Below are 144179 nucleotides of genomic sequence, written 5' to 3'. Positions count from 1 at the left end.
ATACGTAATTCCTGTGATATTTAGTAATACTAACATTTAATTAAACATAGTTATGATTATAAAATCACTTAAGTTGTACAACAGATTCTGATGGTAAAAATCATAGTTTAATACTGATAAAAATAATTTTCACACAGTAACAAGGAAAAGACAAGCAATTCATTAGAAAGTTAGAAAAATATGAATAAAAAAAACATAGAAGAGCAAATCAAAACTTCCAGCAAACATATGAAGAAATATTCAAATAGATTAGTAACCAAAGAAATACAAATTAGAGTTACAAACACATATCGTTTTATGTTTTATATATGGCTGTAAAAATTTAAGAAATGCTATAACATCTTTGATCTTAGGGATTTAGGAAAAATACTTCTAAATGTTGTTGATGGACATGGACTGTTAGAAATTTTCTAGAAATTAAAGGAAATATATGTACAGTTAAAAATACATATACATAGTATGGCCTTCCTGTTTCTAATCATTGCTAAGTAGCTTTTATCAGAAAAATCCTCTTGCTAATGCCAATTAACTTTTTAAAGTTAACTTTAAAGTTAACTTTTTAACTCTAGAGTGTACAAATCAGGCTGAACTGGAGGATATAAGACCCTAGAGAAAAGGGAAACCCACTGGATAATGTCTAGGTTTAACTGACTTTTCCCTAAGGGTACTCCCTCGTCTGCTTAACACACAGAACATACTGCTAAGTAGAAGTTAATAGTCTTACTGGGTAGAAATATCATAGGTCAGAGTTTGTGACTACTATAATAGCTGGAAATTGAAGAAAAGGAAAAAAAATATACATGAAGGCCAAGTCCTAAATTCTGAATATATACACCCTCCAATCATTCACTGGCTCATATTTTGGGCATACTTGGGGCAGACCACAGGATCCTAGGGGAAAGCAATCTCTGAAAGGTTGAAAGGACTGAGCTAAGATTTCAGCAGTTTGTGGAGAGAGTCAGGTTCTGTCAATTTAGAAAAATTTTGTAATCAATTTGAGCTTTTCATGGAAACCATAGAGAGGTCATGCCTTAGGAAAAAAACACTTTGGGTTGAGGCGTGGGTCCTTGGACCCAAGGCAAACTGCACTGTACTTCCACTTGCAGCCCAGAGAGGATCAACATCATCAGCTAGTAATTTGCTTGCTGCTTTAATAAAATCATACATGTCACCAAGGAAGATAAAAATCCAGATCTATACAACACAACAATGGCAATGGCCAATGTAAGTATAAATTATGAGACATAATGAAATAGAAAAATGTGACCCATAATCCAGAAAACGAAAATGTAAATACACTCCAGTTTCCTTACCGTTACATTTAGCAGTCAGTGAAAGCCAGAATAGGCACATAGATTTAAATGACTGAACTGAATTATATGACAAAAATAGCGTAAATGACAGGAGCAGATTAACAGAATTAGATCACCAAAAGTTTCTTACACTATGCACGAAATGTAAATGATTTCTAAAGCAAAACTCCCCTGATAGACAAAGAATGCAAGAAGTAGCCAGAGACAAAGGAAAAAACAAACAAACAAAACAACAACAACAACAACAAAAAAAGTAGTGATTACCAGTTATCAGAAACCAATCTCTAAAACAGGAATCATGCATGTGCAGCTTTGAATTCAAGGAGTAATGTGGAAAACAGTAACTGGAAGCCTGAATGAACTGAACAGAGGTCTCTGCTGCTGCCTATCTCAGGGGAGACACAAGAATTTTAATACTAAACCTTTAAAGAGGCTTCACAAAAACTTTGGGCCTTCAATACACCCTGCCCTAACAAAGCAATAAATAACCTCACACAAATTCAGTGTTATTAGTTAGTCTTTAAATTGCATGATAGAATAAAAGGAAGTTCAAATATCCTTAAAAGTAAACTTACAAACTTAAACAATGATACTGGAAGAGAAGCAAATTAGCTATCTAAGTACTTTAAAAATGACTCAGTATACGATGTTATATTCATGCAAATAAATAATTGTATAAAATTATTTTATGTTCAGTTTAATGACAGCAATATGAGTAAATATATATATGTAATGATTTACCAGATTATATATAACATACACATAATTAGTGAATATGAACAGGTCACATATTATATAAATATAAATCATAACTTTAAGTATGGAAATAATTAATAGAAATTATATTGGGAGACCACTGAAAAAGTATTAATTCTGCCTAGTGAGTTATATCATTTTATTGTTGTCTCAAACATTTTTTTTTCTATTTCCAAATGTTCCACAAATTTGATGTGTAAATTTAAAGTGCAATTCAATAAAAAATAAGCTTTTAAATCTCTTTTTTATTCTGCTTTTCAGAAGTTTTATTTATTTCATAAATTACTGTAGATCTGTACGCTCTTCTTGTGGTTAGATATAGGTTCTCCCATTTCTGACCTATGTGTCTAGATGAGCATACTAGTTTGAATAACTCCGTATGCAACATAGATTAAAGTTTATTCTTAAATTCGTTGACAGTTAGACTAACACATAACTGCTTCAGTACTATGTGTAAATATTAAGTTCATCTAGGAAAGTTGAGATAAATGTAACATAATCAGTCTCTAATGAAATATCCAGAGACAGATAATACCATATATATATATATATATATATATATATACATACATACATATAACACTTCATAAGAAAATATGACAATATAATGTAAAATAAAGCACAGCAGTTTTGAGTTTTCAAGTAAATATTTGTTCCTGAGTATTTTCTGTTTGCAAAATGTTAATTTTGTACAATGGAAGATAAATTTCATACATTTAATACATTACAAGTGGTCACTTTAGTGCAATTGCTTATTTAAAAATGTGTTATAAATGTTTTTGAAAATCATCCAGTTTTGGAGTTGTTCAAAGTTTCATGCAAAAAATGTTTTTTATTCATAATGTATTACATTACAGCCTGAGAATTGACAGACTTCAGTTTCATAGGCAACATGATTACATCTTGCAGCTTTTTGATACTACATTTAAGTAAGCCTTTGAAAGAATAAATAGCTGCATTTTATGGTGACAATTTTATTAAATTACACATTTAGATTTTATTATTCATTTACTAAAACCAATACTGACATCTGCTGCAATTTATTTATTTTTCTCTTTAGTTTTCCTGGTTACAGGCAAAAATTACATTGTAATAATGTTTTTGATTCATTTCCTGGTGTATTGTTTTCCAGGTAATTGGGAGAGTAAACCAAGATACATAGGTTTAAAACATCCACACAAATATAGGAGAATGTCCCTCATAATTCTGTCAGTGTATTTACCTTTTAATATAAATTATACTTTTGATGTGAAAAGGGTTCATATGATTAGAAAAAAACGATTAAACATAGTATCTAAACAATTTTAACAGAATGCTCATTTTCAAGTGTGTGAGATAAATGTATTACACATTCTTTCTGTCCCCACATCAAATTTATAGGAAATAGCATAAAAACCTTATCAAAAATAAAAATTACAAAAATATATTTAGTTCTAAAATATAAGACATGTAACTCATATTTCCTGAGGGCCTAAGGATTGTCTATAAACCTCAGAAGGCAACCAGAACTGCAGAGATTTGGCAAAACAGATTAAATATTCATGTTCTGGACCTACAGTTAGTGGAAGTTAGGAATTAGAGAAAGGACATCAACAGAAAACACGATGCTTATTTGGGGCACTGCCATGGAAGGAAAAGGTGCTTCAAAGTCTTGTCTTCCTCAGATAAGCAACAGCAACTCTAGTGTCATCTTCCAGTTGGAACAAGAGAGTTTAAGAATTTGCTATGAAGATTCATATCATGGCTGCCATTACCTACTAGGAATTGGGAAGATTCACCCAAGATGATTATATAAAGGACACATATTGAGAACTTGCAGATTTAAAAAAAACATACAATTATTGGTATCAATAATATTTGGATTGAATAGTAACATGAAAACAACTGAAGAGTAAATTAATAAATGGAAATTGAACTAAGAATTCTTCCAGAATGCAGCATGAAAGAAAAGTTCAAACATTTTAGAATAAATTTATAAGTTCCAAAATCCATCCAAGACACAGTAAAGAAATTAAAAAAATAACAAAACATAAAGACCTAATGGGGGGAAAGAAGAGAAGCATTACTTGAAGGAAAAATAGTCCAATATTTCCCATAACAAAGATTCAAAGATTTAAAAACATTATTCAGAATAAAAGACTAACAGCTGCCAAGCAGGATACTTTTTTTGAAAGCATACATCTAAACACACAGTAGTAAATACTCCAACATTTTGTTTAAAGAGCCAATTTGAAAGATCATCCAAAAAATATCAATTTTCTCAGAAAGAAATAAAAATCAGATTAGTATCAGATGCTTCCTAGCACCAAAAATTTCAGAAAATAATTGAGAAATGTCTTTAAGAACAAATATTTGACTGAGATTTCTAGAGGTACATTCAGAAGTTTTCAAAGATACAAGGACACGAAAATTTTATCAGTCACATAGCATCTTTAAACGAATAACTTGAGGCTGTAGTAAAGCAAGAAGGTGATCTTAGAGGATATAACAAAATGTGAAAATCAGTGGATAATAAAGCCACATATTTTTGTGTATTAAAATTAAGAAAAAATAAACTGAAGGTAAATAAAAGTTTGGAAACAACTGACCACAATTTAAAAACACATGTTCAAGAAGAAATAGAGGTCTATTACCTTTTTACTGTAAATAAGTGCAATAAGTAGATATGCTTTATCAGATTCAGCAAATTTGAACAATCCTGTCAAGTATTTCCTTGGATATTTTATCTGAATATGCTATGCTATCATTTTAAATTGGTAATTAAAGTCTAATTTTGATCTTCCACTTTTTATAAAATAAAAAATAAAATGACTTATTTGATAATAGTTAATGCCAAATTGCTCTTTTGGAGATTTAGGCATTCCATTCCTGACTTTTTTTAGGCTTAGTAAGATGCATTTTGTCATTACTGCCTCTTACTAATTATTCTCAGATTCAAAGACTCCATTTTATTGTGTGTTGGATATTTTAAATTATTATTTGACCCCTAAGTTTCTTCTGATTCCTGAGTGATACTGAAAAAGTTGCTAAGTGTTCCATGGGTACAAAAATACAAGCTAAGAGGTCAACCTTATATGTTTTCAAAAGCTTACCAGACAAAATAAAGAAAAATACATCAAAAGCAAACAGAATATTATTTGAGGTCCATCTAAAACACAAGAGTGAAATATATTACTTATATATTTTCTGCATCTTCTTATATAGCTTTCTGCATTTTCATTGTAGACAAAATGAAATGTATAAAATTAACATATTTATAATTTACTTAAAACAATGAAGGATAAAAGGCCTAAAATTTCAAAACCAAGAAAAGAGATTGAAATATAAGATATTAGGTGCTGATTAAAATTGTAGTATATTAGATAATTTGGATTAAATGGGGAGGCAAATTTGCAAATTCTTAGTTTTTATTGATCAAGTCACTAAACTTCTTTTTACTCATTTTTCTAATCTGTAAAATAGAAATTTTATTCCTTGGCAATTATGATTGAGCCTGCATTGCCTCCTTCCCCAATTTCCTTGATTTTATAAAACAAAATCAAAACAGAAAATTAAAACAAAACAAAACAACAACAACAACAAAACAATGGTTCTCAGAGACAGCCTAGCAGGGGAGGGGTGGAAAATAGGGTGATTTATGAGGGATCCTAAATTCCAGGCACCTGCATTTGAATTCAGTCACTGATCCTCAAAGGAGGGAGTCACTGTTGGGATTGCCCTTTCCATGAAGCAGATGAGACAAAGAAGCCAACTGCTACATCAATATCAAATGTTTGCAAGTAAAATTTGGAGTAAGAGGAAGACCAGACTCTTAGACTGAGGGTGACTTATAAAAAGGCATGAAATTTTAAAAGAAAATAGCTAAGAAATTACAGGTTATAGGAGGAAAATCTAGAAATTAGTTAATTACATTGTAATGAATGGGTTGGGTGATTAAAGATCAATATTACAGTTACTATAAATATAATTATCTGGTTTTATGAAGATAAAATTAATAGATTTCAAATTAGTTAATTCATGTAGCATATATATTTTTACCGTACTTATTGACACACCACCTAAAATCTCCTATTAGAAAAAAAATCTGAGATTCATTGTTAATGTAGAAATAAAATATTTTTTTTAAATCATAAGATATATCCCTTTTAATTTCCTATGTCATCTGTGTATATGTTCATCTAAAATTATTTTAATTATTTTTACTTCTTAATATAAATTGAGCTGCCAATAAGCATTTACTGTAAAATGGAATCGATGCTGCCCTCCCTACTTTTGTTTTCTCTTTTAATTCCCTAACTGTTTATTTGAAACTTTGCTTCATTTCTAATATAAGCAATACTATAAATTTCCCTCAAGCTGTGTCCCATAAATTTTGACATGTTGTTATGTTTACTTAACTTAGTTAAATATATTTTTAATATCTATTTTATTTTATCCATTGGTTCAGTGCTTATTTATTTTCAAATATTTGGGGATTTTTCAAATATCTTTCAGTTATTGATTTATAATTTAATTTCATATTTGGTAAGAAACTATATAATTTCAATTCACTTAAATATATTTAGACTTGTTCCAAAATATCATCGGCATGACAAATGTTTTATGTGTGTTAAAAAAAATATATGGATTCTGCTTTTTTTTTTTTTTTTTTTTTTTGTGGTACGTGGGCCTCTCACTGTTGTGGCCTCTCCCATTGTGGAACACAGGCTCCAGACGTGCAGGCTCAGTGGCCATGGCTCACGGGCCTAGCCGCTCCGTGGTATGTGGGATCTTCCTGGACTCAGGCGTGAATCCATGTCCCCTGCAATGGCAGGCAGCCTCTCAACCACTGAGCCACCAGGGAAGCCCGAGATTCTGCTTTTTGAGGGGAGGAGTGTTCCATAAATGTCAATTAAGTCAAGTTGTTCTATAGTGTTATTCATGTCTTTTTTATCCTTACTGATTTTTTGTCTACATGTCCTAATATGTACTAAAGGAGGAATATTAAAATCTCCAGTAATAATTGTAATCTTATCAACTTTCCTTTTATTTAAATCATCTTCTTCTTCATACATTTTTTTTAATCAAAATGTATGGAGGCTTATTTGTTTTAAAATGTTTCCACATTTAGTGTTGTCATGTCCTCTTGATACCCTTTTAATACATTTTTTTATTATAAAATAGATTTCTTCATCTCCAGTAATATCTCTCTCCCTAAAAGTATAATGTGTTTATTATCAATATGGCTTCCCAATCATCCTTTTAATTAGTTTTTGCCTGGTATATCTCTTTTCATCCTTTTCACTTTTAAGCTCTCTGTGATTATATATATAAAGAGTTGTTTTCAAAAAGTTTGGTCTTACATTTTTATATCCTCTGACAATTACACATACATAATAATATATAACATAGACATTATATATATGTAATTGATATATTTAAACCATTTATGCCAAAAAAATAGTTTTTCCTAAAATTTAGAATCCTCTGGGTCTCTTTCTATTTTTGTTTTCTCTGTTTATTTTGTCATGCTATTTTATTTCCTTGTGTACATAGTTATCTTAGATACTTTGCGAGGCATTATGCTTGAACAATTCTTGGTAGAAATCATTTGAGGCTTATTATGCTATAATCCATCTCCAAAAAGGATTTTTATTTGATTCAGCCAGGTGCTTCGAGGGAACTACTAGTTGGATAATCTTAACTTATATTTAGAGCCTTGAAACTTCTCTTTCTACTTTCTCTGATTTGGACAAGAATGCTCAGTGCTTTTGCAATCAAGGAAAGAAGACTCCATGTGAAATCCAAAAAGGGTAAATTGGAGGAAAACAGTCAAACATATAAACTTCCAGGTATAAGATAAATAAGTACTAGGAATGTAATGTACACCATGATGACTATGGTTAACGCTGCTGTATGGTATATAGGAAAGATGTAAAGAGAGTAGGTCACAAGAAGAAATTCTTTTTTTCTTTTCTTTTTATTACATCTATGTGAGATGATTGATGTTGATTAAACCTCCTGTGGTAATCATAATGTATGTAAATCAAACCATCATGCTGTACAGCTTAAACTTATACAGTGATGTATGTCAATTTATTTCTCAGTGAAACTGGATAACAATATCCAAGAGGAGAGAGAATTTTATTCTGATAGTCCACCATAGTCATTGCTGTCTCTGCAACATATGAGCATTGCCATACAACACAGACTGTTCCTGGGCAGTTTATTAGATGAAACTTGTCTATTAGTCTTGAGATTCTTTTGCAAGTTTAAGTTGTTGTCCAAGAGACAGCAATGCTCCTTACTGGGAGTAAGTTATAGTTTGTTTAGTTCATACTCTGACACTTAATCATTGTTCCTCAAAGCATAATTACTATATCAGTGTGGCAGAGTCCAAAGCCAACATTTAGCATCAGCCATAACAGTTAAGGCCAATAAGTTGTACCCTATGTGTTAAAGATGACCACCAGCACAAAATATCTTTTATTCAAAATATTTGTTTCTGATTTTTTTTTTCTCTTTCTTGTTGTAACGCCATGGTTTTGTCAGATTAACTAGTGCCTGAGATATATGTTTAAGTTAAGATTTAATGAAATTTTACTACTGTTGACATAATTTTGTGCCTCCACTTAATGAAAATTTTGAAGACCTAATATTAGGTGCTTAATTATCAACCTCAATTTATATAAACATATTATAATTTTTAAGATCATTTTCATTTACATTCTGCAAAAATAAAATACTCATGATAATGTTTTTACTGAAGTGTAAAATCTAGGTTTTTGCTGAATACTTTGAAATTTATGAGAATTTTATATGAATTCAATATTAACTGCAAGTTCAGTTGTCTGAAAATTAACTTATTTTATAGCTATTTGGTATAAATATTGGCAGCGTTTTTAAATAATAAATAGTTATTTACTTTCTAATGAGTCTTTACTCAATATGGAATGATAAAGATGTAGAAAATAATCAGTAAATACAAAAAAATCAAACCATAATGTACAAATTGTAACTTACAACAATACAATAGTGCTATGAATAGTAAACAGGATATTATGCCAATAATAACACTTGTTTTACATTATTGGTAAGATAATTAAAAAGGCTATGTAAAAGCACAAAATAGTACTTACCATAATAGATAGTGTCACATCTACTTTTCTGGTTTTTGTTTTGGCTTAACCCTGGCTGGAATATATATATATATATATATATGTGTGTGTGTGTGTGTGTGTGTGTGTGTGTGTGTGTGTGTGTATCCATATACAGCTATAGATATATATAATTACTATGAAAATATAATAGCCTTCTATCCACCTAAAGTAAACAGATTAAAATTTATACATTTCAACTTACTTCTTTAATTACAATGTTAATGTTCCTTATTATATTTGTTTTGATATTTTTCAGAAAACTCAGAGTTATTTTTCTAATAGAACACATTTCACAGATATTTATTTGCAAAGAGTATATGCAGGAATTCTTTTCAATAGCTTAAAAAATGATGGTGTTCTTAGTTTTTCTATTTACTGTGTAATTTTATTGCACTTTTCTCTTACTAGGTAAAGCCCTGCAGTACCTCATTTCATTAAAAGACAATGTTTATATATGAGGGCTTAAAATAACAATAAAGTATCATTTTTTAATCCCTTATTTTAACACTTTAAACTAGATAAGCTTTCCACATGTCTTTTTAGTACCCTTTCTGTGATGCAAATACTAGGTATTCACTTTTCATGAAAGGCTTGAAATAGTTTAGTAAAGTAGACATTAAAGTAACATAATAAATTAGTGCTAATTTGGAAATTATTCTAAAAAATTATCTTTAAAAGTCTATTGATGATATAGTTTTAGTCTGTCATAACTTTAACTAATGGTGGTAGATAGTAGAGATTTTAAGGAAAATCTTGTAATTGAAATATTTTCCAATAAGCTTATTTATAGTGCTTTCATAAATGTTTAAATTTAGAAGTTGGTCCAGAGATTAAAAATGAACAAAAGAATGAACATTTAAAATGATGGTATATGATATAACTTGAATTTTCATAAATATCTAATATAAAATTTATTATAGTTTTACACAGAATTGAGTATACAGCAAATTGAAGATTTTCATGTATAAGTTATATTTTTGAATGAAAAATTTTATTGGGGTTAGATCACCATAATTTGGACTGGAAAATATATGCTGAACATTTTATTCAATAATATTATTTCTTAATAAATTATAAAAATTAGTTACTAAATAAGAAAATTTTGAAAGTTCTTCTGTAATTTTGCAAAAAATATTGAATTTCAGTTAAAACTAATAATTTACTTCTGTTTGGTAGCATTTTAAAATATATTTCACAAGACACTTTTTCAGTTTTTATTATATATTATGTTCTTAAATAATAAAAGTGAACATATAAAACATATCTGTATATATATTTATATCCAATTGCTATATCCATTTTATATGTATCTATCAATTAGTCTATCATATATATCTCTATATGTATATAAATGATGTTGTTACTGAAGACTGTTTTATTGATCTTTATTCTTGATATTAGAAAAAAAATGGTTCCTGATAATATACAAAGTACATCACAAGATGATTAAGTGATCTAAGATCTATTGCTTATTTATTAATATTTTAACTAAATATTAAAATTTTTACTCTAGTCCCAAACTCTGAATTTATCCTCCATCTTTTCCCTTTGGTAACCGTGTTTGTTTTCTATGTCTATGGGTCTAGTTCTCTTTTGCATATAAGTTCATTTGTATCATTTTTTTTTTTAGATTCCACATATAAGCATTAACATATACACACTACTGTATAACAAACAAGGACCTACTGTATAGCACAGGGAACTATAATCAATATTATGTAATAATCTACAAGGGAAAACAATCTGAAAATAAAAAGATATATTTGTATGTATAACTCAATCACATTGCTATACACCTGAAACTAACACAACATTGTAAATCCACTATACTTCAGATAACAGGAAACATTCTCTCTAGTTTAAGTGGGACAAGATTTAGTAAGGATGTTTTTTCACTTCCAAATATTGAGGGTTCTGCATAAGCAAGTGTTGGAGTGGAGACATCTGGGAATCATTGTGACCAATAATGAAAGGGATCTGCCACTTCTGCCACATTTTCTCACTCCAGAATGAAATGCCCATAACTACAATGTAGAGAACAAGTAACCACCACTATGATTTTGGCTCCAAGTGATATTTTACCTGATACAATCTGAAATATTAAAATAGGTGGCTTGTTCAAAACCTCCCCCTGTCCTTACCCAGGTCCAAATTTAAGTCTCATCTCGATGAATCTCAGCATTTCTTAAGTGAAGGAGAATCACTTTTAGCTTTCTAACCTCTGCACTTCATAAAGTCATACTAGAAAGAGATTGGAATATATGTTGAGTGAGTCTATTGTATCTGATACAGTGACTTTTCAAAATTCAAATTATCTACTCCTGATCCTAAGCTTTCTCAAGTATAAAATTAGGTGGCTGGGCTAGAAAACACCAAATATTAATTTCACTTGAAGCATTTTATGAATATAAGTGGTATGAAAAAACATGATAATACATGGTCATAGGGAGGAATGGGATGAGTCAAGTACAGCAAGTATCAAGAAAAATATTAAAAACTATAAATATTAAAATGTGTGCAATTATTGACTATAATTTTTACCCAGAATCTTTAAAACATGAGTATGTTTTTTAAAAAACATGATTTTTAAAAAATGAAGCCAGTAAGACTCTTGATAGAAAATGTGAAAATTATGTTTATTCTAGTGTTATAATTGCTAATCTAAACAAGTTCTGCCAAGAATCTCTTGAGAGTAATCATTTTAAATAGACAGACACACACACACTCTTTTATCTGAAAAACAAGATACAAGCAGAGGTAAAAATGAGGTGGTGCTGTCCAAAGCTAAATGATTCTATTATCTGCTGTGTAACTTATAAACAGTTTAATCCAACACTCATAAACACAGTTTATGCCTTCTGGCTCTAAATCTAAGTAACAACAAAAGTATGAGGAAAATTTGTATTGTCTTATTTAAAATAAATTGTCATGATTGCAATAGGGAAATTCTATTTCCCTGCCCGGCAATTAGTAGACTAACACAGATAGCATTTGAGAAGTATTGCTAATTAATTGTTAATAATCTGCTGGGAACATAACCAAGAGAGACACTAAATTGCAAAACTAGTTATCAAGTGTGTTGGAGCAGAAAAGATTTAAGGATTTTAATCAGAATCCTTTGCAAAAAGTATTTATTTAGCTTGGCTACCTAAATAAATGTGTCATTAAGTAATGAAAAATCTGAAAATGGGCATGGCCAAGCTTAACTTACCAGATAAAAAGTTCTTTATATTTTCCTGGTTATTTTAAATAATTTTCCATGATTTCTTCATGATATAATTTGGCATTTTCATAAGTTATAACTGTAAAATTATTTGCTATTTCACTTTTACTTCTGCAGCTTTACAAACATGTCCAATAACTAGTAATCACAGGTTACTCCATATGATATTAATGGATATATATGGAATTTAAGAGTCAATAGAAATATAATGAATTCTGTGATGTTCATTCAAAATAGCTTTGATTAAAAAAAGTAAAGACATCCAAAAATGGGCAGAAGACCTAAATAGACATTTCCCCAAAGAAGACATACAGATGGTCAAGAAGTACATGAAAAGCTGTGAAACATCACTAATTATTAGAGAAATGCAAATCAAAACTACAATGAAGTATCACCTCACACCAGTTAGAATGAGCATCATCAGAAAATCTACAAACAACAAATGCTGGAGAGGGTGTGGAGAAAAGGGAACCCTCTTGCACTGCTGGTGGGAATGTAAATTGATACCACCACAATGGAGAACAGTATGGAGGTTCTTTAAAAAAACTAAAAATAGAATTACCATATGATCCAGCAATCCCACTACTGGGCATAAACCCAGAGAAAACCATAATTCAAAAAAACACATGCACCCCAATATTCATTGCATCACTATTTACAATAGCCAGGTCATGGAAGCAACCTAAATGCCCAATGACAGACAAATGAATAAAGAAGGTGTGGTACATACAATGGAATTTTACTCAGCCATAAAAAGGAATGAAATTGGGTCATTTGTTGAGACATGGATGGATCTAGAGATTGTCAAACAGAGTGAAGTAAGTCAGAAAGAGAAAAACAAATATCATATATTACTGCATGTATGTGGAACCTAGAAAAATGGTACAGATGAACCGGTTTGCAGGGCAGAAGTTTAGACACAGATATAGAGAACAAACGTATGGACACAAAGGGGGGAAAGCCGTGGGGGATAGGGATGGTGTTTTTATGAATTGGGCGATTGGGATTGACATGTATACACTGATGTGTATAAAATTGATGACTAATTAGAACCTGTTGTATAAAATAATAAATAAAATGAAATTCAAAAATTAAAAAAAATGTAAAAACAAAATCATGACAGCAATGAAAACCCCAGCATTTTTCCTATGAAGTCCTTATGTCCTCTCCTTAGATCTTTAAATTACTATGCATTACAATTATTCAAAGGTTATACTTATTTTTCTCCTCTTCCCATTTTCTCCACCTATCCCTGAATCATTCATTATTTATTCTCAATTTTCACTTTCACATTAGAATCTCACTCCTTAACATTTACCACAGTGATTAGCTTTATCAAGTTAAAATTTTAGAGAGAATCTAAGAAGTTCATACTATGTTTTTTTATTGAGACAAGCTGTGACAGTTTATCTATTCATTCAACCCATAATTATTGACATCTTTATATTGTAGGTACTGATCCAAAAGCGGGATTAGATCATTGATTCTACAGATTGAGTCAAGTCCTTCTGAAGCTTTTAATTTAGTGAAAAAAATATAATTGATGTAATGGCAGGCAATGATGAGTGTTTTTAAGAAAAAGTAAAATACATTCATGATATAGAGGATGTGGGGAGTTGCTTTTTTAAATAGAATAAACAGGAAGAACATAGAGTAGAGTAATAGAAAAAAGAAATTGGAAAATTTTTCAAGAGACAACATACAATGTCCTACAAACAAGTATAAGCACTTGATATATTAATTATTATGGATAGTTACTGGTGGGCTTTAAGCAGGGAACTAGATAATTTGATTTTCTTTTTGAAAGGATAACTTTGGTTGATGTTTAGAGAATTGACTCTAGAGGCAAAAGGAAAAGCAGAGAATCCTCTTAGGAAGGTGTTTCAGAAGTCCAGGTGAGAAACTTGAATGGTAGAAGTTGGTATATTAAGAAGTGATAAGTTAAAAATAATTTGCAATGAGCTTGAGGATAAACTTTTGAGCAGAAGGAAAATAAAGAGTATAAAGGTAACCTTTTAGCTTCTCAGCACAAAAGCATTGTTAAAACAAGGTGTTATTAATCAGAATAGCTAGACTCATCATACCTCTTATGAACATCTAAATAGGTGATTGCAGTTAGTTGCTTCTAGATTATTTTTTTCTAATTTTCCTGATATTTATAAACCCAGTGTTATATTCTACAAATGTTTCTCTTGCTTTTATTTATTATACTTACTTTTCAATTTTCATGTTTTTAAATTATTTTTTTCACATTTAAATTGCCTTTAAACCATTTTTTTCAGAACTAAGACTTACCCAAATTTTTAGAAATAAAGATGTATTCCAGTTTCTGACTATTAGGGCTAAACTACTGGAACTAAGCAGTTTTATATTATTATTTAGAGTATAAAAACATAGCATTATTCTATACTGCTATGCACTCAAGTAATATAAGGAGAAAAACTGTATAAGAAAGAGATATCTATCAAATATCAGAATAATCGTTACTTCTGAGAATCAACTTTAACTAATCTATGCTTAGGGTACCAATATTTAAATTACATATTAAAAATAAAAAGACAAACCAATCTGAGATATCCAAAATTATAGTAGCAGTTTAAATTAATATAGGAAAATATTTCCATGACTAGTATAAGTTTACTGCTAGTAACAAATGTGAAGTAAATTATAAAGTAAGATAAATGAAATTTATGTTCCATATGTAGGCTCTGTGTATAAAATGGTTAAGCAACCAACTTACCATTCTAAACCTCATGGTCTCATGTAGGGAGATAGTCATCTGTTAGATAAACACAATCAGAAATATTAATGTTGATCACAAACTGGAAAAACTATATATAAGGGGAACTACTAAAGAAACCTAATTTAGATTAGGAAATATTCAAGTCAGAAAAAACTCATTTATTAAGAGTTGGAGAATGAGTTCAGGGAAAATGTGGGAATTTTTCAGGGAGTAGCTGCATTCCAGCAAAACAGGGAGGTGAATACATGTTCTAAAAATAAGGTAAGGAAGTAGGAACATTTGATGATCATGGAGCAGATGACTTAGAACAGGCCTAATGCAAATATTTAGTTGAGCAGGAGTCCTGAGAGATGAGATGCACAGGAGCATAATATCTTGGTGCAAATTGGTAAGCAGAAGGGATTTAAAATATGATGATCAAAACGATGGGCCAACATTATCATGCAAATGAGGCAGGAAGGATTAAATACCTGTGAATTAAGAATGGGTGGTCAATTTTTCCTACTGCTTTGTCCCTCAGACTTCAAGTGAATGTGCATCAGAGTAAAAGGAAGTTTCCTCTGGCAAAACAGTTACTGGAGGGTAGCTACCTGCTTCCTCGGTGGTTGAATCCACAGATTTCAAAGAAGTATTTGTGTATGGGTAATCAGGGGCATTTAATTATTTGCAGAGGTTTGGATTTTCTAACCTGAGGATCCAAGAGGATCAACTGGAAAGCAATTAGTTGTAATATGAGAGTTCCACGAGAGAACCAGATACAATGTCAACAAACAAAAATCAATACATATTTTTTTCTGCACAACAGCAATAAGCTGTTAAATGTAATGAAAAGGTTTTATTCACAATGACAAATTTTTTTTGAAAATGCTTCTAATAATACACTTTAACACAAAGAAGAAGGAAACTTAATTAAAAGAACATATAATAATTACTAAAGAATTAAGAGACTATAAATACATAAAATACACATATAAATATACATATATACATATATAGGGTATTACTGAATGGGGGTTCTTAGTATATTTTAAAATATTATAATGTAATCTATAAATTTAATGCAATTTTAGTTTACATCCCAACATATATTTTTATGGAATTTAAGAGAAAATATACTAAAATAACTAGTTAAGTTTTTGAAAAAGAAGAATAAATAGAAGGGAATTCTCTTGCATTTGTGTAAAATTCATTACATAGTTACAGTTAATAAAACAGTTTTTTATTGCTACTGAAAGAGAAGCATAGGGAAAACAAAAGCAGAAGAAGTAATCAAAAATGAGACAGATGTTTAGATTGTTGGAAGGACTGCCTTTGTCTACAACAGAAGCCCAGGGAGGGAAGGTCACCTGCTAGTGTCAGTCCTGGTGGGAACTGAAGCTATAATTGACAAACTTGCAGGGCTCAGTGTGGACTAGTTTGAGAGATTAAACACATTGAGACGCCAGTATTGAGAGGGTTCCCACACTGCATGAATTTTACAACCAGGAGTCCCATCAAGGTCTCAGGGTGAAGATCAGAAAAAACATCCCCCTGTACTTCCAGTAAGGGGAGGGAAAAAGTAGCCATTTTGAAATATGCCCAGGGGATTATGCTCTTCTTAACTATGCACTGCTCTTGAAGGAATCTATCTTATTGTAGTTTAACAAACTAAGAATTTTCTAAAAACTAACTGATCTGGGGGAAGGGAGATACCAAACTGCAACCTTTCCAGCCTTCCTGTCTCCCCTAATGTAGGGGAAAAACTGAGAAGCACTTGTGAAAGGTCACAGCTCAGAAGCTAAGGCTCACTAAAAGATCTTTACCTAACCATACAAGTTTAGAACACTTGCCACCTCCCACACCTTACCACCACAACAAGCAGGCTCCTGTGTAAATGTAAATTACAGATAAAAGAACAGTAACACTATTTATTCTACTTAAGAAGTCTCTAGAAAACCCCAAAACAACAGGGAGACAAAAACAAGGACACTAAAGGAATTTCAGTCATTAACACACACACCTACAGCACACAGTAAACATAACCTAACTCCTAGCCAAACTCACACAAAGGGATTGTTTACCTCAGTTCTTTTTAGTTGTTACATCATACCTGGCTTTCAACCAAAAAGTTTAAAGATATGTTAGAAGCTACCTAAGTCTATTTTTAAATAGAAAAATAGGGGATAGAAACCAGTTATTGGCAGTTTTCTCAATTTTAATTTGTGTATGAATTTTTAAAGATATATATTTAAAAAATGTGATTGACTAGAAACAGTGGCCTATAATGAAAGATGTCTCACAAATCTCATTTATGTTTTCTACCACAAAGAATGAAATACACACCACACGCTTAGGTCACATTACTATGTAATATGATAGAGTTTGCAATATAATATTAGTGACATTGATTTATTAATACTGATTTCTAAGTTGTACAATATAGCTGAAGCTATTTTCTTTTGCTTTCTTTCCTAAGCAGATCAAAGTAAAAATAGTGAATTATGGATTGTGAACTGTCTTGATTTTTGATAAAATATCAACAGAGTAACATTTCAATGTCATATTTTATAAGCAGTAATTAACTGTTTTAAAAGCATACACTCCAATAGTTATTCAGTCATTTTACATTTAAACATGGTTATATTTAGAAAAATAAATAAATTTTGAAACTTAAAATTGTATGATTTAAGTTGCATAAAATAATTATATTTGTTACTTTTAACACAGGAAATTTAGATGTAACACAATTAAAATTATATAATTACATCAACATGGTATCTCTAATATTAAGTCAAATTAATACTAGCTCTTTTTTCCAATGGTTTTTTATAGTTTTAAGGAAAAACAGATTTTTATTTAGATTTATCTTTTGTTTCATAACATATCAAAGAGAAAAATAATATGAATATTTTTGTGTCTAAAAATTCTTCAAGGGAATGTTACACCTATATATTAATATGTAAATAAAATTGTCACTATGTTAGATAAGATTAAATACTCCTAATATTACTGGTAAAAAGAAAAACATATATATATATATTTTTTTGTGGTAGGCGGGCCTCTCACTGTTGTGGCCTCTCCCATTGTGGAGCACAGGCTCCGGACGCGCAGGCCCAGCAGCCATGGCTCATGGGCCCAGCTGCTCCGCGGCATGTGGGATTTTCCCGGACTGGGGCACGAACCCGTATCCCCTGCATCAGCAGGCGGACTCTCAATCACTGCGCCACCAGGGAAGCCCAGAAAAACATAAATTTTGTGAATTTTTCAGAATCTCTTAGTAACATAGTATGTGTAATTAAGGAAAATTATAAAATATTACATCACCCTAATAATTTAATAACGAAGATTGTAGTTTCATAAGAACAGGATCCATCCTAGATGAAAGCATGTTGTTTTTAGTGTCCATTGTACCCTTAATTTATTTTGATAACTCTCCCCATTATAACAATATACTTCATCCAAGTTTTCATTCATTTTTCTCCATCAATATATATTTCCTGTATTAACTTGCTGTATCCCGGTTACCTAGTAACTTCCCCTACCCAGTCTGCCTTTATGGTTTGGACTTAAGCTTTATCAATTACTAATTTCTCTTCCTTAAATTAAAAATGTATTCTGTTTCATGTCCCGTTTTTTTAAGGTCTTGTAATTCCATTGGTGAGAAATCATTAACTTTGTCACCATGTTAATGCAGGTCAGTGCTGCAGTCCATAGATAGTAAACTACTTAAAATTTATATTTTTATGTCTCTATTGCCTAGTGTAGTGAATCCTTCATAGGCATATTTGTCTAAATATGTAATGTTAATAAGTAATATTTGATATATTTCTAAATATTTTATCTAAATTTTGAAAGAATTTGCCTTTAGCCAAATACTTCACTCCCTGTTAAACAATAACAATAAGAATGTCAGCTTACACAGATTTGTTCCATGGAGTTTGAAGTGTTGTTCTATCCATGCTTCCTTTTGCATGCAGTTTTCGTATCATTGTTATTTTCATCAGAAAATGTAAATATGGATTGATCTCCCTAAATAAACATAATTAATGTCACTATGTAAATGAAATTACTTAGTTTTATATAGAGGTGATTTCAAGGAGCTCATATATAAATATGTCTGCAAACAAGACAAGATATCTGCTATAAATATTCCTTGCAATAAATTTCTCTAGATTATGTGAGATAATTTGAAAGTATCTAATGCTCTGCAGTTGACTGGATTGACTCTGAAAATCTATCACCAAGAAATTAGTTGGATGCTGCATAGTTACTCACAGTTGTTCTACTTATGTCATTAAGTCAACCAAGATTACTGGACCACAAAATGAACATTCCATTCAGAGTCATCTGAATGAAAGTGATTATGCATTGATCAAATCAGATTCTCTAGGGCTTGGTTGTTATGAGAACTGAAATACTTGAACTCATCACTCATTTTCTGTTGATTCATTAATTCTTTATCTAGTTTCTCACTAATACAGAATTCACTGACTGAAAATCAGTTTAAGAAGCAATATTTGACCCTTTTTGTCTGTTTCATTAGACTTTACTCTGAAAACTTGAAGAGCTGCATATAGCATTCTTAAAATGTTCAGGTTGAAGAGACTGCAAAAATGATAGCATTATATGTAACAATATTTTTAAAATATTGAAACAAAAACAGATTGATAATGTAATTACTTTCAAAATGGACCAGCATTTAAAAAATCTTCTTTGCTACACATTTCAATAAATAACAAAAAATCACATTGAATGTGCGTATATGTTTCCATTTGCAACGTCTTTCTTTTATGTTTATTGTTAGCAGTTATAAATTAGATGTGTTTAGGAGAACTGAATGTATCAGACTTTATTTAAACCACATGGAACTGGATATTTTTCCAGGTAGCACTTTTGGAAAAATAAAAGATGGATATTAAATACCTTTAAAATAACAGTAATTTTTGTCTTTCCGTATATAGTATGTCAACTTTATAAGGACATTTTCTCTCACTCTCACTCTCACTTTTTGTCTCTTTTGTTCTCTGGAGCCTAGAATATAGTGTCAGTAAATAGTTGCTCAATGAATGATGAGAAGGAAGATGTTATAGCAGACACTCCATACCATTAAAAGGAACAATTAAGTGGACAAATTTTAGATAAGTTATATGTTTTATTATTTATAAGAATCTATGTCAGAAAAGCAGTGGGTAAAATCCATTTTTTAACTTCCATCCCAAATATTTATTTCTGCTTAAAGCCTTTTAACTCCTCTACATATTAATCCTGATGAGTTAGTTGTTTGTATAACACTTTAGATACTTCATAATAGTGGACTCATACAGTATTTGTCTTTTTGTAACTGGCTTATTTCACTTAGCATAATGTCTTAAGTAGCATGTGACAGAATTTCCTTCCTTTTTAAGACAATTATATTCCAAGTATACAATATATACCCTATTTTGTTTATTCAGTCATCCTTCGATGGACATTTGTGTTGCATCTACCTGGATATTGTGGATAGTATTACTGTGAACGTGTTTGTGTAAATATCATAAGGTCCTATTTGAATTCCTCCGGATATATACCCAGAGGTGGGATTGCTGGATTATATTTTTGCTTCTTTTTGGAACCTCCGTACTGTTTTCCACAACAGTTGCACAATTTTATAATCCTACCAACAGTCTACAAGAGTTCCCTTTTGTCTACATCCTTGCAAACACTTATATTCTTTTTTTGTTGTTGTTTTAAAGGGAACGCTATTTATTTATTCATTTTTTGGCTGTGTTGGGTCTTCATTTCTGTGCGAGGGCCCTCTCTAGTTGCGGCGAGCGGGCGCCACTCTTCATTGTGGTGTGCAGGCCTCTCACTGTTGCGGCCTTCCTTGCTGCGGAGCACAAGCTCCAGACGCACAGGCTCAGTAGTTGTGGCTCACAGGCCCAGCTGCTCCGCAGCATGTGGGATCCTCCCAGACCAGGGATCGAACACGTGTCCCCTGCATTGGCAGGCAGATTTTCAACCACTGTGTCACCAGGGAAGCCCTATATTCTTTCTTTTATTATTCCTTTTCCCCTTTCTTCCTTCCTTCCTTCCTTCCTTGTTGAGAGTTAATTAATGGTTGTGATATGATATCTTATTGTGGTTTTTGTTTACATTTCTCTGATGATTAGTGATGTTGAGCATCTTTTCATGTTTGTTGTTTATTTGTATATCATCTTTGAAGAAATGTCTGTTCAAGTCTTTTGCCTATTTTTAAATTAGGTTATTTGATTTTTGTTGTTGTTGAATTTTAGAAGTTATTTATATATTCTGGAGGCTGACCTCTTATCAGATGTATGATTTGCAAATATTTTCTCCTGTTCTGTAGAAAACATTTTCATACTCTTAAATGTATCTTTTTTTTTTTTTTTTTTTTTGCAATATGTAGGCCTCTCACTGCTGTGGCCTCTCCCACTGTGGAGGACAGGCTCCAGACGTGCAGGCCCAGCGGCCACGACCCATGGGCCCAGCTGCTCTGCATCATGTGGGATCCTCCCCGACTGGGGCACGAACCCACGTCCCCTGCATCAGCAGGCGGACTCTCAATCACTGCACCACCAGGGAAGTCCCTTAAATGTATCCTTTGATGCACAAAAGTTTTTTTTTTTTAATTTTATGTATTCCCATTTGTCTGTTTTTGCTTTTGATGTCTGTTGCTTTTAGGTGTCATATCCAATAAAGTACTAAGTCCAATGTTATGAAGTTACTCCCTTGTTTTCTGCTAGGCGTTTTATGGTTTTAAGTCTTACTTTTGAGTCATTAATCCATTTGAGGTAATTTTTGTATGTGGTATAAGGATAGAGTTCATTTTTTTTTGTATAATAATACTTAGTTTTCTCAACACCATTTGTTGAAGATACTGTCCTTTCCCCATTTGGGTGATTTGGGCAACTTATAGATATTTTTCAGTGTAAAATCAAAGCACACTAATAATGTAGACTGGAGATGCAGAAGCTGGTACTGATAATAGAATAGTAAAGAAAAGACTTCCCTGGTGGTGCAGCAGCTAAGAGTCTGCCTGCCAATGTAGGGGACAGGGGTTTGAACCCTGATCTGGAAAGATACCACATGCTGCAGAGCAACTAAGCCCATGCACTACAACTACTGATCCTGCACTCTGGAGCCCACAAGCCACAACTAATGAGCCTGCATACCATAACTACTGAAGCCTGTGTGCCTAGAGCCCGTGCTCCACAACGAAAGAAGCCACCGCAATGAGAAGCAATGTGATTTGCTACTAAATTGGTGTAGCAAAGAGGTATGTTATGTAATGTGCATTTTATGGTGGGTTTGCAAAAACATCTGAGTATTTATTTGAATTGTAATTCATTTTTACCATTAAGGGTTTCTTACAAAGGAGTCTGCCCAAGTAGTCTATTATGAGATATTTTGTCATTAAAATATTAACATAAAATCTTAGATAAAAGTAAGATATTATCAGCTCAACTCGTATATATTTTATCTATGATAATTTAAAGCAAGTTATTTTTCTTTAAATATTCTTTGAAATTTTACTATGAATTTTATAAAACCCCTGATCATTTAATTAATTAATTTATTTATTTATTTACTTATTTTTATTGAAATGTAGTTAATTTACAATTTTATGTTAGTTACATGTGTGCAACATTGTGATTCAATATTTTTATACATTATAGTCTATTTAAAGTTATTACAAAATAATGGCTATAGTTCCTTGAGCTGTACAATATATCCTTATTTCTTATTTATTTTATACATAGTAGTTTGTGTGTCTTAATCCCATATCCTCTCCCCTCTTCCCTCTCACAACTGGTAACCACTATTTTGTTCTCCATATTCTGTATCTGTTTTTATTTTGTTATTTATCAATACATTAACTTGTATTTTTTATATTCCACATTTAAGTGATAACAGAATATTTGTCTTTCTCTGTCTGCCTTATTTCACTAAGCATAATACTCTTTAAGGCCCTCCACATTGAGGTAAATGGCAAAACTCCATTCTTTATTTTTATGATTGAGTACTATTCCATTAATGTTAAGATATATATTTAATAACAACCAACAAAGGGGAGAAGTAAAATCTGGATTTTTAAAAATGTTTAATAAATTAATGGAGGAGTAATAGAAGGCATTTGAGCCCTACTTCCTTTCTTTTAAAAAAAATATTGGAGTATAGTTGATTTACAATCTTGTGTTCATTTCTGATGTACAGCAAAATGAATCACTTATATAACTACTTTTTAAAAAAATATTTATTTGGCTGCAGTGGGTCTTTGTTGTGGTGCATGAGATCTTCATTGCCTTGTGTGGGGTTTATGTTGCAGCAAGTGGGATCTTTAGTTACAGCCTGTGGGATCTTTTTTTTTTTCTTTTTAGTTGCAGCATGCAGAATATTTAGTTGTGGTATGAGGGATCTATAGTTGCATCATGTGGGATCTAGTCCCCCAACCAGAGGTGGAACCCAGGCTCCCTGCATTGGGGGCAAGGAGTCAGCCACTGGACCACCAGAAAAGTCCCTCCACTCTTTTTTAGATCCTTTTCCCATATATGTCATTAAAGAATACTGAGAACAGTCCCATATGCTATACAGTAGGTCTTTACTAGTTATCTCTTTTATATATAGTAGTGTGTATATGTCAGTCCAAATCTTCCAATTTATCCCTTCCCCTCACCCATTTTGCCCCCATGGTAACCATAAGTTTGTTTCCTACATCTGTGACTCTGTTTTGTAAATAAGTTCATTGTATCATTTTTTTAGATTCCACATATAAGCAATATCATATCATTTTTGTCTTTGACTTACTTCACTCAGTATTACAATCTCTAGGTCTATCCATGCTTTTTGTAGCTGATTTATAATATTTCATTGTATATATGTACCACATTTTCGTTATGCATTCCTCTGTTGATGGACATATAGGTTGCTTCCATGCCCTGGCTATTGTAAACAGTACTGTAATAAAATTTGGAGTGCATGTATCATTTCAAATTACAGTTTTCTCTGGATATATGCCCAGGACTGAGATTGCAAGATCATATGGTAGCTCTATTTTTAGTTTTTTAAGGAACCTCCATACTGTTCTCCATAGTGAGTGTACAAATTTACATTTGCACCAGTGGTGTATAAGGGTTCCCTTTTCTCCACACCCTCTCCAGCACTAATTGTTTGTAGATTTTTTGATGATGGCCGTTCTGCCTGGTGTGAGGTGATAACTTCATTGTAGTATTCATTTGCATTTCTCCAATAATTAGTGATGTTGAGACTCTTTTCATGTGCTTTTTTGGCCATCTGTATGTCTTTTTGGAGAAATGTCTGCTGAGATCTTCCACCCACTTTTTTATTGGGTTATTTGTTTTTTGATATTGAACTGTGTGAGCAGTTTGCATATTTTGAAAATTAATCCCTTGTTCATTGCTTTGTTTACAAATGTTTTCTCTCATTCTGAGGGTTGTCTTTTTGTCTTGTTTATGGTTTCCTTTACTGTGCAAAAGTTTTTAAGTTTAATTAAGTCCCATTTGTTTATTTTTGTTTTTATTTTTATTGCTTAGGAGGTGGGTCAAAAAATATCTTGCTGTGATTTATGTCAAAGATTGTTCTGCCTATGATTTCATCTCAGAGTTTTATAGTATCCAACATTATATTTAGGTCTTTAATCCATTTTGAGTTTACTTTTGTGTATGGTGACAGGGAGTGTTCTAATTTCATTCTTTTACATGTAGCTGCCCAGCTTTCTCAGCATCACTTATTGAAGAGACTGTCTTTTATGCATCCTATATTCTTGTCTCATTTGTCATAGATTAGGTGACATATGTGCTTGGGTTTATTTCTGGACTTTCTCTCCTGTTCCATTGATCTATATTTCTGTTTTTGTGCCAGTATCATGCTCTTTTGATGACTGTAGCTTTGTGGTGTAGTCTGAAGTTAGGCAATCTGATTCCTCCAGCTCTATTTTGTATTTCTTTCTCAAGAATGTTTTGGCTATTAGAGGTCTTTTGTGTTTCCATACTAACTGTAAAATATTTTGTACTAATTCTGTGAAAAATGTCATTGAAAATTTGATTGGGATTGCATTGAATCTGTAGATTGCATTGGGTAGTACAGTCACTATCACAATACTGATTCATCCAATCCAAGAACATGGTATACCTCTCCATCTGTTTGTGTCATCTTTGATTTTTTTCATCAGTATCTTATAATTTTCTGAGTACAGGTCTTTTGCCATTTTAGTTAGGTTTATTCCTAGGTATTTCTTTCTTTTGGACATTATGGTAAATGGGGATTGTTTTTTTCACTTCTCTTTCTGAAACTTCATTGTTAGTGTATAGGAATGCAAAAGATTTTTGTATATTAATTTTGTATCTTGCGACTTTGCTGAATTCACTGATGAGCCCTAGTCGTTTTCTGTTACCATCTTTAGGATTTTCTGTATATGGTAACATGTCATCTGCAAACAGTGACAGTTTTAATTCTTCTTTTAGAATTTGGATCCCTTTTATTTCTTTTTCTTCTCTGATATCCATCACTAGGACTTCCAAAACTATGTTGGATAAAAGTGCATATATTTGTCTTGCTCCTGATCTTAGAGGAAATGCTTTCAGTTTTTCACCATTGAGAATGATGTTATCTGTGGGTTTGTCATATATGGCCTTTATTGTGTTAAGGTAGGTTCCCTTTATGCTCACTTTCTGGAGAGTTTTTATCACAAATTTGTGTTGAATTTTGTCTAAAGCTTTTTCTGAATCTATTGAGATGATCATATGGTTTTAATTCTTCAGGTTTTTTTAATGTGGTATATCACCATGAATGATTGGCATATATTGAAGAAAACTTGCATCCCTAGGATAAATCCCACTTGATCATGATATATGATCCTTTAAATGCATTGTTGGTTTCGGTTGGCTAGTATTTTGTTGAGGATTTTTGCGTGTATTTTCATCAGTGATAATGGCCTGTAATTTTCCTTTTTGTGTGATGTTTTTGTCTGGTATTGGTCTTACGGAGATGGTGGCCTCATAGAATGAGCTAGGGAGTCTTACTTCCTTTGCAATTTTTTGGAAGGGTTTCAGAAGTGAAGGTTTAACTCATCTCTAAATGTTTGATAGAATTTGCCTGTGAAGCCATCTGGTCCTGGAATTTAGTTTGTTGGAAGTTTTTAATCACAGTTTCAATTTCAGTACTTGTGACTTATCTGTTCAATTTTTCCATTTCTTCCTGTTTCAACTTTGGGAGGTTGTACCTTTCTAAGATTTTGTCAGTTTCTTCTAGATTGTCTATTGTATTGGCATATATTTGCTTGTAGTAGTCACTTATGATACTATTTTTGTACTGTTATTTGTAACTTCTTTACCATTTCTAAATTTATTGATTTGAGTATTCTCCCTTTTTTTTTTTTTTGATGACTCTGGCTAAAGTTTTATCAATGTTGTTATCTTCTCAAAAAAACAGCTTTTAGTTTCATTGATCTTTGCTATTGTTTTCTTCATTTCTATTTCATTTATTACTGTCTTGATTTTTATGATTTCTTTTCTTCTACTAACTTTGTTTTTATGTTATTGTTGCTGTTCTTTCTCTAGGTGCTTTAGGTGAAAGGTTAGGTTGTATACTGGACATTATCCACTTCCTGAGGTTAGATAGCATTGCTATAACCTTCTCTCTTAGAATTGATTTTGCTGTATCCCATAGGTAATTTTTTTAATGTCTTTATTGGAATATAATTGCTTTACAATGCTGTGTTAGTTTCTGCTGTATAACAAAGTGAGTCAGCTATACGTATACATATGTCCCCATATCCCCTCCTTCTTGCATCTCCCTCCCACCTTCCTTATACTACCACTCTAGGTGGTCACACAGCACAGAGCTGATCTCCCTGTGCTATGTGGCTGCTTCCCACTAGTTTTCCATTTCACATTTGGTAGTGTATATATATATATATATATATCAATGCTACTCTCTCACTTAGTCCCATGTTACACTTGCCCCTCCCCATGACCTCAAGTCCATTCTCTACATCTGTGTTTTTATTCCTGTCCAGCCCCTAGGTTATTCAGAACCATAGAGAATGATGTTGTCTGTGGGTTTGTAATATATAGCCTTTGTTACATTGAGGTAGGTTCCTTCTATGCCCAGTTCCTGGAGAGTTTTTGTCAAAAATGGGTGCTGAATTTTGTCAGAAGTTTTTCTGCCTCTATTGAGATTATCATATTGTTTTTATCTTTCAATTTGTTAATATGGTGTATCACATTGATTGATTTGCATATATTGAAGAATCCTTGCATTCTTGGGATAAACCCCACGTGATCATGGTGTATAATTCTTTTAATGTGCTGTTGGATTCTGATTGCTAGTATTTGCTTGAGGGTTCTTGTATCTATGTTCATCAGTGATATTGGCCTGTAATTTTCTTTTTTTTCCAGTATCTTTTTCTGGTTTTGTTATCAAGGTGATGGTGGCCTTGTAGAATGAATTTGGGAGTGTTCTCCCTCTGCTATACATTGGAAGAGTTTGAGAAGGATAGGTATTAGCTCTTCTCTAAATGCTTGCTAGAATTTGCCTGTGAAGACATCTGGTCCAGGGCTTTTGTTTGTTGGAAGATTTTTTTTTTTTTTTTTTTTTCAGTACGCAGGCCTCTCACTGCTGTGGCCTCTTCTGTTGAGGAACACAGGCTCTGGACGCACAGGTTCAGCGGCCATGACTCATGGGCCCAGCCACTCCATGGCACATGGGATCTTTCCAGACCAGGACACCAACCCGTGTCCCCTGCATCGGCAGGTGGACTCTCAACCAGTACGCCACCAGGGAAGCCCTGTTGGAAGATTTTTAATCACGGTTTCAATTTCAGTGTTTGTGATTTGTTGGTTTATATTTTCTATTTCATCCTGTTTCAGTCTCAGAAGGTTGTGCTTTTCTAAGAATTTGTCCATTTCTTCCAAGTTCTCTATTTTATTGGCATATAGCTGCTGGTAGTAATCTGTCATGATCCTTTGTATTTCTGCAGTGTCAGTTGTTACTTCTCCCTTTTCATTTCTAATTCTGTTGATTTGAATCTTTTCCCTTTCATTCTTGATGAGTCTCATTAATTGTTTATCAGTTTTGTTATTCTGCTCAGTAACCAGCTTTATTGATCTTTGCTATTGTTTCTTTTCATTTCTTTTTTTATTTATTTCCAATCTGATTTTTATGATTTCTTTCCTTCTGCTAACTTTGGGTTTTTCCTTTTTTTTTTGGTCTTTTTTTTCTAGTTCCTTTAGGTTTAAGGTTGTTGTTTATTTGAGATGTTTCTTGTTTCTTGAGGTATGACTGTATTACTAAAAAATTACCTCTTAGAAATGCTTTTGCTGTATCCCATAGGTTCTGGGTCATCACATTTTCATTGTCATTTGTTTCTTGGTAATTTTGATTTCCTTTTTTATTTCTTCAGTGATCTCTTGGTATTTATTAGCATAATGTTTATCTTCCAGGTTTTTTTTTTTTACAGTTTTTTCCTTTAATTGCTATCTAGTCTCATAGTGTTGCAGTAGGAAAAGATACTTGATCAGTTTTCTTAAATTTACCAAGGCTTGATTTGTGACCAAGATATGATCTATCCTGGAGAATGTCCATGAGAACTTGAGAAGAAAGTGTATTCTGTTCTTTTTGGATGGAATGTCCTCTAAATATCTATTAAGTCCATCTGTGTAATGTAAAATTTAAAGCTTGTGTTTCCTTATTTATTTTCATTTGGATGACTGGTCCAATGGTGAAAGTGGGGTGTTAAAATTCCCTACTATTTTTGTGTTACTGTTCATTTTCTCTTTATGGCTGTTAGTATTTGCCTTATGTATTGAGGTGTTCCTATATTGGGTGCATAAATATTTACAATTGTTATATCTTCTTCTTGGATTAATCCCTTGATCATTATGTAGTGTCCTTCTTTGTCTCATGTAATAGTCTTTATTTTAAAGTTTATTTTGTCTGATATGAGAATTGCTACTCCAGCTTTCTTTTGATTTCCATTTGCATGGAATATCTTTTCCCATTCCCTCACTTTCAGTCTGTATGTGTCCCTAGGTCTGAAGTGGGTCTCTTGTAGATAGCATATATATGGGTCTTGTTTTTGTATCCATTCAGCCAGTCTATGTCTTTTGGTTGAAGCATTTAATCCATTTACATTTAAGGTAATTGTTGATATGTATGTTCTTATTATTATTTTCTTAATTCTTTTGGGTTCATTATTGTAGGTCTTTTCCTTCCCTTGTGTTTCCTGCCTAGAGAAGTTCCTTTAGCATTTGTTATAAATCTGGCTTGGTGGTGCTTAGTTCTCTTAGCTTTTGCTTGTCTGTAAATTTTTTAATTTCTCCATCAAATCTGAATGAGATCCTTTCTGTGTAGAGTAATCTTTGTTGTAGGTGTTTCCATTTTTCATTTTAAATATGTCCTGGCACTGCCTTCTGGCTTGTAGAGTTTCTGCTCAAAGATCAGATATTAACCTTATGGGGATTCCCTTGTATGTTATTTGTTGCTTTTCCCTTGCTGCTTTTTAATATTTTTTCTTTGTATTTAATTTTTGATAGTTTGATTAATATGTCTTGGTATTTTTCTCCTTCGATTTATCCTGCATGGGACCCTCAGTGCTTACTGGACTTGATTGACTATTTCCTTTCCCATATTAGGGAAGTTTTCAACTATAATCTCTTCAAATATTTTCTCAGTCCCTTTCTTTTTCTCTTCTTCTTCTGGGACCCCTACAATTCGAATGTTGTGCATTAAATGTTGTCTGAGATATTCTTTTTACTCTTTTTCCTTTATTATGCTCTGCAGTAGTTACTTTCACTATTTTAGTCTTCCAGGTCACTTATCCTTTCTGCCTCAGTTATTCTGCTATTGATTCCTTCTTGAGAATTCTTTATTACATTTATTGTGTTGTTCATCATTGTTTGTTAGCTCTTTAGTTCTTTTAGGTCCTTGTTACATGTTTCTTGTATTTTCTCCATTCTATTTCCAAGATTTTGGATATCTTTACTATCATTAATCTGAATTCTTTTTCAGGTACTGCCTATCTCCTCATTTATTTGTTCTTGTGAGTTTTTTTCTTGCTCCTTCTTCTGCAACATTTTTCCCTCTCATCTCACTTCTGCCTAATTTACTGTGTTTGTTCTCTCCTTTCTGCAGGCTGCAGGGGCATATTTCCTCCTGTTTCTGCCTTCTGTTGGGTAAAGCTGGTCCAAGGGCTTGTGCAGGCTTCTGCTTTCTGATGGCTGAAGCTGGTCCAGGGGCTTGGGCAGACTTCCTGTTCTGAAGCACTGGTGACTGTCCTCTGTTAGGCAGATCTGGGTCTTGTCCTTCTGGGAGGCAAGGTCATGCCAGGTGCTGTGTCTTGGGGTGCCTGTGAGAGTAGCATGACTTTAGGTAGCCTGTCTAATGATGGGTGAGGATGTATTCCTGTTTTGCTTTTTCTTTGGCCTGAGGTTTTTCAGCACTGTAGCCTGCCAGCTCTTGGGTGGGGCTGGGTCCCTGTGCCAAGTGGGACCTCTGGGAGACCTCACACTGATTAATATTCCCTGGAGCCTCTGCTACCAGTGTCCTTGTCCCTACATTGAGGTACATCCAACCCCCACCTCTGCAGGAAACACTCCAAGACTCCTCATTAGGTTAGGCCCAATTTCCTATGGACTTACTGCTTTGTACTATGTCCCAGTGCTCATGTGACCTTTGTGTGACCTCCAAGAGTGGAGTCTCTATTTCCCCCATGCCTATGGAACTCTTACACCAAGCCCCAGTGGCCTTCAAGGTTAGATGTTCTGGGGGTTCTTCCTCCGAATGCCAGATCCTCACACTGTCTTGGAGGGCTACTTTTATGTGGGAATGTCCCTGTGTAGGTTGCATGGGTTAATATTATTATTATTTTTGGTATGAAGTTTTTTTTTTTTCTATGGATGACTACCACATTTTTCCTTAGAGTATGCTGGCTGTTACCCCTTGATAGCGTGTTTGACTGGTGTTGTGGTGACCAGAGCCTGCCCTGGATTTTGAGTCATATCTCCCCTTTTCTCTGTGGTTGTCAGTGCCCTGTCAGTCTGCTCCTTAGCTGTTGGAGTAGAGGGCTCCAGATCTGTTTCTTAACTGTGTTTCTGATCTGCAGTATGAGGTAATTGCCTTTAGAGCCCTTCAACTGAGACAGAAACCACTGAGTATTCCTCCTATGGAGCTGTTTACCTGTGAACATATTCTGTTGTGTCACCTTTCACCCATTGTGTGAGCTCACAAGTTACTCTGTTGTTGGCACTGCTCTCAGCCTCTCCTTAACCATGGGTATGCTAGCAATTTGCCCTGGTGCATCTCAGGCATTGTTTTCACAGGGCCACCAGCATACATACACAGAAGTCAGGTCCCAGGATTGCAGTAATCATGGATCTGGACCTGCTGTGGGTGCTATGTGGGCAGCTCAGACTCTGACGTGGTCCAATCAACATGTGTACATGCCCACAAAGTCCACACCTGCTAAAGCTAGACTGACTGGGGCACTCATGCCTGCCCAGGTGAGAGAGGTTGAGGCAACAACCAACTGAGGTGCGTGACCTCACTCTGGCGGGAGCCCCTCCTAGTGCCTGTGAAGGTGAGGGCGGAAGCATGGTGAGAGAGGCCGTAGTGGCAGCTCCTCCCTTTGCCTGTCACTCAGAAATGGCACTTCACTTCTAAGGCATTCTGGGCTCCCTCCAGGAGTATTTCCGGGTGCAGAGCTCCTCACTACTATCCCCTCAGGCTGTCTCCACACAGCCAGCAGCAGTCCTCTGCCCTGAGCCCTACATTTTTAAAGTGAGATGCTGGTGGATTCTATTACAGATAACTAATATTAAATAAATTTAAAAGATAACATTTATTGTGATATTTGAAAATTTTTTCTTAAAATAAAAGTGAAAATGTTGTCTTTTTTATCAGTGGTGAGGTCTACTGGTAGAGCAATTCTAAAAAAAGAACACAGTAAATCAATAACATCAACCAAATATAATTATCTTTTTTAAAATTTAAATTTAAACATCAACAATCATCAACTATATGAGAAACACTGAAAGCATGAAAGATAAAAGTCAAGATAAAACTACAACTAATTAGAAGACAAGTAATTAGAAGAAAAGGAAGAATAAAATATCTTATGCAGAGAGATTTTGGAAATAATTCCACAGGAAAAAACAGGAAAGAAGAATAAGAAGAAGAAGGAGATACATTTGTTGGAAATACAAATTATGATTTCTACAATGACAAAATCTATAGAAATGCTAGAGTGTGAATTTAAACCTAAATTAATTTCTCAGAGGATAAAGCAAATTGACAAGTGTTTGAAATAATACACCACATAAATAAAATAAATGGAGGAGGGTCAATATTCAAGTAAAGATTCTGAAAAGAAGACCTAAAAAAAAAGAAAAAGAAAAAAATTGAGTAAAGGTATGGCTAAGAAGAAAATTATCACAGAAATAATAAAACTGAAGAAAATAAAAGGTTTTTGAATGAAAGAGAACATACCATGCTGATCAGGGTAAAGGTATATACCTACCTAGACACTTCAGATTAACTAACTTTTTTCTGGAAGAAAATAAAAAAACAAAAAAACACCAATAGTTAATCTATAAGATGAGTGGAATCTGGCATCAATCTATTGATGAGAATTCCTGTATGTTAGAGAAAACAATTGAAAAATATTTATAGTGTACTGAGAAAATTATTTTTAATGTAGACATTATCAATCTGAACAAAATATGAGGGTAAACTAAAGACACTTTCAGGTATCAATGAACTAGAAAATGTTAAACCCATCTTTTCTGAGGTACCTTAAGTATGTACTTCAGAAAAAGAAACAGAAAAATTCAACAAAGAGTGTGAATTAAAAAGCCACCATGAGTGGACTTAAAACAGGAGTGTTATAAATTGTCAAAGGAGTTAGCAAGCAAGCATTCTCTTTAAAAAAAAAAAAAACTGTCTGGTATAAATAGAGTAATACAACAAATAAGATCCATGAGACAGTGAAATGATGTAGGCAAATTATTGTTTAACAGAAAAGTAAGTCAATTAATGCACTAGAAAAATTATCAGTTATTTTATAATGTGATTAAAATATGAAATCAAATCAAATATTACATGGGTTTTAATTATTAGTAGAGAATAGAAAAACAAAACTCATTAGACCTAGACACTGGCTATATTCTCATACAAATAGCATAGGAAACAAGATATTTATACTGCCTTTACAAATATTACATATTCAATAGTGTAAAGACCTATATTCTTTTTCAATATTTAGGATCCAACAATAGATAGTATAAATAAATGCTGGAATAAGATTGCAGTGAAAAATGTAAAATTAAATCAATAGATGACAAGTTTGGGGATGTGGGACTGGGGGAAGCCTTGTGAACAGAAAGTCAAGGCTATTAATATTCCACTTTCACATAATTAACAGATACTCTCAAATGTGATAGAACATTGAGAAGAGGTTAATAGTAATATTGTAGGACTGAAATGCAACTAATAGGAAAAAAATGCCATTTGCTCTAAAATATTGGAACAGCTGGGGGAGAAACAAAATAGGGAATGACATAAAACATTGAAAACTCATTTTTCTTACTGGGGAAAATAGACATGATGTAAACTTGATAAATAATACATTGAAGCATAAACATGCAACACAAAGTTATATCAAGGATTGGCTGCTCAAAATGACAAGCTGGTAAAAAATATGCATTTCTTTATTTGCCGTGAGTGTGTTATATGCTATGGAATCATTCTTTTCAGAGAATTATGGTAAGAAATTTAAAAGAAAATAACAGGGCTTCCCTGGTGGTGCAGTGGTTGAGAGTCTGCTTGCCGATGCAGGGGACACGGGTTCGTGCCCCAGTCCAGGAAGATCCCACATTCTGCAGAGTGTCTGGGCCCGTGAGCCATGGCCACTAAGCCTGCACGTCCGGAGCCTGTGCTCTGCAATGGGAGAGGCCACAACAGTGAGAGGCCCGCGTACCACAAAAAAAAAAAAAGAAAAGAAAAAAACAGAAAAAAAAAAACAAATATCAACATTTTCTGATTTTAAATTTTAACTAGATACCTCTCTCCTCATACAAAAGTTCTCCATTTTTGAGCGTTTATTTCTTTGCTTTTATGAAATGAGCTTTGAATGATCTTTCCTTTTATGTACTAAGAGCATACTTTATTGCTGGCTAACTTGATGAACAAAGGAAACTTCAGTTGGGGGTCTGTATGTTTTACACTTCTGCAATCAAGAGCTCGGTCCATATTTACCATGCACCATCACTTTGGAGTTTACCAACCATATTACAGTTAACCCTGTGGTTTTGATGCTGAATTAGTGCTTATTTTATGAAGAGGAGACTATCATGTCCTTTTACTCAGTCACCACCCATTTTTCTTCTCTGCCAACTGACACTTGCTCTTCTTGCTGAAAGAGACACTTCCACCCTCCTCTGAGGCATTTTATCACCAAGCAATCCTGATATTCTCTTTCCAGTGACATTTTCTCCCATGCCATTGGCAGGTAAGTGTTTGCAATTTGGAGTCCAGGAGTGGAAGGGATCAATTAGAAAAAGAGCATCACTTCCCACTGGACTAAAGAATGGAAAAGAAAAAAATGGATAAAATAAATTTTGAAGGTAAGATGATATGATTATTCTCTAGAGTCATAATCTTGTCCATAAATTAAGTGGAATAGAAAAAGCCTTTATGAGCACAGGGTTTAATGACCATATTTCAGACTACCCTAGGTATTCAGACAGAAAACTGCTAAGAAGTAGAGCCACCTAGGCTTAGCTATGAGAAACTAAAATTTAAAGAAGTGTACTGTGGAAGGATTAAGTAAAACAATTGAAATAAAATAGATAGGGTGCAGACTCGTAATGGAGTGTTTCAGTTACTATATTAATAAAGTATAGTTGATCTGAAAGTTAATACTTAAAATCTCTGAAGATTTAAGTGTGATATACATGATAGCAGAGAGCATACAGTAACAAAACATAAAAGTAAAATCTGAAGTAATTTTGATTTTACTAGAGCCATAACATATACATATATACTTTTTCTCTCTCTCTACAATTATTCAGTAAAACTTTCAGTGTATTTGTTAAGATTTTTTAAGTCCTGACTGAACATATTTTAGATTTGAACAATCAAAATGCACCGTGATATGGTTTTGACAGAACAAACCTACTAAAGGATGATTACAATTTCAAAAAAAGAAATATGAAACATATAGTAGTGAAACCATATTCTATTAATGTATGTGACTCCCATTTTACAATCAGCTCAAAAGGATGACTTACTTACTATTTTAAAATCTACTGAAATTATGACTGTCAAATCTGAGGAAAAGATATATCATACTTATGTAGGACATATCCACAGAGACCCTAAATAGATAGTTATGAAAGTGACATTAGAGTTGTGTTATTGTATTTTCCTACTAGGTTAGAGTTGCAAAACCTCTACTGAAAAATGACACCATATTTGAAATATATGTCTAGTTAAATCATTTTGAGGAAAATTCTTCACCATTGCTTTTCAACAACCACAAAAAATACCTTTCTTTTTAATCCTCAAGTTTTACACAAATGTTGAAAGAAACATTACACTATGAGTGACCTTAATGTATTTTTGACAAAGGAAGCTCCAGAAGCAGCTTGTTTGTACTTTTACATTATAAATGGAGTATCGCTAAGTATCTGAAAAGATCAACTGAAATGTCTGGAATATACAATTTGGCAGACGTGCTTTCTTGTGCTGGATAATTATGTTATTTAAAAAATCAGAATGAATGAATATTTTATCTTTGAAAGTCAAAGAGTGTGGTAGAATGGGGATTTACACATGAACAATAATCAGTAGCTAATACACACAGAAACACACATACACAGACACACATGCATACCACCACCACCACCACTACCACCAAATTAACCTAACATGTACCAAGAAGTACATTTCTTCACATCAGAAGTGTTTTTTTTCTTTTATTTGTAAGAATTATAATAAAACAACTTGAATGCCTCAGAATCAGTAGCATGCTGGAGAAAACTTAAAAACTGTCTCTTCAAAAAATTATCATATATTGATCATTATATATATTTCTGATATAAATGATGTGCAGCACACAATTTCCATATGATAAAATATGCAATAGTTTATATTGTGAATTCCATTTTGTTAATTGTCTCTCATAGAAGATTTTGATTAATTTTTGCCAAATGCTTGCATCCGTAACAAAATTATGGTTGCAATTTATGAATGAGTGTAGTCCCAACATGAACCTTGGTTGATTTCTATTAACATTAAAGGGTAAGACAAAAGGAAACAATGATGATACATGTTTCTCTCGACTTGTTTTCAGTGATATCAGCCACTTCTTTTTGAACTGGGTAATGCATAGTTTTCAAAAATTAGAAGAATATCTTCTCAATTATTTTGTGCTATTCCCATTCTAACAGGTACAAATATGATGCATTTTAAGTTAAATTTGCCTATTAATATTTTACCTTTACTTTCTTAAGTCTAGACAAGACATAAAACTATAAATAATATCCCAATTGATAGATTTTGTCTATCCCTGTGTGTAAAGACTCTCACTCTGGACAATGGAGGCTACCAATTAGGTGTCATTAAACATACAGAAGGAAAGAAATGTGTCATAGAACACTATTATGTAATATTTATACCCTGCAGACACATGGATGTAAATAACCTTGAGTATAGAAATTAGTAAAATTAGTTAAATAATTAGAAATTGATTTTTTAAGTATTTATTACCTCTGTTTTTGTATCATTTATTTAATTTTAAGCTATATAATTTACTTCTTAATAATGGCTATATTTAACAACTGAATCATGAAATTCCTGAAAATTTAATGTTTGGCCCTGTTGGTCAGAGCCAGTGTCAGAACCCCACTGGTTTGCAATGTGATTATTTATTTATTTATTTATTTATTTATTTATTTATTTATGGTGGAGAATTCAGGTACTCCTGCTGGTAACCAGAACAAAACAAATGATGACTGAGATCTGTACATATATAGTTCAGGAAATTTGTTACTATTGGCAGCCCACATTTATTCAAGGCTGAGTCAGCATCATATATATATATATATATAGAGAGAGAGAGAGAGAGAGAGAGAGAGACAGAGAGAGACAGAGAGAGAGAGACAGAGAGAGAGAGGTACTATTATATGTGTTTTATAAAGATTCTTTGGCTGTTGATCTCCATATTTCAGAAGAGTTTGCTCATGAGCTGCACATGCTGTCCTTAAGATTGCATCATTATTTAATTAGTAATTTATAAATAATAATGTCTTATAAAATAATTATGTGTATTCCAATCAATGACTCTTCTATTCAATGGGGAAAAAAAAGTGTATACTACCTCATTTGTTTTATTTGCATTTTTCACACATTTCTTTTCAGTTTCTTCCAGTGCCTCTGTGTTGCTCTACTTCATCTCAGATGTGTCCACAGTGGTCCCCAATTAAGGTGAGACTTTTGCTGCTACAAAAGAAAACTTTTTCTTTTTCTTGTTTTTTTTCTTTTTTTCCTGGGTTCTGCTTTCTTGGCATTTAAGGAATTTTCACCAACTGTATTCACTAGTCTGCAGCTACTATACAGTATTTAGTAAAGTTGAATCAGCTGCTATGTGAATTCACTACTGTCAACAACTTATACCTTATTAAGAATGTGCATGAGATGTCCCTCTAACCTATTTTTGGTGTACGTTTTGGAAGTTTTCATTTTCCCTCTCTGTTTCTCTCTCTCTCTCTCTTTTGATTTTATGTTAAATGACCAAATGGGAAAATTTGGATCTAGGATGAGACAGGTTTTCTACTGCCAAATTCAAACCTCGAAGTGTTTAATTGTATATATATGCATATATTATTAGTTTATGTTATTATACTTATTATTTTATTCCTTTTACTTTCTTTGTGTCTTTCTATAGCTTTCCCAAACAACATCTTAACCTGCTTGCTTAAATTGTTTATTTTCAATCGTTCTTCAGTTTTAATGAATCAATGAACGTATAAATTTATATTTCCATTTGCATCCCATAAATTATTATATGTAATTTTTAATTTTTATTTATTGATAAATGTTTTATAATTTCCGTTATAATTTCTCTTCTACTCATGAGGTATTAAGATTATATTTTATAAGTTCTACATGTGAAGATATAAAAAATGTGATAGTCACTTATTTTTAATAGATAAAGCCAAATCATTTTTTTTTTATTGTGAGTATTCACATATTTTTACATATTTCTGCCATCTTATTTTGAGTTTTCTCTTTGGTCTGTTTTGTCTTTACTTCTTTGTCTTTACTTCTTGTCCTGACATGTTGAATCTATATAAAATGTCTTTATTCAAGCCTTCTTCTTATACTGATTTGGAAAGCCTAGATGTCATTTTCTTTATAACTATACATTTCATTTTGTGGTTTAGATCCGAAAGTTGAGTAAATATTATACTCTTTATTAGACAATTATGTTTGTGTTTACAACATAAATGACAAAGCTCTCCATATTTTTTATTGACACATATGTACTCTAACTAATTTCGTGTATTGCCCTTCAAATTACTACATTGCTCTCCACAACTTCTGACCTAATTAAAAAGTCTACATGTCTTCCTTTGTTCGCATTTAAGGAAATACTTAGTAATTCACAATTTTGCTATTTTAGCTATTGTAATGGCTTTAAAGTTTTGCATTTATAGACATAAAACATAAACAGGAACATACATACTTTGTATTTGCCTCAATCTGATTACTAGACAGGTTTTACTTTCTTTATATATAGATATAATAATTTTTATTCACTTGGAATACCCCTTCTGTCACATGCATATTTATTCATAAATTGTATCTATTTTCAAAACAATATCCATTTTTGTTGTTGATGGTGATGATGTTGATGACAGGTTTTAGGATTCTTGTGTGTATTCTACCATGTTTCCTATGGAATATTTAAATATGAATAAAAACTATGACACCTGTGTATTCTTTCAGTCTATAATCCCTTTATTTTATTCTAAACCCTGATTTTCCTTAATTTCAAGAAATACATTGAGAAATTCCTCTTGTTTAGGTTTTTGGATTTATTTTTAAAAGTTATTCTGAAATATATTATTTTTGTGTTATATAGTTTTGGCCCTCATATTTGATATTTTAATTCACTATAGTGCACCTTAGCATTTGGTCTAAAGTAAGGATATGATCTACATTTCTCTACTGACTTATATTTTCCCAAAACACCTATTAGCAATGCATAATTTCTCCACAAGTTTCTTGCTTCCAAATTTGTTTCCAAGATCTTTCCTTAGTTTAGTTGATTCATATGTTCTACAACATTAAATGAGTTCTCCCCAGTATATTACTCTTGGCCAAAGTTTTATAATTCTTATTTGAAATTCTACAAGCATAACTTTTAGAATCAGTCTGAAACCATATAATAGGGATTTTAATTGGAATTGTACTATATTTGTTATTACTTTTGAGTTATATAATATTTTATTATATTATATCATTCTGCCATTGACAGAATAGAAATATTCATTTATTTCCATCATTTACATGTTTTTCTAATTGATATATAATATTTTCTATAAAACTAACAGGCATTATCATAAGATCAATTCCTAAACACTAAACAGTGATTATTTGTATTGTGAAGATTATTTTTCCATTATATTTGTTACTGTGATAGAAAAATGCTACTATTTTATTGAGAATATATATATATATATGCATGTGTATATATATATGTATATATATATATACACATATATATATATATACATATATATATATATCAACTATGTTGAGCTCTTTTATTAACAAAATGTTTTGGTTAATTTATTTCTGTGTTCAGCATCTGCAAAGAAAAATAGGTTTATCTACCCTGTTACAAAATTTGTCTCTCTTGTTTCTGTTTAATTTTAATGCATTGATTATACTCTCTCATACAGTACTAAACAATAACAGTAATAAAAGCTATTCATGTCTTACTACTGAATTCTAAATAATGTGAATCTAAACTTTTCCCATTATATATATATATATATATATATCATATATATATGATATATATATATATGTGTGTGTGTATAGACACATATATATGTTATTTAAAATCTATTCAGTGAATACTCTTTATAAGTGAACAAGTTGCTATCTATCTCTATTTAAGTGAGATTTGTCATAGAAAATATATTGAGCATCATCAAATTATATCTTAACAGAGAGTAACGTGATTGTTTGTCTTCTTTAGTATTTTAATACTGTAAAGTAACATCTGTAGACTTAAGGATGTTAAACTATCACTATGTGCCTGGGATTAAACATACATGTCACAGTGTAATGTCAGTTTAGTATTTATTATTCTTTTGGTAATGTTTGTTTTCTTTTGATTGTTTTTAAGGTTTTTGTTTTAAATTTTGTGTTCTGTAGTTTAACCCCAAAAGGTCATAGTTGGATTCATATGTTTTTACATCTTCTGTGTAAATCTGGCTATTTGTGTCTTTCATAATAAATTATAGAAATTATCTAAGTATTGATTTTCCTCTCTTTCCAGTATTTTCTCTTTCTATAAACAAAACATGTATCAACATGTTTCACTCTATCCCCAAAGAAACTTATTTTCATCTTTCCTACATTCTATTTATGTCTATCTGTAGTATTTTATGTGTAATTTCCTCAGATCTATTACTTCATATTAAAGTTTCTATTCAGATATGTTTAATCAATTAAATAACTCCATTGAAGTCTAGTTAAAAGCATTATTATTTTTTATTAATAAAAGTTACATTTGTTTCTGTTCCATAGTCCCTGGTCATTTTGATAGTCTAGTGTTCATTTGTCTTATAAATTCTATCTGTATTTATACTTATTATGTATTTTGACTTTTGTGTTGCCTATTCCTTCTATTTTTCTATAGCCTATTTTGTTTGTAATTCTATTTTATGTTTGTGGACTCATATTTTCGGAGCTTTTTCTATAAGGATTGTTTGAGGCTTCTTGTCCCCTCCCACAGGCATCACACACTCAATTTCCCCTATTGTTAAAATAGTAAATTATCATGGTATATTTGATATAATTAATTAACCAAATTAATTAACCAACCCGGACACATTATCAGCTGAAGCTTGTAATTTATTTACATATCCTTAGTATTTACCTAATGTCTTTTTTCTGTCTAGAATCCCATCCTATGTACCACAGCACATTATTCACTATTTCCCTTAGCTTCCTATTGCTTGTGACAGCTTCACAGACTTTCCTTGTTTTTGATGGCCTTGACAGCTTTGAGCCTTACTGACCAGATATATTACTGAATGAACCTCAATTTGAATTTATCTAATGTTTTATAATGATTATACTGGTGTTATGAGTTTGCAGGTGAACGACCACAAAGGCAAAGTGCTATTTTCAACATATCCTATTAAATTTAATATTACATACTGCTTAATATTACTTATTACTGCTGATATTGACTTTAATCATGGCACAAATAGTGTTTGTAATATTTCCCCGTTGTAAAGTTACTCTTTTCCTTCCCCCTTTTCATTCTGTGCTCTTAGTCACTGTTCATAATGGGGAGTTAAGTTCTCCTCTCATTAAGGGTGGAATATCTACATAAATTGTTTGGAATTCATCTGAAGATTAGACTTGTATCTTTTCCCTATTTATTTATTCATTCATTCATTCAATTATTTATATCAGTAAGGACTCATGGAATTTATTTTATATTTTGGGTTATAATAAAATGCAGTAAAATACTTAATTTGTTGCTCAATTTATTCCAGCTTTATCTATTGGTAAGTTTTCATCTGACTTCTTTGACCCCTTGACGTAAATCCTTCATTGGGTAGGGGTGGAGTGTGTATTTGTGTTTTGAGCATTTCCTTAGTTTCTTGAACTACAAAGTTCATCTTCTCTATTCTCTGTACCAAGCTTAGAATCAGCTACTTCTAGTTTATTTTATGGAGAATATTATTAGAAGCCAAGTGGGTGTTGTTACTACTACAGTGTCATTGCTTTCAGTGTGACTGACAAAGTAAAAATATATGTATATACACCAACACACTTATTAACACATAACTACACATGTTTATTTATGTCTCCAACTCTGTCTATATTACACTAAGTGAGTTCATCCTAATGTCTCTAACTTTAATGTGTCATCACACAAATCATTCTAGCCTCTTTCCCTTGATATCTCCTTCCCTTGATTATCTGATTATCTATAAATTCCCACTCCAGAAAGCTTCAACCATCCTTTAACTTAACATTCATGTCCAATATACAAATTAGAATTTCTAACTATTATTCCTGCACAACACAACTTTATGAACTAGAATATAGTGCTTGTGTCAAGTTATTTGCCATTAGTCTTACAGACTCCACTCATTTCCAAAGTTACTTAAGCCAACACCTATTTTCCCTACTCCCTTCAGTTCACATTTGTAATATTGTTGAATTTTATTCACATTTTGTATTATACCTTGTGATCCTCCAACTTCCTAAAATGATTATTTTAATTGAAATCATTGATTCACTGTTTTTGATGTAATGATATAGGTTCATGTACCCACTATTAGAATATATTGCACAATAGTTTCATCTCTAAGAACTCATGAATTTTTATTTATTCATGATTTATAATCAATTACTTTGTTTTCTTTTAGTCAAGAATCTTGGTTCATTTTTGTGGGGGGAATGGCATTTTGTTACCAAGCACACTCTAGATTATGTTTTTTTTTCATGATTTTAATTCAAAATCGTTGACTGCTATCACCTTCATCATTCAGTAAATAGCTGGTCAGTATCAGATACCAGAAAGCAGCTGCAATCAAAGATTTTAATCACCTCCTTAAAACAGGGAAATTATTTTAGATTATTGAGGTGGATCAAATATAATCACATGAGTTCTTTAAAAATAGAAGAGAAAGTCAGAAGGGAGAAGTCAGATATAGATAGACTTTGGAGTATGTCAGAGCAATGTAATGTGAGAATGCAACAAGCCATCATTGACTTTGAAAATGGAGGAAGGGGAGGAAAAGCAAAGGAATTTAATGGCCTAAATGTCAGAAATGGTGCTGAGGTGACAGCCAGCAAAAACTGTGGGGACCTTAGTCGTCAATTTAAGGGAATTAAATTCTAGCAACAATCCAAATGACTAGGAAATGTATTGTCCCCTAAAGCCTCTAGAAAAGAGCACAGACCCACCTACATCTTGATTTTAGTCCAACAAAACAATAAATTTCTGATCAACAGAACTGTAAAATAATATATTTAGTGTTTTAAGCCACTAAATTTGTAAAATTTGTTAGAGCAGCAATAGAAAACTATTTCAGTTATGGAGAATTTTAGCCACAATGTTATTTAAGTGTTTTGAAGTAACAGATGTAATTCCTACAACCAATGTTCAGATATTTTTCAGTGTATTTACTTACTAAATATTATTTCATCTCACTTATTGCCTATGTTTACATTTTCTTATTGGTGAAGTAAATCTTCAAACATTTCTTTCATGAAGTCCGTTGATTGTAAGCTATCAGTAAGAAAGTTGTACCTGCTCAGTTGTACTACAATTTTGCTGCTTTTCCTTCAGAAATTTGAAGCTATTATTTTATTGTCTACTTTGTTTTCTTTAGATAATCTATATTTCCTCTTTAGAAGTTTTAATAATTCTTTTTTTATCCTTGATGGCTTGCAATTTCACTAGATATGGTTAAGTGAAGATTTAGTTTTATTTTCCTTGCTTTTCACTTAGTGTGTATTTTCCAGCTAAAAACCCATGATTATGATAGAGGGAAAAACTCAGCTTCTCTTTATTTAAATATAAGGTGTCTAGAAAGGGCTTTCAAGTTGGCAGAGGGGTAAGATATGGAGATCACCTTCCTCCCCACAAATACATCAAAAATACATCTACAAGTGGAGCAACTCCTACAGAATACCTATTGAATGCTGGCAGAAGACCTCAGACTTCCAAAAAGGCAAGAAAAGCTTCAGATACCAGGGTAGGGCAAAAGAAAAAAGAAAAAAAGAAGACAAAGGAAACAGGATGGGACCTGCACCTCTGGGAGGGAACTGTGAAGGAGGAACAACTTCCACACACTAGGCAGTCCCCTTACTTAGGGGGATGGGGTGGGGGAGCTTTGGAGCCTCAGAATATAGTGCAGCAACAAGGGTGTGGAGGGCAAAGTGGAGACTCCCGCACAGAGGATCAGTGCAGACCAGCAATCATTAGACTGAGAGGCTTGTCTGCTCACCCAACAGGGTGGCTGAAGGCTGGTGGCTGAGGCTTGGGCTTCGTAGCTCAGACCCCAGGGAGAGGACTGTGGTTGGTTGCATGAAGACAGGCTGAAGGGGGCTAGTGTGCCACAGTTAACTGGGAGGGAGTCAGGAAAAAGTCTGGACCTGCCAAAGAAGCAAGAGACCATCATTTCAAGGTGTGAGGGGAGAGAGGATTCCTGCTCCACGTGCTCACAGATGGCAGAGCATCACCTAAGCAAACTCCAGAGAACAGCATGAACTCTGGCTATCATCTCAGACCCCAGAGATGGGCACGGACCACTACCACTGCCACTATTGCCACCAAGGGTCCTGTGTGGAAGCACAGGTCATTACCAACACCCTCCCAGGAGCCTGTGGAGCATGACACTGCCATGGTACTGTGATCCAGGGCCATCTTCCCTGGGAAAACACATGGCATACCTCAGACTGCTACAACTTCATGCCAGCCTCTGCCACCATAGACAATCCCTGCATCTCAATCATGACTACTGTATCCCTACCTCTCACTGGCCTGAGTGAGCAAGAGAGCCCTAATCAGCTGCTGCTTTAACCCCCTCTTGTCTGGATGGGGAACAAGCATCTAAGGGCTGCCTACATGCAGAGGTGGAGCCAAAACCAAATTTGAATCCCAGGAGCTGTGTGAACAAAGAAGAGAAAGGGAAATCACTATGTGCAGTCTCAGGAGAGTGGATTAAATTCCCAAAATTGGCTTGGTAAACCTGCATCTGTGGAATACCTAAATAGACAATGACTGCCCCCATAATTGAGGACGTGGACTTTGGGGGCAACTGTGGACTTAGGGTTTGCTTTCTGCATTTGAGTTTTTTCTGGTTTTATGTTCATTTTAGTTTAGTTTTTATTGATTGTTTACATATGTGGGTTTGCTTATTGGTTTGTTTGCTCTCTTCCTTTGTTTTCTTTTGTTTCTATTTTTCTCTTTTTGTGACTGTGTGAGTTTATGTTTCTTTGTGTGATTTTGTCTGTTTAGTTTTGCTTTTATCATTTGTCTTCAGGATCTGTTTGCTTTTGTGTGTGTGTGTGTGAGTGTGTGTGTGTATGTTTTTGTGAGTGATTTTGTCTATTTAGTTTTGCTTTTAACATTTGTTTTGGGGTTCTGTCTGTTAATTATTTTTTCTACCTTTTCTTCTGTGTCATGTGGCTGTCAGGGTCTTGATCCTCTCGCTGGGTGTCAGGCATAAGCCTCCGAGGTGAAAGAGCTAACTCCAAGATGTTGGACCACCAGAGACCTCTGGTCCCATGTAATATTAATTGCTAAAAGCTCTCCCAGAGATATCCTTCTCAATAGTAAGACCCAGTTCCACCAACAAACCACTAAGTGGCAGTGCTGGGCACCCCATGACAAAAAACTAACAAGACAGGAACACAATCCCACCCACTAGCAGACAGGCTGCCTAAAGTCATACTAAATTCACAGACAGCCCAAAACACATCACTGGACGCAGCCCTGCCCCTCAGAAGGACATGATCCAGCCCCACCCACAAGGCCACAGGCACCAGTCCCCCCCACAAGGAAGACTACACAAGCCACCGAACCAACCTCACCCACTGGGGGCAGACACCAGAAATAAGAGGAATTATGAACTTGCAGCCTGTAAAAAGGAGACACTAAACAGTAAGTTAAACAAAATGAGAAGACAGAGAACTATGCAGCAGATGAAGGATCAAGGTAGACACACATTAGAACAAACAAATGAAAAGGAAATAGGCAGTCTATCTCAAAAAGAAATCAGAATAATGATAGAAAAGATGATCCAAAGTCTCAGAGATAGACTGGATAAAATATAAGAAAAGTTGAACAAGGACTTAGAAGAAATAAACAGCAAACCAACAATGATGAGAAACAGAATAAATGAAATTAAAAATACTCTAGAAAGAATCAAGAACAGAGTAACTGAAGCAGAAGAATGGATAAGTGACCTGGAAGATAGAATAGTGGAAATAACTGCCACAGAGCAGAATAAAGGAGAAAGAATGAAAGAATTGAGGACAGTCACAGAGGCCTCTGGGACAATGTTAAATGAACAAACATTTGAATTATTTGGGTCCAAGAAGAATATAAAAAGAAAGGGACTGAGAAAATATTTGAAGATATTATAGTTGAATACTTCCTTAACATGGGAAAGGAAATAGGCAATCAAGTCCGGGAAGCATTGAGAGTCCCATACAGGATAAACCCAAGGAGAAATATGCCAAGACACATATTAATCAAGTTTTAAAAAAATAAATACAAAGAAAAAATATTAAATGCAGCAGGGGAAAAGCAACAAATAACATACAAGGGGATCCCCATAAGGTTAACAGCTGCTCTTTCAGCAAAAACTCTGCAAATCAAAAGAGAGGGGCAGGACATATTTAAAGTGATGAAAGAGAAAAACCTACAATCAAGATTACTATACCCAGCAAGGATCTCATTCAGATTTGATGGAGAAATTAACAACTATACACACAAGCAAAAGTTAAGAGAATTCAGTATCACTAAACTAGATTTACAACAAATGTTAAAAGAACATCTCTAGTCTGGAAAAACAAGAGATGGGAAAGACCCCAAAAAACAAGCCCAAAATAATTAAAAATATGGTAATAGGAACTTACTATAGATAATTACCTTAAATGTAAATGGATTAAATGTTCCAACCAAAAGACACAGACTGGTTGAATGGATATCAAAACAAGACCCATATATATGCTATCTCCAAGAGACCCACTTCAGACCTAGGGATACATACAAACTGAAAGGGAGGGGATGGAAAAAGATATTCCATGCAAATAGAAATGAAAGGAAAGCTGGAGTAGTAACACTCATATCAGACAAAATATACTTTAAAATAAAGACCATTGCAAGAGACCAAGAAGGACACTACTTAATGATCAAGGGATCAATCCAAGAAGAATATATAACAGTTGTAAGAATATATGCACTTAACATAAGAGCACCTCAATATATGAGGAAAATGCTAACAGCCACAAAAGGGGCAAATGACAGTAACACAATAATAGCAGGGGACTTTAACATCCCAGTTACACCAATGGACAGATCATCCAAAATGAAAATAAATGAGGAAACACAAGCTTTAAATGACACGTTAGACTAGATGGACTTAATTGATAGTTATAGGACATTCCATTCAAAAACAACAGAATGCACTTTGTTCTCAAGTGCACAAGGAATATTCTCTAGCATAGATCATATCTTGGGTCACAAGTCAAGCCTTGGTAAATTTAAGAAATTGAAATTTTATCAAGTATCTTTTCCAACAACAACGCTATGAGACTAGATATCAATTACAGGAAAAAAATATAAAAAATTACAAACACATGGAGGCTAAACAATATGCTACTAAATAAGCAAGTGATCACTGAAAAAATCAAAGGGAAAATCAAAAAATACCTAGAAACAAATGACAATGAAAAAAATGAAGACCCAGGGGAGACCTTCTAGATGTCGAAGGAGTAAGATGTGGAAATGATCTTCCTTCCCACAAGTACATCAGAAATACATCTATATGTGGAACAACTCCTACAGAACACCTACTGAATGCTGGCAGAAGACCTCAGACTTCCCAAAAGGCAAGAAACTCTGCTCATTCATCCGATGATGGACACTTAGGTTGTTTCCAGCTCCGGGCTATTGTGAATAGAGCTGCAATGAACATTTTGGTACATGTCTCTTTTTGAATTATGGTTTTCTCAGGGTATATGCCCAGTAGTGGGATTGCTGGGTCATATGGTAGTTCTATTTGTAGTTTTTTAAGGAACCTCCATACCGTTCTCCATAGTGGCTGTACCAATTATATCGGATGAATGGATAAAGAAGATGTGGCACATATATACAATGGAATATTACTCAGCCATAAAAAGAAACGAAACTGAGCTATTTGTAATGAGGTGGATAGACCTAGAGTCTGTCATACAGAGTGAAGTTAGTCAGAAAGAGAAAGACAAATACCGTATGCTAACACATATATACGGAATTTAAAAAAAAAATGTCATGAAGAACCTAGGGGCAAAACGGGAATGAAGACGCAGACCTACTTGAGAATGGACTTGAGGATATGGGGAGGGGGAAGGGTGGGCTGTGACAAGGCGAAAGAGAGGCATGCACGTGTATATACTACCAAACGTAAGGTAGATAGATAGTGGGAAGCAGCCGCAGAGCACAGGGAGATCAGCTCGGTGCTTTGTGACCGCCTGGAGGGGTGGGATGGGGAGGGTGGGAGGGAGGGAGATGCATGAGGGAAGGGATGTGGGAACAGATGTATATGTATGACTGATTCACTTTGTTATAAAGCAGAAACTAATTAAAAAAATGAATAAATAAACTTAAAAAAAAATGGATAACCAGTGGACCTACTATATAGCACAGGGGACTCTGCTCAATGTTATGTGGCAGCCTGGATGGGAGGGGAGTTTGGGGGAGAATGGGTACATGCATATGTATAGCCGAGTCCCTTTGCTGTGCATCTGAAACTATCACAACATTGTTAATCGGCTATACTCCAATATAAAATAAAAAGTAAAAAAAAAAAAAAAAAAAAGAAACTCTGCTCATACCTGGTTGCACAAAAGAAAAATGATAAAACATAGACAAAAGAATAGGGACGGGACCTCTACCTCTGGGAGGGAGCTGTGAAGGAGGAAGTCTCCACACACTAGGAAACCCCTGCACTGGCAGAGACAGGGGTTGGGTAGGGGGAGGGAAGCCTTGGAGCTACAGAGGAGAGTGCAGAAATAGGTGTGCAGAGGGCAAAGCATAGAGATTCCTGCACAAAGGATCAGTGCTGACCAGCACTCAACATCCTGAGAGGATTGTCTGTTCACCTGCCAGGGCTGGTGGGGGCTGGGAGCTGAGGCTACAGCTTTGGAGGTCATATCCCAGGGAGAACACTGAAGTTGGCTGTATGAACAAAGCCTAAAGGAGGATAGTGTGCTACAGCTAGCTGGGAGGGAGTCCTGGAAAAATTCTGGAACTGCCTAAGAGTCAAGAGACAATTGTTTTTGGGTGCTTGAGGAGAGATTCAGAGCACTGCCGAAATGAGTTCCAGAGAGAGGCACGAGCCACAGCTATCAATGTGGACACCAGAGGTGGGCATGAAATGCTAAGGCTCTTGCTATAGCCACCAAGAATACTGTGTGCAAGCACAGGCCACTATCTACACCTTCCCTCCTGGGAGTGTGTGCAGCCTGCCATGGCCAGGGTGCCGTGATACAGGGACAACTTCCCCAGGAGAACACATGGTGTGCCTCAGCCTGTTGCAATGCCACACTGGCCTCTGCTGCTGCAGGCTTACCCCACATAGGATACCTCTCCCCAACCCCCCAGGCCTGAGTGAGCCAGAGAACCTTAATCAGCTGCTACTTTAACCCCATTCTCTATGAGAGAAGAACAGATGTCCTCAGGAGACCTACATGCAGAAGAAGGGCCAAATCCAAAACTGAGCCCCGGGAGCTGTGTGAATAAAGAAGAGAAAGGGAAATCTCTCCCAGCAGCCTCAGGAACAGCAGATTAAATCTCCACAATCAACTTGATGTATCCTGCATCTGTGGAATATCTGAATATAGAACGAATCACCCCAAAATAGAAACATTGGACTTTGGGAACAATGGTAGACTTGGGGTTTGCTCTCTGCATCTAATTTGTTTCTGGTTTATGTTTATCATAGTTTGGAATTCAGAGTTTGTAATCATTTGTAGTGTTCTTTATTGATTTGGTTGCTCTCTTCCTTTCATATATATATATATATATATATATATATATATATATATATATATATTACTTTTTCTCTTCTTGAGAGTGTGTATGTGTATGCTTCTTTGTGTGATTTTTGTCTGTATAGCTTTGCTTTTACCATTTGTTCTATGGTTCATTCTGTGTTTTTTTTTAGCACTTGTTATCATTGTGGATTTGTTTTCTGGGTTAGTTGCTCTCTTCTTTCTTTCTTTCTTTTTCCTTTTTTGCTTTTTTCATACTTATTTTTTATTTTTAATAATTTTTATTTTTAATTTAAAACTTTATTTTACTTTAGTTTTTCCTTCTTTCTTTCTTTTTCTCTCACTTTTCTTCTGAGTCGTGTGGCTGACAGGGTCTTGGTGGCCCAGACGGGTGCCAGGCCTGTGTTTCTGAGGTGGGAGAGCTGAGTTCAGGACATTGATCTACCAGATACCACCCAGCTCTACATAATATCAAACAGTTAAATTTCTCCCAGAGATCTCCATCTCAACGCAAAAAACAGCTCCACTGAATGACCAGCAAGTTACATTGCTGGACACCATATGCCAAACAACTAGCAAGACAGGAACACAACACCACCTATTAGAGAGAGGCTGCCGAAAATCATAATAAGGTCACAGGCACCCCAAAACATACCACCAGATGTGGTCCAGCCTACCAGAAAGACAAGATCCAGCCTCATATACCAGAACACATGCACCAGTCCCCTCCACCAGAAAGCCTCACAACTCACTGAACCAACCTTACCCAATGAGGGCAGACACCAAAAGCAATGGAAACTATGAACCTGCAGCCTGTGAAAAGGAGAACCCAAACACAGTAAGTTAAGCAAAATGAGAAGAGAGAGAAATATACAGCAGATGAAGGAGTAGGGTAAAAACACATCAGACTGAACAGATGAAGAGGAAATAGGCAGTCTACCTGAAAAAGAATTCAGAGTAATGATAGTAAAGATGATCTACAATCTTAGAAAAGGTATGGAGAAAATACAAGAAACGTTTAACAGGACCTAGAAGAACTAAAGAGCAAACAAACAATGATGAACAACACAATAAATGAAACTAAAATTCTCTAGAAGGAATCAATAGCAGAATAAATGAAGCAGAAGAACGGATACGTGACCTGGAAGATAAAATAGTGGAAATAACTACAACAGGGCAGAATAAAGAAGAAAGAATGAAAAGAATTGAGGAAAGTCTCAGAGTCCTCTGGGACAATATTAAACACAGCAACATTCGAATTATAGGGGTCCCAGAAGAAGAAGAGAAATAGAAAGGGACTGAGAAAATATTTGAAGAGATTATAGTTGAAAACTTCCCTAATATGGGAAGGAAATAGTCAATCAAGCACAGGAAGAGCAGAGAGTCCCATTAAGGATAAATCCAAGGAGAAACATGCCAACACATATAAATCAAATGCTCAAAAATTAAACACAAAGAAAACATATTAAAAGCAGCACAGTAAAACAACAAATAACATATAAGGGGATCCCGATAAGGTTAACAGTTGATCTTTCAACAGAAACTCTGCAAGGCAGAATGGGGCAGCAGGACATATTTAAAGTGAAAAAAGGTAGAAACCCTCAACCAAGATTACTCTACCCAGAAAGGATCTCATTCAGTTTCAATGGAGAATTTAAAAATTTTACAGACAAGCAAAAGCTAAAATTAAACATCATCAAACCAGCTTTACAATGCTAAAGAACTTCTCTAGGCAGGAAACACAAGAGAAGGAAAAGACCTACAATAACAACTCCAAACAATTAATAAAATGGTAACAGGAACAAACATATCTATAATTACCTTAAATCTAAATGGATAAAATGCTCCAACCAAAAGACATAGAGAGTCTGAATAGATACAGAAGCAAGACCTGTATATATGCTGTCTACAAGAGGCCCACTACAGACCCAGGGACACAAACAGCCAAAAAGTGAGGGGATGGAAAAAGATATTCCATGCAAATGGAAATCAAAAGGAAGTTGCAGTAGAAATTCTCAAATCAGAATATATAGACTATAAAATAAAGACTATTATAAGAGACAAAGAAGGACACTACATAATGTTCAAGGGATCAATCCAAGAAGAAGATATAACAGTTGTAAATATTTATGCACCCAACATAGGAGCATGTCAATACATAAGGCAAATGTGAAAGGCCATAAAAGAGGAACCAACAGTAATACAATCATAGTAGGGGACTTTAACGCCCTACTTTCACAAATGGACAGATCATCCAAAATGAAGATAAATGAGGACACACAAGCTTTAAAATAAACATTAAACAAGTGGGACTTAATTGATATTTGTAGGACATCCATTCCAAAATAAAGAGAATACACTTTCTTCTCAAGTGTTCATGGAACATTTTTCAGGATAGATCATAATTTGGATCAAAAATCAAGCCTTGGTAAATTTAAGAAAATTAAAATGTATCAAGTATCATTTCCAACCACAGCACTATGAGACTAGATATCAATTACAGGAAAGAAAAAACTAAAAAAATTGGAACACACGGAGTCTAAACAATACAGTACTAAATAACCAAGAAATCACTGGAGAAATCAAAGAGGAAATCAAAAAATACCTAGAAACAAATGAAAAGATGCACACCCAAATTTATGGGTTTCAGCAAAAGCAGTTCTAAGAGGGAAGTTTATAGCAATACAATTCTACCTCAAGAAACAAGAAACATCTCAAATAAACAATCTGAACTTACACTTAAAGCAATTAGAGATACAAGAACAAAAAAACTGAAAGTTAGCAGAAAGAAAGAAATCATAAAAGTCAGATCAGAAATAAATGAAAAAGAAATGAAAGAAACAGTTGCAAAGATCAATAAAAATAAAAGCTGGTTCTTTGAGAAGATAAGCAAAGTTGATAAAGCATTAGCCAGACCATCAAAAAGAAAATGGAGAAGACTCAACAGAATTATAAATGAAAAAGGAGAAGTAACACCTGACACTGCAGAAATACACAGGATCATGAGAGATTACTACAAGCAACTATATGCCAATAAAATAGACAATCTGAAAGAAATGGACAAATTCTTAGAAAAGCACACCTTCCAAGATTGAACCAGGAAGAAATAGAAAATATAAATGAACCAATCACAAGCACTGAAATTGAGACTTTGATCAAAAATATTCCAACAAACAAAAGCCCAGGACCAGAGGGCTTCACTGAAGAATTCTATCAAACATTTAGAGAACAGCTAATGCCTATCCTTATCAAACGCTTCCAAAATATAGCAGAAGGAGGAACACTCTCAAATTCATTGTATGAACCAACCATCACACTGATACCAAAACCATGCAAAGACGTCACAAGCAAAGAAAACTGCAGGCCAATATCACAGATGAATATAAAGGCAAAAATCCTCAACAAAATACTAGCAAACAGAATCCAACAGCACATTAAAAGGATCCTGCACCATTATTAAGTTAGTTTTATCCCAGGACTGCAAGGTTTCTTCAATATATGTAAATCAATAAATGTGATAAAGCATTTTAACAAATTGAAGGAGAAAAAGCATATGATCATCTCAATAAATACAGAAAAAAGTCACTGAAAGTGACTATACTTTTGATAAAATTCAACACCCATTTATAATAAAAACACTCCAGAAAGTAGGCACAGAGGGAACTTACCTCAACATAATAAAGGTCATATATGAAAAACGCACAGCCAACATCATTCTCAAAGGATAAAAACTGAAAACTTTTCCTCTAATATCAGGAAGACGACAAGGTTGTCCATTCTCACTACTATTATTCAACATAGTTTTGGAAGTTTTAGCCACAGCAAACAGAAAAGATAAAGAAATAAAACGAATCCAAACAGAAGAAGAAGAAGTAAAGCTGTCATTGTTTGAATATGACAATATACTATACATAGAGAATCCTAAAGATGCTACCAGTAAACTGCTAGAGCTAATCAATGAATTTGGTAAAGTAGCAAACACTAAATTAATGAACAGAAATCTCTTGCATTACTATACAATAATGCTGCAAAATGAAAGAGAACATAAGGAACTATTGCAACAAAATGAATAAAATCCTATGGATAACGGGACAGAAGACCTGTAGGCGGAAAACTATAAGACACTGATGAAAGAAATTAAAGATGATACAAACAGATGGGGAGATATACCATGTTCTTTGATTGGAAAAATCAATATGTGAAAATGACTATACTACCCAAAGCAATCTACTGATTCAATGCAATCCTTATCAAATAACCCATGGCATTTTTCACAGAACTAGAACAAAAAAATTCAAAATTGTATGGAAACAAAAAAGACCCCGAATAGCCAAAGCAATTTTGAGAAAGAAAAATGGAGCTGGAGAAATCAGGCTCCCTGATTTCAGACTATATTACCAAGCTACAGTAACCAAGACAGTAAGGTACTGGAACAAAAACAGAATTATAGATCAATGGACATGACAGAAAGCTCAGAGATAAGCACATGCATATATGGTCACCTTATTTTTGATAAAGTAGGCAAAAATATACAATGGAGAAAAGACAGCCATTTCAAGAAGTGGTGTTCTGAAAACTGGACAGCTGCATGTAAAAGAATGAAACTAAAACACTCCCTAAAACCATACACTAAAATAAACTCAAAATGGATTAAAGACCTAAATTTCCTCTTAGAGGAAAACATAGGCAGAACACTCTATGACATAAATCACAGCAAGATCCTTTTTGACCCACCTCTTAGAGAAATGGAAATAAAAACAAAAACAAACAAATAGGACCTAATGCAACTTAAAACTTTTGCACAGCAAAGAAAAACATAAACAAGATGAAAAGACAACTCTCAGAATGGGAAAAAAAAATTGCAAATGAAACAACTGACAAAGTGTTAATTTCCAGAATTTACAAGCAGCTCATGCAGCTCAATATCACAAAAACAAAGAACCCAATCGCAAAATGAGCAGAAGACCTAAATAGACATTTCTCCAAAGAAGATATACAGATTGCCAACAAACACATGAAAGGATGCTGAACATAACTAATCATTAGAGGAATGCAAATCATAACTGCAATGAGTCAGTGAGTCACCTCACACCAGTCAGAATGGCCATCATCAAAAAAAAAACTACAAACAATAAATGCTGCAGAGTGTGTGGAGAAAAGGGAACACTTTTGCACTGTTGGTGGGAATGTATACTGATACAGCCACTATGGAGAACAGTATGGAGGTTTCTTTAAAAACTAAAAATAGAACTACCATATGAGCTAGCAATCCCACTACTTTGCATGTACCCTGAGAAAACTATAATTCAAAAAGAGTCATGTACCACAATGTTCATTGCAGCTCTATTTACAATAGACAGGACATGGAAGCAACCGAAGTACCCATAGACAGATGAATGGATTAAGATGATGTGGTACATATATACAGTGGAGTATTCATCATAAAAAGAAACAAAATTGAGATATTTGTATTGAGGTAATGGACCTAGAGTCTGTCACACAGTGTGAAGTAAGTCAGAAAGAGAAATATAAATACCGTATGGTAACACATATACATGGAATCTAGAAAAAAAAATGTCCTGAAGTACCTAGGAGCAGGAGAGGAATAAAGACACAGATATAGTGAATGGACTTAAAGACCTGGGGAGTGGGAAGCATAAGCTGGGATGAAGTGAGAGAGTGACATGGACATATATACACTACCAAATGTAAAATAGATAGCTAGTGGGAAGCAGCCTCAGAGCACAGGGAGATCAGCTTGGTGCTTTGTGACCACCTAGTGGGCTGGGATAGGGAGGGTGGGAGGGAGAAACAAGAGGGAGATATGGGGATATATTTATACATATAACTGATTCACTTTGTTGTAAAGGAGAAACTAACAAACCATTGTAAAGAAATTTTACTTCAATAAAGATGTTAAAAAAATTTAAAAAATAGGATGACCCAAAACGTATGTGTTGAAACAAAAGTAGTTCTTAGAGGGAAGTTTATAACATTACAATCTTACCTCAGGAAAGAAGAAAAATCTGAAACAAACAACCTAATCTTACACTTAAAGCAATTAGAAAAGAAGAATGACAACAACTACAACAAAACCCAAAGTTAGCAGAAGGAAAGAAATCATAAAGATCAGATCAGAAATAAATGAAAAAGAAATGAAGAAAACAATAGCAAAGATCAATAAAACTAAAGCTGGCTCTTTGTGAAGATAAAAAAGATTCATAAACCATTAGCCAGACTCATCAGGGCAAAAAGGGGGAAATCACATATCAACAGAATTAGAAAAGAAAATGGAGAATTAATAACTGACACTGCAGAAATACAAAGGATCATGAGATATTACTACAAGCAACTCTATGACAATAAAATGGAAAACATGGCAGAAATGAATAAATTCTTAGAAAAGTACAACCTTCCAAGACAGAACCAGGAGGAAATAGAAAATATGAACAGACCACACACAAGTATTGAAATTGAAAGTGCAATTAAAAATCTTCCAACAAACAAAATCTCAGGACCAGACGGCTTCACAGGTGAATGCTATCGAACATTTAGAGAAGATCTAACACTTGTCCTTCTCAAACTCTTCCAAAATATAGCAGAGGGAGGAACACTCCCAAACTCATTCTATGAGCAACCATCACCCTGATACCAAAATCAGACAATGATGTCACAAAAAAGAAATCTACAGGTTAATATCACTGATGAACATAGATGCAGAAATCTACAACAAAACACTAGCAAACAAACTCTGATGGCATACTAAAAAGATCATACAGAAAGATCAAGTTGGTTTTATCCCAGGAATGAAAAGATTCTTGAATATTTGCAAATCAATCAGTGTGATACACCATATGAACAAATTAAAGAATGAAAAACATATGATCATCTCAAGAGATGCAGAAAAAGCTTTTGAAAACATTCAACACCAATTTATGATGAAAAGTCTCCAGAAAGTGGGCATAGAGGGAACCTACCTCAATATACTTAAGACCATATATGACAAACCCACAGCCGACATCATTCTCAGCACTGAAAACCTGAAACCTATTCTTCTAAGATCAGGAACAAGAAAGGGGTGTCCACTTTCACCACTGTTATTCAACATAGTTTTGAAAGTTTTAACCATGGCAATCAGAGAAGCAAAAGAAAAAAAAAGAATACAAATCAGAAAAGAACAAATAAAACTGTCACCGTTTTCAGATGACATGATATTATACATAGAGAATCCTAAAGATGCCACCAGAAAACTAGTAGAGCAAATCAATGAATTTGGTAAAATTGCAGAATACAAAATTAATGCACAGAAATCTCTTGCATTACTATACACTAACAATGAAAACTTAAAAAGAGAAATTAAGGAAATACCCCCCTGTATCATTGCAACAAAAAGAATAAAATACCTATTTACAGACAAACCTAAGGAGACAAATGACTGGTATGCAGAAACTATAAGACACTGATGAAAGAAATTAAAGATGATACCAACAGATGGAGAGATATACCATGTTCTTGGATTGGAAGAATCAATATTTTGAAAGTGACTACACTGCCCAAAGCAATCTACAGATTCAGTGCAATCCCTAACAAGCTACCAATGACATTTGTCACAGAATTAGAGCAAAAAAAATTTCAACTTGTATGTAAACACAAAAGACCCCTAATAGCCAAAACAATCTTGAGAAAGAAAAACGGAGCTGGAGGAATCAGTCTCCCAGACTTCAGACTATACTACAAACTACAACAATCAAGAGAGTATGGCACTGGCAAAAAGACAGAAATATAGATCAATGGAACAGGAGAGAAAGCCCATAGATACACCCACACACATATGGTCACCTTATCTTTGACAAAGGAGACAAGAATATACAATGGAGAAAACACAGCCTCTTCAATAAACGGTGCTGGGAAAACTGGAAAGCTACATGTAAAAGAATGAAATTAGGACACTGCTTAACACCATACACAAAAATAAACTCAAAGTGGATTAATGACATACATGTAGGTCCAGACACTATAAAACTCTTAGAGGAAAACATAGGCAGAACATTCTATGACATAAATCACAGTAAGAACCTTTTTGACCCTCTCCTAGAATAATGGAAATAAAAACAAAAATAAATAAATGGGACCTAATGGAACTTAAAAGCTTTTGCACAGCAAAGGAAAACATAAAAAAGACGAAAAAAGAACCCTCAGAATTGGAGAAAATATTTGCAAACAAAGCAACTGACAAAGGATTAATCTCCATATACAAGCAGCTCATGCAGCTCAATATCAAAAAAACAAACAACCCAGTACAAAAATGGGCAGAAGACCTCAATAGACATTTCTCCAAAGAAGATATACAGATTGGCAACAAACATATGAAAAGATGCTCAACATCCATCACCAATCATTAGAGAATTGCAAATCAAAATCACAATGCAGTATCACTTCACACTGGTCAGAATGGCCATCATCAAAAAATCTACAAAAAATAAATGTGGGAGAAGTTGTACGTAAAAGGGAAACCTCTAGCACTGTTGGTGGGAATGTAAGTTGATACAGCTATTATGGAGAACAATATGGATGTTCCTTAAAAAACTAAAAATAAAACTACCATATAACCCAACAATCCCACTACTGGGCATATACCCTGAGAAAACCATAATTCAAAAAGAGACATGTACCACAATGTTCATTGCAGCACCATTTATGATAGTCAGGACACTGAAGCAAACTAACTGTCCAGCGACAGACAAATGGATAATAAAGATGTGGCAATATATGCAATGGAATATTTCTCAGCCATAAGAAAATCTAAATTGAGTTATTTGTAGTGACGTGTCATACAGCGTTTGTCATACAGAGTGAAGTAAGTCCGAAAGAGAAAAACAGTTACCGTATGCTAATGCATATGTATGGAATCTAAAAAAAAATGATACTGATGAACCTAGTGGCAGGACAGCAATAAAGACGCAGCTGAAGAGAATGGACTTGAGTACATGGTGGAGGGTGTGTAGGGGAAGCTGGAACGAAGTGAGAGAGTAGCATTGAAATATATACACTACCAAATGTAAAATAGATAGCTAGTGGGAAGCAGCTGCATAGCACAGGGAGATCAACTCAGTGTTTTGTGACCACCTAGAGAGGCGGGATAGGGAGGGTGGGAGGGAGGCTCAAGAAAGAGGGTGTATGGGGATATATGTATACATATAGATGATACACTTTGTTTTACAGCAGAAATTAACACAACACTGTTAAGCAATTATACTGCAATAAAGATGTAATTTTTTTAAGACAAAGAAAGACACTGGAAATGTTCCAAATTAAAGAAGGCTAAAGAAACATGATGATTAAATGCAGTATCTGACCCTAGACTGAATCCTGCATTGAAGGGGAGTAAAATCCTTTAAAGACACTATATATGGAGATTAGATCAATGAAAATATTGTGTCAATATAAACTTATCAGGTTGATAACTGTGATGTGGTTATGGATGAAAATATCCCTACTCCTAGGAAATATACACTAAACTACTTAGGGATAAAGGACCATGATGTGTATATAACTTACCCTCCAATAGTACAGAAAAAATTCCATGTAAGTAGGTATGGTTATAGCTATATAGATAGATGGCACAAATGACAAAGCAAATGGGATAAATGTTAAGAATAGGTAAATTTAGATAAAAGGAGGGTATATGGATGTTTGTACTACATTTATTTCTTCAACTTTTTGTTTGATATTATCTCAAATAAAAATTAATTAAAAATTAAAATAAATAAATAAATATAAGGTGTCTATCTTCTTTTAAAACATGTATGGGGAGACTTTCCTGTTCCTGCAGTCGTTGAGAATCTGCCTGCCAATGCAGGGGACAAGGGTTCGATCACTGGTCCAGGAATATCCCACATGCCACAGAGCAGCTAAGCCCATGCACCACAACTACTGAGCCTGTGCTCTAGAGCCTGTGAGCCACAAATACTGAACCCATGTGCCACAACCACTGAAGCTTGTGTGCCTAGAGCCCATGCTCCACAAAAAGAGAAGCCACCATAATGAGAAGTCCATGCACCACAACGAAGAGTAGACCCCACTCACCGCAACTAGAGAAAGCCCACACACAGCAATGAAGACCCAATGCAGCCAAAAATAATAAAAAACAAAAAACTAAACAAAACAAAAAACACGTATGGGATGTTGAAGTTATATTATAGTCCCTCAGATCTCTTTATCACATATGGTTCTTTCATAATTTTTATCTGTTATTGCTCAGAGTGCACAGACAATATTTTAGCCTTTCTTTTAAAGTTTAATACATTAGTGATGGTAGTGTTCACTTAAGTTATTTCTAATCTTTATTTCTTTATACAAACTATTCTGGTTTATTTTTGCCTAATTGTATTGTATCATGTTTTTCTTCCTTAAAGGATGCAACGACTGTTCTTATCTGAGATCCCTAAATATATTTTAAATTTAATTTTCAAGTTGCCCTGTGCTTTTTCCATTTAAGTGAATATTTACCTGGGCACACCGTTGTTCAGTAATGACTACATATTTCAGTTTACTCACAAAGAGGTCTGGTTAGGTGACTGTCTTAGGATTCTCCAGAGAAACAGAATACACACACACACACAAACACACACACACACTCATTATGAGGAATTCACTCAGGTGATTATGGAGGCTGAGAAGTCCCATGTAATTAATTCCAAGTCTGAAGGCCTGTGAACTAAGGTAGCTAATTGTGTAAATCCCACTCTAAGAGCAGAAGATGAGATGACCCACTTCAAGGAGTAAAGCAGGAAAAAAAGGGTAAATTCCTCATTTATCCACATATGTTTTATTCAGGCTCTCAACAGATATGGTGATGCCTATGCACACTGGGGGGAACAATCTACATTAATGATTGATTTCTATATTGAATGGAAACAGCAAGAGTGTGGCCCTTGTCTTGTTCTTGAATTTAGTGGGAAGGTTTTCAGCTATTCATCCTTGGGTATTATGTTGGCTATGGGTTTGTTATATATGGCCTTTATTATGTTAAGATATGTTCCCTTTATGTTCACTTTGTTGAGAATTTTTATCATAAATGAATTTTGAATTTTGTCAAATGATTTTCTGATTCTATTGAGACGATCATGTGTTTTTATCTGTCATTTTGTTAATGTGGTGTATCACATTGATTAACTTGTGAATACTGAACCAGCCTTATATCCCTGGAATAAATCCAACTTGATCATGGTATATGATCCTTTTTGTATTGTTGGATTTGGTTGCTAATATTGTGTTGAGGATTTTTGCATCTATATTGCTCAAATATTTTGGTGTGTAGTTTACTTTTTTTGGTGTGTAGTTTCTTTGTGTGGTTTTAATAGGGTAATGGTGGTTTTGTAAAACGAATTTGAGAGTGTTTCCTCCTCTTCATTTTTTTTTTTTTTAAATAGTCTTAGGAGGATAGGTATTATCTCTGCTTTATGTGTTTTGTAGAATTCCCTAGTGAAGCCATCTGGTCCTGGATTTTTGTTTGCAAGGTGTTTTTTTGGTCTTTTTTGTTTGTTTGTTTTGTTTTAATAGATTCTATTTCACTTCACTTGATTGATCTGTTCAAAGTGTCTGCTTCTTCTTAACTCAGTGTTTGCAGGCTTGATCTTTCTAAAAAATTGTCCATTTCTTCTCAGTTGTCCAATTTGTTGGCATATATCTGTTCATAGTATTCTCATATTTTGTATCTCTGTGATTATTGGTTGTTATTTCTTCTCTTTCACATCTTATTTTGTTTATTAGTGTCCTCTCTCTTTTCTTCATGGTGAGCTTGGCTAAAGGTTTATCAATTTTGTTTATATTTTCAGAAAACCAGCTCTTGTTTTCATTGATTTTATTCTATACCTTTTCTATCTTTATTTTATTTATTTCTTCTCTGATCTTTATTATTTTCTTTCTTCTGCTGACTTTGGGCTCTGTTCTTCTTTTTCTAATTCTTTTAGGTTGTAGGTTAGGTTGTTTACTTAAGATTTTTCTTGTATCTTCAAGAAGGCCTGCATTGCTATAAACTTTCTCCTTAGAAATACTATTTCTGCATCCTATAGATTTTGTATAGTTGTGCTTTCATTTTCATGTGTATTGAGGTATTTTCTGATTTCCTTTTTGTTTTTATCATTAACCCTTTGTTTTTTTAGTAGAATGTTTAGTTTCCCCCTCGTTTTTTTCTCATTTTTCCTTCTGTAATTGGTTTCATTTTTTGCCATTTTCATTGGAAAATATGCTTGATGTAATTTCTATCCTCTTAAATTTGTTGAGGCTTCTTTTGTGACCTGGTATGTGGTCTATCCAGGAGAATCTTCCAGCATGCTTGAAAAGAATGTGTATTTGGCTCTTTTTTGGACATAGTGTCCTGTAGATATTAAGTCCAACTTTTTTATGTGTGTGCCATTTAGGACATTTGTTGTCTTATTGATTTTCTATCTGGATGATCTGTCTTTTGATGACAGTGGTGTGGTAAATTCCCTGCTATTGTTGTATTATTGTCAATTTCTTCCTATTCTAAATGATAATCCTGTTGGGTAGAGTATCCTAGGTTTCAGGTTTTTCCCTTTCAAGATTTTGAATAAATCATGCCATTCCCTTTTGACCTGCAAAATTTCTGCAGAGAAATCAGCTGATTCCTTTGTACATGACTCTGTTTTTCTCTTGTTGCCTGTAGAATTCTCTGTATCTCTAACTTTTGCTATTTTAGTGATGATATGTCTTGGTATGGGTCTGTTTGGGTTCATCTCGTTTGGGACATTTTTTGCTTCTTGTACCTGGATATGCTTCTTTCTTCAGGTTTGGGATATTTTCAGCCATAATTTCTTCAAGCACATGTTCAATCCCCTTCTTTCTCTCTTCTCCTTTTGTAACCCCATAGATCTTACATGTTACTTTCTTTTTTTTTAATTTATCTTCCTTTCTGCTTTCTGATTGGGTGATTTCCATTATTCTATCTTCCAAACCACTTTTGTGTTCTTCTGTGTCATTTAGTTGTAGTTCCTCTGCCTTTTCATTTTATTTAACTTTATTGTCTCTATGAATTTAGGAGAAAAATTTTCTATTGTGGTCTTGAAAGGGTGCTTTTTATGTGGTATCATCTCTGTGTAGACTGCATGTGCTCAATGTATTTGGTGTGAGAGCTGGATATGATATGGACACCATCCATATCTTTCCTCATGGTGTGTTGGCCACTATCACTTTTATTGTTAGTGTGCTCTGTGTTGAAGGAGTTTTGCCTACACAGGACTTCCTCTCTGCTCTGTGGCTTTTGCTACCCTGTCAGGGGTGGGGTCTCTTCTTCTGTTGCTGAAGCCCTGAGCATTGGGCTCATGCAGGCTCTGTTCCTTTTAAGTATGTGTTTTTCCTTCTACCCATACTAGGATCTTTGCTGCCAAGGAGGGAAGTGCTGAAGTAAGTGAGGCTCACGTGCTCCAAAAGGTTTGACATGCTCCCTGTGTAGGTATATGCAGCTCTGCTCAAGTGCTGCCAAGGTCACCCCTTTTCCCCTGTTGTGCTTGTCCCATATCTTGTGCAAGATTGTGGTGCACATTGGTTAGGCTGATACTGGGGGTGGGGCTGTTGTGGTTGCAGGAATTAAAGTGGCTCTGCTGTGGTCTTAAGTCAGGGCTGATTCTGAGGTACTCTTTAAGTAATTGCCAAAACTGGTTACTGCTGCTTCACCTGGACAAAACCCCAGGCTCCTGAGCTTTCTCTGTGTCCCCAAATTGAGTCTTCTTTCAAGACCTGTCTGCCACAGATCCAGCACCAGGCCGTGGCAAAGGCAGGGAGGGGCTAGAACATTTGCTCAGTAGGGACCTTAGTGGTTTGTTCATGAAGTTTCAAGTGTCTGTGCTGCCACTAGAGGTCTGAGTTGCCTCTGTGGCTCTGTTTGGGTAAGCACCAATGATGACTGTCACCACCCCATCCAGCCCACACCCCAGGCCCCCTGAACTTCTCTGTGTTGCTAGGTTAAGTCTTTTCATAAGACCCAGCTGGCCTAGATCTCTGCCAACCCATGACATGGAGTAAGAGTGTCCAGGGTGTTTGCCTGGCTCAGATTAGGGAGTGTGGCAAGGTGGCAGCTCTTAGTGCAGAGGTCTCTCTGCCTTGTCTGTTGGCAAGTTAGCACCCACTCACTCCTTTTTAGTGGTGTCTAGGCTTCTCTGGCCCTTATATCTGTCTCAGCATTTCTCCCAGCAGTCAGGGATTTTGTCTTCTCCACTTAAGACCCCAGGAGTGAGATGCCAAGTCTATAGCACAATCTGCTCACTCCCCAGAGTGACAGTCTCTGCCCATGCACACCTCCTTTTCCTTCTAGACTCCTCCCAGCAGCACAGGTCTTAACCCAATGTTTTTGTTTTTAACCATCCTACCCACCTAAGTGGGACTCTTTCTTATAGCCTTGACTATGTAGGATTCTTCTGCCAGTTTCTAGTTAGTTTTCCATAAGAATAGTTCCATGTGTAGATGTATTTTTTATGTGTTTATGAGGGGGAAGTGAGCTCCATGTCCTCTTATTCCTCCATCTTGATCCCTCTCCTCTAGATCCACATTTCATTTATGTTAATTATCAACTTTCAGTAATCACCTGATGAGTTATATTGGAAAAGTTTATATAATAAGAGTTAGGATATTAAGAGGACTTATTTGGTATACAGTGTTAAATTTTTGAATTTAGGATTGGAATTGAATTTGAATATTTCAGAGAAATACTATAAGGTCTATGAGAGAAGTGAAATGAAGATATAAATGTCATTGTACCAAAGGACAGAAGGGAAAGATGAGCTATACATACCTTCATTGAAGACAGTATGCATGATGGCTGACTTACATCTAAAAGATAAATGGAAAGAAAAGAACAAAAAGCAGAAAGATAAGGGCCAATTATCAATTAACAAACAAGGAAGTGTGACAGGAGTTTTGTTAGAGGTTCAAGGGTGAAATCATCAAATGGTATGCATTTTAAATATGGGGATTATTTTCATTTGTATTAAGGAAAATATATGGATATAGCAAAAAAGAAATACAAGGAAACCTTTCAAATATTCACCCTAATACATTTATGTTGTAGAAAAATAATTAATCCCAAGAATTCTGAGATTGAGAAGTTTACAATGTAATCAGGAAAAATAATCAATATTTATAAAAGCAAGGAAGTAAAAAATGTATTCTGAGAAATTGCAGATTTTAAATATTGATATCAGCATTACAAACACTATTTATTATTATATTTTTATCTAAATAATGTCATTCAAAATATGGATTTCTGGTTACTAGAAACCAGATTTTATTATATTTTAACTGCCTTTTAGTTGTTGATTTTCTTCTTTGCCATTTCTCCATTTTTTCTTTGTCCTTGTCCTTACCTTCCTCATCCTGGTTGTCAGTGTGGTCTTCCTCCTCTTCCTCTTTCTCCTCCTCCTCCTTTGGGTTATTGTTTTTGTTATTGTTTTTATTTAAAAAAGCAACTTATTTACTCTTTCTCATTGATGTCATTTTAATTATGTTTTCATGTGTAAATTTCTGTTGGTAAAATGATACATAAACTTCATTTACTGAAGTAGATAATTTAAGTTTATGAATAAATAGTGAAAATAATCGGATATAGCATATCAGTAGAACAGAACAATAGCATTGAGGTCATATTTATTGTTGGTCATTGACTTACTTACTAGTCAGAGTTATTGGCCTGTTTACCACATCACCTAACCTCAATGGATAAAGTTTAGACAGAGCAGATGTTTTGTATGCTGGTAGAGAACTGATAATAATAAATATAGAGCACATATAATATTATGACTATGCTTAATAGATAAATTTTATGCTAAAATTAAACTTACCTTATAAAATATCAAAATAAATTTAGTAGAGTGTACAAATTAAAAAAAAAATACTAAACAGCAAAAGCAAAATCTAATTTGAAAATACAATTAAGCATTGAGCTAATTAATGAAATATGCTATGCTTGTAAAGATCTGGGAATTTATCTTAAAAAATCAAAACTTTAAGTGAATAAATTATTTCAGGCTTTCACTGTGTTCATTATGTACTCAATAAAATAGTCTCAACAAAGTAAAAATTTGTGGTTAATTTTAAGTTGATTCTAAACTACCCACAGCTTTTCATCTAATTCAAGCCATTTATGCTGACCATATACTGTAAAAAATAAGGGCTTCCAGTTATATATTGTATTACTTTGGGACCCTAGATATATTACTTAGAAGAAATGAGTCTCATCCTTTGGTACATTTATTAAAGTTCTTTTACTCAAATAAAAGCAAAATAAGCTAACTGCTAGAAAGTATATGATACAGTGTATCAGTAACTTCTAAAATCAATTTACTCTTGAAAAACAGGATTCTGTAAATGAGAAAAAAAAATGTGCACCTTCTCCAAGTATTAAAAACTGACAGAGATAGATAAACATCTGGCAAAATACCCAATGCTTCACACATTTCTACTTAGGTGGATTCATAAGGTGTAAATAAAATGTTTATGCTGGGATTCCAAAACACCATGGCACTTAATAATTAATTGGGGTTAACAAAACTGGTGTCAGAAAAACAAAACAAGAGAACAAATATCTTTTCTTCGAACACTGTCCAGTAAATCTTTCAGACAGAACTTTGTTTGTGAAAAATTTATAAATCCCACATTCCCCTTTAAAACAGTAGGTGTTCCTTATATGATCTGTAAGTCTTGCATAATTGGGTGTTCTAGGACTCTTTCCAAATTTTCTACAACAGGCATAATTTTTCAGGCACACTTCTGCCTTAAGTAAAAAATAAAAATAAAAATAAATAAATCTTGGAACACTTATCCTTGAGAACTAAATCAGGAGATTCATGCAATGAAAATAATTGACTATAGAATCCTTCCCACATGGTGTTGTGTGTGTTTGTGTGTGTGTCTGTATGTGTGTGTGTGTAAAGGGGACACCATTTTGCATTTTCATCCATTGTTGAAAATAATGTACATAGGTTAATTTTTTCCAGTCTCCATTTATTTATGCTAATTTATCCATGATGGTACATGGAGTTCTGAATGTAAACTCTGGACAGCATAAAGTTACTACTATTGATATAATTTAAAATAACCACTCTTTAAAACTGCATTTTACATAAAGCTATAACATAAACCACAGACAATTTCTATAAAAAGTAGCACATACCTCATGATTACTGTCATTCCCTGCTTACCATTTTCCTTTCATCATTATTATGTTGTTATAGCCATTGTTTATGTCTTTTTATTTTCCCACACAGTGTAGTTCCAAGATAGAAAAAAAAAACTTATTCCCAAGTTACTTTTTAGATATTAAGTAATGTATTTATCAAATTTCAATTATATGAAGGAAACAAAGCATTGATTTATTTAGTCAAACACATTTGTTATACAGGTGGTATAGAACAACTGTATACATACATGAACTTCTCACTTAGAGAAAAATAGTCTGGTGTAACCAAAATGTATTAAATAATAAAATAATTACACACTAAGCTGCCACTGAAGTGAGAGCCTTGGAGAGAGTCTTACCTAGTTCTAAGGCTTCTTTCCACAAACAGTACTGAGTTGGGAACCTTAAAAAAATAATAAGAAATATTGAGAACTATTGGGAGAGATGAGGTTATTCTAAGCACACCCTATGGGCATATGCTGAGTTTGCTCAGTTTTCCAAATGGAAACTGGAATTGAAAGTTACTGTTTAAAGATCTGGTAGAAGAATGGTACATGTGCATATTGGGGTAAGAAAATGGAAAGTATTCACATCATATAGGAGAATACAGGCCATGTAAAGTATGCTGTCCTTTATGCAAAGATAAAAGAGAATACAGTTCAGAGTTTCAAGGAAAGGAATCATGTGATAAGTTTTGCTTTTTAACAATTTCACTTATTCTTCTGGTTAGCATGATTTACAGAGGCATCAAAGTTAATGCAGAGAGCAATTGGTAGGCTATAACAAAGACAATGAAAAAGAAAAATGAGACACGTTAAACTTAGGAAACAAAAAAACAGTTTTGTTGTTTAGACATAGAGAATAAGAGAGAAGAATGTGTCCAGGCTGACTCATAGGACTATGGATACAAAAATTGCATGAACTATAGTACATCCAACTATATCCAACTATAGTACAGAAAAAAATTCAAGAAATTTTAAGGGAAGAACAATTGTAAAATAAGCAAAATGAGTTAGAGGTTTTAATTGAGGAGTGATGCTACACTAATAAGACACTTAACCTAAACAGCATACTCATTTATTTGGAAAAGTCTCATTTTCAGCAAATTTAATATGTAGTCTATCCAATTAGAAATATAAATTGTTAAGACAACATCAGTTAAGGATGCTCCTTTTGTAATTATCTAACTTTGAGATCCAGAGCCTATAAAGAAATTAATAATTTATATACACTGGAGAACATATTAAGAGATTCCAATAAATGGGAATATATGTAAGAGACATGAATGATTAAGAAAAGTAACCATCGAACAATATTAGTAACAAAGAACAAGTTAACCTTTCAGATACAGTGAAGTAAAAAATATAATGGGGTAATACTATGAAATATTTTATATAATACAACTTTAAGCTCAGAATAAATGAAAAAAAAAGCATTATATAAACTACTGAAAACGACCAGCCAAATAGTAATTCAAAATTATATAATATACTTTAAAAAATTCAAGTTTAAATTATTATCCTCTACTCCATAAAAGAAACACCATCTTCCCAAGTTATTGTCAAACATAAGCAAACATATAAACAACACATATTACTATTTGCACACAATTTTACATAGATTAAAAAAAGGAACTAATATGAATGGTAATATTACATTGAAACCAAAATAAATAAATAAATAAATTAGGCAAGGAATCAGTGGAATAGAAAAATTACAGGTCAGTCCCTTATGATCATAAATGGAAAAATCTTTAAATAAGAGAAAAGGTAATCCTGCAATATTTCATACATACACACACACACACACACACACAGAAGATCAATCATGTATACAACTATTAGTATTGAAAGAATGTAAGGTAGTACTCATGATAGAAAAACAAAAGATCATTCACAGAAGAAGGCTTACTTCCATGAAAACTTAATTTTGTTCTCTGGTAAGTGAGCTGGCTTAAAATCGTCATAGAGAACAATGTACCTGGGAGCAGACAAAAAACAATTATCAAGGAAATCAATTGCAGATATTTATGTATTTTCTGTGAAACTTTTCAATTTCAACTCTTTCTGAACGTAGTATGTTTATCTCAGGGTAAGAAATGCTGTTGTATATCTTTTGGCATCACCCGCTTAGTTAAACCAGGACTGCCCATCTCCCTTATTTTAATTCTTCAGGTCCATTTCACTCCTAGAGGAGTCATTTTATCTCTAACAGTTTAAGTCATTTGTTCATGCAGTATTATAAATTGAATGTCAGTTTCTAATCATAACTATGTTGAATCTTTTAAACACCTGCATATCAGATGGTGGAAGAAGGCGAAAAAAAAAAAAAAAAAAAAAGGAAAACCACCAATGCCATAGTAAATAATTGAAAAACACCTTGTATTCAGTTACCAGTTATACTAGGCCTGATCAAGAAAATGAGCCTGTGTACAATAAAAGTGATTTTTTTCTCTTGATTGATTGTTCCACTTTTACTGATGTGTTGAAACAGAAACTGTTATTCATTATACTTTACCTTGGCTAGCCAGTACATAGTCAAAGGCAATATTATTGTCCAAGTGTATTTTAATCAATAAATAGTTACTTTTTTTCTGAGTATCTAAAACTTGAGCTGCTTCATTTACTATTTGGGACATAGTTGTGGATAAATTGCAGGTCAACACATTAATCTTGGGTAGAAATCTTTCTATGAGAGATGATAGTTTCTTCAATTACATCTGGTACCTTACCACATCAGACTCTTAATAAAAGTGAAGGATTTGTTCTAAATAGTTGGAAAGGCTAGATGATCATGGCAAAAATAAATGTCTGGTATCAATTACATTATGAATTTAATTGGTTTTGTCATGGAAACAAACACTGACTTTAAGAGAAATCATGGAATGGTGTCTGGAAATTTTTTTCACCCATATCTTCCATCATTAATCTCAGGACTTTTTTGCTGTTTCTGACAGTCTCTGAGTTCATCCAAGGTTCTAGGATATATGAGAAATATAAGAATATACTACTGTACTTTGGGTTCTTATATCCACTTCAGGTGTGTACATAAGTTAGGGATGTCCAAAGTAGAGGTTTTAGAGCCAGACAACAAATTCAGTAGTCACAATATTGGCAATTGTTGATGTTACATTAGGAAGATTAAAGGCTTCAGGGAAAACAAAGGTGCAAAGAGAAACTCAATAAAAGACTAGTAAAGACATTTTAAAAGTAAAATATTATGAGCCAATATAAGGAAAAGAAATCACAAGGTTTAAGAGGAAAAGACAAATAATGAAATATAAATATTTTGTCCCAATTGTGGACATAATTCCAAGGTAATAGAAGGGATCTGCATACACCTGATGTCATATCTTGATTGTAAATTCTAGAGACAGCTTTTTTTAATTCTATTTATTTATTAATGTATTTATATATGTATGTATGTCAGTATGTATGTATTTTAATTTATTTATTGTTTCTTAAGCAATAAATTAGAGTTCACCAGGTAACTTCAGAGTTAGCTCATCAATATATCTGGAAATCTAAATTATCTTTTAAGAAATATACTGTTCAATATAAATCTATGGACACTTACCCCTTTGGCTTAAAAATAATGTATCAAAACAACTGATTTAGTCCTTTGTAACTAGAATCAAAGGCTGATCTTTATTAATGTATTTTCTAGTATACACAGTCACATCAATTGTGAACTGATGTACCCAAAAGTACCTCACTGTTGAAGAAGTGCTTATAACTTTCAGTTGCCCCTCCACATCTGAGGTTCATGCAACACAGATAGTGTGATAATGTAGTACATATTTATTGAATAGAAAATCTGTGTATAAGTGGACTGCACAATTCAAACCTGTGCTGTTCAAGATTCAACTGTGTTTGTAAATTTAGAAAAAACTTCATTATGGAGGGAGTTTTTATGTAACATGAACACTAATGGACTAGAGATTGACTTAGCTCTCATCAAGTGGTTGTGCTGGCAATGCCAAAATTTGTTCCTCTACTTAAGAAACATTTGACTTATAAATATATATTTATATAGATTTTATAGTAGATTCAGATTGTATTTAAAAAATTTCTTCTGTATTTGTGACATTAGATTGTGCATATGTCATTATAATATGTATAGAGATAAAATCCCTTCTTGGTAGCAGACTGTAACGCAATAATTTTAGCTTCTAAAATATTATATTTATATGGGCTCTGTTATGAATAATTAAGATTTTTCTGTGGTATTTGATTACTTCTAATAGGACATTATTTTTATTTATTATTTCATTTTACTTAAAAAAATAATGATTGTATTTTCTGTATTGATTAGCATTTAAGGAAGTTAGAAACATTCTTTCTTCAGAGAAAACTTCAAAGAATTTAGTAAGTTTGATCCTCTATCAGAGTCTTTCTTTATGCACATCCAGAAGTAATATCCCTTGATGATTTTAAAGATATGTCATCAACAAATAATATAAAATGTATCAGAGTTGTTTAAGGAAAAGCAATCAATGATAGGGTAGGCTGAAAATTTGCACAACTAATTAAACAGATAACTGACCTTTACCAGAAGGTTAAAGTTGCTGGATTTATATTGGAGCAGCACCTCCAGTTATGTGAGAAGAAGGCAATAAACACATTTAATGGTACTATTTCCTTTGTCCAAGTAGTACTGAGGCTTTTTGTAGAGACATAAGGCTTCTTCAAATTGGAGGTACTATGTAATGAAAGGTGAGACTGACAATCTACTGCTAAGTCTCAATTAATTTAGCAGTCAGCTTTACTACATGCACACATGGTGAATAATCCCAGCTACCAGGTTAAAGGAAATTTTAAGGTATGCAACAAGTCACAGGAAACCTGGTAGCCTCTGGAGCAGACCTCTCTCTGCCCTGACTCCAGGTCAAGCCAGAGCATGGGCGCAGTCTTCGTGAGTGGAGTTCCACTTCCCACATTCCTCCTGCCTGTTAGTACCAGTGCTCCTCAGAGCAGTCAATGGGGCTCATCTTCCCCATGTTAAGACTCCAGGACTGGGGTGACCCATCTTTGGCTTTCACTGCTCACTCCCCAAGGTGGGTGTCTACCTATGTATTATCCCTTTTCCTTTCTGTCTCTACCCAGGTACAGAGGTCCTGATGGCTTTTCTTCCCTTCCTACCTGATTATGTGCGTATCTTTCTTACAGACTTAGTTGTACAGGAGTCTTTCTGCCAGTATTATATATACAGTATCATATAATACAGAGGTTGGCAAGGATATAAACAAATTGATATCCCATATACTGCTGGTAGAAAAGTAAAACAGTGCCAACACTTTAGAAAACAGTCTGGTAGTTCGTCAAATGGTTAAATATAGAGTTACCATAAGATCCAACAACTCTACTCCTAGGTACATGACCAGAAGAAATAAAAACATGTTCATGAAAAAAAAAACTGTACATTAATGTTCACAGCAGCCGTTTTCATAATAGCCAAATGTAGCAACAACTCAAATTTCCATCAACTGATAGAGAAATCAAACGTTATTTCAATACAATAAAATGGCAATTAAAAGGAGTACTACAACATGAATGAACCTTGAGAACATGTTAAGTGAAAGAAGCCAGTAACAAAGATTCATGTATTTTATAATTCCCTTAAATTAAATGTCCAGAATTGGCAGATCTATAGATACAGAAATTGTTGGGTAAGAACTATGGTTTTCTTTTTTGGGATTATTAAAATGTTCTAAAATTGATTGTGGTGATGGATGAACAACTCTGAGAATACACTAAAAGCCATTGACTTCTATGCTATAAAAGGATGAATTGTATAGTATGCTGATTATATCTCAATAAAGTTGTTTAAAAATATAAACTTGAGCCAAAAGCAATCCTTTCTATTTCAACTATGTAGTCTAACTCCAACAGATATTTAGTCTCATTTGCCCATTTGTTACACAAATAATTAAAGTCACTGTTTTCAAGTTTTACAAAATAATTTTAATTTTTTAGAAAATGCTATAAATTTTCTTCCATTTTGACAGGAAATATGTTTGAATCATGTAACTCTTATAGTATGTACACCTGACAAATTCTTATGATCGATTAATTTCCAAAAGTATTAAAAGAGCTGTGTGCAGAGAAGGAAGGACCATAATTATGAATGTAGCATTAGAAATGATATTTTATTTTCCTTTAGAACAACATAGAAACACTCCCTCCCTCACTTACACATATAGACAAAAAAAGAGCAAGCCATCAAAAATAAATACCAAAAGACAACTTGAGTATTATATCAATTGTCAAAATAGCATCTCTGAAGTTGTTATGAACAAATTCTCAACCCCAGAGCTGACAATGGTTAACTGTCCAACTAAACTATTGTTTTGTGACCCAGTAGCCTGTCAATGGGTAACTAAATTCCAGGAATTCTCAAGACAGAAAGACAAAGTGACAAAAATATAAGACCATATGCTGAGTTGATTGACGTGTTACAGAGAATTTGTTCCTTATTCTAGTCCTCCTGACGGAGATCAGATGGTCAGATTATCAAAAGTAACTTTCTATGTTTGCTGTTATTAATGGGGTAATAAATGTAGGATATATAGAAAGCAGACATGTACATAACCAGATTAGCCGTGAAAACCAAAGCACTTTATTGCCTTTAACAGACTCAACGGCAGGGCCAATAGAAGACATCCTGTGACATGGGTGTGGATGAAGTGTACACTTAAGCTGCTTGTTTCTGTGACTCTAATGGAGAGAATCATGAAGTCTTACCTTCATGAAACCCCTAGAAACAACTAACACAGAGGTATTAGGATAGGTAAGAATGCAGTTGAGATTTATTTGTACATGAAAGAGGAGATTTGTGACTTATGGTTTGACTGTCACCTAACAGAAGTAAAAGGCAAGGCAAGGTTTATATAAGAAAACAGAAATATAGACTATGGACCACGGAGTTTCCATTTAATGGGCATTATGGGTATTTTTGGTTTTCTAGGAAACCCTGTGATTTGAACTGTGAGCATATTTGGTAAGTGGGCTCTCTAAGAAATGGCTGGTAATGCCCTTCTATTGGTATCTTCATATTAGGTAAATCAGGACATGTCTCTGGTTATCATTACTTGTTTTAATTCTAATTATAACTACTGAGCAGCTATAAATATGAACTTATTTATCCTCATTCCCAAACCACCAACATATATATCATTCAAATTTTGTTATTTTCATAAATATTGAAAGACATTTCTAAAACTCATATAGATAGCATTTTTTAGAATAAAGATTAAGCACCAGATATTTTAGTTTTAAGATGTATTATTTGTACTAAACTAATGTTTATTCTAATCTGATTTTCTATACTCAACTGCCTCCTCTTCACTGACCATCACTTATTTTATTTATCTAAACTAAACCGTATCAGTAATGGTCAAAATATACTTACAAATTAATATCTAATACATACATTATAAATTTCATAAATCTTCCTTAGCAAAAGGTAGCATATCTAGGACTGTAACTTTTCTTACAAATGTAATCCTGAAATACAGGGTTTGATTTCATCTAACATTTCTGGAAAGAATTGTATTGTTTTCCATCTATACAGAGATACAAGATATGATATATATCTTTTGTGAAGGTTGGGATCTCTATTGCATGGTCACACTTTTGAAGACATAAGCAGCACCATATCCATTAAACTGGCATTATTCACCATTAACTCTTCTTAAGATTTATGAATTGGTCACTAAGGCTTTACACCTTTACATATGTGAAGCTATTTGTTGTTAAGCTGAGTTTTTCTTTAAAATATCAGTACAGCAAGCATTTTAGTAATGCCAAGCATTGAGATTAGCATTTTAATATGCAAAATTGGATAAGAACCACTTGATTGCTCATAATAGTCTCACAGTCAGTGTGCATTGTGTATGTGAGGTGGGGGATAGTGAAGATAATAAATAAAAAACTAATATCAATACATAAAGTGGCACGGGGCTTCCCTGGTGGCTCAGTGGTTGAGAGTCCGTCTGCCAATGCAGGGTATGCGGGTTCGTGCCCTGGTCTGGGAGGATCCCACATGCTGCAGAGTGGCTGGACCCGTGAGCCATGGCAACTGAGCCTGTGCGTCCGGAGGCTGTGCTCCGCAGAGGGAGAGGCCACTGCAGTGAGAGGCCCACGTACCGCAAAAACAAACAAACAAACAAACAAATAAATAAATAAATAAATAAATAAATAAATAAAATGTCACTACTGGCATTATAAGTGGACAGGTACATACATACAGACACATACACACAGAGATACACTTATATAACTGAGAATGGCCACAGAAGTCTTCCTGAGTTAGTATCACAGACAGAGAGTTGTCATGATTAAAAAAAAATTATAATTATTTTCTGGTTTCTAAAACTCTTTTTCCACTGATAGTGACTTTGTTTTAGACCTAAAGATAATGCCATTCAATATAATCTGAACACATTTCATTTATCAGTGTTATCTGAGTGAAGTTTTCCTTTTTTAATCATTTATAAATATAGTATTTATAAATATAAATTATTTATTATATAACATTATTTTTAGTTCTAGCATTTAAATTCCTGACAAAATGCTGTTCATTTCTGAATTAATATTAGTAACTGAAACACTGTTTACTCTGTTGTGTATAAGAATTGTAAGAAGTAAAGAAATCATGTCTATATTTATATTTAGATACTAAGGTGTCAATAATAGCCATTGATGTTACTATTTTTTCTCATTTTCAAATAAAATCTATAATTAGAAAAATGTAATTTACTAAAATGCAGGACTATTTTCATAAATCTAAGAAGTCTTGTATATGCTAAAGGGCCTTGAATATCAATGAAGCCAGAAGGTTTACTTCTATGAGGGTGTCAATTCCACCAAATATCCAGTGTCTAAGTTAATTTCTTTTATGTTCTCTGAGATACATTGTTTTAATGGTATTAGCATATATTTAAATCTGCACGCTCTGGAAATGACAGAATTACAAAGAGCCAACTTCTCTACTATGGACACATTTGAAGAAGGAATTTTTTAAAATGTGTCATGGAGAGTAGAAAATTCTAAAGCTAATGGTGCCATGTACATTAAAAAAAAAAATTACCAGGGCTTCCCTGGTGGTGCTGTGATTAAGAATCTGCCTGCCAATTCAGGGGATTCAGGTTCCTGCCCCAGTCCGGGAAGATCCCACATGCCGCAGAGCGGCTGGGCCCATGAGCCATGGCCACTGGGCCTGAGCGTCCGGAGTCTGTGCTCTGCAACGGGAGAGGTCACAACAGTGAGAGGCCCGTGTACCACAATAAAACAAGCAAACAAACAAAATTTACCTTTTGATGTGTTCATGAGCACACTTACATACTATAATCAATCAAAGATTTATTCATAAATGAGCTATTACATGCATCAGTAAAATATTTCCCTTATTCCCCTTTATTTGCTACCAAATATAATACTAACAACAACAATAATAGAAAATTTTCTGAAATTAATATTCCCTTTCCAGGCTGCTTAATATAAAACAGAAGGTAAGATTGTTTGATACTTCTGCATTTTAAAAAACACAAGTATAATTTCCATTAAGAAAAAATGGTTTGTGAAATTCCCTCTGTAGAAATAGTGTTCTAAAAGAAAAACTGTACATTTTTAATGTAATTTTATTTTACTAGGAGATGAGATTGCATAACACTATTCCCTTGGTTAATTTTTACCATTCCACAATCCTGCCTCATGTATTCTAAGGGTTGTTTTAAAGTAAATAACTACTTTATTGTTACCTTTTCACCTTAAAGTGTGTAATCATTTAAGGATACACACCAAGAAAATCACTAAGAAAGCTAATAAAGCTTAAACTATTTGACTTTTAAAATAATTTTCCAAGCCAGTCACTTAATATTTTCCAAATCAGTGAATGAATAAAAATTAAAAATCATTATTCTTTCTCGAAAAATTAGGAGACATATACTCTAAATAAATAAATAAGCTCAAATTCAGGAGTATAGGACTGAATACTTGAATTTTTAAATTTAAAACTCTCATGCCTTGTTGATTTGTGTGTGTGTTTCAAAAGTTAAGTGAATGTTTCAGGACCAAAGATTTTCACTGAATATTCAACAAAATAATTCTTCTCAAATTACAAATGTTTTCAAAATCAGATTTCCTAAGCCTGGAATTGAATGAGGACAACCTCAAGAGTGATTATAGTCGGTCCTCAGTGTCCACGAATGTGAAACTGCATACACAGAGGGTCAGCTACAGGACTTGGGCATCTGTGGATTTTGGTATTGGTGGTGGGGTCCTGGAATGAATCCTCTGCAGTAAACTGATACCCAGTGATGAATTTATTTGTAATCCATCAATAAGAAACACAGTGTGTGTGTCAGGAACATGGACCCTGGTTTTAATCTAATAAAATTTTATCCTTGGTCTAATACTTTTTAGCACTGTAAAATTTCTGTGTGTCATTTTTACCTGCTGCAAAATCAGGATTAAATAATATTACCTAACTTATTGGTTATTGTGAGGACTAAATGACTGTGCATGTGTAAGATGCTTACCAAGGTGCTTGATACTTGCTATTTTTATTTATAAATAATATTAAAAATAATCAATTATAAGGTATAAAGGCATAAATAGAATTAGAATTCTTAAATTTTAGAACCACTATAGTTTTATTAATCACACATTTCCATTAAACATTTCCATTAAACTGAAAATATTTCAGTTCTTCACCTTTTCCTTAGTACTTAATAATGTTGGCATAAGCATTCTAGCAATCATGAATGGTTTTCATAAAGCACTTATATGTTTAAAATATTTTACATGAAATATATTTAATAATACAAGATCTTCAGTGCAGATGCTTCTAGAAGAGACTGCAAAACTATAATCATCTTTAATTTGATGTCTCAAATATTCTTATATTCCAGTTTTCATAGTTCTCAAGGGAAAACAAGTTTATTAAAGAACATTTTATGAAATGGTTTTGGAAAGTAAATTAATGCACATATTTTGTGAAGCAAAAATAAAATTGTATTTTTCATTTTTTCTAATTTAATGCATCTTTTTCTCTATAATATTTAAACATTATTTTTTCCCCTAAACAAATACCAAATACTGCAGTGAGCTTAGGTAGAATTTCTAGATTCTTTAACTAAAGCATCTTTCCAGAGAAAATTTATGAACCCAAATAAATCGATACTTATAATTATTTGAAATATCTTTATACATTGATCTCACAATCAAGATGGACAATATTATTTCAAATCATGTAGAAAATGATTAATGGCCTAGGGTTAGTGTACTTGAATTTTCTTTACCTCATCCATAATTATCTATCTTCTGAATTTTGAAGTCTTTCTGATTACAGAAAAAAAATCTACTCACAAAATTAGTTACTACTGAGACAATAAGAATTTGACTACACACTATGGTGTTCAAATTAAAGATAAAATTATGGAGTTTTGGTGCTTGAAGTGGAAACTATTCACGGATATCAATCAAAAAAGCAATATCAGTCTGTTTATTGGTATAATGACTTTATATTATCTTTCTCTGTATGGGGAGCTATGTTTATATATCTGTTTATGATTCATCTTTAATTTTCAATCTATACATCCATTTATAGAAATATTAACATGTGCCAAAAAATTTATACAATTATGAATTAATCCTTGCAACATCTTAAAATAATAGGCATTATTATGCCCATTTCTTCCATAAAGAAAAAGTTTGAGTGTTCAATATGCCTAGACTTCATCAAGTCTGTACAAGCAGATTTGCAATTCAAACTCAGTTGTTTAAATTTCAGAGTCCTAACTCCTTCAACTAAATCTATGGATACCATAAAATTAAACAATATATTGATATTTTACGATAAATACATTTCACTGGTTTCTCTCAGTTCTGCATATGGCTAAAAATAATGCATCAATATAAACACTACTGGCTTACAGGTATGCTGGTCAGCAATTTTGGCAAAACTCCATTGGGAAGATTTTTATCAGGTCAGTTGGGCTGATTCATATGGTTAGTGAGGTTGACTATTGACTGGTTTAGTTTGGCTTCAATTAGAAGTACTTTGGCTGCTTGGTTAGTCTATACGTGTCCCTCATCCTCCAGCAGCCTAGCCCAGGCATGATCCCTTGGTGATTTCAGATGCATAAAAATTCAAATAGAGACATGAAAAAGCTTTTCCAAGCCTTTACAGGGAGGAGCAAAGAACTGGGTACAGTAAAGCAACAATTCCACAAAATGCAAATGTGGATGTTTAAAAAAAAATGCTTATTACATTATGAAATATCTCATTCTTCAAAAGCTTCATGTAAATATTTCCAGATGAACTATAAAATCATTTCGGCAAGTTATATACTCACACAAAAACTTGTTGGTTACAGTTGAAGTTTATATTCATTTTATGTACAAATTCATATCTTTATAGATTGATTTTTATTTTCCATTAAACGCCATAATTGAAATGCCTATTTATTTGACATTTTTTCTATGAATTTTATAATATTCTTCAAAGAGATACAACACATTTTAAGTTCCATTCTTTTCCTTGTTTTTTGTTGTTAATAAAATTGTACTCCTCCCACCATATATTCATATTATTCTTTGTTTTAAAAAGCTTTGTTTACTTTTATAAATGACTGTTATGTTTTAGAAGTATCATTTCTTAATATTGAGCCATCAAAGCATTGGAATCGCCAATGTGGGAACTGTAGGTTGGAAGAAGCCTGGGTGATGGTACAAAGGTACAAATACCTTTGTTTTGATTCAAGACAAAATCCATGATGAAAAATTCCAGGATGGCAAACTGAATCATCGCAGTAGATCACATAAGGAAATAGAAGAAACTTAAGTCAATAAACTTTCATGACTCTTTCTCTTTATTACATGAATTTCCAACTTTCTGGAATATTCTATCAATATTTTTTTTTTTCTTGAAAACCTCTTACTTATTTTTCAGACTCAGATCTAACAGAACTTCTTCACTAAAACTTTCCCTTATTTATCAAGGAAAAATAAGTTGATCATCTGTGATCCTGTAATAGTCAAACCATATATTTTTGCTTACTATGTTATGTTTCAACTTCTATTTGTGTCTGTCCTCTCTGGCAGTTCCTTCTTTTCCTAAGCTCTTTATCAGTTTTGTAAAGTACAAGTTCCTTTAACTTGAGGTCAACATGAGTTAATAAGGGAACCTGAGGAGTTATTATTTACTTTTGTACTTGGCAGGAGTTAACTACCAAAAATAATGGGAACATATACTAATAAATTAAACTTTATTTTGCATATCCTTTTATTTATCATGTCAGAAATTATTAAATTGCATTGCTTATAATTACCTCGAGAGAAAACAATCCTGCCTTGTAACTGCTCTGTTGATTATGAATTCCATATTCTAAAGAAACATTAATAACATATGGTATTTTTGGAAAATACAGAAATATGTTAAAATGTTAGTATTACCTTACATCACAGGAGATTTTTTTCTACTCATTTTGTTAATAGCTTTACTAGATGAAATAACAGATTCTGAATAACTCCCTACTGTTTGGTACTTCTCAATTAATTAACTTCTGAATGGGTAAAGAATAAATTTTCAAACAATATCGATGACTTTCATTTTTTTTTCTATTGAAAATATAATATGCTTATGCATATCACACATTTAGGCAGTTTCAGGCATTTGCAGAAACAGATGTTCAGGAGTATATATCAGCATACAGACATCAATATTACGCTTACCTCATATACGGAGCCTTAGTTTCTAAGCTACTACCTAAATCAACATCACAGAATGTTTCACTGATTTAAATAGTACTTCATTTCAGTAAACTAGAAAATGGTTCTCAAGAGCAGCCAGCCATATAACAGACCTAGAAGTGCAGAAAAACCACCAACAGATTTGCCAAAGAACCAGATGCTGTCTTTGGAAGAAAATTTCCCAGCTTGGCATCAGGAGCCTACAGTATCATCCAAATGATTCCTCCACACTTCGGAAGACAATATATTCAAACAACCTAAGCACACAAAAACCCATTTGAATAGCACTAAAGCTAAAACCTAATTAGTCTTTGAGAAGTAAAAGTGTACAAAATGCATCTTTAATAACTATGCTATTTTTAAGGTTAGTTTTGAAAAATAGCAAATAACTTTTAAAATGTGCTTCAAATGAAATTATGGTAGAGAATTTGTTCCCTAGAACCAGTTAACACAATTGGTTCAGAAGAACCAAGTGTGTGTTAATACCGATCTTCAAAGTACATAAAATTGCTTTCCAAGCCTGTTACATTTGTGGGGTATGACAAAAACAAAATCAGAGGGGTAGCTTCATTAGGGAATTGCTTCAGACAAGCCTGTGGTTGTGTTTTATGTTTTTTTATTGTTTTTGTTTTGTGATCATTATTCCAAAAATCTGATAAAATCAGTAAAATTCAGTTTAATATATTTTAAAGTAAGAAACTAGAAATGCATAGTACAAAAGAAAATATGGGCCTGAACAGGAATATTAAGTGAGGTTCTTATTTATTTTGAATACAAAACCAAGTAACACTTAAATATTTAAGACTAAGTTATTTTTCCTGAACTGTGACTAGAATTATTGCTATTAATATTGATCCTTAATTTCTTATTTGCTCAGTGTTGAGTCCTTTTGATAAATATTTTTATATTGCACACAATTTTGAAAGTACTTGATTTTAAATAAATATTAATTTGTTTTTCCTAAAAATATTTACTAAATTAAGACATTCTAGTAAAATTTTGTATGAAAGTTATCTGTATTTATTTATATTTGTAAATGCATGTAAATATATTTCCTATTGTAATGAGAATCACTTGAATTTAATCAGAACTGATAAAGTGAATTAAGTCAATGTTTGATATTTGTTGCAAATTTTGGAATATACTTCCTGTATCTTCAAAAATGATATATATGATTTTCTAATAATAGGAAAAATAAATCCTTTCAGAATATAGTTGCCTGGTGTTTGATTATTCAATAAAGGACTACAAATTAATTAATTTTTAGTACTGAAAAGAATGTGGTTTATAGCTATTTATTTTTGAAGCCATGTGAAAATTATGATCCAAAGACACAGAGAATTAAATTGGGATTATATTAGTGTGCTTTATATTCTATTTTTACTCTACATGACAATTACAGGTGGTATTTATTTAGGGTACTTTCATTAAGTCAGGTCAAATTCCTGTGGATATAGAATATCAGGGGAACAAGATGACACGTTCCCAGGATCAAGACTTTTCAACTAGTTTATCAATAGCTGATTTTCTCAGCAGGTCATTAGAACCTGATACACATATATGAGAACATTTAGCAGTGAAGTCATCAGACCAAATACTCCCAGCCAAGCATCAAACTAAGAAAGCAGCTAAGAGCTTTGCATAAACACAGATGTTAATGATAAATATTGTATTCCAGACATTGTCATCTCTGTTATTTATCTGTCAAATATCTCCTTCGTGTGGCTCAGCTGCTGGCCCTGTGATGGGATATAAAAAAGAAGGAAGTGATGGAAAAGAAAATGAGTTACATTAATTCTTTTTGGTAAATGTACCGCCAGAGTTTAGTAATTTTCTTTTCTGTCTTGTTAAATAATGAGAAATAGAAGTATTTCATAATTAAGGACTTCTGTATTGAAGGCAAAATTCTGATTTAGAGAAAACATATCAACAAATCAGGTATGCATTTCTGATATCATTAAAATGTAGTCAGAGATATTTTAATTGTCACCAGCTTTCCAAGACCAAGAAATTTTTGAAAAGAACTTCATATTCAAAAACTTGAAATATATTTTTCAAAGAATAAATATAAGGATTTTTTCTTAAAAATGGTTATAATTTTAAAGTGTAAATGATGAATATATATATTTATATCACAAAAATTTAACATAGTAGTTTAAGTAACAAACATATAATATATATTTTTGACTAATATAAGGATGTCTTTTTTGGTATTCAGTTACTTTTCAAATTCCCCCTTGTCTTATATTCATTTTTTTTTAACATTTTAATTGGAGTATAATTGCCTTATATGGTGTGTTACTTTTTGCGTTATAACAAAGTGAAACAGTTATACATATACATATATCCTCATATCTCTTCCCTCTTGTGTCTCCCTCCCTCCCACACTCCCTATCCCACCCTTCTGACTGGTCACAAAGCACACATCTGATCTCCCTGTGCTATGAGGCTGTTTCCCACTAACTATCTATTTTACATTTGGTAGTGTACATATGTCCATATATGCACTATCACTCTCTCACTTTGTCCTAGCTTACCCTTCCCACTCCCCGTATCCTCAAGTCCATTCTCTGGTAGGTCTGCATCTTTATTCCCATCTTGCCCCTAGGTCCTTCATGATCTGTTTGTTTGTTTGTTTTTGTTTTTAGACTCCATATATATGTGTTATCATATGGCATTTTTTTTTCTCTTTCTGACTTACTTCACTCTGTATGACAGAAAATAGGTCCATCCACCTAACTAAAAATAAGTCAATTTCATTTATTTTTATGGCTGAGTAATATTCCATTGTATATATGTGCCACATCTTCTTTATCCATTCATCTGTTGATGGACACTTAGGTTGCTTCCAAGTCCTGATATTGTAAATAGAGCTGCAATGAACATTGTGGTACATGACTCTTTTGGAATTATGGTTTTCTCAGGGTATATGCCCAGTAGTGGGATTGCTGGGTCGTATGGTAGTTCTATTTTTAGTTATTTAAGGAACTTCCATATTATTCTCCATAGTGGCTGTATCAATTTACATTCCCACAAACAGTGCAAGAGTGTTCCCTTTTCTCCACACCCTTTCCAGCATTTACTGTTTGTAGAGATTTTTTTTTTTTTTTTTTTTTTTTTTTGCGGTACGTGGGCCTCTCACTGCTGTGGCCTCTCCCGTTGTGGAGCACAGGCTCCGGACACACAGGCTCCACGGCCATGGCTCGCGGGCCCAGCCGCTGCGCGGCATGTGGGATCTTCCGGGATAGGGGCACGAACCCGTGTCCCCTGCATCGGCAGGCGGACTCTCAACCACTGCGCCACCAGGGAAGCCCTGTTTGTAGAGATTTTGATGATGGCTGTTCTGACTGGTGTGAGTTGATACCTCATTGTATTTTTGATTTTCATTTCTATAATGATTAGTGATGTTGAACATCTTTTCATGTGTTTGTTGGTAACCTGTGTATCTTCTTTGGAGAAATGCCTAATGAGGTCTTCTGCCCATTTTTGGATTGGGTTGTTTGTTTTTTTGATATTGAGCTGCATGAGCTGATTGTATATTTTTGGAGATTAATCCTTTGTCAGTTACTTCATTTGCAAATATTTTCTCCCATTCTGAGGGTTATCTTTTCATCTTGTTTATGGTTTCCTTTATTGTGCAAAAGCTTTTAAGTTTCATTTGGTCCCATTTGTTTATTTTTGTTTTTATTTCCATTTCTCTAGGAGCTGGGTCAGAAAGGGTCTTGCTATGATTAATATCATAGAGAGTTCTGCTTATGTTTTCCTCTAAGAGTTTGAAAGTGTCTGGCTTATATTTAGGTCTTTAATCCTTTTTGAGTTTATTTTTGTGTATGGTGTTAGAGAATGCTCTAATTTCATTCTTTTACATGTATCAGTCTAGTTTTCCCAGCACCAATTTTTGAAGAACCTGTCTTTTCTCCATTGTATATTCTTGTCTACTTTATCAAAGATAAGGTGACCATATGTATGTGGGTTTATCTCTGGGCTTTCTATCTTGTTCCATTGATCTGTATTTCTGTTTTTTCTGCCAGTACCATACTGTAACAATTACTGTAGCTTGTAGTATAGTCTGAAGTCAGGGAGCCTGATTCCTCCAGCTCCGTTTATCTTTCTCAAGATTGCTTTGGCTATTCGGGGTCTTTTGTGTTTCCATACAAATTATAATTTTTTAATTCTAGTTCTGGGGAAAATGCCAGCGGTAGTTTGATAGGGATTGCATTGAATCTGTAGATTGCATTGGGTAGTACAGTCATTTTCACAATGTTGATTCTTCCAATCCAAGAACATAATATATCTCTCAATCTGTTTATATCATCTTTAATTTCTTTCATCAGTGTCTTGTAATTTTCTGCATACATTTCTTTTGTCTCCTTAGGTAGGTTTATTCCTAGGTATTTTATTCTTTTTGTTACAATGGTAAATGGGAGTTTTTTTCTTAATTTCAATTTCAGATTTTTCATCATTAGTGTATAGGAATGCAAGAGATTTCTGTGCATTAATTTTGAATCCTGCTACTTTATCAAATCCATTGATTAGCTCTAGTAGTTTTCTAGTAGTATCTTTAGGATTCTCTATGTATAGTATCATGTCATCTGCAAAGAGTGACTGCATTATTTTTTCCTTTCTGATTTGGATTCCATTTATTTCTATTTCTTCTCTGATTGCTGTTGCTAAAATTTCCAAAACTATGCTGAATAATAGTGGTGAGAGTGGGCAACCTTGCCTTGTTCCTGACCTTAGAGGAAATGGTTTCAGTTTTTCACCATTGAGGATGATGTTGGCTGTGGGTTTGTAATATATGGCCTTTATTATGTTGAGGTAAGGTCTCTCTATGCCTACTTTATGGAGTTTTCTTATCATAAATGGGTGTTGAATTTTGTCAAAAGCTTTCTCTGCATAAATTGAGATGATCATATGGTTTTTCTCCTTCAATTTGTTAATATGGTGTATCACATTGTTTGATTTGCATATACTGAAGAATCCTTGTATTCCTGTGATAAACCACACTTGATCATGGTGTTGGATCCTGTTAGTGTGCTGTTGGATTCTGTTTGCTAGTATTTTGTTGAGGATTTTTGCATCTATGTTCATCAGTGATATTGGTCTGTAGTTTTCTTTTTTGTGCAACATCTTTGTCTGGTTTTGGTATCAGGGTGATGGTGGCCTTGTAGAATGAGTTTGGGAGTGTTCGTGCCTCTGCTATATTTTGGAAGAGTTTGAGAAGGATAGGTGTTAACTTGTCTCTAAAGGTTTGATAGAATTCGCCTGTGAAGCCATCTGGTCCTGGGTTTTTGTTTTTTGGAAGTTTTTAAATGACTGTTTCAATTTCTGTGCTTATGATTTGTCTGTTCATATATTCTATGTCTTCCTGTTTCAGTCTCGGAAGCTTGTGCATTTGTAAGAATTTGTCCATTTCTTCCAGGTTGTTCATTTTATTGGCATATGGTTGCTTGTAGTTATCTCTCATGATCCTTTGTATTTCTGCAGTGTCAATTGTTACTTCTCCTGTTTCATTTTTAATTCTATGTAATTGAGTCTTCTCCCCTCTTTTCTTATGAGTCTGGCTAATAGTTTATCAATTTTGTTTATCTTCTCAAAGAACCAGCTTTTAGTTTTATTGATCTTTGATATCACTTCCTTTATTTCTTTTCATTTATTTCTGATCTGATCTTATGATTTCTTTCGTGCTGCTAACTTTGGTTCTTTTTTATTCTTCTTTCTCTAATTGCTTTAGATGTAAGTTTAGATTGTTTATTTGAGATATTTCTAGTTTCTTAAGGTAGGGATGCATTGCTATAAACTTCCCCCTTAGAACTGGTTTTGCTGCATCCCATATGATTTGGGTCACCAGGTTTTCACTGTCATTTGTTTCTAAGTATTTTTTGATTTCCTCTTTGATTTCTTCAGTGATGTCTTGGTTATTAAATAGTGTATGGATGGTTTAGCCTCCATTTATTTGTATTTTTACAGATTTTTTTCCTGTAGTTGATAAGTAGTCTCATATAGTTGTGGTCATGAAAGATATTTGATATGACTTCAATTTCCTTAAATTTACCAAGACTTGATTTGTGACCCAATATATGATCTATCTTGGAGAATATTCCATGAGCACTAGAGAAGAAAATGTATTCTGTTGTTTTTGAATGGAATGTCCTGTAAATATCAATTAAGTCCATCTTTTTTAATGTGTCATTTAAAGCTTGTGTTTCCTTATTTATTTTCATTTTGGATGATCTGTCCATTTGTGTAATTGGGGTGTTAAAGTCTCCTACTATGTTTGCTTTACTGTCAATTTCCCCTTTTAGGGCTGTTAGTGTTTGTCTTAAGTTTTTAGGTGCTCCTATGTTGGGTGCATAAATATTTTCAACTTTTATATCTCCTTCTTGGGTTGATCCCTTGATTATTATGTCATGTCCTGCTTTGTCTCTTGTAATACTCTTTGTTTTAAAGTCTATTTTGTCTGATATGAGAATTGGTACTCCAGCTTTCTTTTGATTTCCATTTTCACGGAATATCTTTTCCATCACCGCAATTTCAGTTTGTATGTGTCCTTAAGTCTGAAGTGGGTCTCTTGTAGACAGCATATATATGGGTCTTGTTTTTGTATACATTCAGACAGTCTGTGTCTTTTGGTTGGAGCATTTAATCTGTTTACATTTAAGGTAATTATTGATATGTATATTCCTATTACCATTTTCTTAACTGTTTTGGGTTTGTTATTGTAGGTCTTTTCCTTCTCTTGTGTTTCCTGCCTAGAGAAGTTGCTTTAGCATTTGTTGTAAAGCTGGTTTGCTGATGCTGAATTCTCTTAGCATTTTTTGTCTGAAAAGGTTTTAATTCCTCCATCAAATCTGAATGAGATCCTTGCTGTGTAGAATAATCTTGTTTGAAGGTTTTTCTCTTCCATCACTTAAAATATGTCCTGTCAGTCCTTTCTGGCTTGCAGAGTCTGCTGAAAGATCAGCTGTTAACCTAATGGGGATTCCCTTGTATGTTATTTGTTGTTTTTCCCTTGCTGCTTTTAATATTTTTTCTTTGTATTTAATATTTGGTAGTTTGATTAATATGTGTCTTGGCGTGTTTCTCCTTGCATTTATCCTGTATGGGGCTTTCTGTGCTTCCTAGACTTGATTAACTATTTCCTCTCCCATATTAGGGAAGTTTTCAACTATAATTTATTCAAATATTTTCTCAGTCCCTTTCTTTGTCTCTTCTTCTTCTGGGATCCCTATAATTTGAATGTTGGTATGTTTAATGTTGACCCAGAGGACTCTGAGACTGTCATCAATTCTTTTCATTCTTTTTTCTTTATTCTTCTCTGTAGTATTTATTTCCACTTTTTTATCTTCCAGGTGACTTATCCGTTCTTCTGCCTCAGTTATTCTGCTATTGATCTCTTCTAGAGAATTTTTACTTTCACTTATTGTGTTGTTCATGATAGTTTGTTTGCTCTTTAGTTCTTCTAGGTCCTTGTTAAACATTTCTTTTATTTTCTCCATTCTATTTCCAATATTTTGGATCATTTTTATTATCATTATTCTGAATTATTTTTCAAGTAGACTGCTTATTTCCTCTTCATTTGTTAGTTCTGGTGGGTTTGTACCTTGCTCCTTCATCTGCTGTTTGTTTCTTTGTCTTCTCATTTTGCTTAACTTACTGTGTTTGGGTTTTCCTTTTCACAGGCTGCAGGTTCATAGGTGCCGTTGGTTTCAGTGTCTGCCTCTAGTGGCTAAGGTTGGTTCAGTGAATTGTGTAGGCTTCCTGGTGGATGGGACTAGTGTCTGTGTTCTGGTGGATGAGGCTGGATCTTGTCTTTCTGGTGAGCATATTGATATCTCGTAGTGTGTTTTGGGGTGTCTATGACCTTATTATATTTTTAGGCAGCCTGTCTTCTAATGAGTTGTGTTGTGTTCTTGTCTTGCTAGTTGTTTGGCATAGGGTGTCCAGCAGTATAACTTGCTGGTCGTTGAGTGGAGCTGGGTCTTGGTGTTGAGATGGCGATCCCTCAGAGATTTTTGCCATTTGATATTACGTGGAGCTGGGCAGTCTCTGTTTGACCGATGTTGTGAACTTGGCTCTCCCACTGCAGAGGCACAGCCCTGACGACTGGCTGGAGCATCAAGCCTGTCATCCACATGGCTCAGAATAAAAGGGAGATAAAAAAGAAATAAAGAGAGAAAAATTAAAATAAAATAAAATTAAAAAGTTATTAAAATAAAAAAATAATTATTAAAAACACTTTTTAAGTAATTAAATAAAAAGAAAGAAACAGAATAAAACTAAACCAAAAAACGAATCCACCAATGGTAACAAGTGCTGAAAACTATACTAAAATAACAAAAAAAAACATACAAAAGAAACAGACAGGCAGAACCCAGGACAAATGGTAAAAACAAAGTTATACAGACAAAATCACACACAGAAGCACACACATACACACTGACAAAAAGAGAAAAAGGGAATATATATATATATATATATATATATATATATATATATATATATATATATATATATATATAATTGCTCCCAAAGTCCATTGCCTCAATTTGGGATCATTTGTTGTCTATTCAGGTATTCCACAGATGCAGGGTACATCAAGTTGATGGTAGAAATTTAATCCGCTGCTCCTAAGGCTGCGGGTAGAGATTTCCCTTTCTCCTTTTTATTCACACAGCTCCTGGGATTCAGCCTTGGATTTGGCCCTGCCTCTGCATATAAGTCACCTGAGGGTATCTGTTCTTCACTCATACAGGACAAGGTTAAAGGAGCTGTTGATTAGGGGGCTCTGGTTCACTCAGGTCAGGGGGAGAGAGAAATATGGAGTATGGGGCGAGCCTGTGGTGGCAGAGGCCAGTGTGACATTGGACCAGCCTGAGGCACACCTTGTGTTCTCCTGGGGAAACTGTCCCTGGATCATGGGACCCTGGCATTGGTGGGCTGCACAGACTTCCAGGAGGTGAGGTGTGGATAGTGATCTTTGCTTGCACCTGGGCTTCTTGGTGGCTGCAACAGCAGCCTTAGAATCTCATGCCCATCACTGGGGTCCGAGCTGATAGCTGCAACTCATGCTCATCTCTGGAGCTCCTTTAAGCAGTGCTCTTAATCCCCTCTCCTCACACACCAGGAAACAAAGAGGCAAGAAGTCTCTTGCCTCTTTGGCAGTTCCAGACCCTTTCCCAGACTCCCTCCCCGCTAGCCGTGGTGCACTACCTCCCTTCAGGCTGTGTTCACACAACCAACCCCAGTCCTCTCCCTGGGATCTGACAGAAGCTGGAGCCTCAGATCCCAGCTCCCACCCATCATCGCAAGTGAGTAGACAAGCCTCTCAGGCTGGTGGGTGCTGGTCAGCACCAATCATCTGTGCAAGAATCTCTGCTTTACCCTCTGCACCCCTGTTGCTGTGCTCTCCTCCATCGCTCTGAAGCTTCTTCCCTCTCCCTCCTACTGTCTCTGCCCACTAAGGGGCCTCCTAGTGTGTAGAAACCTTTCCTCCTTCACAGCTTCCTCCCACTGGTGCAGGTCCTGTCCCTATTCTTTTGTCTCTGTTTTTTCTTTTTTCTTTTGCCCTACCCAGGTACGTGAGTAGTTTCTTGCCTTTTGGGATGTCTGAGGCCTTCTTCCAGTGTTCAGTAGGTGTTCTGTAGGAGTTGTTCCACATGTAGATGTATTTCTAATGTATTTGTGGGGAGTAAGGTGATCTCCATGTCTTACTCTTCCGCCATCTTGAAGCTCCTTTCCACCTTGTCTTCCAATGTCTCATTTCCTGGATTCAATATTCCCTATTCATTGCCAGAGCCATCATGCCAACCCTCTCTTTGTCCAAGTACTGGTAAATAAACAGTGTATAAATAAATCTTCATTAATGATCCTTTCTTATGTTAAAAATATTGCATAGGAACAACTCATTCTTAATTACTGCAATTTACAACTATAGGGACATAAAATGGACAACTTTTTTAACAGGAACCAAAAGGAACTGACGTATTCTTTCCCTTCTAGCAATGATCATCTTCAAGGAAAGAAATTATTGTGGTTGATGTATAAGGTGGCTCTTTCAGCAGTTAATAGCTGTGAGTATTAACAAAGTTTGTCTGCATTGTTCCCATGCATTACTGTAATAGAAAAATAAAATAAGGCAGCAGACTAAATGTGAGATGAGGGATATGTAGGAGTAAAATAATTAACTTTTATTCAGCACTTAACTATGTGGCAGACATGATCTTTAAGCATATTATATATGTAACTTACTGAATCCTTCAAGCAGCCTAGACTGTTAAGTATGTTATATATTTTCCCTTTTAGAAAAAGGAGACCTTGAGATTTTAGGTGATGTGGAAAATGGAACCCAGCTTCTAAGTGGCAGAACTTGAAGCCAAAGTTACGACCTATGATTTCAAATTTTAAGCTCGATCATGGTTCTAGTCAGTTGTGAGTGGGTAAATGTTTAACAAACTTCTCAAGGAGTAAATGGAGGAATGATGATTTCTAGAATTTCCTAATTATTGTGTAAATGCCTCTACCATGGTCGATTTTAAGCTACCATCAACATCATATAATATTAGCTCTGGAGAGTCAGCACATGTGGGCTTTATAACACCAGTGCAACTTACGGTAAGTTAATCCTTTTGGAATTTTGTCAACTGGATAGAACACACAACTACCATGAACTCTATTTTTAAAAGAGTTATAACTTATAATTACAACAGTCCATCAGAACTGAATTTCTTAATTTCTAAATTTACCAGTGTAAATTATTTTTTAAATATTTGAAATCAAGCACTGTTTAAAATGAATTTTTCATGCAAGTCTGGTGGCAATATTTAATAAAGTCTTCATACTTTATTAATTCAGTGAAACTTGCACTTATGTTTGAACCTGGACTATCATTTTAGGCTAAAAGTAAATTGTGGAGTTCACATTCTTTAGCAATCCACTTTGGAACTTACTAAACTGTCTGTACCATTCTACTTACATGTCTGAGAGTTATGCACTTTGTTGATGATAATTTAAATAAAATAAACCTAAAACATTCTCAACTTATGGTAATTATAACTATATTACAAAGCAAAAATTTCTAGGGAATGTCTGAGTTATAAGTAAATATCACAGTGTATTGACTATTAGATATAATTACATACTAATTATAATAATATTTTTAAAGTAAATTGTTTCATTATCAAACAGATATTTTATCTGGAATAGATAAATGAAATGAATAGTATCTTTTGGTCAGTTGTGGTAGAAAGGTATCTTTGAGAAACTATAACTCTAAACTTTGTATAATATATACACATCTCAATAACAATATATTATCTGATGTTTTGCCATGTGCTTTACATCCCCAGACACATTACTGAAATCATTATATTTTAAGAATATGTATGGAATCTTCCAAAAATTCCATGCATTTGGCAACACATTTAATCTTTTCCAAAATGGAATCACAGTATACACTAGAAATGATATCGTGACTTAATAATACATTTTGGAGAAACTGTTACATGAGCCCTTTGGGGCCCTCTATTTAATATATGGACTACAAATCATTTAATCAGTTCTCCACTGACATAAAGTTAGGTCATTCGTTGGGTTTTATTATTGCAAACAAATTTGTCTGGTTGAATCTTATACATATACATTTTTATAAGTTTTTTCAGATGATAAATTCTTATCAGTGAATTGGAGGGCATAGGGCCTGACCATTTACATTTTGGTATATATTACGGAATTATTCATCAAAATATTTACATCATTTATACCAGTCTGATTCTAGAGACATAATTTCTAGATTCTGACCCAGGTTCTACCCGTTACTATTTGAAAAACTTGGACCATGGTTTCCACTGAAAAATGGGGTAATAATTGAAAAAGCACTCATGGATTATGGTGAGCATTAAGTTTTTTACAAAAACAAACAAACAAACAAAAAGTTGTATAGTACCTAACACATGATAGATGTTGTAGTAAAAATTACTGGGATGCTATATCAGAGTTATTTCTTATTGTGCTTTCTCCAAAAAATCTCAAAAATCATTGCTCTAGCACATGCTTACTCCTATATATGATAAACTATCATGAAGCAGATGATTACTGCTACCAAGAACAATTACAAATGCTTGAGAAAGTACAAAAATATGTTTGGAGAAATTTAAAAGTTGCTCAGGAAATTCCACGGTCAAGATGAGCCTAAAGAGATGACTAAATATTATGTGATTTCTTGAATAAGATATAGGAACATAAAAAATATATATTAGGTAAAAACTAAGAAATAAGTTATAAATTTTAGTTAATAATGGTAATAAATTTCACTAATTGTTACACATGTATTATAATAATTTAGGATATTAATCTCGGGGAAAATGATCTGAAACTGTAAAACTTCTAAAAGAAAACATAGGGGAAAGGCTCATTGACATTGTTCTTGGCAATGATCTTCTCTTTTTGATATGACACCAAAAGCACAAGAAAGGCAAAAGAAAATAAGTGGGATTCCAACAAACTAAAAATCTTCTGTACAGCAAAAGAAACAATAAAAAAAAAGTGAGAGGCAACCTACGGAATGGGAGAAAATATTTGCAAACCATCTATCTTATGAGGTTAATATCCAAAACATATAAAGAATTCATACAACTAAATAACATATAAAGACATCTGATTAAAACATAGGCAGAGGAACTGAAAAGACATTTTTCTAAAGATGATATCCAAATAGCCAAAAAATACATGAAAAGATGCTCAAAATCACTAATCATTAGGGAAATGCAGAGCTAAACCATGAGATATCACCTCATACGTATTAGAGTGGCTATTACAATTAAGATGAGATAACAGGTGTTGTGAAGGATGTGAAGAAAAGGAAACATTTGTGTACTGTTTGTGGGAATGTAAGTTGGTGCAGCCACTATGGAAAACAGTAGGGAGATTCCTCAAATAATTAAAATTAGAACAACCATATGATCCAGAAATCTCTTTCCTGGGTATGTATCCAAAGGAAATGAAAAGATATCTGCACAACTATGCTTACTGTAGCATTATTCACAATAGCCAAGATATGGAAACAACCTAAGTGCCCACCAATAGGTAAATGGATAAAGAAGACATGGCATATAGAGAGAGTGGAAAGCTATTCAGCCATGAGAAAGGACAAAATCCTGCCATTTTCAATAACAGTGATGGAACTTGAGTACATTATGCTAAGTGAGATAATCCAAAAAATAATTTATCTCAAATGGAGATAAGACAAATACTGTAGAGTTGCACAGAGCTAAAATAAGTAGATGATTGATAGATGGATATATAGATAGATAGATGACAGATAAATGGATGAATAGAAAGGTAGATAGATAGATAGAGGCAAATAGTATGAATTTCAAAGTCTTGGTGAAAAATGAGTGAGAAAAAGAGCCAAAATAAATCAACACTAGCAATTTTTCCAACTAATATTTTACATATTCTTTTAGGGCAGAAGTCTAAAATATCTAAGCTCAAAGATTCTGCTTGGTTTTCACATGCTGAGAAGACTACAAAAAAGTTCTGATCAGGCTCTCAGTTACAAATCTAAACAAGAGCTAAACGCTGGGAGAAGTGGCAAACCAATATCAAAACTGTCAAACACTAACCAGCTCAGATTCTGATTGAATTAAGGTGATTATCTGCCACCATAACTACCTAGAGGGGAAAAAAAATGAATCATTTATGGAGGATTGGGAAATCAAAGTCCTCTAAGCTTTTGAGTTTTACATAGTAAAATAAAAAAATTAGTAGAAATGTGAAGAGACACAATTAAATAATTGAAAATCAAGCACTTAACTAGCATCAGGAGGAATATAAAGAATGTGATTAACATGATCAATAAAAGAGAAAGATAATAAATACAAAGGTGAAGATTTCTACAAGAGAATAATCTATAAAAAGAATGAAATGGATATTCTAAGGCTAAAACACAGAACAACTGAATGTTATAGCCCATTTATGGATTAAACAACAGCTTATAAATAGAAAAAAAAGAAAGAAATAGTAAGCTTAAATACATTTACATAGAAAATATCTAGACTAAAGGAAAGAAAAGAAAATTGAAAATGGGGAACAGAGTATAAAGAGCATTTATATGTAATTTGAATCCTGAAAAGAGAAGTGAGAAATGAGGTAGAAATAGTGTTTTAAGAGGTGATTGCTGAGAATTTTCCATGATAAAAGACACCAACCCATAGATTTAAAGAGCCCTGCAACTCCACAAGTCATACAGAGTGAAGTAAGTCAGAAAGAAAAAAAAAAATATTGTATGCTAACAGATAGATAGATAGATAGATAGAATATTAAAAAAAAAAAGGTTCTGATGAACCTAGAGGCAGGACAGGAATAAAGACACAGATGTAGAGAATAGACTTGAGGACATGGGGAGGGGAAAGGGTAAGCTGGGACGAAGTGAAAGAGTAGCATTGACATATATACACTACCAAATGTAAAAAAGATAATTAGTGGGAAGCAGCTGCATAGCACAGGGAGATCTGCTCGGTGCTTTGTGTCCACCTAGAAGGGTGGGATAGGGAGGGTAGGAGGCAGACACAAGAGGGAAGAGATATAGCGATATATGTATATGTATAGCTGATTCACTTTGCTATACAGCAGAAACTAACACACCATTGTAAAGCAATTATACTCCAATAAAGAGATTAAAAAAATAAAAATAAATAAAAAAGACAGGAAGGAAATAAAAGGAAGGAGGGAGGAATAAAACAAAAAGAAGGAAGGGAGAGAGGGAGGGAGGAAAGAATAGCTACACCTATGCATACTATAGTAAAGCTGCTGAAGGCAAAAAGTCTGAAACCAGTCAAGAAGAAAAGCATACATTATCTCCAAAGGAATAATAATAAGACTTAAAACCAACATTTCAAATGGTCTAGAAAAACTAGAACTTTATACAATGACTTACTTAAATAACTACTTAAAGGTATGAAAGAAAAACTTATAACATAGAATTCTCTACCCAATAAAATAATTGTGACAAATGAAGTTGAAATTAAAATATTTGCAAAATAAAATAAAACAGATATTTATCAACTATATTAGAAATATTAAAGAGAGAGTTTTTCAGGCAAAAGGAAAGAGACCCCAGGTGGAATCACAGAAAGACAGGAGGCTGGAAGAGCAATGGAAATGGGAATTGAGATTTTATAAAGTCTTGTTTTTTTTCTACTATGATGATATGCATCCCACCTTTACATCACTTACTTGATTAATTTTCTATCTGGCCCTCCAATTATAACTTCTAACACAGGAGCTGTCCGTTTTCTCTTTCTCCCTCCAATAATTTATGCAACCATTTGGCAATCTTTTCTTATAATTTATATGTTAATGTTCTTTGTTTGTTTGTTTGTTTGTTTGTTTTTGCGGTACGCGGGCCTCTCACTGCTGTGGCCTCTCCCATTGCGGAGCACAGACTCCGGACGTGCAGGCTCAGCGGCCATGGCCCACGAGCCCAGCCACTCCACAGCATGTGGGATCTTCCCAGACCGGGGCACAAACCCGTGTCCCCTGCATTAGCAGGCGGACTCTCAACCACTGCGCCACCAGGGAAGCCCTATGTTAATATTCTTTATCACACTTTCCCTCATTTAGCTCCATGGTATGGCAGTTAAAGCTAACCAAATACCCATGTGTTTCTCTCCATTTGTCAGAATTTCTTGGAATGAGATTGAGATCATATGACTATATTGGTTAATGAGCCATGAGCCTAATTATATGTTTAAACTTCTGGTCAGAGGTCATTAATAGCTTATTTGCCTCTGCTATGCCTCTTCCCAGTGCATCCCTCTTGAAGGGCATTGGTTCCAGATGGCATAGATTCAAGATAAGTGAGGGCTGTACAGCTCACCTCAGGATTGACTTGGCTGAGAAATAAACTTTTAGTATATTAAGCCATAATGATTTTTAGTTTGTTAATAACAACAGCATGCCCTAACTTAAACTGACAGGTATGTATGTATGATCTCTGTCTCCATGTCTGTCTCTGTTTCCCTCTGAAGCTTCATTTCAAATGTACAAAGAATGGTGCATGGAACACCTTCTGAACATAGAGAAGTTTTCCTCAAATCAGCAAGATATAATATTCCTATATTCTATAAATTTTGAAGTAAAAATAGCTATTTACAAACTGAAGAATCATTAGCAATCATCCCAAGATTTTGAGATATAGTTCTGCTCTTAAAGTTTATTGTACGTTAACGCATTTTTTAACTGCAATCATTTTATGTTACGGTAAACTGAAAAAAATTCTATTACACTATGTTGAAAGTCCATACCACAACAGAAAAAGGATAGTTTATCTATTGTGAGGTGATGAGGTGATAACATTTTAGTGCTATTATTACGTAAAAGTTTTTGTAATTTATATAAAATAAATGAAGTAAAATAGGGACTGTATTCAAACTCCACATGGTAGTTTAAGAGTATGGCTATAAAGTAATGATGTTGATTTTATATATTGTTATGGAAGCAGAGTTAATTATATTTATTAATTACCTACCTATCTACCTATCTATCCATCCAGTTATGTATATATATCTAACTATAGATATGCTAATTGCATTAATTAATAATTAATTGTATTAATTAATAAATAATTAATTAAATGATGAATTTATTTTATTGATTAATAATTAAATTTATTAATCTATAAAATACAAATGTTTATGTACTACAAGGCATGATTACAACTTATTGAAGACATAGAAAGTTTAACAAGTGTAAAAATAGTAAATATGTAGAGTATTAAAATGTTAAATCCTGCAACAACAAATAGTCCCATAGCTCTCTATTATTTAATAAAAGGGCAATGAGTAAATGATGGTAAAATAGTGTCTCTGTAAAATGTCACACAGCATGCATAAGCTGCAAGTCATCATTGCTAGAGAGTTTAAAAAACATTGATTTAGAATTCTTTATTTTCCCAATGATCTGTTAAGTGTTCTGTGGATACTGAAGGTGCTAAACACAAAAGAAAAAATATAGTCTCCATAATTTAAAAAAATGTTGAGTACAATAGGCAAAAAAAATTATAGCTTTTATTTTTTAATTAAAATATTTATTTGAATTTTATTTTATTATTTTTTATATAGCAGGTTCTTATTAGTTATCTATTTTATACATATTAGTGTATATATGTCAATCCCAATCACCCAATTCTTCCCCCGCCACCCCGCTTTTCTCCCTTGGTGTCCATACGTTTGTTCTCTACATCTGTGTCTCTATTTCTGCCTTGCAAACTGGTTCATCTGTACCATTTTCTTAGATTCCACATATATATAGTTTTATTTTATTTCAAAATAATGTATGCTTATAAAAAATAAAAATTCCTCCCCGGAGGAAGATGGCGGAAGAGTAAGACGCGGAGATCACCTTCCTCCCCACAGATACATCAGAAATTCATCTACACGTGGAACAACTCCTACAGAACACCTACTGAACGCTGACAGAAGACCTCAGACCCCCCAAAAGGCAAGAAGCTCCCCACATACCTGGGTAGGGCAAAAGAAAAAAAGAATAAACAGAGACAATAGGATAGGGACGGGACCTGCACCAGTGGGAGGGAGCCGTGAAGGGGGGAAGGTTTCTACACACTACAAGCCCCTTCGCGGGCGGAGACTGTAGGTGGCGGAGGGGGAAAGCTTCGGAGTAGCGGAGGAGAGCACAGCAACAGGGGTGCGGAGGGCAAAGCGGAGAGATTCTGGCACAGAGGACCGGTGCCCTCAGGCACACACCAGCCCGAGAGGCTTGTCTGCTCGGCCGCCGTGGCGGGCGGGGCTGGGAGCTGAGGCTCGGGTATCGGCTTTCAGTCGGAGCGCAGGGAGAGGACTGGGGCTGGCGGCAGGAAGAGAGCCTGAAGGGGTTAGTGCACCACGGCTAGCCCGGAGGGAGTCCGGGGAAAGGGTCTGGAGCTGCTGAAGAGGCAAGAGACTTTTTTCCCTTTTGTTTCCTGGTGCGCGAGGAGAGGGCATTAAGAGGGCTGCTTGGGGAAGCGCCGGAGACAGGCACGAGCCGCGGGTAAGGCACGGACCTCGGAGACGGGCGTGGGCCGCCGCCGCCGCCGCCGCCGCCGCCGCCCGCCGCCGCGGCCCGCCGCCGCCGCCGCCGCCGCCCGCCGCCGCGGCCCGCCGCCGCCGCGGCCGCCGCCGCCCGCCGCCGCAGCCCGTCGCCGCCGCGGCCGCCGCCGCCCGCCGCGGCCCGCCGCCGCCGCTGCTGCCGCCGCCGCGGGGCCTGTGTGCGAGCGCGGGTCACTGTCCGCCCCGCCTTCCGGGGGGCCTGTGCACCCCGCCGCTGCCGGGGTCCCCGAGACCCGGGGACGGCTTTCCCGGGAAAGCGCACGGAGCGCCACGGGCTGCTGCAACGTCACGCCGGCCTCTGCCGCCGCAGGCCCGCCCCACACTGCGCGCCCCTCCCTCCCCTCTGCCTGAGTGAGCCAGAGCCCCCGAATCAGCGGCTCCTTTAAACCCGTCCTGTCTGAGCGAAGAACGGACGCCCTCCGGCGACCTACGCGCAGAGGCGGGGCCAGGTCCAAGGCTGAGACCCGGGAGCTGTGAGAGCAGAGGCAGGGAAATCTCTCTGTGCAGCCTCGGAGGCAGCGGATTAAAGCTCCACGGTCCATTTGATGTGCCCTGCGTCTGTGGAGTGCATGAATGGACAGCGAATCATCCCAAATTGAGGAAGTGGACTTTGAGGACAAGATTTAAGACTTTCCCCCCTTTTCCTCTTTTTACAACGAATTATTCCAAATTAAGGAGGTGGACTTAGAGAGCAAGATTTCAGACTTCTCGCCCTTTTCCTCTTTTTACAACGAATTATCCCAAATTGAGGAGGTGGACTTGGAGAGCAAGATTTTTGATTTTTCCCCCTGCTCTCTTTTTGTGAATGTGTATGTGTAATCTTCTGTGTAAGATTCTCTCTGTATAGCTTTGCTTCCACCATATGTCTCAGGGTTCTATCGGTCCGGTTTTTTTTTTTTTTTTTTCAATAATTACTTTCTAATTTTAATAACGCTACTATATTTCATACTTTATTCTATTTTACTTTACCTGCTCTTTCTTTTTTTCCTACTCTCCCTTCCTCCCTCCCTCCCTCCGCTCCTCCTTTCCTTCTTTCTTTTTCTTTCCTCCCTCCCACCCTTCTTCTTTCCACTTTCTTTTTCTTTCCTTCCTCCCTCCCTCCTGTCTTTCTTCCTTTCCTTCCTCCCTCCCTCCCTCCTTTCTTTCCTTCTTTCTTTCCATCCTTCCTCCCTCCCTCCCTCCTTTCTTTCTTCCTTCCTTCCTTCCTTTCTTCCCTTCTTCCTTTCTTTCCCTCTCTCTTTCTTTCTTCTACTAATTCTTTCTTTCTACTTTTTCTCCCTGTTACTCTGAGCCGGGTGGATGAAAGGCTCTTGGTGCTGCAGCCAGGAGCCAGTGCTGTGCCTCTGAAGTGGGAGAGCCAACTTCAGGACACGGGTCCACAAGAGACCTCCCAGCTCCACATAATATCAAGCAGCGAAAATCTCCCAGAGATCTCCATCCCAACACCAGCACCCAGCTTCAGTCAACGACCAGCAAGCTACAGTGCGGGTCACCCTATGCCAAGCAACTAGCAAGGCAGGAACACAACCCCACCCATTAGCAGAGAGGCTACCTAAAAACATAATAAGGCCATAGGCACCCCAAAACACACCACCAGACGTGGACCTGTCCACCAGAAAGACAAGATCGAGCCTCAACCACCAGAGCACAGGAATTAGTCCCCCCCACCAGGAAGCCTACACAACCTACTGAAACAACCTTAGCCACTGGGGTCAGACACCAAAAACAACGGGAACTACGAATCTGCAGCCGGCAAAAAGGAGACCCCAAACACAGTAACATAAGCAAAATGAGAAGGCAGAAAAACACACAGCAGGTGAAGGAGCAAGATAAACACCTACCAGACCTAACAAATGAAGAGGTAATAGGCAGTCTACCTGAAAAAGAATTCAGAATAATGATAGTAAAGCTGATCCAAGATTCTATTTCCATGATCCATAATCTTGGAAATAGAATAGACAACATGCAAGAAACAGTTAACAAGGACCTAGAAGAACTAAAGATGAATCAAGCATCGATTAAAAACACAATAAATGAAATGAAAAATACTCTAGATGGGATCAATAGCAGAATAACTGAGGAAGAAGAACGGATAAGTGAGGTGGAAGATAAAATAGTGGAAATAACTGATGCAGAGCAAAATAAAGAAAAAAGAATGAAAAGAACAGAGGAGAGTCTCAGAGACCTCTGGGACAACATTAAACGCACCAACATTCGAATTATAGGGGTTCCAGAAGAAGAAGAGAAAAAGAAAGGGACTGAGAAAATATTTGAAGAGATTATAGTTGAAAACTTCCCCAATATGGGAAAGGAAATAGTTAATCAAGTCCAGGAGGCACAGAGAGTCCCATACAGAATAAATCCAAGGAGAAATACACCAAGACACATATTAATCAAACTGTCAAAAATTAAACACAAAGAAATCATATTAAAAGCAGCAAGGCAAAAACAACAAATAACACACAAGGGAATCCCCATCAGGTTAACAGCTGATCTCTCAGCAGAAACCCTACAAGCCAGAAGGGAGTGGCAGGATATAATTAAAGTGATGAAGGAGAGAAACCTGCAACCTAGATTACTCTACCCAGCAAGGATCTCATTCAGATTTGATGGAGAAATTAAAACCTTTACAGACAAGCAAAAGCTGAGAGAGTTCAGCACCACCAAACCAGCTTTACAACAAATGCTAAAGGAACTTCTCTAGGCAAGAAACACAACAGAAGGAATATACCTACAATAACGAACTCAAAGCAATTAAGGAAATGGGAATAGGAACATACATATCAATAGTTACCTTAAATGTAAATGGACTAAATGCTCCCACCAAAAGACACAGAGTGGCTGAATGGATACAAAAACAAGACCCATATATATGCTGTCTACAAGAGACCCACTTCAGACCTAGAGACACATACAGATTGAAAGTAAAGGGATGGAAAAAGATATTCCATGCACATGGAAATCAAAAGAAAGCTGGAGTAGCAATTCTTATATCAGACAAAATAGACTTTAAAATAAAGACTATTAGAAGAGACAAGGAAGGACACTACATAACGATAAAGGGATCGATCCAAGAAGAAGATATAACAATTGTAAATATTTATGCACCCAACATAGGAGCACCTCAATACATAAGGCAAATACTAACAGCCATAAAAGGGGAAATCGACAGTAACACAATCATAGTAGGGGACTTTAACACCCCACTTTCACCAATGGACAGATCATCCAAAATGAAAATAAATAAGGAAACACAAGCTTTAAATGATACATTAAACGAGATGGACTTAGTTGATATTTATAGGACATTCCATGCAAAAACAACAGAATACACATTTTTCTCAAGTGCTCATGGAACATTCTCCAGGATAGATCATATCTTGGGTCACAAATCAAGCCTCGGTAATTTTAAGAAAATTGAAATTGTATCAAGTATCTTCTCCGACCACAATGCTATGAGACTAGACATCAATTACAGGAAAAGATGTGTAAAAAATACAAACACATGGAGGCTAAACAATACACTACTCAATAACGAAGTGATCACTGAAGAAATCAAAGAGGAAATTAAAAAATACCTAGAAACAAATGACAATGGAGACACGACGACCCAAAACCTATGGGACGCAGCAAAAGCAGTTCTAAGGGGGAAGTTTATAGCAATACAATCCCACCTTAAGAAACAGGAAGTATTTCGAGTAAACAACCTGACCCTGCACCTAAAGCAATTAGAGAAAGAAGAACAAAAATACCCCAAAGCTAGCAGAAGGAAAGAAATCATAAAGATCAGATCAGAAATAAATGAAAAAGAAATGAAGGAAACGATAGCAAAGATCAACCAAACTAAAAGCTGGTTCTTTGAGAAGATAAACAAAATTGACAAACCATTAGCCAGACTCATCAAGAAAAAAAGGGAGAAGACTCAAATCAATAGAATTAGAAATGAAAAAGGAGAAGTAACAACTGACACTGCAGAAATACAAAAGATTATGAGAGATTACTATAAGCAACTCTATTCCAATAAAATGGACAACCTGGAAGAAATGGACACATTCTTAGAAATGCACAACCTGCCAAGACTGACTCAGGAAGAAATAGAAAATATGAATAGACCAATCACAAGCACTGAAATTGAAACTGTGATTAAAAATCTTCCATCAAACAAAAGCCCAGGACCAGATGGCTTCACAGGTGAATTCTATCAAACATTTAGAGAAGAGCTAACACCTATCCTTCTCAAACTCTTCCAAAATATAGCAGAGGGAGGAACACTCCCAAACTCATTCTACGAGGCCGACATCACCTTGATACCAAAACCAGGCAAGGATGTCACAAAGAAAGAAAACTACAGGCCAATATCACTGATGAACATAGATGCAAAAATCCTCAACAAAATACTAGCAAACAGAATCCAAGAGCACATTAAAAGGATCATACACCATGATCAAGTGGGGTTTATCCCAGGAATGCAAGGATTCTTCAATATACGCAAATCAATCAATGTAATACACCATATTAACAAGTTGAAGGAGAAAAACCATATGATCATCTCAATAGATGCAGAGAAAGCTTTCGACAAAATTCAACACCCATTTATGATAAAAACCCTGCAGAAAGTAGGTATAGAGGGATCTTTCCTCAACATAATAAAGGCCATATATGACAAACCCACAGCCAACATTGTCCTCAATGGTGAAAAACTGAAACCATTTCCACTAAGATCAGGAACAAGACAAGGCTGCCCACTCTCACCACTCTTATTCAACATAGTTTTGGAAGTTTTAGCCACAGCAATCAGAGAAGAAAAGGAAATAAAAGGAATCCAAATTGGAAAAGAAGAAGTAAAGCTGTCACTGTTTGCAGATGACATGATACTATACATAGAGAATCCTAAAGATGCTACCGAAAAACTACTAGAGCTAATCAATGAATTTGGTAAAGTAGCAGGATACAAAATTAATGTACAGAAATCTCTGGCATTCCTGTACACTAATGATGAAAAATCTGAAAATGAAATCAAGAAAACACTCCCATTTACCATCGCAACAAAAAGAATAAAATATCTAGGAATAAACCTACCTAAGGAGACAAAAGACCTGTATGCAGAAAACTATAAGACACTGATGAAAGAAATTAAAGATGATACAAATAGATGGAGAGATATACCATGCTCCTGGATTGGAAGAATCAATATTGTGAAAATGACTCTACTACCGAAAGCAATCTACAGATTCAATGCAATCCCTATCAAACTACCAATGGCATTTTTCACAGAACTAGAACAAAAAATTTCAAAATTTGTTTGGAAAAACAAAAGGCCCCGAATAGCTAAAGCAATCTTGAGAACGAAAAACGGAGCTGGAGGAATCAGGCTCCCTGACTTCAGACTATACTACAAAGCTACAGTAATTAAGACAGTCTGGTACTGGCATAAAAACAGAAAGATAGATCAGTGGATCAGGATAGAAAGCCCAGAGATAAACCCACGCACATATGGCCAACTTATCTTTGATAAAGGAGGCAGGAATGTACAGTGGAGAAAGGACAGCCTCTTCAATAAGTGGTGCTGGGAAAACTGGACAGGGACATGTAAAAGTTTGAGATTAGATCATTCCCTAGCACCATACACAAAAATAAGCTCAAAATGGATTAAAGACTTAAATGTAAGGCCAGAAACTATCAAACTCTTAGAGGAAAACATAGGTAGAACACTCTATGACATAAATCACAGCAAGATCCTTTTGGACCCACCTCCTAGAGAAATGGAAGTAAAAACAAAGATAAACAAATGGGACCTAATGAAACTTCAAAGCTTTTGCACAGCAAAGGAAACCATAAAGAAGACCAAAAGACAACCCTCAGAATGGGAGAAAATATTTGCAAATGAAGCAACTGACAAAGGATTAATCTCCAAAATTTATAAACAGCTCATGCAGCTCAATAGCAAAAAAACAGACAACCCAATCCAAAAATGGGCAGAAGACTTAAATAGGCATTTCTCCAAAGAAGATATACAGACTGCCAACAAACACATGAAAGAATGCTCAACATCATTAATCATTAGAGAAATGCAAATCAAAACTACAATGAGATATCATCTCACACCAGTCAGAATGGCCATCATCAAGAAATCTAGAAACAATAAATGCTGGAGAGGGTGTGGAGAAAAGGGAACACTCTTGCACTGCTGGTGGGAATGTGAATTGGTACAGCCACTATGGAGAACGGTATGGAGGTTCCTTAAAAAACTACAAATAGAACTACCATATGACCCAGCAATCCCACTACTGGGCATATACCCTGAGAAAACCATAATTCAAAAAGAGACATGTACCAAAATGTTCATTGCAGCTCTATTCACAATAGCCCGGAGCTGGAAACAACCTAAGTGTCCATCATCGGATGAATGGATAAAGAAGATGTGGCACATATATACAATGGAATATTACTCAGCCATAAAAAGAAACGAAACTGAGCTATTTGTAATGAGGTGGATAGACCTAGAGTCTGTCATACAGAGTGAAGTTAGTCAGAAAGAGAAAGACAAATACCGTATGCTAACACATATATACGGAATTTAAAAAAAAAAATGTCATGAAGAACCTAGGGGCAAAACGGGAATGAAGACGCAGACCTACTTGAGAATGGACTTGAGGATATGGGGAGGGGGAAGGGTGGGCTGTGACAAGGCGAAAGAGAGGCATGCACGTGTATACACTACCAAACGTAAGGTAGATAGATAGTGGGAAGCAGCCGCAGAGCACAGGGAGATCAGCTCGGTGCTTTGTGACCGCCTGGAGGGGTGGGATGGGGAGGGTGGGAGGGAGGGAGATGCATGAGGGAAGGGATGTGGGAACAGATGTATATGTATGACTGATTCACTTTGTTATAAAGCAGAAACTAATTAAAAAAATAAATAAATAAACTTTAAAAAAAAAATAAAAATAAAAAAAAAATAAAAATTCCTGATGTGCATAAGTAAGGGTTTCTCCATCCCAAGGTCCAGAAGCAAACACCATTGATAGTTCAGCAGTTTTCAGATATTTTGCAATGTGTTTGAAGCATAAACAGGGACACAGGTAACTAGAAGACACTACACTGAACGCTGTACATTATCCTCTCACTTGAAATATATCATGAACATTATTTTTCTATTTTGGAATATACAAAACTTTATGCTTGATAAATATTGCATATCATTCCATAGTCTGGGGTTATTCTGATTCAAAGATTCCTCAGTCGATGGACACTTAAAAAGCCTATATTTTATCTCTCTTGCAAATATTGTAGTGTTATATATAGTTATATTTATTTCATTGGCTACCTGTGTATTTCTGAAGGGTTTTTTAAGGTCAAGTAATATGCATTCTAAGTTTTTGTTACATACTGACAAAACTACTTCCAAAAATTTCAGCTATATATGGGTCTTTTCCAAGGTCTAACAGAACGCCTTGGGCCTATCCTAGGACTCATTTCTGGTATAAACTAGTCCCACAGTATATTACTTACCTCTGCCATCCTTAATGGTTTGGTATCTTATAGGGAAGTCCTCATTATTGTTTTTTTTTTAATTTTTCAAAATATTTTACCTATCAAACTTTATAATAAACTTATCAGCATCCCTAAAACCTTCTCAATGTTATACCAGTTCAAAAACTATTTATTATCTTGTCAAATTGAAAATTCCCTTCTGGGAATTCCTAACTTAAACATGGGCCTGAGATCTGGAGGTAGAGTAGATATCTTTTCCAAATAAAGTGGAAAACATGATGATAAAAATCGACTTGATAATAATGGAGAAAAAATAAATAAAACAGAAAACTGTGGGTGTCTGATGGCATCATTTATAGCTAAACTCACCCAGAAACTAGTTACTGTCAGAACTCTCTTTACATGAAAAAAATGCTCCTTGTCCTCTTTTTCTGATAATTATTATTATTTTTTAAATTTGTCATCAGACACATAAAAAAGATACAAAATCTCTCTGAAGTGGTGGAATTTGATTGCACAACTTGAATAAAGTGACAGAATAAGATAGACATATAACAACAAATGGCAAATACAAATATTCTAATGAATGAATTGTCTTCAGTGCCTTTGATCAAAATGAGTGTTTTCTATGTCTTAGATCAAAAAGAAGGGCTTTGGGAGTGAGAAGGAACAACTGATGGGGTATGTAGGAAGGATAAAATAGACAAGAGCCTCTTTTAGGATTTCATGTAATTTTTAGTTAATGAGAAACCTTGGAAGGTTTTGAGCAGGTGAGAAATTGATCAGATTTTCATTTTTATAATTATATTGGGCTCCTCTGAAGAGAGCTTTCTGAAGGATATAGAAATAAAAACAGCAGATCAGTTCTTTTACAAGGTTCTTTTCAGTAATCTCAACAAGAGTTAATGTTGTGTAGGTCTGGGTATCTGTTGAGGTATTGAGAAGTGATGGAGTTCAGGATATGTTCTTCAATAGGACCAGATGAGGAATTGGGGTAAAAGGTGTGACAAAGAGGGACTGGCACCAAGACTCTAGAATTGTGGCTTCAAGTATCTAAATAAATGATGAAGATAACCTGGAAATATATTTGTGGGGAAAGAATGAAATTAAGTAATGTGAATTTTGCAAAAACAGAGAAGTTTGATATATCTACTTGACACTCAAATTAAGATGATGAGTAGGCCATTGGATATATGAGTCTGGAATTCAGGAGGTAATTTATTTAAAGCCATGTGCTTTCTATATCTCACAGGCAGTGGCATTAGATACAGAATAGAAGCAAGCACAGCCCAAGAGATAGCCAGTTTTTAGAGGTCAGGAAGATAAACTAAAAGAGAGGGCTCATCAAGGAGAATGAGAAAAAGCAACCATGTCCCCAGGAATAATAAGTGTATTTAATTAAAAAAGCAAACAAAAACAGGAAAAAAAAACCTCATCATGAAAAATTTATTTAGCACAATATAGGAAAAACAACAATAATAAAGTTTTAAACTTATTGGTTACATCTTAGGACATATTCCAAATATCTAATTGTTTAACCTGAAGACAGCACGTGGATCTGCCTTCTAAAGCTGTTCAACATCAGACTCCAACAACACTGGAGTTATGAGAGTATGAACCAAATATTTCTTTTTTCAATTTTAATTATGTTAAACATTAAGAAAGAACACAATAGCTAAACGCAAGATATGTTTGTAAATTATATAGTGCCAGGAAAAAGTTGGATATTTGAAAGAAAATTGAAGATACCTGAAGCATGATAATACATGAAATGTAAAATAATAGGTAATTTACATAATTTAAATACACAACTCAAAATACATCACCTATTCCAAAGGAGATTCGAATTTATGAATTTTCCAAATAACAAGAGATTGGAAAGAATTAACAAAAACCTTCTTTCTTTGTAAGAAAATTAAGAGAAAAATGAATGTTTAAAAGAGACTAACTCATTTTAAGGTATTCTTCAAATGAGAATTATTAAAATAAGTAGTCTTAGTCAAGGCTCTTGGTTGCAATATACACACCCTACTCTACAATATTAAATAATAATAATAAAATATGTATATATTTATTATAATTATAACTATTTATATGAAGGCTATTGGGAGCCATCAAAATCCTCAGAAAGCTGGAGGTCTGAAAAATATGCTGGGAAAAAATAATTTTGAAACGTTTTATAAACAGCTGTTATTACAAAGGGCTGCCTCTGGAACAGCTTAATCCACTATCATTCAAAAATCCAAAATTTCCTGAATTATTTCCAGGTATCTGAGACTCAAACATTTGTGCTCCTCCCAGGCTATGCCAGAGCAGGGAGAGGGGGTAATCATCCTCATGTGTTTCTGCAGTGCAAGGCAAAAATAACATCCTACTCAAATAGAATAAGGGGTGATATAGAAAGGGATTTAGGATTTGATTGATGGAGAGCTAAAAAATTTAAAAATATATTTTACAATCATTCAGACAGCAGAGAGAGAATTTTATACATACTTCAGTGTCAGTCATGGAGTGCTAAGTTATAATTCAGTAACAACAATAGCAAGAAATAAACCAAAGTCTTATTTCTCATATATTGCTTTTACAGTGATTTTCCTGCAAGAATTTAGGCTTATGAAGTGCTCATCATGTGGAATATTACCAATCATCATGGAAGACAGTATACTTACTATAAAAGACTGACAGTAGTAAGAGTATAAAATATTATATTTTATTTTTAAAAAGGTTGAAACAAGAAATATATTTGAACATTTTTTTCCTGTTAACCAATGTCTTGGAAGAGTAAATGCAAGATCTTACATTTCAACATTACAAAGGAAGTAAGATTGTTGTGTTAATTTTATCTTTCTATTTTGATGTTTTATAAAGTCAGAGTTCTAATTTAATGTGAAAGTCAGTTGAAAAAATAGGAAATCTAATGATTTTTTTTTAAATATCATTATGGCCATGTTTCTTATGGTGTCAACCATAGATCACTTGCCTCATAATCATGTTTATCATTTAAACATGCATATTCATGAGCCCAACTGTAAAACTAGTTAATCATACTCCTCCAGGAATCTGCAGTTTTAAAAAGCTGTCCAGATAATTCTTAAACTGACTGAAATCAGTTTAAGAAATTCCCTTTAAGTTGTTCATTTAATTAAAAAATAAGAATTGTAGTATGAGTTACAGAGTATTTATACATGCCAAATGAAATAGAAATCAAGAAATGATATCTATTACTAAAGCCATCATTTTTTAAAAAGGCTATTCTTTTCAGAGCAGTTTTAGGTTCACAGCAAAATTTAGAGGAAGGTACAGAGACTTCCCATATTCTCCTGCCTTCACCCATGCATAGATGCCTCATTATCAGCATCCCTCACCAAACTGGTACATTTGTTACAATTGATGAACCTACAATGATATATCATAATCACCCAAAGTCCATAGTTTACACTAGAGTTAACTCTTGTCTTGGTGTTGTAAATTTTATGGGTTATACTATTTGCATAATGGCATATATCCATCATTATGGTACCATATGTCATGTTTTCACTGCCCTAAAAATCCTCTGTTCTTTGCTTATTCATTCCAACCCCTGAACCTATCCCCTGGCAACTGATTTTCCTTGTCTCTATAGTTTTGTCTTTACCAGAGGGTAGTATAGTCAGACGCAATTAATATTTAACCTTTACAGATTGGTTTCTTTCATTTAGTATTATGTTTTTAAGTCTCTTTCATATTTTTTCATGACTTGAAAACTCATTCCCTTTCAAAGTTGATAATATTCCATTGTCTAGTTGTATCCACAAGTTATTTATCTGGTCTTCTACCAAAGGACACCTTGGTTGCTCCCAAGTTCCATCAGGTTTTCATGAACAACAAAGACAGCTGTGGAAGTAGAGGCATGATAATGGACGGTTGCCTGGGTTTTGGATCTCTGTGTCCTGTCAAAAGAGCCACAGTATAATTGTTAGAAGTTCAGATCAGTAGTCGTGATAACTGTGGTCAAACTTGGTTCTCATATTTATTAACTTGTTATCTTGGAACATCTGCTTAAGCCATTTGAGCCTTGGCTGCTTTATCTGAAAAATGCAGAAAATATTAGCATTTTTTCTCCTGTGGTTTTTCAGACTTAAATAAAAATAAGATTATTGCTTAGAAAACTAGCCATAACATCTCATGCCTTTGTTAATGTCTTTTATTATAGAGTTATTATTAATGTTTTTATCAACTATAGCTTCTAGTAGTTAAATATAACCTCTGCATTTATGGCAAGCATTTTCCTATGTTAACACTGGCTTGAGTGCCAAAAATGGACATCTGTGAACATTTAAGCCAGAATAAATGTGTTAGACCCTGTGTGTTGGACTTAGTCCTTCATTTCTATTCTTTCTGCTGTTATTTTATCTTTTTAATATGCACCTCTAGCAGATCAAGCTTTTAGCTTATAACTGCTTTATGTTCTACATAAACTGGAGTTTATTCTCTGCTGAAATTATTTCTTACACAGCTGTGTAGTACATTTCCTGATACATGTAATTTTAAAAGGATTAATTATCATTCTGTCACCAATTGTATGATGTTGCTGATAAGAATTGGTAAAATTATTAAAAGAAACTGAATGTTGAATGAGAAGATAAAAGCTCATGACTGTATAAGCGTTGGCAGCTCTTGCTTCATATTGCCTTCATTTAAAAAGAATATATTCCAACTTAGAGATATTTTTTTCTAAGCTAATCTTTTAGTAGATACTGAATTCAAAGTCATTTCATTAATATGAGTTCAGATGATAATTTGGAATTTATTTTGGTAAGGAAACACTTTTTACTTAATGATAAAAAATACTTTAGAATACACAGTCACTGAGAGCATGAGTTATTTAAACAGTTTTAGTCCTTTCATTTTCAGTTGTCAAGCATATTAAACAAAAATTGCTCTGAATCCTATCATATTAAATGATTTAATATAATTTGCCATTTGATGCATCCATTTTAAAAGATGCTAGTGACTTGTATCTATATTATAGCTACCATATTCTGGTACAGCACAATGAAACATGATGGGCCTCTATACTTCCTAAGCTACTTTGTCATATATGTTGACAATTATGTGCAATAAAGAAGTATACCAAACAATGACATAGAGTTCACAGACACATCACTCTAAACCAGACAGATTTTATGGCAATGGGTCTCTTAGAAGTCAGTAAAAACCATTTGAAGTGTCAAAATATATATATTGTTCAATAATGAAATATTCCTCTGGAATCACTTCATGCGAAAGTAATCCTTAGGAAGGTATCAATTTAAAGGACAAACTAATGGAGGAGTGAAGCTGCTTCAGCTAAGATAAATATATTTTAGAGGATTTAATTGTAACTGAGGGCATGAATCTGATAGAACAAAATCTACAAATATCTCCAGACTGCATGGCCAGGCCTCCTCCTAGATTAAGTCATAATAAAACATGTATGTTTCAAAGGAATCACAATCTGCAGATTATCCCAGCAGTGCTTTCTGTTTGTTTTGAAAATGTATATATTTTTTAAAAATAAGTGTTTTAAAAACGGAATTCAAATAGTTCACTCTTGATCAGTTGCTGCTTACCCAGGTGTGAGCCAGTAGCTATTCTATTGTACAGAAATGAATTTGCACCTCAGTGAGGATTCACACCTGGTTAGGTAGTCAGGCCAGGTTAAATGGATTTTCCCGAGGATAAAAGACAGTTATTATCATGTTGAATCTGTTCCTACCATTTGAATCGGAATCTGAATCAGAGAACTAACAAGGGACACCTGAGAATATCTAAGAAATGAGTTACTTAGATCCTTTTGCTGTATATGCTTATTTTGGCATTTAAAATAAGTATCCACCCCCCAAAAAAAGAAAGATAAAAATAAATAAACAATAAATAAAATAAAATGTGTGTCCATATCTTATATTGAATTTAATATAGTACAATTAATTAAAAACATATTTAGAGACTTTTTTTTAAATTTTCTTTCCTTCTCCTTGTAGTGTTAACCTGAATTGCTAACAATGATATTTCTAATGGGTAAGGGCTTACGTGTAAAGTTAATTTATAGCTGTAAATCCCCCAACCACCATTCTGTTTTTTCTGTGTCAAATTATAAACAAAAAAAATCCAGAATTAGGTAAGGAGAGACTTTGTTTGGAAGGATTATTGCAAAAGAGGAAGGGAGGCTATTTCAATACTGGAAGGGAAGATATGGCAATAGGGAAAACTTTTACCATGCGATCTACAATCATCACAAAGGTCAGGAGCAAAGAGGTTTTACAAGAAGCAGTAAGCAAGGCTAGAAAGAACCAGACTCAGACAAATGATCAGGATATGTCTTTCTTTTTGTCTGCCTATTTAGGGAGAGGCAATAAAGGAAGGGTTGTTCCATGTTCAGTGCTTGCTCAGACAGCATGGACCAAAGTTCAAAGAACTGGAAGAAGAAAAACTGACTAAAATTTGGTAAAATAATATTAGTGAATATTTTTTCCTGATGGGTCAGTGAGGACAAACTGTTCAGTTAATAATTTATAAGGCAAAGAATGGGAATTTGGAGGGTCTGTGTCTGGCATTGTCATAAGTAATTATGAAACAGGGCAGGGACATCCATTAGTCCTATCTAAACCATAAGAAAGATGGTGAGTCTTTGCATTAAGCCATTTTTCAGAACACAAAAGTGTGGAGAACTTTAAGAAAGTCACTTTACAGTCACTGTATTCCAGGAGCTCAGGGCTCATGTAACATTGTCTTCCCCCAGTCTTCCATGCTTTCCAGTCATAGTCTCTTCTCTAATTATAGTATATAATCTGTACACTATAGATAATATAATTTATAATATAATCTCTTTATTATTTCATTTTAGTATAACTTTTGTCTTTAGTAATAAAATTAGTCTATAATATCTGAGTAGTGCTTTTAAAAGCACTACTAAAATGGTGAATCTACTTCTTAACTTTCCCTAGTGCCCTCTTCGTCTTTGTCTCTCACCTCTGTATCTTAGATCTGACCAGCAATTTTCTCACTAGTCTCACTGCCATGGCTTCTTTATTGTTCTCCCTGCCCCTCAATCATTTTCATGCTGTGTATCCCAAGTTCAAAGTTGTATTTCTGAAATGCAAAAACTTCCATGTAATCTCATGGCCTAAGACAACGTAATGGCTCCTAAGCATGACTTGATAAAATCCAAATCCCATCTGAATTATACAATCGATTATTTAAGATGTGGCCCATCTCAAGCTTTACAGTCTCCTCTTCATTATTGCCTGCAGCTTGCATTCTGGGTGCCACTATAATAAAATACTACAAACAACATTTGAACATGTGAAACCCTTCTGTTACTGCTGCATGTAGTAGTCACTGGTCCTATAATGATTTCCTCTCTCATGGAGAATTCCTGTGTTTCTTTTAAATTTGGCTTAAGTTTCATCTCATTTGCAAGCCTTGTCTGGAAATTTCCATGGCATTTAGAGGTTTCTTCCATACCCTCACGTCACTTTAAGGCACACTATCATTAAACCAGTTTTCATCCTGTATTGTAATATCCCAAGAAATGCTAAGTACATTAATGTCAGAAGCAGTGTCTTTTTATTTGTTTCTATAGTCTAAGAATTGTCAGTACATAACTGAAAATCAACACATATGTGTTTTTTTTAATGAAGGAAAGAGATAAGCTTCTATATTTTCCCTGAAGATTATCAGAAACAGATAGTTTATAGTTTCCCCGAATATAACATTTTATAGTGCAGAAAGAAAAATAAATAACATGCATTATGCCACCCAAAATTATTTCCTTCTTTATTTTCTATGTTCACTTGCATGAAAATTGAGGGTGGCTATGGGGAATGCTCATATGCACAAAAATAAAAAAAAAATTATATTAGCTTTTCAAAAAATTTTTTCTATGCTAACTCCCATTTTTCATTCCTCAGAGTTCTACTGAATATCACTTTAAACTTTTTGGTCTCCATATCTCATGTACAGTTTTAAAGGATGTTTCTAAAACCTAGGTGTAGCACATTTGTATTATTTTGACTAATGAAGACTGATTTGGAAAAATTAGTGTCAAAGCTTTGAAATGTCACAAAGGTCATTTTCTTCATGACTATAAAGTGATCATTTTCCACCACAACATTAAATTTTTCTTCACCCGTGTTTCATGTAAATTGCTATTCTACATTGACCTATCTTTTTCATGCAATGTATAAATTATATTTTGCTCCTGAATTCTATCAATTTTCATTTGTCATGTTGAAACTGCATACTGATTTTAGTACTTTCATTTATGAAATTTATCTTATAAATATGGAATTTCATTTTGTGATACAGATTCTAATCAACTTTATTTTCGAGCCACATACAAATTTGAGAAAATACGCTTTTCATTTAGAAATATAATGAAGAGAATAGATCCTTTTTATTAATAAGAAAATGAAAATACAAATTCCTCCAATGTAAGACTGTGTTAATTGTGTGATTCATACTAGAATTGATTATGTGACTTATATACTAAATAAGAAAACATGTGGATTAATCTAACAAACTTATTAAAATTATGTTTTATCTTCTCTACAGTAGTTTTATAGTTACATGAAATTAGTTTGATGTAATACCTTTTCATTTTAATATTTAGAGGAGAAATTTAAGCCATCAAAACTAGTTTTTTCTTCTTAACATATCTTTTGCTGAAATAGTAGTAACTGAATTAGTACAAGGGAGAATATTGATCTCCTTTGTATCTCACTTGTTTTATATTGAGACTAGAACTACATGGTCATAACTCATGATAAGTTTTTAAATTTCCTTATAGGTCTCAGATACTAAATGAAAAATATGAATATATTCTTAAAATTGGTGTTATAGCATAACTATTTCTTAAAAGATTTGAAACTGATTTAAAATATGTGCATGGTATAAATTTTGTTGTTTAGGAAGATGTAGTGTTTAGGAAGTTGCAGTGTGTTGTTTAGCTGTTTAGGAAGATGTAGTGTGTCTTTAGAAACAATATTTTGACATTGTGACAAGGTAGAAATAATTTTTTTAATAGAAAAGGAAAACCATGCAGTATGTCTAAGAGTAGTCAAAATTACAGAATATGTTTTTTTTTTCATAAAAGACACTTGCAGTGTCTTTTGTTTCATTTTGCATTTACCTTCAGCCCAGATTGGCACATATTTTGCCATATGAACAAATTTGAATGACAGGTGTATAAAAGCAGTAGCTGTAAATTGCTTTTTAAAATAACAGCATCTATGACACACACAAAGGGTAAGAATAAATCAAGGAAGTAAACTATTCATCCCTATTGTTATGTATTCAACATGTACTTATTCTGTGCTTTCTATATTCTGAGTACTATGCTGGAGAGCAGGCATTAAAGTTGAATAATGCAAGGATTATGCACACAAGTTGTTAAGGTAACATAAAATAAATCTGCTACCATTTTGGGAGGGTGGAGAAGAGTTCACAGAAACAGTATTTTGTGGAATTCAGTTACAAAGTATCAGAAGGAGACAACTATACATAGAGGATAGAAAATCATTCAGAGCAGATAGAACAGAATGTACAAACTCTTGCTATTATGAAATATCCTGATCCAGGCTGGGAATTCATCAGTTGCCTATCACTGGAGTGCATTTTGGAGGAACAGGGCAAATGTACCTAAGGACCAGACCATGAAGAACAATAATTGCTAAGTTAAGGTATTAAAATGTATTAGTAAAAATAGTCTTTTTATTTTAAAATCAAACATCTCTGACCACGAGAGTCACATACTAATAACAAGTGTCTGACTCTCATTATCAGATTAAGATTGTAGAAGAATGTATCACATTATTTAGGAGACAGACTTGAGAAGAATAAATTGAATGTAGAGAGAGGATTTAGGAAGTTCTTACAATAGTACATGTGAGAAATATAATTCACATGAAGCTATCCATGGTAAGGGAAAGGAAAGAAGGATATGAGAGATGTTAAAGTACTAAGACCCACTGAACTTGACTGATTGGTTAGGGTATTTGTGATTGAGAGAGAAAATCATATTTGTATTGGCTTCTAATTTTCTGGATCTGGTGACTGGGCAAAAGGAGATATTATCCACAAGGACACAGATCATAGAAAGAAAAAGGACTTAGGAACCAGATGATTTTTAGATGGAAGCACTTTTGTAGTCTCAATCATACATAAGTCTATTATATTACAGTGTAGAGTTATGATGTGTTGCATATAATCACTTTGAATTTAAGATGTAAAAATAAGCATTCATGTTAACATTTTTTAGTAAATATGGCTTTAAAGCGAAAGAGACCAGAAAAGAATAAAAGGTCAAATTTTATGTTAAAAGATGTTAATACAAGCTAAATAATTTTAGCACAGTCATTATAATTAACAGAATTAAGTATTCATATTTCCAATTATATTTTGGGGAAATGAGAGGTAATTATTACCTCTCATTTGACATAGAAAACCATAATTATTTTGAATCAAAAGTTCCCAGGGGTATAATTTATCAATTATGTTGGTCAGTTGGTGTTTGAACTAAGCATTGAAAATGTCTCTGAAAAATAAGTTACTTCTTTATGCCTCTAAATCCTAGAGTAATGGATAGAAGTAGAATTGAAAGCAATACCTTGTGCTATTAACATTTTGAGAGGAGAAATAATGTTTGCATGACACACTTACTTCTGCCAGGATAATTTGTCTGTAAACAACTGAACACAAATACACGTGGCTTAGATAATGTGTACATAGTGTATCTACTTTAATAAGAATTTTGAAAATTAGGCAACTATTCAGCTCTCCACTGTTCTCTTCTCAGGATCTTGACTTCTGTCCTCAGATTTCCCTTTCTGAACTTAAGATGGCTGCCATATCTTCAAGTTGTATAACCCCAAACAGAGACATGAAGAAAGAGATCTTGGAAAGAGGAACCAAGATGGTGGAGTAGAAGGACATGTTCTCACTCCCTCTTGCGAGAACACCAGAATCACACCTAGCTGCTGGACAATGATTGACAGGAAGACACTGGAAATCACCAAAAAAGATACCCAACATCCAAAGACAAAGAGTAGCCACAATGAGATGGTAGGCAGGACACAATCACAGTAAAATCAAATCCCATAACTGGTGAGTGGGGGACTCACAGACTGGTGAACACTTATACCACAGAAGTTCACCCAATGGAGTGAAGGTTCTGAGCCCCACATCAGGCATCCCAACATGGGGGTTTGGCAATGGGAGGAGGAATTCCTAGAGAATCAGGCTTTGAAGCCTAGTGGGAATTGATTGCAGGACTTTGACAGGACTGAGGGAAATAGAGACTCCACTCTTGGAGGACACACACAAAGTAATGTGTGCATCAGGACCCAGGGGAAGGAGCGGTGACCCTGGGAGAGACTGAACCAAACCTACCTGCTAGTGTTGGAGGGTCTCCTGCAGAGGCAGGGGATGGCTCTGTTTCACTGTAAGGACAAGGACACTGGCAGCAGAAGTTCTGGGAAATAATCCTTAGTCTGAGGCCTCCCACAGTCTCTCATTAGCCCCACTAAAGAGCCCATGTAGGCTCCAGTGTTGGGTTGCCTCCGGCCAAAAAACCAACAAGTAGATAACCCAGCCCCACCCATCAACAATAAAGTGGATTAAAGTTTTAATGAGTGCTGCACACCAGAGCAATAGTCAGCGCTACCCACCACCAGTCCTTCCCATCAAGCCTTTTAGATAGCCTCATCCACTAGAGGGCAGACAGCAGAAGAAAGAAGAACTACAATCCTGTAGCCTGTGGAACAAAAATCACATTCATAGAAAGACAGAAAAGACAAAAAGTCAGAGGTCTATATACCAGGTGAAGGAACAAGATAAAACCCCAGAAAAACAACTAAAAGAAGTGGAGATAGGCAAACTTACAGAAAAATAATTCAGAATAATGATAGTGAAGATGATCCAGGTCCTCGGAAAAATAATGGAGGCAAAGATTGAGAAGATGCAAGAAATGTTTAACAAAGACATAGGAGAATTAAAGAACAAACAAACAGAGATGAACAATACAATAACTGAAGTGAAAACTACACTAGAAGGAATCAATAGCAGAATAACTGAGGCAGAAGAACAGATAAGTGACCTGGAAGACAGAATAATGGAATTCACTGCTGTGGAACAGAGTGAAGAAAAAAGAATGAAATAAAAAATGAAGACAGCCTAAGAGACTTCTAGAACAACATTAAACACAACAATATTCACTTTATAGGGGTCCCAGAAGGAGAAGAGAGAGAGAAAGGGCCAGAGAAAATATTTGAAGAGATTACAGTCAAAAAATTCCCTAACATGGGAAAGGAAATAGCCACCCAGGTCCAGGAAGTACAGAGTGTCCCATACAGGATAAACCCAAGGAGAAACATGCTGAGACACATAGTAATCAAATTGGCAAAAATTAAAGACAAAGAAAAATTATTGAAAGCAGCAAGGGAAAAAGGACAAATAACATACAAGGGAACTCCCATAAAGTTAACAACTGATTTCTGAGCAGAAACTCTACAAGCCAGAAGGGAATGGCATGATATACTTAAAGTGATGAAAGGGAAGAACCTACAACCAAATTACTCTACACTGCAAGGATCTCATTCAGAGTCGATGGATAAATAAAAAGCTTTACAGACCAGCAAAAGCTAAGAGAATTCAGCATCACCAAACCAGCTCTACAACAAAAGCTAAAGGAACTTCTCTAAGTGCGAAACACAAGAGAAGAAAAGGACCTACAATAACAAACCTAAAATAATTAAGAAAATTGTCATAGGAACATACATATAGAAAATTACCTTAAATGTGAATGGATTAAATGCTCCAACCAAAGACACAGGCTTGCTGAATGGATACAAAAACAAGACCCATATATATGCTATCTACAAGAGACCCACTTCAGACCTAGGGACACATACAGACTGAAAGTTAGGGGATGGAACAAGATATTCCATGCAAATGGAAATCAAAAGAAAGCTGGAGGAACAAATCTCATATCAGATAAAATAGACTTTAAAATAAAGAATGTTACAAGAGACAAAGACGGACACTACATAATGATCAAGGGATCAATCAAAGAAGAAGATATAAAAATTGAAAATCTTTATGCACCCAACATAGGAGCACCTCAATACATAAGGCAACTGCTAACAGCTATAAAAGAGGAAATCAACAGTAACACAATAGAGCGAGGGACTTTAACTCCTCACTAACACCAATGGACAGATCATCCAAAATGAAAATAAATAAGGAAACAGATGCCTTAAAATACACGATAGACAAAATAGATTTAATTGATATTTTTAGGACATCCCATCCAAAAACAGCCAAGTACACTTTCTTCTCAAGTGTGCATGGAATATTCTCCAGGATAGGTCACATCTTGGGTCAAAAATCAAGTCTCAGTAAATTGAAGAAAATTGAAATTATATCAAGCATCTTTTCTGACCACTGTGCTATGATATTAGAAATGAATTACACAGAATATAATGTAAAAAACACAAACACGTGGAGGCTAAACAATATGTTACTAAATAATCAAGAGATCACTGAAGTTATCAAAGAGGAAATCAAAAACAAAAACAAAAAAAACTAGAGACAAATGACAATGAAAACACGGCGATCCAAAACCTATCAGATACAGAAAAAGCAGTTCTAAGAGGGAAGTTTATAGCGATACAAGACTACCTCAAGAAATAAGAAAAACCTCAAGTAAACAATTGAAAATTACACCTAAAGGAACTAGAGAAAGAAGAACAAACAAAACCCAAAGTTAGCAGAAGGAAAGAAATCATAAAGATCAGAGCAGAAATAAATGAAATAGAAACAAGGAAAACACTAGCAAAGATCAATATAACTAAAAGCTGGTTCTTTGAGAAGATAAACAAAATTGATAAACCAGTAGCCAGACTCATCAAGAAAAAGAGGGAGAGGACTCAAATCAATAAAATTAGAAATGAAAAAGGAGAAGTTACAACAGATACCGCAGAAATAAAAAGCATCCTAAGAGACTACTACAAGCAAATCTATGCCAATAAAATGAACAACCTGGAAGAAATGGAAAAATTCTTAGAAAGGTATAAACTTCCAAGACTGACCAGGAAGAAACAAAAAATATGAACAGAACAATCACAAGTAATGAAATTGAAACTGTGATTAAAAATCTTCCAACAAACAAAATCCAGGACCAGATGACTTCACAGGTGAATTCTCTCAAACATTTAGAGAAGAGCTAACATCTATCCTTCTCAAACTCTTCCAAAAAACTGCAGAGGAATGAGCACTGCCAAACTCATTCTAGGAGGCCACCATCACCCTGATTCCAAAACCAGAAAAAGACACTACAAAAAACGAAAATTACAGACCGATATCACTGATGAATATAGATGCAAAAGTCCTCAAAAAACTACTAGCAAACAGAATCCAACAACACATTAAAAGGATCATACACCACAATCAAGTGGGATTTATCCCAGGGATGCAAGGATTCTTCAATATATGCAAATCAATCAATGTGATACACCATATTAACAAATTGAAGAATAAAATCCATATGATCATCTCAATAGATGCAGAAAAATTTTGACAAAATTCAACACCCATTCATGATAAAAACTCTCCAGAACGTGGGCATAGAGGGAACCTACCTCAACATAATAAAGGACATATATGACAAATCCACAGAAAACTTCATTCTCAAAGGTGAAAAACTGAAACAATTTCTTCTAAGATCAGGAACGAGACAAGGATGCCCACTCTCAGCACTGTTATTCAACATTGCTTTGGAAGTCCTAGCCATGGCAATCAGAGAAGAAAAAGAAATAAAAGGAATACAAATCAGAAAAGAAGTAAAACTGTCACTGTTTACAGCTGACATGATACTATACATAGAGAATCCTAAAAATGTCATCAGGAAATTACTAGAGGAAATCAATGTATTTGGTAAAGTTGCAGGATACAAAGTTAATGCACAGAAATCTCTTGCATTCCTATACACTAATGATGAAAAATCTGAAAGAGAAATTATGGAAACACTCCTATTTACCGTTGCAACAAAAAAGAATAAAGTACCTAGGGATAAACCTACGTATGGAGAAAAAAGACATATATGCAGAAAACTATAAGACACTGATGAAAGACATTAAAGATGATATGACCAGATGGAGAGATATACCATGTTCTTGGCTTGGAAGAATCAATATTGTGAAAATATCTATACTACCAAAAGCAATCTACAGATTCAGTGCAATCTTTATCAAATTACCAATGTCTTTTTTTTATGGAACTAGAAAAAACATCTTAAAATTTGTATGGAGACATAAAAGACCCAGAATAGCCAAAGCAGTCTTGAGGGAAAAAAACGGAGCTGGAGGAATCAGACTCCCTGACTTCAGACTATACTACAAACCTACAGTAATTAAGACAATATGGTACTGGCACAAAAGCAGAAACATAGATCAATGGAACAAGATACAAAGCCCAGAGATAAACTCACACATCTATGGTCAACTAATGTATGACAAGCAGACAAAGATATACAATGGAGAAAAGACAGTCTCTTCAATAAGTTGTGCTGGGAAAACTAGACAACTACATGTAAAAGAATGAAATTAGAACACTCCCTAACACCATATACAAAAATAAACTCAAAATGGATTTGAGCATCACACTGATACCAAAACCAGACAAAGAGGTCACAAAAGAAGAAAACTACAGGTCAATATCACTGATGAACACAGATGCAAAAATCATCAACAAAATACTGGCAAACCGAATCCAACAGCACATTAAAAGGATCATACACCATGATCAAGTGGGGTTTATTCAAGGAATGCAAGGATTCTTCAATATACGCAAATCAATCAATGTGATACACCATATTAACAAACTGAAGGATAAAAAAAACATATGATAATCTCAATAGATGCAGAAAAATCTTTTGAAAAAAATCAAAACCTATATGTTATTAAAAACCTCCAGAAAATAGGCATAGAGGGTACTTACCTCAACATAATAAAGGTCAGATATGACAAATGCAAAGCCAACATCATTCTCAATGGTGAAAAACTGAAACCATTTCCACTAAGATCAGAAACAAGACAAGGTTGCCCACTCTCACCACTATTATTCAACTTAGATTTGGAAGATTTAGTCACAACAATCAGAGATGAAAAAGCAATACATGGGATCCAAATTTGAAAAGAAGTAAAACTGTCACTGTATGCACATGAGAAAATACTATACATAGAGCATCCTAAACATGCTACTAGAAAACTGCTAGAGTTAATCTGTGTATTTGGTAAATTAGCAGAATACAAAATTAATACACAGAAATCTCTTGCATTCTTAAACAATAATGATAAAAAATCTGAAAGATAAATTAAAGAAACAGTCCCATTTACCATTGCAACAAAAAGAATAAAACACCTAGGAATAAACCTACCTAAGGGGACAAAATATCTGTATGCAGAAAACTATAAGACACCAATGAAAGAAATTAAAGATGATACAAAGAGATAGAGAGATATACCATGTTCTTGGATTGGAAGAATCAACATTGTGAAAATGACTATATTACCCAAAGCAATCTACAGATTCAATGTAATCCCTATCAAAAGACCAATGGCCTTTTTCACAGAATTAGAACAAAATATTTCACAATTTGTATGGAAACACAAAAGACCCCGAATAGCCAAAGTAATCTTGAGAAAAAAAAAAAAAACGGAGCTGGAGGAATCAGGCACCCTGACTTCAGACTATACTACAAAGCTACAGTAATCGAGACAATATGGTGCTGGCACAAAAACATAAATATAGATCAATGGAACAGGATAGAAAGCCCAGAAATAAACCCACATACATATGGTCACCTTATCTTTGATAAAGGAGGCAAGAATATACAATGGAGAAAAGACAGCCCCTTCAAGAAGTGGTGCTGGGAAAACTGGACAGCTCCATGTAAAAGAATGAAATTAGAACATTCCCTAACACCATACACAAAAATAAACAAAAAAACATGGATTAGAGACCTAAATGTAAGGCTAGACACTATCAAACTCTTAGAGGAAAACAGGCAGAACACTCTATGACATTAATCATAACAAGATCCTTTTTGACCCAGCTCCTAGAGAAATGGAAATAAAAACAAAAATAAACAAGTGGAAACTAATGAAACTTAAAATCTTTTGTGCAAAAAAGGAAACCATAAACAAGACCAAAAGGCCACTCTCAGAATGGGAGAAAATATTTTCAAATGAAGCAACTGACAGTGGATTAATCTCCAAAATTTACAAGCAGCTCATGAAGCTCAATATCAAAAAAATCAAACAACTGAACCCAAAAATGGACAGAAAATCTAAATAGACATTTCTCCAAAGAAGACATACAGATTGCCAACAAACACATGAAAGAATGCTCAACATCACTAATCATTAGAGAAGTGTAAATCAAAACTACAATGAGGTGTCACCTCACGTTGGTCAGAATGACCATCATCAAGAAATCTACAAACAGTAAATGCTGCAGAGGTTGTGGAGAAAAGGGAACCCTCTTGCACTGTTGGTGGGAATGTAAATTGATACAGCCACTATGGATAACAGTATACAGCGTCTTTTAAAAACTAAAACCAGAACTAACATATGACCCAGCAATCCCACCACTGGGTATATACACTGAAAAAACCATAAGCCAAAGAGTCATGTACCACAGTGTTCATTGCAGCACTATTTACAATAGCCAGGACATGGAAGCAACTGAAGTGTACATTGTCAGATGAATGGAAAAAGAAGATGGGGCACATAAATACAATGGAGATTACTCAGTCATAAAAAGAAACGAAATTGAGTTATTTGTAGTGAGGTTGATGAATATAGTCTGTCATACAGAGTGAAGTAAGTCAGAAATAGAAATACAAATACTATATGCTAACACATATATATGGATTCTAAAAAAAAAGGTTCTGAAGAATCTAGGAGTAGGACAAAAATAAAGACACAGACACAGGGAATGGACTTGAGGACACACAGGGAGGGAAGGGTAAGCTGGGAAGAAGTGAGAGAGTGACATTGACATATATATATATATATATATATACTAGCTAGTGTAAAATAGCTAGTGGGAAGCAACAGCATAGCCCAGGGAGATCAGCTCGGTTTTTGTGACCACCTAGAGGGGTAAGATAGGGAGGGTGTGAGGGAGATGCAAGAGGGAGGGGTTATGGGGATACATGTATACATAAAGCTGATTCACTTTGTTATACAGCAGAAACTAACACAATACTGTAAAACAATGATACTCCAAAAAAGATGTTAAAAAATAAAAATAAAAATAAATAAATACATAAAATAAAATGCAATAAAGAATGTTACAAGAGACAAAGAATGACACTACATTTATGATCAAGGGATCAATCGAAGAAGAATATATAACAATTATAAGTATATACCCACCCAACATAGGAACAACTTAACACATAAGGTAAATGCTAACAGCTATAAAAGAGGAAACCAACAGTAACACAATAATAGTGGGGAATTAAATACCTCACTTACACCAATGGACAGATCATCTAGACAGAAAATTAATAAGGAAACACAAGCTTTAAATGACACAATAGAGCAGATTGATTTAATTGATATTTATAAGACCTTCCATACAAAAACAGCAGATTACACTTTCTTCTCCAGTGCACATGGAATATTCATCAGGATAGATCATATCTTGGGTCACAAATCAAGCCTCAGTAAATTTAAGAAAATTGAAACCATATCAAACATCTTTTCCAACCACAACGCTGTGAGATTAGAAAGCAATTACAGGGGAAAAACATAAAAAAAGCACAGGCACATGGTGGCTAAATAATACGTTACTAAATAACCAAGAGATCACTGAAGAAATCAAAGAGGAAATTAAAAAAAATACCTAGAGACAAATGACAAAGAAAACATGATGATCCAAAACCTATGGGTTCAGCAAAAGCAGTTCTAAGAGGCAAGTTTTTAGCAATAAAATCCTACCTCAAGAAACAAGAAAAATCTCTACCAATCTAACCTTACACCTAAAAGAATGAGAGAAAGAAGAATAAACAAAACCCAAAGTTAAGAGAAGGAAAGAAATCATAAAGATCAGATCAGAAATAAATGAAATAGAAACAATGAAAACAATAGCAAAGATCAATAAAACTAAAAGATTGTTCTTTAAGAACATAAACTAAGTTGTTAAGCCTTTAGCCAGACTCATCAAGAAAAAGAGGGAGAGGACTCAAATCAATAAAATTAGAAATGAAACAGGAGAAGTTACAACAGACACTGCAGAAATACAAAGCATCCTAAGAGAATACTAGAAGCAAATCTATGCCAATAAAATGGGCAACTGGAAGAAATGGACAAATTCTTAGAAAGATATAACCTTCCAAGACTGAACCAGGAAGAAATGGAAAATATGAACAGACCAATCACAAGTAATGAAATTGAAACTGTGATTAAAAATCTTCCAACAAACAAAATCAATGATGAGATAGCTTCACAGGTGAATTCTATCAAACATTTAGAGAAGAGCGAGCATCCATTTTCTCAAACTCTTCCAAAAAACTGCACAGGAAGAAACACTCCCAATTTCATTTTATGAAGCCACCATCACCCTGAAACCAAGACCAGACAAAGATTCTACAAAAAAGAAAATTACAGACCAATATCACTGATGAATATAGATGCAAATATCCTCAACAAAATACTAGCAAACAGAATCCAACAACACATTAACAGGATCATACACCATGATCAAGTGGGATTTATCCCATGGATGCAAGGATTCTTCAATATATGAGAAGAATCAATCAATGTGATATGCCATTTTAACAAATTGAAGAAAAAAAACATATGATAGTCTCAATAGATGCAGAAAAAGCTTTTGACAAGATTCAACACCAATTTATGATTAAAAACTCTCCAGAAAGTGAGCATAGAGGGAACCTACCTTAAAATAATAAATGCCATATACGAGAAACCCACAGCAATCATCATACTCAATGGTGAAAAACTGAAATCATTTCCTCAAGATCAGGAAAAAGACAAAGACGTCCACTCTCACCACTATTATTTAAGATAGTTTTGGAAATCCTAGGTACAGTAATCAGAGAAGAAAAAGAAATAAAGGGAAGACAAATTGTAAAAGAAGAAATAAAACTGTCACTGTTTGCAGTAATCATGATACTATACATAGAAAACCCTAAAGATGCCACCAAAAAAACTACTAGAGCTAATCAATGAATTTGGTAAAGCTGCAGGATACAAAACTAAATACAGAAATCATTTGCATTCCTATACACTAATAATAAAAGATAAGAAAGAGAAATTAAGGAAACAATTCTATTCACTATTTTATAAAAAATAATAAAATACCTAGAAATAAACCTACATAATGAGGCAAAAGACCTGTACTCATAAAGTATAAGACACTGATGAAAGAAATCAAAGATGACATAAACAGATGGAGAAATATACCATGTTCTTTGATTGGAAGATCAATATTGTGAAAATTACTGTACTACCCAAAGCAATCTGCAGACTCAGTGCAATCCCTATCAAAGTTTTTTACAGAACTAGAACAAAAAACCTTAAAATTTGTATGGAGACACAAAATACTCCACATAGCCAAAACAATCTTGAGGGAAAAGATGGAGCTGGAGGAATCAGACACCCTGACTTCAGACTATATTACAAGGTTACAGTAATCAATACAATATGGTACTGGGACAAAAACAGAAATATAGATCAATGAAACAGCATAGAAAGCCTAGAGATAAACTCATACACTTATAGTCAACTAGTCTATAACAATGGAAGCAAGGATATATTGGAGTAAAGACTGCCTCTTCAATAAATGTTGCTTTGAGAACCGGGCAGTTACATTTAAAGGAATGAAGTTAGGACACTCCCTAACACCATCCACAAAAATAAACTCAAAATGGATTAAAGTCCTAAATCTAAGACTGGAAACTATAAAACCCTTAGAGGAAATTATAGGAAGAACACTCTTTGACATAAATCACAGCAAGATATTTTTTGACCCACCTACTAGAGTAATGGAAATAAAACCAAAAATAAACAAATGGGACCTAATGAAACTTAAAAGCTTTTGCACAGCAAAGGAACCATAAACAAGATGAAAAGACAACCTTCAGAATGGGGGAATATGTTTGCAATCCAATCAATGGACAAAGGATTAATCTCCAAAATACATAAACAGCTCATACAGCTCAATATTTAAAAACAAATAACCCAGTCAACAATTGGGCAGAAGACCTAAATAGACATTTCTCCAAAGAAGACAAACAGATGACCACGTGACACATGAACAGATGCTCAACATCACTAATTACTAGAGAAATTCAAATCAAAACTACAATGAGGTGTCACCTCACACCAGTTAGAATGGGCAGTATCAGAAAATCTACAAACAACAAATGCTGGAGAGGGTGTGGAGAAAAGGGAACCCTCTTGCACTGTTGGTAGGAATGTAAGTTGATACAGTCACTATGGAGAACAGTTTAGAAGTTCTTTAAAAGACTAAAAATAGAATTACTATATGACCCAGCAATACCCCTACTTCTCATATACCCAGATAAAACCATAATTCATAGAGACACATGCACCTCAGTGTTCATTTCAACACTGTTTACAATAGCCAGGTCATGGAAGTAACCAAAATGTCCATCAACCAACGAATGGATAAAGAATTTGTGGTACATATATACAATGGACTATTACTCAGCCACAAAAAGGAGCAAAGTTGGGTCATTTGTAGAGATGTGATGGACCTAGAGGCTGTCATACAGAGTGAAGTAAGTCAGAAATAGAAAAGCAAATATCGTCTATTAATACATATATGTGGGATCTAGAAAAATGGTACAGATGAACTGGTCTGAAATGCAGAAATAGAGACACAGATGTAGAGAACAAACTAATGGACACCAAGGTGGGAAAGCAGGGTGGGTGGGGAGTGGCGGTTGTAGGATGAATTGGGAGATTGTGATTGATATATATACACCAATGTTCATAAAACTGATAACTAATAAGAACAACAACAACAAAAAAAGTGAGACAAGGGCTTCTCTGGTGGCACAGTGGTTGAGAGTCCGCCTGCCGATGCAGGGGACATAGGTTCGTGCCCCAGTCCAGGAAGATCCCACTTGCTGAGGAGCAGCTGGGCCCGTGAGCCATGGCCATTGAGCCTGCGCATCCGGAGCCTGTGCTCCACAACAGGAGAGGCCACAACGGTGAGAGGCCCACATACCACAAAAAAAAAAAAAAAAAAAGGTGAGACAATAAATTTTGCTGTTTAAGCCACCCAGTTTGTGGTACTTTGTTATTGTAGTGCTAGGAAAATAATACACATTGATGCACATCCCATTTTTTCACTTCATGCCTATGAATAGACAGATTTTCCTCACGAAAAAAGTGTTATATTTTAAATAGATAGCACTAATTGTTGTGATCATCAAAGTTTATTAAATGAGAATGCCATTGTTTCAAGAGTATCCAAAAACTTTATGTTACATGAGAATTTGTAGAGTCAGTAAAGTTGGAAGCAGAAGGAGAAGTTTGGGGTGGAGTGGGTCTTACAATAAAATAGAATAAAGAAAATGACAGAAACCTGAGAGCAAGCCATTTTATGGATGACATTTAGATCAGGAGTTAGGAAAGTTGGCCAAAAGCCATATACCTCTTTTTTTCAGTATCATAGCATCAAATCGACATCCTCAAATTTAGACCACCTATGGACATAAGTAAAACTATAAGAGGGGAAGGAGAGAGAACATTTCCAATAGGAAGTGTAATGTTAGAGCAACTGAATTTGAATATATATTTGACTAATCACGTATTCAAAAACAGATAATAGTCTAAACCAGAAGTAACTCATTTTGAAACAGCATTTCCAATTCTTGAATAGATGGTATGAGGGCAAGTAAACTTGCTAACAATAGTTAGAGGAAATTAATCAGTGTAACAATGTGCAAATTTACACCATTAACTATTGCCAGTGACAAATGAATATTACAGCTGTAAAGTTGTCAGCAAAATATGAATTTTGTCCAATAATTTAGTCTCTGTTAACACTATCAGACATCCATATATATTAAGTAAATATGCAAATATAAGATGGATAAGGTGAAATTGGAAATGTTTTCTGAATTATGAAATATTTATGGTTTTAGCAAATATTTGACTATTCAGACTTAGGTATTGTAAGAACTGATTAAATGACTTTTTATCAAAATAAATTAAAGAGTGTAGTTAATGGAATCAAAGGACATCATCAACCAGTCACAATATAAATAAGGCTTTAACATTAAAATCCCTAGTGAGATAAACTGAGATTATTTGAAAATATCTTACATAAAAATTATTTTAATACATTGCACCTTAAAAATAGTCAAAAAAGTATTGTCTCCAAAATTCTCTTGAGTAAATTGTCGTCATTAACTAAGTAAAAAGCATGGACAAAAAGTCTAATAAGTGCTATTACTCTTGCTTATCTAAAAACAATTTACATTTATTTCTGATTCTATTTTTATTGGTCTATCTTCTCTTACTATTCCCCAAATCCATCTCCTTTTATTTTTCTTTTCTGCAGAAGAGATGATACAATATAATAATGATCAGTCTGAAATGATTGTATTTCTGTAACAGAATTCTTTGTCTATAACATAAATTTCTAACATATATATATTTATTAGTAACATAAATTATATTCATTTCACCTTAATGGGAAAACCAGTTTTAATCTATTCCTAAATCATTAAATGTTTATAAATATAATGCTTTTGTTTTATATTATAAACAAAAAACAATAGCAATGCTATTGCTTTGACATTCTGTCACCTATGCACACTCTCTCACACACACACACACAACAATAATTTTTTTTAACTTTGGAAGTGATTAAATTCCTTAAAATCTTAATAGGAGATACACCTTTCCTCAATTCAAGTTTTCAGAATATGCAGAATGAAAGAATTAGGATATGAATCTAATATTAATAGTATGATAAAATGAAACCAGGACAGAGTTTGCTTAATAAAATATGAAAAAATAGATTGTATTTTTGTTTTCTGTTGACTGAAGAGACCACTTGAATTTTTAGAATAGAATTTTGCTGATGAAAAACATTACAAGAAAGTGAAACTTAATGTATTTGTAAATATATTTTATAACTATATATTATAAGATTATAAAGTAATGATAAACAGATATATACTTTTAGTAAAAATAATACATTAAGGAAAATAACATGGAAATATTAATAACTAAAACTGTTGAAGAAATTAGAAAATGTTATTTTATAAATCTCTTGATAACATTTTTCATTTCATTTTAATGAGAACATAATAATTTATTTTAATTAAATGTTACAGAATAAAATAAGAAAAATCAGACTCATAATGAGTGAATTTAGGAGGGAACACATAGAACATCATGATGAATTGCTAAATGCTTAGAAAGTAATTATTGAAATTACTGGATAACAGATCTAAATTTCGGTACAAAGCTAGAGAATATTGCAAGGAACAAAATCAGTTTCTGAAAGGTTTCTCTTTAATCAAGAATAGCATACAAAATTTGTCATTCAGCATCAGTAGAATGTTGCTGCTTTCACACTGTGTGTGTCCTGCTTTCTTCCCCAGTCTGAGCTCAACCTCAGATCCATCCACTGTATCTCATCAACACTTCTCCTGGGTGTGCATGTGTGTCAAGGTTTGAAAGGTTGGATCGATTTCAGATTATTTGACACAATAAAAAATGAACAAACAAAATTATGATAACAACAAAACATAAGAGGCATTTGTCTTGCTCAAGTCTGTTCTACTTGTGGTATTGATGTGTGCTGCATCTTTTACCAAACAATGCAAAGCATTTTGATTATCCTGTTGAATAGAATAACAAAATATCCTAAACTAAAGATGACTGTGAATGTTGAGGAAAGAAAAAAAATCACGTTTTTTTCCAGAATTTTAAATACTGCCACAAAGATGTTTTGAACTGAATTTTAGAAAGTCAGGAGATTAGGTTGGCTTTCAAACACTTCATATTATGTGTTGACCACATGGATTCAAACCAAAAACAACATTAGTAGCAATATATTATGAAAAAATTCTTAATAACAAATTATTTCTGATATTATTACTGAGGTGTTGTTTTAGAAGCATACAGATGTGTCAAGCATCATCATTCTCCATTTTTCAGGCACAAATAACTAACTATGCAGCAAATATTTTGAGTGATTCAGATGATTCACAAAGGTAGAGACCAAAAATCTTCACTTTAACTGTTCTTCCTTAGCTCTGACCCTTGTGTCCACTATAGAGTGAGTACACAAGACAACTCTACAAATCATTAATGAGTGAATTTTTCTAACCTACTGTATTGGGACACAGTATGAGGAAATGAGGCATTCAAGTGAGATGATTTATTTGTGTAGTCCATAGGCAAATGCAAGATTCTTTACTTCCTCATAAAATGTTAAAACCTTTCTTACCAGGTTATTATTCACCCATTATCTTATCTCTTATTTCCCTTTCACAAATATGTCTTATTTTCTCACCATTCACTTACTTCTGACTATATTAAAGTTTATTTTATTTACAAATTTCTCAAATAAAAAAACTCAAATGTCAGCAATAAATATGTATTAATTCAAGTAAATTCTTTAGAAATTTGTCACATTATCCCATCTCAAATTTTTCCTTCCCTATACTCTAGTCATTCTTCTGTTCCTTTTGTAGAAAATATATTCTGGCTGAAATACAATTATTGTAAGACAAATTATTATATCAATATCTGATGAACTAGAAAATGTGAATAAAAAATGAAGCTGGTAATCTTAATATCTGTATATCTTTTATTTATATATACCATTTATTAGTTTATTTATATATAATATCTTTTATTTATTTATATATAGATATATATGCTGCAGAATTTTATAGGCTCTACCATTATTTATTTATTAATTAACATCTTTATTGGAGTATAATTACTTTACAGTGTTGGGTTAGTTTCTGCTGTATAACAAAGTGAATCAGCTATATGCATACTTATATCCCCATATCCCCTTTCTGTTACATCTCCATCCCACACTCCTTATCCCACCCCTCTAGGTGGTTGCAAAGCACTGAGCTGATCTCCCTGTGCCATGCAGCTGCTTCCCACTAGCTATCTATTTTACATTTGGTAGTGTATATATGTCAAAGCTACTCTCTTACTTCTTCCCCTCCCCATGTCCTCAAGTCCATTCTATACATCTCTGTCTTTATTCCTGTCCTTCCACTAGGTTCATCCGAACTTTTTTTTTTTAGATTCCATATATATATATATATATATATATATATATATATATATATATATATATATATATATATATATATGTGTGTGTGTGTGTGTGTGTGTGTGTGTGTGTGTGTTAGCATATAGTATTTGTCTTTTTCTTTCTGACTTACTTCACTCTGTATAACAGACTCTAGGTCCATCCACCTCACTACAAATAACTCAATTTTGTTTCTTCTTATGGCTGAGTAATATTCTATTGTATGTATGTGTATAGGCTCTACCTTTAAATATATCATGTGTATAAAATTTTCTCAAAATCTTCACATCTACCACTCTACCTTAAGCCAGCATCCTCTTTTTTTTTTTTTTTTTTTAACTGTTTTACTTTATAACCTGGGCCAGGGGGTTGGCAAACTTATTTGTGAAGGGGCAAGAGGTAAATATTTTAGGCTTTGCTGCTCAGGAAGCAAAACTGAGAGTATTATGTAAGTACAGAAAGTTCTTGTGATCTGCAGTAGCTATGTTCTATACAGCTTCAACAAACGCTGAATTAACAAATACTGAACCATTGCTCCTAATGGAAATAAGAGTTAAGGTGCATGTGAGCCTCTGATCACAACATTTCTACCAATCATTCAACACTTAAACTTGTTTTATGTGTTTCTTTAAAAGATACCTTATTTATTGTATATTGGGGATTTATTAACATTGAACGCAGGGCAAACAGCACTATAATTAATTCCTGAACAGGACCTATCTGAAACACGTGTTTTCTCCATTATGCACATCACAGCCTTCTTGCACTTTAGAACACTAAACAGTGCATTAACACTACTTCTGGGACCATTTTACATAGTGAAGTCACCAACAAAATGCACAAAAATGTAGCACTAAATAGATCCAGAGAAAGATAGTTGTTTAAAATATGAGAGATGAAACAAGAAAGCAGAGTGCAGCCTCATCTAACCTCAGCTAGTAACATGCTAATCTTCTACTCAATCTTCTGCTGCTCTGTACATGTGCACATCTGCTCATGATTGTTAAAATGCCTCCAATATTGATTTTAGGGTTACAAACACATTTTAGTAAGTAGGCAAATTTTCAAATACAGAATCCATGAAAAATGAGGACTAACTGTACTTATGTGACAGTCATTTAAAAGTATAAAAACAGTTCTTAGTTCATGGCTTTGTAAAAACAGGGCTGGATTTAGTTAGGTGTCTGTATTTTGCTGACATTTAATTTAGACTACTGATGGATCTCCCTCTGTTCTTCACAGATTCTATAGTCAAATAAGTAAACACCTTTCTCGAACACAAAGCAATTAATGCCATTTTTTGTTCAAATTTTTTCAAAGGATTCCCATTATTTCTATAGTAATGTTCAAACTCCTTTCTGTGTTCTACAAATCCCCTACAAATTCTCAAGCTTGTATATGCCCCTTGCTCATACTATCCAGTCAAACTGACTTTCTTGATGATGTTAAAATACATCAAACTAGCATGTAGTCCAAGGTCTTTGGGCACACACTTTCTCCAGCATGGACCACTTGTACTTCAGATCTTTGCAAAAAAGTTCTTTATATCATGCTGGTATCTGCTTACTGTTCCCTGTAAAGAAAACTCTGCCTTCTAAAATGGCTACTATGGGCTTCCCTGGTGGTGCGGTGGTTGAGAGTCCACCTGCCGATGCAGGGGACATGGCTTTGTGCCCCGGTCTGGGAGGATCCCACATGCCGTGGGGTGGCTGGACCCAAGGGCCATGGCCACTGAGCCTGTGCGTACAGAGCCTGTGCTCTGCAACAGCAGAGGCCGCAGCAGTGACAGGCCTGTGTACCACAAAAAAATTAATAAAATAATATTGCTACTGAGCTTCTTTTGTTTTTTTGTGAAATTATTTTCTCTAGTATTTTTATTATTACCTGATACTACATTACATATTTGATTATTTATTTACTTGTTTTCATTTATCTTTTCCCCGAGAGGTCAGAGATCTCCTGGTGTTTGACACATGTAGAAACAACATCTTGGCACTTAGTAGACCCTTAATAAATATTTGCTCAGTGAATGTATTAAAACGTTGAAAGATTACAATTACTCTAGTATTCTCCCATTGCAGTGTGGGAACATTTACACAAAGTATAAGGAATAGAAAGAGCTGTATTTTTATTGAACCTCATCAAGATCTTACTTTTGCTTCTTTAAATACTCTTTAGAATTACACAGTAATTGCTCAGATCCTATATACATTCCAAAAGTTTCCTCTAGTACTCATTTTCTATTTGCTATAGCGACCTAAATAAATTTTATTTTGTCTAAGCATTTGCTAGCTCATGGTGGCCACTTTCTATTGGTCTTTGACTAGTATTTTTTAAATCATTTCTCATTTACATATATATTCAATAACACCTTTTAAGTCATTTTTCACTAAATATTAATATTCTTTATCTCTCATCTTTGTAAATCATTAAATGATTGGTAATTTAATAACATCTACTATCTTGCTATTAAAATTGTGGTCCACAGATCAGCAGCATCAACATCATAATAGAAATGGGGAATTGCAGTTCTTATGCCAGAAATACTGAACCAGAATCTGCATTTTTTTTTTTTTTTTTTTTTTTTTTTTGCTATGCTGCTTGGGTTACGGGATCTTAGTTCCCCAACCTGGGTCCCTGGCAGTGAAAAAGTAAAGTCCTAACCATTGGACTGCCAGGGAATTACCCAAAATCTGCATTTTTATATGATCCCTAGATTATTTATATATGATTATTAATATATATATCCCAGGGAAGTCAGAGAAGGTGTCCCAAAAGAGGTGACTCCTGGAACTGAGTTAAGACTTGATTGAAGAGGAATATGTAATTAATCAGTATTAGGTAATTGTTTGATACATGAAAGCTGTGATATTTTTCTTAAGGACAGATATCCGATCATCTTTTACTCCCAATAGTTCCTGGCTCTTAGTAAATATTTATTAAATGAATAAATAAATGGATGAATGAATTTCCTTAATACTCAATGCTTCTCTCTACCACTAAATCTTTGCTAAGCTAATTGCCATAAACATCGAAAAATCCCTTCATTACCAGTATATATTATCTATCTTACATGTGGAACAAGCATAATGTCCTCTTTACCCCAAAATATTTTTGGATATTCAGGAAGACTAATTTCACATTTGAACTGTTATTTCTCAAAAGTTAGTAAGATATAATTAAATATTAGAATGTTTTCTAACTATTATATAAATGTTAGTGTGTTCTCCTTGTTGGGCTAACCTATTCCATGTTGTTGTATTTGTGCCTCTGAAACAGCAATGCTGGAAAACATACATAATTTGATATTTTGACTTGGTATTTGGTCAACTTAAGCATTGATAAAACAGGCGGCAAAATTATAGCAAGGTGTCCAAATCTTCACCGTCTACCCTGATGTCTTTAATTCTTTAAGCTATAAGATTTTTTTTTTAATTCTCAACAACAAATTAATGTTTATCTCAGTAATTATATTTGCTATTTCTGAGATACATATGCATAAAAATTGTTTTATTACTTTTTCACATTTAAACAAATATATCCCTTTTTTGGGAAAAAATATTAGCAATATAAAAATAGATTTTCAAATCATACATGTCAACTACATACAGTAATTCACTAAAGAACCCTTAAGATTATAAAAAGAATAGCTACATTCCTTACTAAAACATTTCTCTTTTAAAACATATGGTACAGAAATAATTTCACTATAACACTGATGTGAAGTTTCTTTTGGAATTAATGCCCACTTTCACATTTTCTTTTGAGTATATTCTGTGCAAAAAGCAGGTATAATTAGGAAAAATTGCCTTTATGAATTACAGCAATACACTGACTAGCAGAGATTTGGTGTTTTTGAATTGACCTAAGCATGCACAATGTTCTGTGGTAGAAGCTGCCTCGATTTAATAAACTTCATGTGCAAAAATGTCAAAGGTCACTCTCCTTTAGTTCACATAAAAATATTTCCCACCATGTTTTAAACTGTCTTTAATATGTCAAATATAAAAATACCAGGAATCGGTGGATCTGGGGGGAGCAGAGGAAGATGGCAGAAGAGTAAGATGCGGAGATCACCTTCCTCCCCACAGATACATCAGAAATTCATCTACACGTGGAACAACTCCTACAGAACACCTACTGAATGCTGACAGAAGACCTCAGAACCCCCAAAAGGCAAGAAACTCCCCACATAACTGGGTAGGACAAAAGAAAAAAGAATAAACAGAGACAAAAGGATAGGGACGGGACATGCACCAGTGGGAGGGAGCCGTGAAGGAGGAAAGGTTTCCACACACTAGAAGCCCCTTCACGGGCGGAGACTGCAGGTGGCGGAGGGGGAAAGCTTCGGAGCTGCGGAGGAGAGCACAGCCACAGGGGTGTGGAGGGCAAAGCGGAGAGATTCCGGCACAGAGGATTGGTGCCCTGAGGCACACACCAGCCCGAGAGGCTTGTCTGCTTGGCCGCCGGGGCGGGCGGGGCTGGGAGCTGAGGCTAGGGTATTGGGTTTCAGTCGGAGCACAGGGAGAGGACTGGGGCTGGCGGTAGGAAGAGAGCCTGAAGGGGTTAGTGCACCACGGCTAGCCTGGAGGGTGTCCGGGGAAAAAGTCTGGAGCTGCCGAAGAGGCAAGAGACTTTTTCTTCTCTTTTGTTTCCTGGTGTGCGAGGAGAGCGCATTAAGAGCTCTGCTTAAAGAAGCTCCAGAGACGGGTGCGAGCCGAGGCAAAAGGCAGAGACCCCGGAGATAGGCGTGGGATGCTGGGGCTGCTGCTGCCGCCACCACAAGGCCTGTGTTTGAGCGCAGGTCACAGTCCAACCCGCCTTCTGGGGAGCCTGTGCAGCCCGCCACTGCCGGGGTCCTGGGAACCAGGGACAGATTCCCCGGGAAAGCACATGGAGACACTCGGGCTGGTGCAATGTCACGCTGGCCTCTGCCGCCGCAGGCCCGACCCACACTGAGCGCCCCTCCCTCCCCTCTGCCTGAGTGAGTCAGAGCCCCCAAGTCAGCGGCTCCTTTAAACCCGTCCTGTCTGAGCAAACAATGGATGCCCTCCAGAGACCTACGCACAGAGGTGGAGCCAGGTCCAAGGCTGAGACCCAGGAGCTGTGAGAGCAAGGAAGAGACAGGGAAATCTCGTTGTGCAGCCTCAGAGGCAGCGGATTAAAGACCCATGGTCCACTTGATGTGCCCTGCATCTGTGTAGTGCATGAATGGACAGCGAATCATCCCAAATTGAGGAAGTGGACTTTGAGGACAAGATTTAAGACTTTTTCCCCTTTTCCTCTTTTTACAACGAATTATCCCAAATTAAGGAGATGGACTTTGAGAGCAAGATTTCAGATTTTTCCCCTTTTCCTCTTTTTACAACGAATTATCCCAAATTGAGGAGATGGACTTTGAGAGCAAGATTTTGGATTTTTCCCCCTACTCTCTTTTTGTGAATGTGTATGTGTATGCTTCTGTGTGAGATTTTCTCTGTACAGCTTTGCTTCCACCATATGTCCCAGGGTTCTATCTGTCCGGTTTTTTTTCAATAATTATTTTTAAATTTTAATAACACTACTATATTTTATACTTTATTCTATTTTAATTTAACTGCTCTTTCTTTTTTTCCTAGCTTCCCTTCCTTGTTCCCTCCATCGGCCCCTCCTTTCTTTCTTTCTCTCTTTCTTTCCTTCCTCCCTCCCTTCTTCCTTTCACTCTTTCTTTTTCTTTCCTTCCTCCCTCCCTCCCTCTGTTCTTTCTTTCTTCCTTCCTTACATCCTTCCATTCTTTCCTTCTTCCTTTCTTACTCTCTCTCTCTCTTTCTTCTACTAATTCTTTCTTTCTACTTTTTCTCCCTTTTATTCTGAGCCGGGTAGATGAAACGCTCTTGGTGCTGCAGCCAGGAGTCAGTGCTGTGCCTCTGAAGTGGGAGAGCCAACTTCAGGACATGGGTCCACAAAAGACCTCCCAGCTTCACATAATATCAAGCGGCGAAAATCTCCCAGAGATCTCCATCTCAACACCAGCACCCAGCTTCAGTCAACGACCAGAAAGCTACAGTGCTGGTCACCCTATGCTAGCAACTAGCAAGACAGTAACACAATACCACCCATTAGCAGAGAGGCTGCCTAAAAACATACTAAGGCCACAGGCACCCCAAAACACTCCACCAGACATGGACCTGTCCACCAGAAAGACAAGATCGAGCCTCAACCACCAGAACACAGGCACTAGTCCCCCCCACCAGGAAGCCTACACAACCTACTGAAACAACCTTAGCCGCTGGGGACAGACACCAAAAACAACGGAAACTACAAATCTGCAGCCTGCAAAAAGGAGACCCCAAACACAGTAACATAAGCAAAATGAGAGGACAGAAAAACAGACAGCAAATGAAGGAGCAAGATAAAAACCTACCAGACCTAACAAATGAAGAGGTAATAGGCAGTCGACCTGAAAAAGAATTCAGAATTATGATAGTAAAGCTGATCCAAGATTCTATTTCCAAGATCCATAATCTTGGAAATAGAATAGACAAAATGCAAGAAACAGTTAACAAGGACCTAGAAGAACTAAAGAAGAATCAAGCATCAATTAAAAACACAATAAATGAAATGAAAAATACTCTAGATGGGATCAAAAGCAGAATAACTGAGGAAGAAGAACGGTAAAGTGAGATGGAAGATAAAATAGTGGAAATAACTGATGCAGATCAAAATAAAGAAAAAAGAATGAAAAGAACAGAGGACAGTCTCAGAGACCTCTGGGACAACATTAAACGTACCAACATTCGAATTATAGGGGTTCCAGAAGAAGAAGAGAAAAAGGAAGGGACTGAGAAAATATTTGAAGAGATTATAGTTGAAAACTTCCCTAATATGTGAAAGGAAATAGTTAATCAAGACCAGGAGGCAGAGAGAGTCCTATACAGAATAAATCCAAGGAGAAATACGCCAAGACACATGTTAATCAAACTGTCAAAAATAAAACACAAGGAAATCATATTAAAAGCAGCAAGGGAAAAACAACAAATAACACACAAGGGAATCCCCATCAGGTTAACAGCTGATCTCTCAGCAGAAACTCTACAAGCCAGAAGGGAGTGGCAGGACATAATTAAAGTGATGAGGGAGAGAAAACTGCAACCAAGATTACTCTACCCAGCAAGGATCTCATTCCGATTTGATGGAGAAATTAAAACCTTTACAGACAAGCAAAAGTTGAGAGAGTTCAGCACCACCAAACCAGCTTTACAACAAATGCTAAAGGAACTTCTCTAGGCAAGAAACACAACAGAAGGAAAAGACCTACAATAACGAACCCAAAACAATTAAGGAAATGGGAATAGGAACATACATATCAATAATTACCTTAAATGTAAATGGACTAAATGCTCCCACCAAAAGACAAAGAGTGGCTGAATGGATACAAAAATAAGATCCATATATATGCTGTCTACAAGAGACCCACTTCAGACCTAGAGACACATACAGATTGAAAGTTAGGGGATGGAAAAAGATATTCTATGCAAATGGAAACCAAAAGAAAGCTAGAGTAGCAATTCTTACATCAGAAAAAACAGACTGTAAAATAAAGACTCTTAGAAGGGAAAAAGAAGGACACTACATAATGATAAAGGCATCGATCCAAGAAGAAGATATAACAATTGTAAATATTTATGAACCCAACATAGGAGCACCTCAATACATAAGGCAAATACTAACAGCAATAAAAGGGGAAATTGACAGGAACACAATCATAGTAGGGGACTTTAACACCCCACTTTCACTAAGGCACAGATCATCCAAAATGAAAATAAATAAGGAAACACAAGCTTTAAATGATACATTAAACAAGATGGACTTAATGGATATTTATAGTACATTCCATCCAAAAACAACAGAATACACATTTTTCTCAAGTGCTCATGGAACATTCTCCAGGATAGATCATATCTTGGGTCACAAACCAAGCCTTCGTAAATTTAAGAAAATTGAAATTGTATCAAGTATCTTTTCTGACCACAATGCTATGAGACTAGACATCAATTACAGGAAAAGATCTGTAAAAAATACAAACACATGGAGGCTAAACAATACACTATTCAATAACGAAGAGATCACTGAAGAAATCAAAGAGGAAATAAAAAAATACCTAGACACAAATGACAATGGAGACACGATGACCCAAAACCTATGGGACGCAGCAAAAGCCGTTCTAAGGGGGAAGTTTATAGCAATAAAATCCCACCTTAAGAAACAGGAAACATCTCGAGTAAAGAACCTGACCCTGCACCTAAAGCAATTAGAGAAAAAAGAACAAAAAACCACCAAAGTTATCAGAAAGAAAGTAATCATAAAGATAAGATCAGAAATAAATGAAAAAGAAATGAAGGAAACAATAGCAAAGATCAATAAAACTAAAAGCTGGTTCTTTGAGAAGATAAACAAAACTGACAAACCATTTGCCAGACTCATCGAGAAAAAAAGGGAGAGGACTCAAATCAATAGAATTAGAAATGAAAAAGGAGAAGTAACAACTGACACTGCAGAAATACAAAAGATCATGAGAGATTACTACAAGCAACTCTATGCCAATAAAATGGACAACATGGAAGAAATGGACAAATTCTTAGAAATGCACAACCTGCCAAGACTGACTCTGGAAGAAATAGAAAATATGAATAGACCAATCACAAGCACCGAAATTGAAACTGTGATTAAAAATCTTCCATCAAACAAAAGCCCAGGACCAGATGGCTTCACAGGCGAATTCTATCAAACATTTAGAGAAGAGCTAACACACATCCTTCTCAAACTCTTCCAAACAATTTCAGAGGAAGGAACACTCCCAAACTCATTCAACGAGGCCACCATCACCTTGATACCAAAACCAGGCAAGGATGTCACAATGAAAGAAAACTACAGGCCAATATCACTGATGAACATAGATGCAAAAATCCTCAACAAAATACTAGCAAACAGAATCCAACAGCACATTAAAAGGATCATACACCATGATCAAGTGGGGTTTATTCCAGGAATGCAAGGATTCTTCAATATACACAAATCAATCAATGTGATACACCATATTAACAAATTGAAGGAGAAAAACCATATGATCATCTCAATAGATGAAGAGAAAGCTTTCGACAAAATTGAACACCCATTTATGATAAAAACCCTGCAGAAAGTAGGCATAGAGGGAACTTTCCTCAACATAATAAAGGCCATATAGGACAAACCCACAGCCAACATTGTCCTCAATGGTGAAAAACTGAAAACTTTTCCACTAAGATCAGGAACAAGTCAAGGCTGCCCACTCTCACCAGTCTTATTCAACTTAGTTTTGGAAGTTTTAGCCACAGCAATCAGAGAAGAAAAGGAAATAAAAGGAATCCAAATTGGAAAAGAAGAAGTAAAGCTGTCACTGTTTGCAGATGACATGATACTATACATAGAGAATCCTAAAGATGCTACCAGAAAACTACTAGAGCTAATCAATGAACATGGTAAAGTAGCAGGATAAAAAATTAATGCACAGAAATCACTGGCATTCCTGTACACTAATGATGAAAAATCTGAAAATGAAATCAAGAAAACACTCCCATTTACCACTGCAACAAAAAGAATAAAATATCTAGGAATAAACCTACCTAAGGAGACAAAAGACCTGTATGCTGAAAATTATAAGACACTGATGAAAGAAATTAAAGATGATACAAATAGATGGAGAGATATACCATGTTCCTGGGTTGGAAGAATCAATATTGAGAAAATGGCTCTACTACCCAAAGCAATCTACAGATTCAATGCAATCTCTATCAAACTACCACTGGCATTTTTCACAGAACTAGAACAAAAAATTTCAAAATTTGTTTGGAAAAACAAGAGACCCCATATAGCCAAAGCAATCTTGAGAACGAAAAACGGAGCTGGAGAAATCAGGCTCCCTGACTTCAGACTATACTACAAAGCTACAGTAATCAAGACAGTGTGGTACTGGCACAAAAACAGAAAGATAGATCAATGGAACAGGATAGAAAGCCCAGAGATAAACCCATGCACATATGGTCAACTTATCTTTGATAAAGGAGGCAGGAATGTACAGTGGAGAAAGGACAGTCTCTTCAATAAGTGGTGCTGGGGAAACTGGACAGGGACAAGTAAAAGTGTGAGATTAGTTCATTCTCTAACACCATACATAAAAATAAGGTCAAAATGGATTATAGACCTAAGTGTAAGGGCAGAAACTATCAAACTCTTAGAGGAAAACATAGGTAGAACACTCTATGACATAAATCACAGCAAGATCCTTTTGGACCCACCTCCTAGAGAAATGGAAATAAAAACAAAGATAAACAAGAATCCAACATCAAAGGACCTAATGAAACTTCCAAGCTTTTTCACAGCAAAGGAAACCATAAACAAGACCAAAAGACAACCCTCAGAATGGGAGAAAATATTTGCCAATGAAGCAACTGACAAAGGATTAATCTCCAAAATTTATAAACAGCTCATGCAGCTCAATAGCAAAAAAACAAACAACCCAATCCAAAAATGGGCAGAAGACTTAAGTAGGCATTTCTCCAAAGAAGATATACAGACTGCCATCAAACACATGAAAGAATGCTCAACATCATTAATCATTAGAGAAATGCAAATCAAAATTACAATGAGATATCATCTCACACCAGTCAGAATGGCCATCATCAAAAAATCTAGAAACAATAAATGCTGGAGAGGGTGTGGAGAAAAGGGAACACTTTTGCACTGCAGGTGGGAATGTGAATTGGTACAGCCACTATGGAGAACATTATGGAGGTTCCCTGAAAAACTACAAATAGAACTACCATTTGACCCAGCAATCCCAGTACTAGGCATATACCCTGAGAAAACCATAATTCAAAAATAGACATGTACCAAAATGTTCATTGCAGCTTTATTCACAATAGCCCGGAGATGGAAACAAACTAAGTGTCCACCATTGGATGAATGGATAAAGAAAATGTGGCACATATATACAATGGAATATTACTCAGCCATAAAAAGAAACGAAACTGAGCTATTTGTAATGAGGTGGAT

Source organism: Mesoplodon bidens (assembly GCF_964165515.1).
Source record: "Mesoplodon bidens genome assembly, chromosome: 17".
Taxonomy (NCBI): Eukaryota; Metazoa; Chordata; class Mammalia; order Artiodactyla; family Ziphiidae; genus Mesoplodon; species Mesoplodon bidens.
Note: the sequence above shows the minus strand (reverse complement) of the source record.